The following is a 110312-nucleotide window of genomic DNA, read 5'->3' on the forward strand; positions in this document are numbered from 1 at the left end:
ATTTCACAATATTCTGTACTCACAAGATGCTTCACAACTCAGAGTGATCAGATGCTGGAAACAGAGCCCCTGTCACATTTTAATAGCTTCATTCCAGATTGAATGATCATTGTAATTAAGGAAACCTGAGTGTCACTTGAAAAGAAGCTTCTAAATTATAGGCATGTGAGGTGATGCAGAACCAGGTATCTAAATACTTGGCAGTCCAGAGGGAGACATGAAACTCGGTTGACACTGTGGGAGAGCTTATTCAAATATAACTATGTACCAGAAAGAAAAGTAGAAATGTTTCTGATTAATCTGACATAGCTTTGTTCTTTGCACGATTTAAAATAACCAGCGGTCACTACTGTAATGCATTTACCAAATAAAAAGAGAACTTTACAATTTTGCATCTTTTCAAAAACCCAGCCAATAATAGAAACTAGACAAGCCATGATCCATGGGTCATCCTTCTTTCCACATATAATATGCTGTTTTCCCCTCTCCTTGCAACCCTTAGTAGAGCCCCAGTGAAGTCTCCTCTCCTCCTCTTCTGCTTGTTTGGCAAACTAATGGGCCTTTGGCCCCTAGACTTGATCACACAAATTGTTTTCTGTGGTGCAAAGAAATCCTACTTTCTGATCCTCAATGACATGCCTGACAACATAGCTTCTATCTCATTACCAGTTCACTGTAGAGCTGGTCCAAGGTGTTCTGGCAGGAAATGGGTATTTTCCTATATATTACAGCAGAAGATTACTCATCTGAACATGGTACAGGAAATTCAGAAGGCTGCTAACTTTCTGGAATCACTTTCATTTCCTTCCTTCCTTCCTTCCTTCCTTCCTTCCTTCCTTCCTTCCTTCCTTCCTCCCTCCCTCCCTCCCTCCCTCCCTCCCTCCCTTCCTGTTCAGCTTAACTAGTTTTGCAAAATACATCGCCCTTGTCTCCTCCTTTCATGGGACTGAATTTCTGTCCCATGAAAGCAACAATTTGTGGCTTATTACTGAGGGACATTGAATAATAAACTGGGAGCCAAGGGTTTCTTCTTTTTTGGGGGGGGCACCATTTCCTCTTACCTTAATGATGAGAGAAAAGCACATTACCCCTGTCACAGGAATGTTAATTACATGAACCATTAATTCAATGAAATCTTATTTATATTATGTTGTTTGTCTTATTTCTTTTTATGTGTGTGTGTGTGTGTTTGGGTCACAGCCCAGAGATGGAATAATTGAGGCAATGTACCAATAAAATAAAATAGCAGAGGAGTTAATATTATGCACAAACTGGCAAGAGGGTACCAGCAGAAGTAGGGATGTTGGGCGAGGCAGTGTTTTAAGCCAACCAATGTAGGAAGCTTACTCATAAATAAACAAGAGGAAAATCTATCTATTCCCCGTGCAGTGCTTTGCCCAGCTGGAATTCAACTCTTCGCAGCTATGAAGGGGAAAGAAAGCAGCTTGGAGAGGGATTTAAAGGATTCAGGAGGGACAGTGGGCAGCCAGCATGAAGAGGGGAAGCTGGCAAGTTTCATCAGATACGATACAGTGCATTGAACTGGCTGGGAGAAGAGAGTAAAAATTGAAGAGCTGGGGAATGGGGGGGAGGGAGAACAAAGGAGGGATGAAGTAGTCAGGAAGAGAAGTGGTTGGGTGGTTTAATATTGTAATATTCTAAGCCCCTGTGGTTAGATTGGCAGCCAATAAATTCAATAAACAAATAAAGAGCATGAGAGAAACCAGCTACATTTGATTTTTATAGGAGTTACAGTAGGCATTTTGCCACGACAGGGGGACAATCGCATAGCTTATATACAGAATCCCACCTCTGCTTATATATGTACTCCGCAATTGAGAAACAAGCTTTGTTCTGTTGTGTATGAATTGTCAGTGTCAAACAAACCTCTTTGCAGGGCACAAAGAAATAAACCACTAGCTGAGTGTTATTTAAAATTTATATATCCGTGTGATATACAGTGATACAGTCTGTAGATCAGTATGGTGGCAGCTTTTGTAATACAGGTAATAAAGTTGTTCTTATCTGTTCCGAATTAGAAGTTGACTTTTTTCCCCCCCTTACTGAATGCTCCAGGGGAGGTTGAAGGTTCTACTTTCAACTTTACAACGTGGGAAATGTAGCCCACTTTCCCACTGGTTGAGGATTTGGCTTTAGGCTTTGTTTAAAGTTAAACTGAGATTTGCAAGGTTCCTGCTTAGAGCATCTATGAAAGGGTCCGACCGAGGACAGCTTCTATTTAAAACATATGTGATTGTGTATTTGTTGTATGCATTGGGCCTTATAAAAGCTGTGGTTCAGCAGTGTGTGTGTCAGTGGTGGGTTCCTACCGGTTCGGACCGGTTTGGCTGAACCGGTAGTGGTTTGGCGGCCTGGATTGCCCATAAGTGCTACCATCTTGTTTTTCAGTTCTGCGCATGTGCAGAACCATTTTTAATTGTTCTGTGCATGTGCGCACAGCATGCATCAAGCACGCGAGTGGTGTGGCACATGAGTGAACCGGCAATAGTACCTGCTGGAATCCACCTCTGGTGTGTGCGTGTGTGTGTGTGTGTGTGTGTGTGATATTTTTATTTCATCAAACCACAGCAACAGAAACATGTGGGGGAGGAATAATGAAGCCAACTGAGTCAGAATGATAGCTGCAAGTTATGTCTATTGTTGTGCAGGCAATTCTACTAAAATAATCCAAAGCCTGTACTTTTTTTTAAAAAAGGATATTTTGCTGGAGTTATACAAAGTGTATGATTTTAATCAAACAGCCCTTTTACCTTTTCATGGTAAATGGTTGTGTAATAACTGGTTATATATAGTAAATGTCAAATGTTTTATTCATTGCAGGAAATGATCTTTGTATTCTTATCTTTGGCAAGAATGACCAGAACCATGCCACAATATGCTATGAAATTGAAACAAGAAACTGGACAAGATGATATCATTATTGTCTATCCCTCTGATTTATAGCCTAAAGGTCATCCACCTTTTATCCTATTAAAAGGCAGTTATAAGTTTCTTGTCTGTTTTAGTTATTTGGGCTTCTAAAAATCTCCATTCCATTCACCTACCACTTCCCCTTCCTTTTCGCAGGCCTTTATTGATTCTATCTATAAGACTGAACCAGTGGTGGGTTTCAAAAATTGTTGGAACCTACTCTGTGGGTGTGGCCTCCTTTTTGGGAGTGGCTTGCCACCCATGTGGCCGAATGGGATTGGCTTGCCACCCATGTGACCGGATATGAAATTATGAATTAGTACTTAGGTCGGTCCAAGTAGTTATTCAGAAACTCTGGCATTGAAGCATGCAAGTCTTAAAGCTGTCAAGTTACAAGATCCTTGCCAGTGGTGAGTTTCAAAAATTTTTGGAACCTCTTCTGTAGGTGTGGCCTGCTTTCCGGGTCCATTGGTGGAACCTCTTCTAACCGTAGATTTGACGAACCGGTTCTATCGAATAGGTGTGAACTGGTAGGAACCCACCTCTGGACTGAACCACCTCAACATACTTCTTCTACCCTTCTTTTTCTATTCAAGACATATTTAATCTGAAATCTTGCAGTTTTGAAGGCATCTTTTTGAGGTAGGAAGCTCCAAAAAGTCAAAATGGAAGTTATGATGGGTGATTGAAGCCCTACCCACTTTTTATATGTATCATTTGACACTGGATCCCCTCTGCAGTTGCTTCTTATTCCCTGCTCTATTGCTTCTTTACTTTACCACGAGTTTTTAAAAAAAGAATCTTAAGTAAGTAACCTTTTTGTATTGCTTTTTATTGAGAAAATAATGAATGCTTCAGCAATGAGCACAGAATAAGATAAGGACTATGCTATTGACTGCAAATAAATATTTTACAGATAAATACATAAGGAATGTTTGTGAGTATATAACTATAATAGTTGAAATCATGAATGAAATAACATAAAGAAGCATTGATTGGGGACATCAATGACAATATATTTATGATGTACATGATGCCATGTTGTGGGGTGACAACCCAAATCATTTGCATCAAATATTAGTGAAACTGTAATATACAACAAGGAATGTGTTCTGAATATTAGTAGAATGAGTTTGATAAGGGAAATTGAGTGACTGCAAATTATACTTAAATGACAGAAAATCTGAGCAAGTAGTTAAATTTGCATAACTTGTAGAAGCTTTGCGAAAGATGGGAATATGGATAGATAATTTGTAAGACAAAGAACTGCTTGTAAAGAGATAATGAATGGTCTGTTGTGAAGTATATACACTTGTCAAAGTAGTAAGAGTGTCTATGTATAAGACTTCTGTCCATTTTGTTATATGAGAAAATAAGCTGGATATCAAGGCTGAAAACCATGAATGTATCAGTTAAACATTTACTGAGATGAAACCAACGAGATCATAGATACTGCTATTTGCATAGTGAATGATCTAGGTCAAAGCTGTTAAACCTGTGGCCCACAGGCTGGATGCATCACACCAGTGGTGGGTTCCAGATCCACCAGTGGGCCTGGTATCCTCCACATGAACATGCGTGGTGTGCGTGCACACACACACGGTGCACACATGCATCGTACCTTTCAGCGACACCTCCGCAAGCCTCCGTGACGCTCCAGCTGCTCGGCAGACCATCACGCAGGCGCTGTATATGCCATGCGCATGCGCGGAAGCACCAAAGGCTTTAAAAAACAGGTAAGGAGCTCAGGCAGGCGGGTGGGTGGGGCCTCCAGAGCACCGTACCAGAACGGTACCCGGTGCTCCAGGCAGGCTCTGGTACGCCCGTACTGGGGTATACCACCTGCAACCCACCACTGCATCACACACTGGCCACACCAGGGGTGGATTGTTGCCAGCATTACTGCTGGTTCGCCAGATGCACGCTGCGCACATGTGCACAGTTCAATGTAAATTTTTCTGCGTGCATGCGCAGAACAATTTACAGTGAACTGCACATGTGCAGTTACTAAAATCCAAAATGGCGGCAGCCAAATGGCAGCGAGGGAACTGGTTTGGGGATGTGGCAGACCTGGGTTGATGCTGATTCTATGGCCAAGGCCTGAATTCCACTACCGATTCGGCCAAACTGGGCCAAACTGGCAGCAACCCACCTCTGGGCCACGCCCAGTTTAGCGAAGGGGGAAAAGTCATGATGCATCATGTGATGACGCTGTGACAGAGTAAGTCACAAATGACAATTCTATGACAGCAGGACACTGCAACTATTGTAAGTGAGAGCCATTTGCCAGATGTCCAGATCATGATCACATGACTGTGGGATTGTGTGATGGCTAGAATTTTGAGGACCAGTCATAAGTACCACTTATTCAGTGTCTCTGCAACTTCTAATAGTCACTGAATGGTTGCTAAGTGGGACTCTCTGCATAGATTAGATTTAGATTTCATTTAAAAAAAAATTCCTTTCACTCATGTCTTTATTTTCTTTTGCTTATTATTTTTTCCTCTTTTTTTCTGCCCTTTGTGTAATGTTGCCTCCTCCAGAAGAGTACAGCTTGATCGGTATATATGCATATGTAGGTTAACTTAAAAATGATCTCTTAATATGTGTTCGTTAAGTTTGTCAACTCTCTTTTCTCACCTTTAAAATTTACAATCTCTCCATATATTTCAGAGATTCCCTCACCAGTCTCTGGTTAAGTCACTGGGAGTATTTTGTATGCCCACAGAATATTGTATTCTGCATTGGGTGGGTTTGCCATATTTATCTTTCAAAGGATATACAAATTTAACAATGCTTTGAAAAAATGCAAAATATTTGCTTTATTAATTCCTTTGCTGTTTGTTTACCAGTAAGACCATCTGTCATGCATTTGTTTATGATGATGGGTATGTATGTATATAATTGTACTGAAACAAACGGATGTAACTATATTTGGTGCTGTCAAGTAATTTTTGGCCTGACTTGTAATTTCCCCAGAAATATTTATTCCCCAACTTTCAAACCAATTTTTTTTAAAAAAAGAATCCTTTCTTCTGGAATATTTGTCCAGTTTTGCAAATCCCAAAATCCAAAGCATACAACAATGACTTTGTGGTTGTTGTTGTTTAGATACGTGACCCGACAAAAGCGCGCCGACAACACCGCGGCGCTAAAACCGCGATGTCAAAAGCGCGCCGACAACAGCGCGCCGACAACAACGCGCCGACAGAAGCGCGATTTAATTTAAGGTAAGGTTTAGGGTTAGGTTTAGGGTTAGGTTTAGGGTTAGGTTTAGGGTTCCGTTACAGCGCGCTTCTGTCGGCGCGCTTTTGTCGGCGCGCTTTAGGGCTAATTAGTTGCTCATTCGTCGCCCGGTTTTGTCACCACGCTTTAGTCACCGCGGTTTAGTCAGGCGCGCTTTTGATGTGCGGGCATTTGTGGTGGAACCGTTTAGATATTTCAGGGGAGGAAAAGGCATCAGTGTTGCATCCCTTTGAAGGAACTGTTATTTTATTTTATTTATTTATTTCGTCAAGCATGCATTAGTATAAGTACAAGCGTGATTTTGAATACATGAGATGGATACGAATAAAAGGGAACATTAGGACAGGGACAATAGGCACGTTGGTGCTCTTATGCACGCCCCTTACAGACCTTACTGTTCTCCGTTCTTCTTCCCAATGTTCTTATGCAAGAGAGATCTTCTGCAGATTGTACATTGTTCCCACTCAAGCCATTGAGTTAAGAGGACGAAGAGAACATAGCAATCTCTATAGGGCAATATGGATGAGGAAAGCTCAGAGAACACCTTCTGTGATAGGACTCAATAATCTATTCCATGTGTTCCGTTGTCATGGAATAAGGCTCTTCATTTCTTCTCCGTTTAGCAGGTCAGAACCGAATATTAATAATTCAATGAAGTATCCTGGTTGATGAAGCCATTTCTAAAAATAGGAAAGTACAGTTGCCTGAGGCGTCTACTCATTATAAGCTCTGCTCTAAACAACCATAACTTTTTGGGGGGGGGAAAATGATTCTGAAAAATCCTGTTTGATTGTTATTGTTGCATTACATTTGACTGCTGTTAGCAAGCATATGCGTAGTGGTCCTTTATTGTTCAGATATCGTGAGCTCTTGCTTTTTTTAAAAAAATGTTTTATTTTGTGTTTCCTTGAGCATGAAGACTGAATAAGACTGTGATTCAACTAGAGATTTTTCAAGTGCAATCTCTCTGCAGGGAGAGATTGTTTCATTGTTCCACCCACCCAATCCCAAACTAACGGGACTTAAACCCAGGCAGAAGTTTCTGGAAAGGAAGAATAATAAAACTGAACATGTATCACTTTACCAAATCTACATACCTCATTTCAAATTCCTTGTGTGTCTAATCACACTTGGCCAAATAAAGTATATTCTGTTCTGTTCTGTTCCGTTCCGTTCCGTTCCATTCCATTCCATTCCATTCCATTCTATTCTAATTTTCTTATTTTACTTCTCTTCTAACCAGATTGTGGGGCTAAAGGAGAACATTCCCAAAGAACAGGACCATTGTTCAATGACCCTTTCTCCTGCCCCCCACCCAAATTAAGAACAACAAGAAGGAAATTAAAATGAACTTCAAGTGAGTCATCTGCAGCCAGATGATTCAAGCAAAATGGAATCAGTCTTTGATGCATTGGAAATAAATATCTCAAGATTTGTTGAAAATCTGCTTTTTTTTTTAATGGGGCGCCATTTAAAATTTGTATCTTTACATTCGTTTGACTATTATAGTCATTCCACCAGCTACTTAATTACAGCCATCTATCCATGTCTGTCTCACTCTGACACCCACAGATGCAGTCACCCACAGAAAGCCATCCACACTAACCTCCATTCTGACTCATATGCCAAATAGTTGTCAGAAAAATCCCCCACTCCCTGCCTCATGCAAACACAGTTCTCAGATATGTGGTTTTTTTTTGTTTTGTTTTTAAAATCTCCTTCTATGTTTTGATGTGAGTCATCTGATCCGTCTCTGATCTAAATCCAGGGGACGCAGAAGATACATGTGTGATGTTTTGCACGAATCGGGCTTACATTGCAAGTGGTTGAATTTACCGCACTGTGGGACACACACCGCAAAACATATAAGAATACTTTTATTGTTCTTCACCTAAAGTGGCACTGTTAATCCCACCAAGCATCATTTGTATTCTAGAAAAACCCTCAAAATTCCCCACCCTTTGCATTCTCAGAGTATCAGAAAAGTTGTCATCAACATAGTGCCGGCTATTTATATATCTTCCCCCCAATTTTAAAACTACGCCAATTGTCTTCTATGTAACATCTTAATATACCTCTTAATATCCATATCCCAGCATAAAAGTTGAATAAATAGAGCAGTGTTTCTCAACCTTGGCAACTTGAAGATGTCCGGACACCTTCAAGTTGCCAAGGTTGAGAAACACTGAAATAGAGAGTGTACAGTCTTGTCTCCTTCCTTGGGCAACCTGGAGCCAATCTGTTTCACTGTGTTCTGTCCATGCTATGGCTTCCTGCCATGTAAATAAGTTCCTCATAAAGACAATGAGAAGTTCTGTGATTCCCATTTTCCTAATGATGTTCCACAGTTTGACATGATGGACACCATCAAAGGCCTTTCAAATTGTGCTTCAATCATTGACTACTACTTCTTCTTCTCCTTCTCCTTCTCCTTCTCCTTCTCCTTCTCCTTCTCCTTCTCCTTCTCCTTCTCCTTCTCCTTCTCCTTCTCCTTCTCCTTCTCCTTCTCCTTCTCCTTCTTCTTCTTCTTCTTCTTCTTCTTCTTCTTCTTCTTCTTCTTCTTCTGTGTTCTTCTTTGGTGTTCTTTGGCTTTCTCATTATCCAGGGTGCATCAGCAATAAAGACACCGATGCACATAGCAACATTTTTGGTTCCAGAAGAACCATGATATTAACAGCCACATTTGGGGGCAATTACAATTTCTGGATTCTTCTCAAAATTAATCTAAAGCAGAGAACATTATCATGATCACTGAATGTAAATGTTGCTAAAATCTTACAGTGCGCAGGCTTCAATGCAGTAGAGTGTTTTCCCAGTATGTACTAGATATCAGTAAACAGCAACATTTTTGTGCTAAGAGGCCACTTTAAATGTTTTTAATGACAGCTATTCATGATTCTGGTTTTAATTTAGTTTTTAAAAGATGTGGCATTAGATTTGAATCTCATTATAATCATTGATTTCTAAGAGAAATTGTATAAAGAAATTTAGGTGACTTTGATGTTCACATACATGGTTCTTCGAACAATGCTATCACAAAAAGCAGAGTTTGCTGTAAAGGAAATTTTGCATTAATATCCAGAAAATATTGTTGGGAGGAGTTTTCAGAGTGATAAAGAACTATCTCCAATATTATCCCTGATAAGCTGACATCAGAAAACAGCACTCTTTACCCACAGCAACTAATATCTGGAAAATTGTTTCCTTAGCAGGCACATTGAGTAGAAAGCTGTCCAAAAAAACCCCTTGAGTAGCTCTGTGGATTGGGATGGGCTATGGAAGGAAGGAAGGAAGGAAGGAAGGAAGGAAGGAAGGAAGGAAGGAAGGAAGGAAGGAAGGAAGGAGAGATTGCAGCAAGCCTAGTATATATGGGGTTATGTTTTTTGTGTGAATACATTTTCAAAGGAGAAATCATTTTTTAATAGATCAGAGACTTTGAGGGCTGCATTTTGGGGCTGCAGTATAAATGCAGTATAAATAATCTTTCAGTCTGTCTTACCGACATGTTCCATCTCTTAATAGGTAATTATTTCAAATGTTGCTATTACTAAAACAGAAAGAGAAAGGAAGCATTGTTGCAAACATACTTGCCAATAAAAACACAAGCTGTCACTTCTTAGCTAGGGTAATGCACAACACATCACAGACAAGGAGCAGAGTGGGATGATGATTATTTTAAAATCCCATTGTAGTCAATGAGGCTTGAATTTGAATTTCATCATAGTATATTAGACAGACTATCACTGCTAATTAAAATGATGACTTCTAGCAGCAATTACCATAAAACATTGCTGCTTTTAGATACAGTGGGTTAATGTGTAACAGACATATGTTGACATGTGCTCATTTAGGCAATTTGTTTGAACTTGTCACTGGTCCTTTATGAGCAACTCCCACATATCAATAAGATGTGCGCATAAATTGGTAAGGTGCCTGATTGTACTGATAGCTCCTAAAGAGCTTCTGGGATGAATGTTCTAAGTACTTTGAGGAAAAAGTCACAACTGGGTGGAACTTTCCATTATTTTACCAGTATCTGAGGAAAGATCCAGAGCAGAGGTAGGTTCCTACCAGTTCGCACCTATTCGGTAGAACCGGTTCATCAAATCTACCGAACCGTTTAGAAGAGGTTCAACCAGTGGACCCGGAAAGCAGGCCACACCTACAGAAGAGGTTCCAAACTTTTTTGAAACCCACCACTGGTCCTTGGATATGATTATTCTACACTATCTTGCTCATATTTATAAAATTCAGTGCCTCTGTGAAAGGTAAGGATGACTACTGCGTTTGTGGTGCAATCAGAGCATTGAGTGTGTTGAAGTTGTTTTAACGCAAACCAAAGATGCCTTTAAAAAAACAAGTTTACATCATATTCTTATGCATGCCAGTGCTGTGTTTGAGGTAATTTAAGGTGGTTCTGACAAGTGTCGTCGGCATCTTCATATCCGGTCACATGGGCGGCAAGCCACTCCCACAAAGGAGGCCACACCCACAGAGTCAGTTCGAACAATTTTTGAAACCCACCACTGATCCAGAGTACTGGTTGGTCATGTTTGCTGGGATCAATTTCACTTTCTAATTCTAAGGTTGCATCTGCCTGGCATATCATACCAACCTCCAATCCTTATATTTCTTAGCTATTAATATCTAGATTATTTGGTCCAGTGGTGAAATTCAATTTTTTTTTACTACCAGTTCTGTGGGTGTGGCTTTGTGGGCATGGCAGGGGAAGGATACTGCAAAATCCCCATTCCCTCCCCACTCTGGGGTTAGCCAGAGGTAGCCATTTGCTGGTTCTCTGAACTACTCAAAATTTCTGCTACTGGTTCTCCAGAACCTTTCAGAACCTGCTGAATTTCACCCCTGGTTTGGTCCCACTTTAATTGTGTTTCAAGTCTGTTATTGACACTAAAATTACCTTGGTCATCAGATGATCTGTTGCACAGTAGAGATGGAGACAATATATTTCTGTTGACCCTCCTGTTGATAGTCAGTATCTTTTAAAACCATTAATCATGCTGAATTAACTATTTGGAGCTGGAATAAGCACTATTTACAATGGTTTCGTTCCTATCTCCAGGATTTTGTTGACACTATGGAACCAAAGCTATGGTTTTCCAAGGAATATCTTTTAATATTTATATAAAATAACCAGAGAGGTTAGAATTAGGCACCATCAGTATGTTAGTGGTATCCAATTATGCATATCTCCATCTTTGGATGAAAACCAGTAAATTGAAGCTGAATCTCAGTAGGATTAAAGCACTATAGATTGTTGCCTCACTAATCCAGAAGCTGAGTAGATCTGATTCTGGAGTAGCAGGTTCAGAGCTCAGGTTAATGTTTCTTATTTATTTATTTATTTATTTATTTATTTATTTATTTATTTATTTATTTATTTATTTATTCATTCATTCATTCATTCATTCATTCATTCATTCATTCATTCATTCATTTATCCATCCATCCATCCATCCATCCATCCATCCATCCAATTTAGAAACCACTCATCTTACTCATAGGGTGATTTGACTCATACCACTGGCGCTCCAGAATGCATTTGACCAATTACAATGCTTCCTGGACTGAAATGGCCAGGCCATAATAGTCCATGCTTTGATAACCTTTTACTTGGATTGATGTTTTGGGGGTATGTCTACCACTGAATGCAACAAGCCCATCTAATGCAGAATACAAGAGTAAGACTATTGCAAAGAATATCCTTCACAAGCCTAATAACACTGGTGCTATAAAACAATCCTCATTAGATTATAAAATTTTTATACGCAACAGTTTAGGATACTTGAGAAGGCATCTCTCCTCCTTGTACCTGTTGGAATACTAAGATATGCAGGGGCAGGAGGGATGTTCAGAGTCCCATGGTATTGGGATGTTTGGCCATGGAAACCTACTGGGAGATTGGGATTATCTCCCTCTCACTCCAATCTACTTCACAGAGTTGTTGTTGAGGTAAAATGAAGGGAAATGTTAAACTGCCTTGAACTCTTCAATGTAAATCAGTGGTGGGTTTCTGCCGGTTCGCACCGGATCAGGAGAACCGGCTGGTGAAATTTACCGATCTGGTGAAAGGAGGTTCAACCGGTGGACCTGGAAGTAACTCCCGGAATGCCTGCCCTGGCCCTGTCGCTCCTCACTCACCCCCACCCATCTGGAAGCTGCTCCATCGCTCGCTCCCCACACCTGTCCGCACTATCCTAGTCCAATTCGGTGTCAAGTCCCATACCTGGGAGTGGAGGTGGTGAACGAATCCACCAGACAGCAGCAGCAAGCTCAGGAGTTTTCTCCTGGATTCCTCTCTATCATGCCTCCTCCGATCTCCCAAAGTTCTTTCTCCAGAGTGTGGTAGCTTTCTACTGGATTCCTCTCTGTCATGCCTCCTCTGATCTCCCAAAGTTCTTTCTCCAGAGTGTGGTAGCTTTCTACTGGATTCCTCTCTGTCATGCCTCCTCCGATCTCCCAAAGTTCTTTCTCCAGAGTGTGATAGTTTTGTCCTGGATTCTCCTCTGTTCTTTCCCCAGCGTGTGGTAGCTTTCTACTGGATTGCCCTCTGTCATGCCTCCTCTGTTCTCCCAAAGTTCTTTCCCCAGAGTGTGGTAGCTTTCTACTGGATTCCTCTCTGTCATGCCTCCTCTGATCTCCCAAAGTTCTTTCTCCAGAGTGTGGTAGCTTTCTACTGGATTCCTCTCTGTCATGCCTCCTCCGATCTCCCAAAGTTCTTTCTCCAGAGTGTGGTAGCTTTCTACTGGATTCCTCTCTGTCATGCCTCCTCTGATCTCCCAAAGTTCTTTCTCCAGAGTGTGGTAGCTTTCTACTGGATTCCTCTCTGTCATGCCTCCTCTGATCTCCCAAAGTTCTTTCTCCAGAGTGTGGTAGCTTTCTACTGGATTCCTCTCTGTCATGCCTCCTCTGATCTCCCAAAGTTCTTTCCCCAGAGTGTGGTAGCTTTCTACTGGATTCCTCTCTGTCATGCCTCCTCTGATATCCCAAAGTTCTTTCTCCAGAGTGTGATAGTTTTGTCCTGGATTCTCCTCTGTTCTTTCCCCAGCGTGTGGTAGCTTTCTACTGGATTGCCCTCTGTCATGCCTCCTCTGTTCTCCCAAAGTTCTTTCCCCAGAGTGTGGTAGCTTTCTACTGGATTCCTCTCTATCATGCCTCCTCCGATCTCCCAAAGTTCTTTCTCCAGAGTGTGGTAGCTTTCTACTGGATTCCTCTCTGTCATGCCTCCTCCGATCTCCCAACGTTCTTTCTCCAGAGTGTGGTAGCTTTCTACTGGATTCCTCTCTGTCATGCCTCCTCTGATCTCCCAAAGTTCTTTCTCCAGAGTGTGATAGTTTTGTCCTGGATTCTCCTCTGTTCTTTCCCCAGCGTGTGGTAGCTTTCTACTGGATTGCCCTCTGTCATGCCTCCTCCGATCTCCCAAAGTTCTTTCTCCAGAGTGTGGTAGCTTTCTACTGGATTCCTCTCTGTCATGCCTCCTCCGATCTCCCAACGTTCTTTCCCCAGAGTGTGGTAGCTTTCTACTGGATTCCTCTCTATCATGCCTCCTCCGATCTCCCAAAGTTCTTTCTCCAGAGTGTGGTAGCTTTCTACTGGATTCCTCTCTGTCATGCCACCTCCGATCTCCCAACGTTCTTTCTCCAGAGTGTGGTAGCTTTCTACTGGATTCCTCTCTGTCATGCCTCCTCTGATCTCCCAAAGTTCTTTCTCCAGAGTGTGGTAGCTTTCTACTGGATTCCTCTCTGTCATGCCTCCTCTGATCTCCCAAAGTTCTTTCTCCAGAGTGTGGTAGCTTTCTACTGGATTCCTCTCTGTCATGCCTCCTCTGATCTCCCAAAGTTCTTTCCCCAGAGTGTGGTAGCTTTCTACTGGATTCCTCTCTGTCATGCCTCCTCTGATATCCCAAAGTTCTTTCTCCAGAGTGTGATAGTTTTGTCCTGGATTCTCCTCTGTTCTTTCCCCAGCGTGTGGTAGCTTTCTACTGGATTGCCCTCTGTCATGCCTCCTCTGTTCTCCCAAAGTTCTTTCCCCAGAGTGTGGTAGCTTTCTACTGGATTCCTCTCTATCATGCCTCCTCCGATCTCCCAAAGTTCTTTCTCCAGAGTGTGGTAGCTTTCTACTGGATTCCTCTCTGTCATGCCTCCTCCGATCTCCCAACGTTCTTTCTCCAGAGTGTGGTAGCTTTCTACTGGATTCCTCTCTGTCATGCCTCCTCTGATCTCCCAAAGTTCTTTCTCCAGAGTGTGATAGTTTTGTCCTGGATTCTCCTCTGTTCTTTCCCCAGCGTGTGGTAGCTTTCTACTGGATTGCCCTCTGTCATGCCTCCTCTGTTCTCCCAAAGTTCTTTCCCCAGAGTGTGGTAGCTTTCTACTGGATTCCTCTCTATCATGCCTCCTCCGATCTCCCAAAGTTCTTTCTCCAGAGTGTGGTAGCTTTCTACTGGATTCCTCTCTGTCATGCCACCTCCGATCTCCCAACGTTCTTTCTCCAGAGTGTGGTAGCTTTCTACTGGATTCCTCTCTGTCATGCCTCCTCTGATCTCCCAAAGTTCTTTCTCCAGAGTGTGGTAGCTTTCTACTGGATTCCTCTCTGTCATGCCTCCTCTGATCTCCCAAAGTTCTTTCTCCAGAGTGTGGTAGCTTTCTACTGGATTCCTCTCTGTCATGCCTCCTCCGATCTCCCAAAGTTCTTTCTCCAGAGTGTGGTAGCTTTCTACTGGATTCCTCTCTGTCATGCCTCCTCTGATCTCCCAAAGTTCTTTCTCCAGAGTGTGATAGTTTTGTCCTGGATTCTCCTCTGTTCTTTCCCCAGAGTGTGGTAGCTTTCTACTGGATTCCTCTCTGTCATGCCTCCTCCGATCTCCCAACGTTCTTTCCCCAGAGTGTGGTAGCTTTCTACTGGATTCCTCTCTGTCATGCCTCCTCCAATCTCCCAAAGTTCTTTCCCCAGAGTGTGGTAGCTTTCTACTGGATTCCTCTCTGTCATGCCTCCTCCGATCTCCCAAAGTTCTTTCTCCAGAGTGTGATAGTTTTGTCCTGGATTCTCCTCTGTTCTTTCCCTAGCGTGTGGTAGCTTTCTACTGGATTGCCCTCTGTCATGCCTCCTCTGTTCTCCCAAAGTTCTTTCCCCAGAGTGTGGTAGCTTTCTACTGGATTCCTCTCTGTCATGCCTCCTCTGATCTCCCAAAGTTCTTTCTCCAGAGTGTGATAGTTTTGTCCTGGATTCTCCTCTGTTCTTTCCCCAGCGTGTGGTAGCTTTCTACTGGATTGCCCTCTGTCATGCCTCCTCTGTTCTCCCAAAGTTCTTTCCCCAGAGTGTGGTAGCTTTCTACTGGATTCCTCTCTATCATGCCTCCTCCGATCTCCCAAAGTTCTTTCTCCAGAGTGTGGTAGCTTTCTACTGGATTCCTCTCTGTCATGCCACCTCCGATCTCCCAAAGTTCTTTCCCCAGAGTGTGGTAGCTTTCTACTGGATTCCTCTCTGTCATGCCTCCTCTGATCTCCCAAAGTTCTTTCCCCAGAGTGTGGTAGCTTTCTACTGGATTGCCCTCTGTCATGCCTCCTCTGTTCTCCCAAAGTTCTTTCCCCAGAGTGTTATAGCTTTCTACTGGATTCCCCTCTGTCCTGCCTTCTCCGATCTCCCTAATTTCAGCCCTTAATCCACCAGTTGTCTATTTTTGGGAGGTTTTCCATTCTCTTCCCCCCCACCTTCCATAGGAGTCCCAAATTTTTCTGCCACATGGCTTGGGGGTGGTGGTCATGTGACTGAGTGTGCATGAGTGATGTCAAGTCGGCCACACCTGCCCGGTCACATGACTGTCAACCCACACCCACAAAATAGGCCACACCCACAGAATAGATTCTAAAAAAAATTAAAACCCACCACTGATGTGAATCTACAGTAATCAAATCCTTTCTTTGATCTTAGCTGGAATCCTGACAGACCATACATATCAGGAATCCATTCCTGCCAATCAAGTAAAGATTTATTTGTTTAATATTCTAAAATAATTATTTTGGCTATTCCCTCTGTCTTTTACAGATTCTGAGAACTGGATGTAACCAAGAAGGGTTTTAACTGAGTGATTGGTCTGTAATAATGGTAACAATATGGTAGAATTCAGTTCCAAATGTAGCTGTAATAGAATGAGCATGTGAGCATATGAGCTAATATTATACTGTACATAAATAAAATGAACAGAGTTGCAAAGAACTTCAGGTACTAGAGCCTAGTAATCCTGTTGCAAGTATTTGGGTAAGAATAAAAGGAGAGAGAGGAAAAGTGACACCTTAGTGAGAGTTTATTCTAGGTCACCTTGGCAGGCAGGCAAAAGACACCGCCGAGGTCTTTCCACATCAGATGATCTTAATCTATCAGAACAGCATGTAATGGACATAATGGCAGAGTTCAGGCTGGGGAATTCTGGGAGTTGAAGTCCAGACATCTTCAAGTTGCCAAGGTTGAGAAACACTGGTCTACGTGATTGTTTATTTATTTTTCACATTAGCAATCCACCAAATCAGCCACAGAGATAACAGTTTATAGAAAATTGTTGTGCACATCCAAATAATCATAATTAAAAATTTAAGCATTCAAGGTTGAAACTCAAGTTATATACAAAATAAACTAATCCTACTTCAAGAGATAATGGGGAACAATCCTCAGTATAATTCAACCAAAAATAAAGTCATATCAGTATATAAAACCCCAAAGCAAAACAATGGTGACAATTATATAGAAAATCCCCTTCAGAAAAGTGTCTTTACCGGAATGCCAACAAAGAATGAGCACCATTCCTTAGAATGGACAAAGCAGTTTCATAAGACAGAATAGGAAAATCAGGTCTCTTGCAACATGAATATATATATTGTACATTCATTATACCGATAGCCTTACTTAAGTTTTATGGAGTCAGCATAGCATAGCATAACTCTGGAAGAAAAAGCCTCTGTGCAGACTTAAAACATTTTCTTCCACATAGTCCATTTCTAGCCAAAAATCCACATAAAAATCTGATGAGCCCAAAGAGAGAAAGAAGAATGGCTTTTCTAATCCCCTTTTCTTTGTTAACTGTTATTGTTCATTTCTGTGCAACTTGCCTGATTGCAAGAGGTGCCTGTCTCTCCCTCTGCGCCTATAATGCTAGATTTTATAGGCTGCCTCGCGATGTATATCTGTGTATTGTGAAGATTAACTATTTCCCATAGTCAGAGAGACTTTCCACAAGATGGAGCAAACACTCCATATGTGCGTGGGTGGCCGTATGGCTGTGAGCATGGGTGGGCAGGCGAGTGGGAGGATTTGCAATGGTGCCAAGAAGCATGTGGGAGCAGAGGTTTGCAGTAAGAATGTATCATAAGATGCTTGTGCCCTTGCACAACAGCTTTGTTGTGTTCTGGGCCATTAATTGTTACTTAGCTGAGCAAGGAGGCCAACACCAGAAGAAGAAGGGAAAACAGAAGCTGCTGAAGTGCCATGGTACATAAATAAGTTATGATAGTTATCCAATCCAACCAACATTCCTCCTACTGTCCTACCCCGCTACTCCAGATGGTTGCCAAGATATTACTACTTCCAAACTCTCAAGCAGCTTGTTTACATCACTGAGGGCAATTGCCATACTATGGCCTCTCCTTCCATCCCATCCCACCCACCCCCATATTTTGGAAGAAGCCTCCTGTGGATGACACCGTATTCAAGTTGCCCCAACGTTATCAAAGATCTACATTACTTTGAAGTAGCTCTGTAGCTTTTCAGTTAGGAACTTTTCCCAACCCTACTTGGAGAAGCTGGAATTTGACCTCAGGATATACTTCTAGGGGTGGGATCCTACCGGTTCAGACCAGTTCACCCGAATCGGAAGCTCCTTTTCATCTTTTAGTACATTCAAGGGTTTTAATTGTAGTACACCTCTTTCTAGTGTAAGAAGCTGTCTGTAAGTAGTTACATCCTGTTTTTGTACTATATTTATGTTTTCTATTGCGTGTCTAGGAATTGCCCACATGGGTATCTTGTCGTTTAATTTGTATTGATATTTTTTCCAGACCCGCAGTAGAGCATTCCTTAAAATATGATTTTTAAAGTTCTTATCTATTTTTTTGTTATATAGCAAGTAAGCATGCCAACCATATACCAAATCATGCCCTTCGATATTAAGTATTCTGTCATCTGTTAAGTTAATCCAGTCACTAATTACCGATAAAACTACTGCTTCATAGTATAGTTTTAAACTGGGTAATTTCAAGCCTCCTTTTTCACGCACATCTTGCATTATTTTTAGTTTTATTCTCGACTTCTTCCCTGCCCATACAAATTTATTAATGCCCTTCTGCCATTCTAGCAAATTCACATCTTTTTAAAGTATTGGTATCATTGGAAAAAGAAATAAAAAATTAGGTAGAATATTCATTTTCACTGCTGCTATTCTTCCCAGCAAAGATAATTGTAATTTCTCCCAGTTTTTCATCTCTGTCTGTATGCTATGCCATAGTGGTTCATAATTATACTTATATAGCTTCCCATTTGAAGTTGAAATATAGACTCCTAAATATTTGACCTTTTTAACTATTTCACATCCTGTCGTTCCTTCTAATTCTTCCCTTTGTTTAGTGTTCATATTTGTAACTAGCATCTTTGTTTTCCCTAAATTTATTTTAAGTCCTGACACTTGGCCATATTGATTAATCATATTCATTAAAACCTTACTAGATTCCTGTGGTTGTGTTAATGTTATAACCAAGTCATCCGCAAAAGCACATACTCTATATTCTTGATGCCTAATCTTGATTCCCTGTAAATCATCTGAACCCCGTATTTTATTCAACAATAGTTCCAAAGTTATGATAAACAATAATGGGGATAACTACCCACCCCCATATTTTGGAAGAAGCCCCCTGTGGATGGCACCGTATTCAAGTTGCCCCAACGCTATCAAAGATCTACATTACTTTGAAGTAGCTCTGTAGCTTTTCAGTTAGGAAATTTTCCCAACCCTACTTGGAGAAGCTGGAATTTGAGCTCAGGATATACTTCTAGGGGTGGGATCCTACCAGTTCAGACCAGTTCACCCGAATCGGAAGCTCCGATGATCAAGTGAGCCCACCCTCACGGCCCTGCGGTTTACCTACCTTTATCTTCTCAGCTGAGTCACGCAGCAGAGTACTGCGCCTCAACTGTTTTCCTTCCCAAGCAGCAATAGGAAAGGTAAGTATTCTCTGAACAGTGCACATGCGCGCAGTGCACGTCCTGGCGTATGCGCTCAGCGAACCGGTTATTAAACTGGTAGAATGCTGCCCCTGTATACTTCCTGGACTTTATTATTGAAGCACATCCTTGAAGCCCTGTTATTCCTTAGTAATTTGCTTTCCATGCGGCAGGAGTGGGAGAGCTCTTTTACTGTAGTCATAATTAATGCTATCATAGCTACATCTATTGGAACTTTCAGCTAATGATAGCAATAGCAATAGCAGTTAGACTTATATACCGCTTCATAGGGCTTTCAGCCCTCTCTAAGCGGTTTACAGAGTCAGCATATTGCCCCCAACAACAATCCGGGTCCTCATTTTACCCACCTCAGAAGGATGGAAGGCTGAGTCAACCCTGAGCCGGTGAGATTTGAACAGCCGAACTGCAGAACTGCAGTCAGCTGAAATGGCCTGCAGTGCTGCATTTAACCACTGCGCCACCTCGGCTCTTCAACATCTGCTGCTCCTCCTTGAATCTAAAGAGCAAAGTGAGTGGTATATAGTAGCTTGGTATGTAGTAGCTCTCCACCAATAGGCTGGTGTATTTGGGTCAATCAAAGCATTCATGTAGTTTTCATGTAGTTTTCAAAAGCAGCCTCATGTGTTGTAGGAACTGAACCAGCAAGTTGCTAGAATACGGTATACTGTTACCAAGGCTTCCTTCTCAAGGAAGGATGACACAGGTAATCCTCAACCTCCAACCGCAACTACAACCCAAATTTCTGTTGCTAAGCAAGGCAGTTGTTCGGTGAGTCACACCAGAATTTCACACCAGCTCCATTAGGAGATTTTCTTTTATTGTTAAATGAATCAGTGTTTGTTGAGCTTTCCCTTCACTTATAGAATATAGAACAACAAAGCTGGATGGGACCTTGGAGATCTTCTAGTCCAACCCCATTCTCATGCAGGAAACCCTATGCCATTTCAGACAGACGGTTGTCCAGTCTCATCTTAAAAACTTCCAGTGTTGGAACATTCACAACTTCTGGAGGAAAGTTGTTCCACGGATTGTTTTAATGGTCGGGAAAATTCTCCTTAGTTCTAGATTCCTTCTCTCCTTGATTAGTTTCCATCCACTGCTTCAATCCATTGCTTGCCGGAAACCAACGGGTTGCAAATGGTGATCACATGACGCAGGAAGACTGCAACCACTGTAAATACATGCCCATTGTCAAGAAATAGCAATAGCTATTTGGAGTTTAATATAACAGGTTTTCTTTTACAGGTATTGGGTGAATTTGTTTGATAGAGTAGATTTGCATATTTGAGATATTTGTTAAGAAAAGGTGATAGTATTTTAGTAAGCATAAATGAAAAATGTATAACTATTTGTAGACCCATGATGCAGGGGAACGAGCCTATTAGATTTGTGTGAGATACAGGTATCAGCATTCAAGTGGGATGGTGGTCATATGTTTATTTTAATATATTTTTGTATATACTTTTATCTCTTTTGTTGGTAATTCTTGTTTTGCTTTTTTAAAAAAATTCTCTATAAAATAAAAGAATATTAACAAAAAAGAAGGTGAAGAGAGCTTTATCCTTAATAAAGTCCAAGGTCTGGAACTGTGGTGGGTTCCGGATCTCGTTGCAACCAGTACCATCCAGCGACGCCTCAGAACGTGACCCGTCAAAACCGCGCTCGACTAAGCCGCGCCCGATTAAACCGCGTCGCTGACGTCATCAACAGGGCGACAACAGCCAGAGCGGAGAAAGAAGGGCGCTTTAAATAGCACTTTGAAAGCAAGCCGATTCAACTTAAGGTAAGGGTTAGGTTTAGGGTTAGGGTTAGGTTAAGGGTTAGGTTTAGGGTTAGGTTTAGGGTTAGGTTTAGGGTTAGGTTTAGGGTTAGGTTTAGGGTTAGGATTAGGATTAGGATTAGGATTAGGTTTAGGGGAGTTAGGTTTAGGTTTAGGGGTTAATTTTTGGTTTAGGTTTACAGCGTGCTTCTGTTTCCATGCTGTTGTCGCCCTGTTGATGATGTCAGCAACGTGGTTTAGTCGGCCGCGGTTTAGTCGAGCGCGATTTTGTGGTGGAACCGCCTCAGAAAGCCTCTGCGATGCTCCAGCTGCTTGGCGGAACATCGCGCAGGCACTGTATGTGCCAAGTTCGTGCTCAGAAGTGCCGAAGGGTTTAAAGACAGGTAAGGAGCACGAGCAGGCGGGCAGGCCCTCCGGAGCACCTTACCGGAACGTACCGGGGCATACCACCTGCAACCCACCATTGGTCTCGAACCATACATAGTGTTCTTTCTTTTCTTCTTTGTGTCTATGAGAATTTAAGTGGATTTTTTCTCATGGCATTAAAATGAGGAGTCTTCTGACAAAAACAAGTCCTCATTTGTTTAGCCAAGCCAATTTGTATCCTGCGTGTTTAGAATATCCTGTAGATTATTTCTTCACAGTGTTCTTTATAATAAGAAAGCACAAAGGCGAAATAAATCTAATTATTTTCCACATTGGCCTAATCTGGCTTGATATGATTAGATGAACATTCAAGTGAACAGAGCTATATCTGTCATTTGGGGAAAAAACTGATTTGGACAGGTAGCCATATAGTCACTAAGAAAAAAAAATCGTTATATATGTGTTAATTCTATGTTGGTGCATCCTGATGTGTCCAGACTTGTAAGAAGGAGTAGTTCAAGGGAAAATATAATGAAACATCAAGGGAAAGCTAGGCATATCCTGGCTTAAATTATATACTTTCCCTTCACCACACCTTTCAGCCCCCAGAAATATTTGGAGCACATGTATGTACCTGCATGTCTCATATTGGGTAAAGAATATAGCCGTCCTTTTTATCAATTAAGAAAATCCTACTGCTAAATGTAATTGTAAGAAATTTAATAAAGCAATCTGGGTCCATGTTTCCTTTAAATTCTTTGATCACTCACCTGTGTTGAAAAAAAAATCCAACCAAAAAGGGATTTTTTTTCATATTGAAAGATTGATTGCTCTCTTGACCTTTGTAGTGTGGGAAGTCAACACCCACCTCTGTCCTAGAAGAATGAAATATCCTAGGAAATATTAAAAGGACAAGATTATGATATTTCCCTGGATGAGAAATGGAGAAACATGTTTATAGGCAGGAAACAGACTCACTCTTAATAGCCCCCCCACCTTTGTCAATGGGTCATTAAGGTCTGAGCCAGTCAATTCTATATAACAAAGATGTCCCCACTTCAGGCAGAGCCATTTCATTGCCCTTCATTGCACCACCCACCAAGTATCAACCAAACTTAGCACACAGACAACCTACAAAGCTAGCTATAACCTCTGACAGCAACCAATCAAGATACTCTTCCTGTGCCACAAGAAGTTCAAAGCCCAGAGAGGGCATAAAACCAAGGGACTCTCAGTATCTGTGCCCTTTTTCTTCAAGATCTTCAAGGCATGTGACCCCCTTTTTTCCCTGGACCTCCACCATCAATAAGCCTTCTTTCCAAGCAACTTCCATGAATCCAGTGTCTTTTTCCCCACTTGGAACTGAACCCAGAAGGACATTTCTTCCAACAGTAGAAATCTCTCATTTCTGAAGGTGGTTATTCATATCTGACCCAAAGAACTTTGTGTTAAGTATGAATCTATTTCAGATAGAAGAGAAGGGATATAATCATGTGGCTGCACAAGCAAAACTGATGTAAGTATGTGCATGAAATGAGCGATACATAAAGAAATGAAGAAGATGAGGACACAATTGGCACAATATTGCCATAAGAGAATTTGCTGCTGAAAGTTTTCAAGCTAAACATTATTTGCACAATGTTTATTAATTAAATCACAATTCCCTGGGTTGTGTAAATTCAAATCCTGCATACCAGTTTCCAAAATGGAGTGTTTTTAAACTTCATTAATTGCATAGTCTTTCTCTTATGATTTGAATTCTCCTTCTAATTTTGCCGCTTTATTATAGTATTCTAGAAAATGAAAGAAATTAAAAATAAAAAGCAAAAAAAACCCACTTAAAACTGAGAAAACATCAGAAACATATTATGTCACATATCAAGAAAAATATTTCATCCCAAGTTTTAAATACTTCACTGAACCTTGATTTCCTGTTTTTTTCCTGGCTTTAATCATGGTTTTACCAATTCATATATCAAAAATGAACATAAATTCAGTTTATAAGCACTGCCCTTCCAATATTAAAGAGAAATCTTTTTTGTTTCACTCCCTGCTCAGTTAATTCATAATTCTTTGTACAATGATACATTCTTGGTATATCATTCAAAAATATATCTGCATCATTAATTCATAAGGAGTTTTGTAACTTTTTATTAATATATTGAGAAATATTATATGTGAATGGGGCAACAGTGGATAAGATAACATCATACAATAATTTCTTTAGTCAGTTTATATACTTTATACTTCAGCATAATGAAGTTGACAGCAAACACTTTTAAAATGTTCTCTCGGGTGAGTGGTAAACATAAAAGAAAACCTTTTTTTGAATTACCATAATACTTTATGCCCTTTAAAATCTATTTTACATCACTACGGGGAATTTATCTTCACCCAGAACATTTTAGAGGCCACTGAATGCTGATTCAGGGACACATACAGACAGATCTTATAGCCGTGATGGCGAACCTATGGCAAGCCTGCCAGAGGTGGCACTCTCTACTGGCACATGTGCCATCGCCCCAGGTTAGATCTCTGTGGCGTTTCTTTTGTGAGTTTCTGTTTCCCTGCAAATGACGAAACAGAAGCTCCCGAGAGAGAGTTAGAATTAGAGTTTATTGGTTTTGTATGCTGCCCACTCCCGAAGGACTCCGGGTGGCTCACAATAAACAGGGGAGGGAATAAATAAGACAATGCAAACAATTTTAAAATCCACAACACTCACTATTAAGTCGGGGCTGGGTGCTTTAACAGCCCCCAGCCTGCCAGAACAACCAGGACTTAGTAGCTTTACGGAAGGCCGGGAGGGTAGTAAGGGTCCGAAGGCCACGGGGAGCTCGTTCCAGAGGGCCAGAGCAGCAACAGAAAAGGCTCTCCCCCGGGGGGTCACCAGCCGGCATTGGCTGGCAGATGGAACTCGGAGAAGGCCAAGCCTGTGTGATCGAATTGGTCTTTGGGAGGTAATTGGCAGGAGGCGGTCTCTCAGGTACCCAGGTCCGATGCCATGTAGGGCTTTATAAGTAACCACTAGCACCTTGAAGCGAGTCCGGAGACCAATGGGCAGCCAGTGCAGCTCGCAGAGGATAGGTGTAACGTGGGTGTACCTAGGTGCACCCACAATCGCTCGCGTGGCTGCATTCTGGACTAGCTGAAGTCTTCAAACACTTTTCAAGGGCAGCCCCATGTAAAGCGCATTACAGTAGTCCAGTCTTGAGGTCACGAGGGCGTGAGTGACTATCTGAAGTGCTTCCCGGTCCAGATAGGGTCGCAATTGGTGAAAAAGATCTTACCTCTTGCCGTGCTGCCAGTGTTGGGATGCCCTGCCTCCCACTAGCCAGCTGATCTTCAGGGCTCTGCTGTGCATGCATGCATGTCCGTGCATGCACATGTCCGCCCATGTGCATGCAATTCACACATGTCCATGCATGCGCAATTCACACATTTCTGCACATGCGCAATTCACACATGGGTACGCATGCACATGTTAAGTTTGGCCATGTGTGCTCATGCAGTTTGGGCACTGGGTGTTTAAAAGGTTCATCATCACTGTCTTATAGGATCCTGAGAATCATAGATCAATCCAGCCAAATTAGGTTTTTTGGCACACATGCAATATGAAGAATTCTACATGCAGAAGCAGTGGCCTAACAGGAAGTTATAACCCTTTTTCATGTAACCACTTAATTGTTTCTAGAAGAAGTCACCTAGTCTGCCAGATTAGCAGTTGATCTAGAACTAACCTTCCCTAATATTATCTGAAATATTGAAATGTTTTTTTCCCCCATAAACGCTCCTAGTTTAAATTCTGTGAATGAAAATCCAAGCATTGCTTTATGCTGCATCTATATAGTCCTCAAAACAGAAAGACACAATGCACAGTACTATATAATGCTTAGGATTCTGTATTATGGCAAAACAATGGTTCACACTTCTTATTTTCTGTTTAGATTTACAGCTTAGAATATGAAAAGTGGGAGGAGAGGGTGTTATCTAGTGGTAGTGTTAATTCAAAAAAGATTTCCCAGTCGATGTGCAATCCCCCTGGCATACTAACTCTTTGTGGACGGATACTACCATCCATGAAGCTGGCATTTTCTGTTGTGATCTTATGGTACTGTGATCTTAACATGAAAAGAAAAGTAACAAAATATTCAGAGCCACTGTTAATGAAACGCTTCTTTGATGGGATGCTTACAATCAGTGGTGGGATTCAGCCGGTTTGGGCTGGTATGGGCAAACTGGTTGTTAAATTACTGGCTGGCCCCGCCCCTTCTTGCCCCACCCCTTCCAGGGGTCCTCACATGCCCCATTTTGGCTCCCAGGTAAGTACAGGGAGGCCTACTTGGCTCAAAATGGGGTGCAGGGGGTGGAGCATCCCCCCCCCATGGCCCATTTTTGCTCCCAGTGGCGTGCAAGAGGCTGAGAGCTGCCTGTCACACCCCCTGGCCACGCCTACCATGGCCACACCTACCCAGCTGGTCATTAGGGCGTAGAACCAGTTGTTAAATTATTTGAATCCCACCACTGCTTACAATCAATACATAACTAGTTACAATCCCATAAGTGCAGCAGAGTGGTGAACAGCGGAAAGGTGTATAGGTTTTTTTGGGGTGGGTGGAGGAAAACACCATACATTTCTTAAACTTCTTGTCCTTTGGAAGGTCACATATGCAGCCCAGCAAACAGGGAGCTGCTACCCTTCCTATCTATAGCACAGACAGTGTTTATCCATTCTTTTTCTGGCTGTGCTCCTGGGTATTTAACAGCTGTCTGGAAGATAACATTTTGGCAGTGCAATCTTTCCCCACCTCTTCACCTGGGTGGAAGAAGCTGCTTCCACATCTGATGTTTGGTAGCTGTGTTAAGCACTCGTTGGAGAAGCTGAAAGGATTGAAAGAAGAATCCTATTGAAAGAATGAACTTGCTGTAAGCAAAAGGGCTCAGGTGTTCTTTCACAGTAGAGTAATCACAATTGTGCTCTCTCCTTCCCCCTCTTCCTTTCTTAGTGTGTCATGATCCCAGTGCGCTTTTTAAAACAGAGTAACAGTCTCAGTGTCAATGAAAATATTTTATCCCTGCCTTTTTCATTACAAGCAAAGCCTATCTTTGGCCACCTGCAGAATAGCAAAAAAGAGATGCATATTTGTGCCTAAGCCAGTGGTGGGTTGCTTATCCCGTTCCAACTGGTTCGGTTGGAACGGGGGGGGCGGCGTCCTCGTGCACGCGCGCAGTTCACGCATGCGTCGTCGTAGCACCTGCGTGATGCTCCAGCTGCTCGCAGAGAATCGTGCAGGCGCTGTATGTGCCATCCAGCTGCTCGTGGAGAATCGCGCAGGCGCTGTATGTGCCATGCCCCTGCGTGGAAGCACAGAAGCCTTCAAAGACCGGTAAGGAGCGTGGGTGGGCGGGTGGGCCCTTCGCCGTTCCCGGAAGTTACTTACTTCCAGGTTCGCTGACCAACCAGTTCGCGGGGACCGCCGCGAACCGGTTGAAACCCACCCCTGGCCTAAGCAGACAAAACTAAACACTGATTCGTGGACATTCGTACAATCATTCTTCAGTCCTGTCCTGGAGAGTCCTTTATGTGAAGTTCTCCAAAAGTAAAATTTAGAGCACCCATCTTCTCTAAATCATACCAATCATGCTACTTGGCTGTCAGTCTTCCTGGGGATAGTGCAGAGTTTTAAGTAGTTAATTTTTGCAGGTCAACCATTGTAGGTGATCTCTCTGCGTTGGTTCTTCATTGACATCCCTGTGTGTCTTTGAGACAGGAGAGAAGATGCTCAATGAGACATGAATCTGGAGAACTACTTGCAAAGGGATGACCTCAGCAGAACTTGGACCTGGAGAAATGCTGCTGCTTCCAGCTCTTCAGATATTCCTGACAACATCAAAGGCTTGTTGTAGTATCATGTCAAAACATGCAATCAGTCTTGACTTTTGATTGCTGCCAGTTCAACAAGAAATGAAAAAGAAAGAAGAAATAAATGAGAAATAGAAGAAATAGATTTTGGGTTCTATTGTGAATGCTAAAAAAATGGCTATAAAATAAAATTGAACTCTTATCTTCAAGCAATAAAAGCAAATGTTTTCATGCACATATAATATATGCATACAGGTCAGTCATAAACTCCCCCATCAAGAGATGAGAATCAAATAGAAAAGGGAAATACTGAGAATATTTAGGTTTTTTAAGTAAGGAAACAATAAAAAATAAATATAATATTTGCTGCAAAGTATCTTTTGTGCATAAGCATAATAAAAGACATAATCAGGTTTCATTGTAAGATGTTGACAGACAACAGAGATAACAGAAAGGCTTATGACCAATGAATTCATTATCGTATTATATGAATGCATGGTGCAATGCATTATCACACACTGGATTAAACCAGGGCCAGGCATCTTTTCAGACATCAGACACTATTTTTTGTAATGGCACCATGGTTATAATTTATGTCTGTGCATGTAGTTATAATTCACAAGGTTATCACATTTCACAAGATTTTGTGGTTCTTGTGTGAAATCCTGTGAACTATTGACATTGTTGTACAAAGCTTTGTGAAAGTGAAACATATTTTAAATTTGTTTCCATTTTATTCTAAAGTTCTGGAGATTTCTTCAGGTTTTTTTTTAGTCCCTTTCATGCCCTTTGCTTTCCCACTTCAAACTCTTCCTTCTGGAAATGCTTCTCATTCTACACTTCTTTTACAGAGTTTAAAGGCAAAATTCTGAGAAACTTGAATTCAGTAAAGAGACAATGTCAATTATTTCGGAACTTGGGATCAGACTGGACAAAATGATCCACCAATCAAATACTACCCCACTACTTCTGTATTCTACTACAGTTCATAATAGTATTATTTCACCTCCTTTTTTTGTTAGTTTCAAGGTGGCAACCCATCTAAAATTCAGCCCCAGATGTAGTTATGGTTGTGTTGCTGAGCTGAAGCATGTTTTGTAACTTAATGCCCACATATTAACTGGTAAACAGAACACAATGTACAAATCCATTAAGCAGATTCTGCCACAACCCAACCTTTAATAATGTTGGATTGCAATTCCCATCCCTCCTGCCAACATGTTGGACACGATGCCTAGTGCGATTGTGATTGCAGCAGAAACAGATTGACAAAAGCATTGCACCTCTTCCTATAGTTAAACTTGCTTGGTTTTATTGTGGTTAGCAGCTATGTGTGGCCGCACAAATCGACGGTGGGTAGCAGTGAGATTCCGCCTACAGGCCTATTACTCAGCTTGGTCCCACGCACTTATTCCTGAGTGAGCAATCAGTTGGGACAATACAAAGAAAGAACACAAGACTGGGCCTGCCTTCCTAGAAACCCGTGGGTGTAACATGGCATTTCTGAAGCAGTTAAACTCCAAACGTAAGAAGTGTACACTTTTTCAAGGAGTATAAATGAATCATTGCAGGATTTTTAAATGTGTCAATATGGTGCACAAATTCACTCAATTTGCCTTGGATGCTTCAACGCTAATTCCTGGGAGGTCTTCTGAGTGTGAAGTCCAAAAAGGCCTTTTGAGATACAGTACTGTAGAATTCCTTGCTTTTTTTTTTTAAACCAGAATTTCTCTGACTTCCTGAAGTTAAGAGATTTGGAAAGCTGACCATTTACTACTAAAATGATGACATTTTGCTGAAGGGAGAAAAATTAACGGAGAACATCTTCTCTCTCCCTCACCACATTCTTTCAGTGAGGCAATTATCTCTAATTTTTTAAGTAACAGAAAGAAAGAAGCTTCTCTGAAATTGCATTACTTAAGAAAATTAAAACATACATTTTGAAGACATAATAGTCCTAAGAAATAAATGTTTTATATCAGCCACCACAATTCAATTAGCGACGTGAGAAAAAAGTTTGAAAGTTGAGTTTGGTTGGTTAAACTGGCTTCTGTTTACAGCCTAGCTCAGCTACTGATCTATAGAAAGTGGGCAATCTACTAATACTTTTGCTGAGTATTTTGAAGAGCTGGAACATTTTTCTTATTGAACCATTTCAACAGGCCATACAAAAGGTTCATAATGTGGATCTAGAGATGATTATCTCCATCTTGCAGCCAAGGAACCCAGGGGCGGAGAGAGCAGATGCTTAAGCCTTACAAGGCTTTCAAAGGCAGATTTGAACTGCCTTTTCTTAATCACTACCTTTGCTGCCGATAACACTATAGGCCCTCTAGAATCCATTGCGCTTGGGGAGCTAATACATTTAAATAAATAAGCAATGTAAAAATAATACTTATTTTTAAAATATTTTTATTAAAGTTTTACAAAGCACATAAAAGCTATCACAAATTACTAAACAGCTTTGCAGCAAATATAGGCACAATTCAAAATTATCTCTTATTCTAGGATTACAGGAAAAGAGGCTTCATTTTGTGCCTATCATTCAGGGATATTTTTTCCTAATCATCAAAATCCACTAATCACGTGTCTTTTTTCTGTTTCATGCAAAAGAGCTCTTAAGGGATTTCTACTTTTTTTCTTTTTTTAATTCTTTCTTTTTTATCTTTTTCTTTCTTTTCTCTCTCTCTCTCTCTCTCTCTCTCCCCCCTCTCTTTGGTGGACCCAAAATTTGGAACTTTGAATATGGGTCATAAGTATTGAATTGAATTTATTGCATTTATATGCCGCCCTTTTCCCCGAAGGGGACTCAGATAACCCCAAGGTACCCTTATGAATTTGAATAGTCATTAAGTGACCAATCACAAGTCAAGGACTACCTGTAATTTCCATGTGGTCTTTAAGAGCAGCCCCATATAGAGTGTGTTACAGCAATCCAAGAGCAGTAATAATCAAGCAGTGTAAGGCAGCTTCCTCAAACAGCAGATTTTTGGAATGATAGGAAGCTAAGATTCGTAAATATGCTATGCTTGCCTCCTATAAACTGCAATCCTGGCTTTGGGAAATGCTTTTCTTGAGAATATTTGACTGTCTATATCCCTTAGTTGGATGCCAAAATGTCTTAAGCTAGCTGTATGGACAATTCCATAAAATACTAGTAAGCCTAATTGTAGCAGTATTTGGATTTGGGGAACCTGGCACTGCAGAAGTCTATGGGAGGATCAAAGGGGAGCAGATAACGAAAGCAACATCAGTCTCATGAGACAAAACTCTGCCCTCCTTGGACAGACTTTGTGATGTTGCACATGGGTGAAAGGAGCGAAGTTTGTATTGCCCTGGCCTCTTATTTTGATGAAACTATTGGAGCCTCTGGATAGCTCTGTCTTGCATCCGAGATGTTGCTGATGTTCAATCCACGCCATTCCTCTCCCTTGGCAATGTGTTCCCTGAGGCTGCAGTTCATCAACTTCTGAAAGGCCACAGTTCCCTTCTGTAGCAGAGAATCCTTGATTTGTGAGCAGATCTCTGGGTGAAAAGTGAGGTTAGATTCAGCTATTTTCATTAGACATGTTAGGACTGTACCTGCTTAAAAATGATTGGGAAGATTTGGCTCTTGAATAGATCCATAGATCAAGAGATAGAATCTCTTTTATCAATTAAAGCAATCGTTATTTTTTAGTCTTTCGTACACACCTGAAAAATGGTGTTTTTAAGAAGTTTTGAATAAAATGCATGCTCCTTGACCAGACAAAAATGCCACGTAAGAGTTAAGAATTTTTAATGTATTATGAAAGATCAGAATAACTTCAAAGTAATAAAGATTTAAATCAAATTGGAATGTATTCATTTCTACAGACATGATCCTGGATTTTCTAGAAAGAACATCATCTAATAAAAGCTATACAATCTAATCCGTTATGTTAGACTGGAAAATGGTTTTTAGGGAACCTTTTGTTAGTAAAATGTATATATAAGGCTAAACGAGAGCAATGGCAATTTAAAGTATAGTTGTATCAAAAAGCCAATAATTTAAATTATACCTATCAAATACTTTATAGAAGTTTTCATTAATTCAGGCTACGATTAAGAAACAGTTGTGGACTGGATATTGGAAATTCGGATGTATATATGTGCATGTTACGAGACAGCCAGGGAAATCTAGTAACGTGTTCTTAATTTTTCTGTTTCATTCATTGAAGCTGCATTATAATACCAATATTGAAACAAACAGTTCCATTTACCAGAAAGTGGAACTTCCAAAATTCATCAATCTGGAAATTGTAAGCAAATTCCTGTTCATTGGGGGTGGGGTGGGGTAATCATTTGGCAACTTAAATAAGCACCCCATGAAACAGTGTTGAAAATTCTGCTGTTTGATGAAGGACATCAATTGTCTTCTATGATAATCTGAAATTCCTGAAACATACACTAATTGGTTCGTTTCACTTTTTTAAAAAAAAGAACAGACAAGGAAAAAAATTCACCAAAGCGATTTTTATTTTATAATCAACAAGGCACAAAAAAATTCAGAAAACAAGAATACAAATGCAGACAAACATAGATCACACTTCCTTTGCCCCCCCTCCCCCAGATCTCTTTAATACTACACCATTACCACCACGACCATCACCACCACCGTCAAAAAGTTTAAAAACAAGACATTTGGCTCTGTTGCCGTCAACTGATCTCTTCATTTTTAATTTCTACAAAGAACCTATCAACTGGCTTCAAAGGTGAAAGTGTTTTTTAAAAAAATAAAATACAGTCAAGTGGCTTCTAGAAGGCGGGATTATCATTCTCATCACCTCCAATCAGTTTGCTCAGGTGGAAAAGTAACTTTAATCCAACTCATCTGGAAGGCATTAGGTTGGGGAAGGCTGACTCGGAGCCTTTTCATATACGCATTCAGAAAAGTGCATGTTGAACTCATAACACACACTTCTTCCTGGAAGATAAATTTAGGGTTGAGGGAAGTGAGCTTACAAACAGGTCTCCATGTACATTCTGACTTTATAAACTTGAGTGGAGGGTTCTGAGTATTGTAATCAAGTTCTTATTTCTATAATAGTACACATCAAATAGTAAAGAGTTGAGTGTTGGATTCCTACATTGCACTAATCCACAATATTGTTAGCTATGATTGGTTGAATAAACTACAAATGTCTGGTTTCACAGATCACACTTAGCCATTTATCTACGTTTTACAAAAGTACAATGGCTGTTCTTACAGACTACATAAGACATAAATAAGCAAATCATGTAATAATGTAAAACAATGTGTAAACACAGTTACCATACTAAGATGCTTAGGCCTGCTTTCATAGAAATAAACATGGCTCTATTCAATATACTGCACATTTTTAAAAAAACAAAAAGGCAAAGTAAACTGTCTGTATTTGGGGCATGAAATGATTTGCTCAACTGTTAAAAAAAAAGCAAATACCTCATTTTTTAATATTATAACTACATTAGGTCAATACAACTAAAAAGAAAGTTCTCTATTACATCACATTATATTGGCTTTTATTGAACAAATGTCCTATTGATAGTTAACATGTGCTTATTCTCCTGTTATTACTGCTATACCTTGTGATGTCACTAAAATCGAGGAGTACAATTGGAAACATGGACATATATTAATGTTATTAATTCACGCAATAATGAAACTGGCCACTGAAGTCAAATGTAGTGTTTTGATCCATTAAATGCACATTCTTATTGGAATATATTTTGTTATCAAATGGTACAACTCAATTCAAAAAACATTTGCTTTTTAAAAAAAGGTTTTCTTGAGGCAAAATAGGAATGTGTGCTGATGTTTCTACCATGAAGCCTTTCCCCATAAATCAAAACAGATAATTACTAAAACATGTTTTACAATTGAGCCCAATTGAAGAATGACAAGGTTCACCTCGCACAACGTTAATAGCTTCAACATGGTATGTGGAATGATTCTGTAACTGCTAATATATAGATCATAATCTTCGCATATGAGGAGCAATATTGCATCATGGAAAATTAACACGAATATGTGGCACTTCCATGACCAACCACCAACACCCCTCTTCGCAACAAATCCACTGTAGACAAAGTCAGCTTTTTATAAACCCAAGTAATCTTTCCAACTCTGTGCCCCCCAGAAATACTGGCTTCTAATTGCTATCGCACACTGGGTTGCGGAAGATTGAACAAAATCTTATTTAATTGCATTAATATAACTACAGAATTTATGTGCCCTGAATAGAGAGATCTTCTTATGCAAATCCAGATGTCCTACTGGTAGCATATTTAATTTGCAGGAGCCTGGAATAGAAATAGATGTCTCTTCATTACTGTAAACCAAATAGGGCACCACCATTCATACAAATGAAGTCCTCTTTAAATAAATACTTACCCCAATTCCTCATCCATACAAAACAAAATGTATCCGTTTGTGATAGGCAGGATATGATATATGAATGATGTCATCAAGATTGGTAAAGTTGATCCTATATCCTCCTGTACCAGAATATCTATCCACTATTCCTCTTTCTCTGATTATTACATGGCATGTAAATTCATTGGATTGCTTTTTTGGCATTATATTTATCGGAAGCATTCCAACTTTTAAAAGGGAAATTTATTTAAAAGGAATGTTCAAAAACTGGCGACAACATTTCAGGTGCTCTGCCAGTGTCTACTCAAGCAATTTCCACGGGATGAATTTTTGTTTATTTCTTCCTTCCCTGCTTAATTTATACTATGAAACAATACTGTATTTCTTCGTCTCCCTAAATAGCAAACAAGCATACAGTGTAAATAAATACATTACAGATAGACATTCCTGAAGTCTCTGAGAATGTTACACACCGAGCATAAAAATGCCTGTTATAATACAGTCAGCTCTTTGAAATGCTATATTCCTATAACATTTTATGGAATTGCTTTTGTTTTTCACTTTAAAAAATAAACTTGTCGAACCTGCGGTTTAAGTGTCTTACACTATGTTCCCTCCCCGTACCTTTCTCTACCCATGACCTAAACTAAGGTTGTTTTAAAAATAAAAAACAAAATTGGACTTGTAACTATTGAAAGTAGATACTGACATTTCAAGTAAAAATAATGGCAGCCACCTTTACTCGACATAATACGTATTGTGACACTTTAAAAAAAAACATTACGTTACTCATACGTATAATACATTCTTAAATAATAAGGCCCCACAGTATTACTTTGTGAGCCTTTCCCACTTAGAAATCTCCTTTCTCAGGTCTGCACCCACGGCTGCTTCTGCTGCAGTTCCGCTTGTCTCTCAGCTCCTCACTTACGACTGGTTCCAGTTCTTAGGCTTTGGCTATGAAATCCCTTTTTTTTTTCAATGAGGCAACGCTGGTTATTAAGGCTTGATTTGTTTTCCATTCAAAGCTTTATCTGGAAAGAACTCTTTTCCAACAGCAGTAGGTCTATATTGTATCTTCTGGCTCGGTTTTTATGACCTTCCGATCGAAGTTGTTGAAAGCCGAGTGAGGAAAATCTTTTAAAATACCAAGACCTTCTGCAATAACCATAAAAAATAAATTAGTATTGTTGAAAAGCAGTACAAATGGTAACCAATGGCTAGCATATAAAAAACATGGTAGCATCTTACCTACTACATTGTAGTAGCGAAAAATGGGAAGCATATTAAAACCACCATGGTGGAGATACCATGAGAGAAAAGGAGCAGATACCATATTTTTCTGAGTATAAGATGCACTTTCTTCCCCCCCCAAAAGAGGCTGAAAATATGGGTGCATCTTATATTCCGAATGTAGCTTTTTCGAAGCTTTTTTTTTAGGCCTAATGAGGCACCAACCAGTGAAACGATCTTACGTGCTTTGCCTGTTTTTCTCATTGCTGCTTCCTCCGATGATCAGCTGTGCTTTAGAAGCTGTTTTTATTCCCAACTAGGAGATATAAAGCACCCGCACTCAAAACCAACAAACATATGTGCTGAAGCTGACCAGATTAAGGATTCTAGCCAGATGGATACCTGGTAGGCAGAATTCCCCCCCCCCCCCCCACTATTTTCCTCTTCCAAAACTAAGGTGCATCTTATACTCTGAAAAATACGGTACCTCTATGAACAAAGAGGTCACAGCACATTCTTAGAATCAGTGACCTTTGAAACTTAGGCTTCAGGTCTTTGGAGGAACAAGTCCTGGTAGTGAAAACTGCAAACATCCAAACTTCTAACTTGAGATCTTAAAATGGTTGGAAAGATTACAATGATGGTGAGATTTAAAGATGACAGCTCCAGATCCCTTCATAACCAAAGGCGGCTTAAGTTGGCTCACTTTGTATAAAAAACAACCATTTTCATTTATTTATCCATTCAGTTGATTTTTATAATTGCCCATCTCACATATATGACTCTGGGCAGCTCACAACAATCACCAAAATGCAATAAGCAAATTGCAAATAAAAAAACAAATACAATATAACAATATTAAAAATATTAAAACCACTGTAATCGGAAGCCAAGATAAAAAAAACAGTGCTATAAGCCAAGTTTTCTCAGCTCTAAGCCGAGCTCCAAAAGCATCAATTGAAGCAACATTTTCACAACTATTCAGAATAAAGTCAATCCTTCTACTCTCCATTAAGAGTAATTAACCCAGTCTTGCCAGTTCTAACTTTCAAAAGTGCATTCTTTTTTCTCTTTTAAAATTATATAATTATAATATATAATATATAATTAATATATAATGATGCTAGAAAAGGCAATATTTTGAAAACAGTAGCATTGGTATTGGATTTTAAGGTATGAAGCACCAGCAGATATGGGTATCTATTTGTTAACATTGGCAAATAATGTCTGTCAATTAACAAAATATATACACTGTGTTGTCCAGAAGGCTGCCTACTAGGCATAAAGGAACTCAGGGACACTTCCTTCTAAATTCAGATAGCATGGTCATCTGATACTGAGCATACAGCAGCTTTGAAATGCTTTTCTACACCTGCTAACATTTACTTAAACAAACCTGCTGAATGGTGAGAATGCCAGTTATAATATGCCTTCCCTTCCATTAGAGCCACTGATGCAAGAATGGGTTGGAATCTTGTAGTTCTGGAATTCGGTTCCACCACAAAACCGCGGTAGACTAAAGTGCACTCAACGAAAGCGCGTACGTGACGTCATCACAGTGCGACGAAAACAGCACGCTGTGAGTGGTAAACTTAAAATTAAAGCGTAAATCTAAACCTAACCCCCCCAAACCTAACCCTAAACCTAACCCTAAGCCTAACCCTTAACCTAACCCTAAACCTAACCCTATACCAAACTCTTAACCTAACGCTAAACCTAACGCTAACCCTTAACCTAACCCTAACGTTTAACGTAACCCTAACCCTAACCCTTACCTTTATGTGAATCAGCTTGCTTTAAAAGCGCTTTTTAAAGCACCCTTTTTTCTCCGCGGTTGTATTTGTCGCGCTGCTGATGACGTCAGGTATGCGCTTTAATCGGGCGCGCTTTAGTGGACCGCGGTTTTGACGGGTCACGCTGGAATTCCACACATTTTCCTGTTAAAAGGCTGACTCTGAGCATGCTAAGTATCAGTGGATACGATATTACTTAGGTAGTTATCAATCAGGTACAAAACTTCATTAAGCTGCACAAGATTGTCGGAAAGAGACCTCTCTGGATGACAGTTATGGGAGTTGCAGACCCAATCCAAATAAATCTACCTATTTATAAGTTAATTAATTATAGACTATTTTAAAGATATGTTTCCCAGAACATTCAAGATACAGCATGAAAGGGGGGGGGGAATCTTTACCTGGCAATTGTGATTTTGCCTCACCGCCAGCATACTGTCGGCTCAGATCACTGCAAAGGGGTTTCACTCCAGGAGCTTCTCCATCTAATGAAATGTGTGGCATATGTCTATTTGATAGACCCGATATACGGAGATTTAAAGGCCTTTCACCTAAAAGATATCAGCACAGGTGTAAACCATGTGCATGTTATAACAGAAATGGAACAACTCTACCTTCCAAGAGACAAGCCCATTGTAAGTAGCATCCCATGGATGTTATTTACACAAGTGATTATTTTCTGCTTGCTTCTTCACAATATAAGCCTTTCATCCAAACCATATTTTCAACCATTTGGATTTGGATTTTATTTCATTTATATGCCGCCCTTTTCCCCAAAGGGGACTCAGGGCGGCTCACAATTCAAATCAGGGAAGGGGGTACAAACAGGAAATAAAAAAGACGAAACATAACAATACATAATTTAAAAACACACAGCAGTCATACCATTCGAGGCAGGGGGCAACAGCTCTTTAGCCCCAGGCCTGTCGGAACAGCCAGATTTTAAGGGCTTTGCGGAAGGCCTGGAGGTTGGTGAGGGTTCGAATCTCCACGGGGAGCTCGTTCCAGAGGGTCGGAGCAGCCACAGAGAAGGCTCTCCTCCGGGTAGTCGCCAGTCGGCATTGGCCGGCGGATGGAATTCGGAGGAGGCCTAATCTGTGGGATCTAATCGGTCTAGTGGAGGTAATTGGCAGCAGGCGGTCTCTCAAGTACCCAGGTCCAATACCATGAAGGGCTTTATAAGTGACGACTAGCGCCTTGAAGCGTATCCGAAGACCAATAGGCAGCCAGTGCAGCTCGCGGAAGATAGGTGTTACGTGGGTGAACTGAGGTGCACCCACGATCGCTCGCGCGGCTGCATTCTGGACAAGCTGAAGTCTCCAAATGCTCTTCAAGGGCTGCCCCATGTAGAGCATTTCTTGATTCCATAGTCATCAAAAGCATGGGACCCACAAATTAAAGCCCTTGGGAGTAGGATGTGTGCATAAACACACGAAATAGGAACAATTGTAATTACTTTGCCTCTAGAGCATTTTGAATAAATTCAATCATAAACTTCAGACAACTTGTTTTTCCTAAGGCAAAGGTTGGACATTGGAAAATCAGTTGTGCCCTCTGAATCACTCTTTAAATTCCATTCTATATACAGAGGTATTTCTATACTGTATGATATATAACACAGCGCTGTTTTATTGTCAGGAAAATAGGAGGTAGGAATACTAGGCATGTCTGCGGTCTTGAATTATAAATAAAAAGGTTGGGATAATAATAATAGTACCAATAGTAATAAGCACAAAACATCTGGAGCACCACTTGAACACCATTCATCGGCATTGACAAAAACCGTTATCAATTAATTGCAAAAGGCAGCTTTACTTGGAGAATCGTACATCCTGGGACAATATCTTTCACATCATCAAATAACATCTGCCAATCCCAGGTCCTTGGGAAGGATCTGACAGGTGGATAAAAATGCCAAATCCACGCTAAACATCTGATTAACACTTCAATCAACCATGATAATAGTAATAGTTATCACTACCGCATCTACCTCAAAAAGAAATGCATTATGGCAAATATCTGCCTGGAAAAGCAAACAGTACCTTGTCCATCCAGAGGATCTGGCGTCAATCCATTGGGACTGCTTTCTTCTGAACTTTGCCTGTAAAGACCTGTGGAGAGTCGTCGTTCCAAGCCAGCTTGGCTGCAAAGGAACTCCATTTGTTTGGCCATCATCTTTTCAGGCTGAAATGAACCAGAGATGTATGCAGACAGCAGAATTACTACACTGTACCACCAGCCACTTGCCAAACAGATATTGTGAGCCTAAAAACCAGCACGGGCGTGGCCAAGCACTTTGAAAGGTTCACAAGTAGCAGTGGAGGCAGAATCTCTGCTGAGGATCTCCAAAAAGCAAGCGGAATCAAAGAGTAAGCTCCAACAGTTAGAACACTCAACCATTTTCAAACCTCCTTTCTGGTAACTCATAAACCTGTTAAAACAATGCTGCTGTTTTGCCATGCTTTTAACCAGTGGTGGGTTTCAAAAAAATTTCCGAACCTACTCTGTGGGTGTGGCCTTTGTGGGAGTGGCTTGCCGGCCATGTGACTTGGTGGGAGTGGCCAGCCATGTGTTCTCTCTCTCTCTCTCTCTCTCTCTCTCTCTCTCTCTCTTTCCTTCCTTTTGTCTCTCTGTCCCCTTTTCCTTTTTTTCTTTCATCTCTCTCTCACTTTTTTCTTTCTTTTTTTATTTATTTCTTCCTTTCTTTCTCTTTCTCTTTCTGTGTGAGTCTGTCTCTGTGTGTGTGTGTGTGTGTGTGTGTCAGTGGTGGGTTTCAAAAATTTTTGGAACCTCTTCTGTAGGTCCACTGGTGGAACCTCTTCTAACCTGTTCGGTAGATTTGACGAACCGGTTCTACCAAACTGGTGCAAACTGGTAGGAACCCACCTCTGCTTTTAACCAGGATTAAATGTTTCTAACGGCAACCTGCTGTGAATTGGTTGAATATTAGTTGATTTTCTTTTCTGTTTTTATTCTCCATTTTTACTCTGTTGGGGTGGTGGGTGGGAGGAGGACTGAGAGAAAGTGACTAGGCCAAAGCCACCCTAGCTGGCTTTGTGGTACAGGCATTGACAATTTCCTGGTTTCTAGCCTTGTGCTTTAACCACTACGTCAAAATGGCTTTAGTTAGTTGCATGTTATTTAAACTCTTCAGATTGGGACACAGGACACAAGACCTGTGAATTTAAGGAACAGTCCTATGATAACTCCAAATATATGCTATTGCTCTAAAAAGATGCTTGTGCAATGAATTTAATAATAATAATCATGGGAAGTGAAACAAAGAATAACTGAGCATCTAGAACAGCACAAAAATAACAAAATTTGCTTGCACTGAAGCTTGTTAAAAGAAAATAATCTCCTACAAGTATTTAAAAAATGCCCATACAGGTAGAGCACAATTGTGCCTAAAATTTATATTGCTAAGTAAGAATTATATTAAGTGAGTTTTGCTCCATTTTACAATTTTTCTTGCCCCATTTGTTAAAGTGAATCATTGCAGTTGTTGAGTTAATAACATGGTTGTTAAGCAAATCTGGTTTTCCCTTTGACTTTGCTTGCCAGAAGGTCACAAAAGGTATTCGTGTGATCTCGGTACACTGCAACCGCCATAAATGTGAATCAGTTGTCAAATCATATGACCATGGGGATACTGCAATGGTAATAAGTGAAAAATGGTCATAAGTCATTTTTTTCCAGTGCCGATGTAACTTCAAACGGTCACTAATTGAACTGTTGTAAGTCAAGGACTATTTGTACTGCAGTATTAAATAAAAGCATCAGCACAAACAAGCCAACTAATGTAATAGCATGACCATAGTTTTAACCGAATACTTTTGGATGCAAAATCAAAAACGGGGGGAAAATCAAGCAGTGCATCACCAAAAGATCAAGTTGGAAAATATGATCAATATGCTAAGATGCAAACAAATTGGAACAGATGAAAGAAAAGCTGAAGAATAAGAGGACCAAAGATTATCCAATCAAGAAACAAGCAAGATCAAAAGAGCTCCGGAAATAATAAAAACAGCAAATAACAGCCATAGCCAAGAAAATCAGCAGACCACACAGTACAGGCAGAATCTCCAATTTCAGTTGAATCAGAAATGTTTCTACTAATTCAACAACGGAGAGAGTGCAATAAATCAACCAACACCTGACAAAGAAGAAACAATGCAACTCTTTGTTCAGCTAAGCCCAAACAGCAGAGGGACAACCGATCAGCTCCTAATCGACAGAATGATTTTGGAAAACTTTAACAGAAGGAAGACCAACTTAAATGTAGCTTGGATTGATTACAAGAAGACATTCGACTCCCTGCCACATGACTGGATAATCACATGCTTAGAAGTTAACAGGAGTCTGCAGAAACATCAGAAGCTTGGTGCAAAGACCAATAACACCATGGAAGACAATGGTGACAGACTGGGAGAGGTTAATATCAACAAAGGACATTTTTTTTAAAAGGCTCACTATCACCACTACTGTTTGTAGTTACACTGATTCCTCCGTCAACAATACTGAACAATTCATGACTTGCCTATCAAACATCTGCTAGACCAGTGTTTTTCAACCACTGTGCCGTGGCACACTAGTGTGCCGTGACGTAGTGTAAGGTGTGCCGTGGGAGAATTACTTTATATATAGTCAATATAGGCACAGAGTTAATTTTTTTTAACATTTTCTAATGGTGGTGTGCCTCGTGATTTTTTTCATGAAAAAAGTGTGCCTTTGCACAAAAAAGGTTGAAAAACACTGTGCTAGACTATCTCCCCTCCTTTACACAGAAGATCCAAAGCGGCATGGAAAAACAGTGTCTGAAATTGAATTGCTGCTTAAAACTGTCCAAATACATATCCAATATACCACAGTGGACTTTGGACTATAGAAATGTGCCACCCTCCCCGTCAATAGAGAAGAATGATGAATGCAGAAGGAATTAGGATGCCCTATGGAAATAACACCAACAGGATGGATGAAGAAGATCACTACAAATATCTTGGCGTTCTTCAAGCTAGCCACTGGGAGACCCTGAGTTCTAGTGTTGCCTGAGGCATGAAGCCAGCTGGATGACTTTGAGCTAATCCTTTTCTCTCAGTCCTAGGAAGCAGGCAATGACAAACCCCTTCTGAAAAACCTTGAAAAGAAAATTGCAGGGATTTCTCTAGGCAGTTGCCTAGACAATGATTTGAAAGCACAAAATAAATTAATATGGTAATAATAATAACACCCCAGACTTAACAATTGTTGAAAAGAAAGACAAATAGTCTGGATGGTGTATGCTGGAGCAACGAAAGACAGCAGAAGAGAAGAAAAAGGGAGAAAGTCTTGAGAAAAATCACAAAATACAAAGATCTACAAATAAAATGACTGCAGCAAGAAGAAGCAAAGATAGTACTAAGAGCAATAGGCACTTTGGGTGCAATCCTACAACATCTGGAGCACCACTTGAACACCTGGCATTGACAATATTCCCATCAGTCAATTACAAAAGGCAATTTTCCTTGGAACAGCTTACATCCTGGGACAATATGTTTAATATTATTAAACAACAACATCTGCCTATCTCAATTCCTTTGGAAGGGCTCTAAAGCCGGAGAATAATGCCAAATTCAATATAAACATCTAGCGGCTTTATGACCATCATCATCATCATCATCATCATCATCATCATCATCATCATCATCATCATCATCATCACAATAATGATGGTGCAAAATGAGAGGCAACATTAAATCCCACATAAATGACAAACAAAACTGAAGAGATAAATTAATTATTGGAAAATTAAATTAATTTGATGGCACCGGAAAGCCAACCAGGGAGGAAATGTCAGAAACCTTTCCTTGGAGATGTCCTAGATTTAATTATAAAAATAATAAAGGCAGGATAAAAATCAAATAAGTAAATAAGTAAAATTTCACAACAGAGAAATCTATACCAAAGGGAACTTTTCATTACCGGCACCTGTTTTAACATCACCTACAAAGGCATGTTGAAAAAGTGCCTTCATGTGATCTAAAGCCATAGCTATAAATGGGAGGAAAAGAATCGTTTAAGCACAAAGCTCTGAAGGGCACTGAGAATCAAAGCAGCCCTCTGATTACAATAAGACAAATTTCCTGCAGTATCACACACAGTAGCTCTTCCAAGTTAGAAATGACCAGGGCATGTATTTTTGAAGCAAACTAATTAGGGAATCATGGACCTGTCAAAGTGATTCAATCCCCAGAAGCCATTTAAGATCAATGCGCAAGCATCCCACCAGATAACAACTTGATCCTTTAAGATGTGTGGGCGTGCGTGCATGCGTATGCATGCACTCTCAAGCCAATTCTGACTCTTGGCAACTGCCTTGCAGTTTTCCTGGCATTATTTTTCAAAAGTGGTTTGCTATTGCATCTTTTCTAGGACTGAGATAAAGTGAGTGATTCAAAGCCACTGGCTGACCCTGTGCCAAAGACAGAACTAAAACTTATGGTCCCTGGCCTGCTGCCTTAACTACTACAACAAACTGTCTGTCTTGGGGAAATTATGAAAGCCAAAAGGCAAAATAGGAAGACATCAGGTAATCCAATGAAAATTGTTAACTATTCTATGTTAATTGTTGACTACTCTCTCAATACTAATCAGATTGCCTCTCCTGAAAGCATTCCCCTCTCTCTTTAAAGTAAAACCTGAGTACTGCTTAGAAATAAGATAAGGTAACCTTTATTGTCATTTTTTACTGTGGTAGGCACACTAAAAGGTAAAGGTTCCCCTCGCACATATGTACTAGTCGTTACCGACTCTAGGGGGCGTGCTCATCTCCATTTCTAAGCTGAAGAGCCAGCGCTGTTCAAAGACCTCTCCGTGGTCATGTGGCCAGCATGACTAAATGCCGAAAGCGAATGAAGCGCTGTTACCTTCTCAACAAAGTAGTCCTTATTTTTCTACTTCCCTTTTTTCGTGCTTTCGAACTGCTAGGTTGGCAGAAGCTGGAACAAGTAACAGGAGCTCACTCCATTACACGGACTAGGGATTCGAACTGCTGAACTTTTTGATCGGCAAGCTAAGTGTCTTAGCCACTGAGTCACCTGGCGTGGGCACACTGGCACATGTTAAAAATGAAATTCTGTTGCCTGTTCTCAAAAGTGTACACATACACACACATCCTGACGGGGTATTTCTATCCTCACACTTCTGAAAGTCCATCAATAAGCATCATTATTTTTCTTAATAGAATATGCCACATTAGCATAATAATCTACAATGATTCTAAAGCACCTGAGGTTTATCTAAACTTAGTTTTGTTTCTAAAAATATGGCTGGTATAATTCATGACATAATTCTCTGTTCTTTAAATAATTATTTTAATCAGATGCTGTTGCTGCTCTTGAAATATTCTCTCTGTGTATATACACACAGGATCATTTCAAAAGGATCATTGGATTTTAATAATTTATGTTTAAAATTCACCACCACCATAGGAAAAATGACAACACTTCACTCATGCTTTATTTCTGGATACAGTACTATCCACTTAATAAAAAAATCTCAACAATCTGTCATTCTGAAAAGTGTAGGACGACAGTTTACTTGTGAATAATAATAAAGCACAAAATTTGCCCGAATAAAGAAACAGGCCTTATGGACTACAAGGAAAATATAATTAAGAGGGCACAGAACCTGTTAGAATATAGTCTAAATGAACAGAGCTGAGAGAATACTATATTCTAAATAGTGCTATTTTTAATTACAGGAACAGTTCATCAGTTTGAAAAGAAAACAACCAATTTAAATGAGACACACAATGTTGGAAGGAAAATGGATAGAAAACAAATACACAGTAATGGAATGGGAAAAAAAAATCCAGTTTCTAACCACAACCACATTAAACGTAACAGGCTAAATCAACACATCCCTGGCACCATGGAGTTTTTGCAATTCTGCTCATAGCATTAAACGTGGAACTCCTCACCCGAGATATTTTATTGCGTTCTAAAGATAGAAAGCAACAGCTCTTGAGTTGCTCCCTGCCAGATGCTGTGAACAACTCTAAGAAGACTTTGTGAGCGCTATCCTTCATGAGATCTGGAAACTGTAAGCCCATATCTATGGAAGGCAACAGTTTTGTGAAGAATGTGAAAAGCATGTTTGAACTAAAGAGCCAGGAGTAATTTGATTTCATGACCGTATTTGTATAACTCTGGGTATATTAGGTATATATCCCTTATCGAGGTGTTTTAGAAATGTATCTGTAATGTAAACTCTTCTGTAATGGACACTGAAACCACTCAATGTAAACATTCCTTATATAGTCATATTCTATACCAGTGTGTAAACCATCTTCACTGTCTCTGCTGACTTTATGTAAAAGGACAAAGTATACAAAATGGGATTAGGCAAGGACAGAAATTGAATTTTTAATAAGAATTTGTTCGGATAGTCCATTTCCACCCTGTTTCCCTGAAAATAACACCTCCCTGGATAATAAGCCCAATCGGGCTTTTGAGCGCATGTGCTAAAATAAGCCTTCCCCAAAAATAAGCCTTCCTTGAAAATATTGCAACACAGCAGCAGCCATGAGGTGACCATGCTAGCTGCCTCCTATGCCTCACAAATAATAAGATCTCCCCGAAAATAAGGCCAAGTGCTTATTTCGGGGGATCAAAAGAAAATAAGACCCTGTCTTATTTTTGGGGAAACATGGTAATTCATTAGTAATAAATAAATTAGAATAAAAGGAATAAATAAAGTAGGGATAGGAAGAGTATTGCCACATTTAAACTTTGGTGTTGAGGAAGACTCCTGAGAATACCTCAGGCAGCTAAGAAAGCAAGCCGTGGGTTATTGCACTCTACATGGGGCTGCCCCTGAAAAGTGTTCAGAGACTACAACTAGTCCAGAATGCAGCCGCGCGAGCGATACTAGTTATACCAAGATACACCCACATTACACCTATCCTCCGCGAGCTGCACTGGCTCCCTATTGGTCTCCGAGCGCGATTCAAGGTGCTGGTCATTACCTTTAAAGCCCTACATAGCCTAGTACCGGATATCTGCGAGACCGTCTTCTGCCGCATACCTCCCAACGGCCGATAAGATTGCACAGGGTGGGCCTTCTCCGGGTGCCGTCAGCCAGACAATGTCGGCTGGCGGCTCCCCGGGGAAGGGCCTTCTCTGTAGCCGCTCCGACCCTATGGAATGAACTACCCCCAGATATCCGGACCCTACCCACTCTCATGGCCTTCCGAAAGGCTATCAAAACCTGGCTATTCCAACAGGCCTGAGGCTGTTGACCTCATGACCGAGGTCCAGCCCCGATTAGACTGGGTGCATGTTGTGTTTTTTTTAATCTGTTTTCCTCCGTTTTTTTTTTTAACTTTTCACTTTTTAAAATCTATTTTCTGTAAGCCGCCCGGAGTCCTTCGGGATTGGGCGGCCTATAAATTTATTAAATCAAATCAAATCAAATATTGAACAAACAACCCCAGCGTTTGCACTGGTGGCACAAATGAGCAGGCTCAAATTATCCTACTTTGGACATATTACGTGAAGACCGAACTCTCTGGAAAAGGCTCTAATGCTGGCAAAGAAAGAAAAGAAGAGGACAACCAGAAGAAAAGTGGATGGACTCAATTATAGTGGCACCACTGGAAGACCAAGTTGGAGACAGATTGTCATGGAGAAAATCTATCTATGCAGTTGCTAGGAGTAAAACAACAACAACAACAACAACCCTTGAAGGCAAATAATCAATCACAATAGGATACAACAGCAAATTTCCTCCAATTTTGCTTGTTCTACTGAATTCAGCCTCTCTCTCCAAGATCCTCCTTTGTCTACAATGCAGGAAAGTCAAGTTCTAACAACACAGCCTATGAGCGAAGAGCCACACTAGGTCAAAATCTCTCAAACCGCATGCAGGCTGAAAGACTTGGCATGCTTTTCTTCTTCACAAAAGCAGGATCATTTCAGCTGCTGGTATTTGTCATGGACATGTCCATATATTTATGCAACGGCACAATAATCTGCTGTTATCCTTTCCAGGAGTTTTGTTTTTCCTTCAAATTGCCAACCTAGCTTGCAGCCCTGTCATTTTTTTTTTAATGATCTCCCATTCTAGTACAAACCAAGTCCGAGGTGGCGCAGTGGTTAGAGTGCAGTACTGCAGGCCACTTCAGCTGACTGCTATCTGCAGTTCGGCGGTTCAAATCTCACCGGCTCAAGGTTGACTCAGCCTTCCATCCTTCCGAGGTGGGTGAAATGAGGACCCAGACTGTGGGGGTGATATGCTGACTCTGTAAACCGCTTAGAGAGGGCTGAAAGCCCTATGAAGCGGTATATAAGCCTAACTGCTATTGCTATAAGTCCAATCTTGCTTAGCTTTTCAAGTTCAGGTTGGGTAAATGCCATCACATAGCTAGTTATTGAAGAGTGCAGTGGCTAGTTATTGATTTCTTCTTTCCATCCATTTCTTCTTACTATATACCAGGGTGTCAAACTGGCGGCCCACGGGCCAGATGCGTCATGCCCACCCCAGCTCTGCGGATGGGAAAAACATCACGTGATGGAAACGGGATGTGGGGAGTTTTATACCCGTGCTCTATAGGGTTGCAGATTATCTAACTAGTGTACCTTTTGAGGGACACGGAATGCAATGTTTTAAATCATTGTTTTTTCATGGACCTCCCCCCTCCAGATAAGAAGATTAAGAGCTGCCATGTAATTTTCTTTTCCTGCTTATATTGTTTTTAATTGTTTAATTATTTCACATGCCACCCAGAATAAAAAAAAAACCTGGAGTGGCATACGCACATTATAAATAAACAAATGCACCAAGGATAGCATTAGACCCCCTTCCTAATTTTGCCATCTAAACAATACATGTAATGAGGACTGTATATCAGAAAATCGGTTGGACATATGATCATCTCCACAATTAAATTGCAACTGATTCATCCGAGATTGTTAGATTTGAATGGCTGAAAGGATGCGGAGCAAAGAAAAACCACGGAGCGCTGTAATCATTTGTTATTAAACCAGAGAGGTCAGCCGAACCTGTAAGTATCTTGTTTTACATTTCAAAAATCCAGAAAGGAGCTGCAGCAGGATCAGTTTGTTCCCTTTCAAAGTATTTTCATCAGATTGGGGTGAGTATAAATATAACAAAGAAAGTAAAAGCAATTTTCTCTCTATATTTATTCAGGTATAAGCCCCATTATACTAACTATGTGTTAACTGCCATATTAAGCTCTAATTATATATGCACACAGTAACACATATCCTGGATTGCACTTTATTTAACGTTTTGTATTTCTAAGAAATCAAGGCTGGGATATACTTGAAAAATGAATAGGGTATATAGTGGACGGGTCAGAGGGGGGAAAACTGCACACTCTAAAGGTTTCATAAATTAATGTATGAATAAATACAAATAGATGCTTCAAGAAGGTGCAGAAAAGTAGTATGAAAGGCTTAAAACAATTCAACCACTCTCTTATTTGATACCATTACCCTTCAAATTACAGCTAAATAAACACATCTAATCCACTTTGTCATCAAATGAGGAAAAAAAAAAAAGCCAGGAACTTTACAAATGCAAACAACTTCAAAGTGTTATTAATGCATTTTATGTGAAGTTTTTATCCATTTCTCATTTAACTTTTTTCCAATCATGTTACAGTTAGTTGGTACAAATGGTTTGTCACAACATCTGGAGGTGGTGGCGTTGACAAATTAAGGTGATAAAAAAGAGAAGTAATTCTGCAGGCAGAAAAACAGCCAAAGAGATGTCCCCAAATTAGAAGGCTGGATCTCGAATGCAATGTCTCTGATCTTTTCCAGCTCCCTCCCATCTGGAGTTGTTAGGAAAGTTATTTTCAGCTATACTGATTTTCAGAGAATCCCCAAGCTCCAAATTAAGCATTTTCCCAATTACGCCTCTTTGCAGCTCTATACCTGATTAATCAGAAGAAAAAAGAGAGTCTTCTTACGGTATTTGGTAGGCTACTTTCAATAGCAATAGCAGTTAGACTTATATACCGCTTCATAGGGCTTTCAGCCCTCTCTAAGCGGTTTACAGAATCAGCATATCGCCCCCACAGTCTGGGTCCTCATTTCACCCACGGATGGAAGGCTGAGTCAACCTTGAGCCGGTGAGATTAGAACCGCTGAACTGCATATAACAGTCAGCTGAAGTGGCCTGCAGTACTGCACCCTAACCACTGCACCACCTTGGCTCCACTTTCAACCTGGCTAGTAGGAAGGATTGTCCTGCTTTCGCACAGTTGTTTACTTGTTTTGTGTTTGATCACTTTACATCAAGCCTGACTTTACCGAAGCCTTATGCTGCCCCACCCACCCAAGACCTGAGAGCTCATGAAACTGGAGTAAAGGGGAAGAAGCAGGTGAAAATTAATGGCATCAGTTGCTACACAGGACAGGACATTTGGAGTTGGGGAGTCCATGGTTTCGACTATGAATGTAGGTACCATAGAACAGATGTATGATGGTGTTAAATCTCTGAGACAGGCAGAACATCTAGCAGCTGGGAATTTGGTCCATTTCCCAACTCTGAAGTCCTTAAGTAAGGATGCACTTAAATCTCTTCAAGAATTTGTAGCAATCATTTCTGATTTAGAATTATGGAATCATAAGGTGGGAAGGGACCTTGGAGGTCTTCTAGTCCAGCCCCTGGCCCATGGCAGAATTTACAGAAAGAATTTGATTTTAAGGCACTGAAATCACACTTTCACTTTTTTGCAACAGCACCTGCTATGGAAATTGACAATGCTGGACAGGAATTACGAAGTTTCAATATGACACAATTTTGAAATTAAGCTTCTGTGGGTGTTAGAACTACAGAATTCCAGGTTTTCGTGGTTTTTTTTCCCTCAAGTTACTCATTACTTCTATAAAGATGCCAGCAAGTAAATTATTTTTATTTAACAAGTTTATACTTAATGGTATATACTGCAATAGTGATTACAGGTAGTTTTTTGTTAACAACAGTTATTGAGACTGCCAATTCTATCGCTAAGTGACACAGTAGTAAAACATGACGTCAGGTGGCCATGCCAACTTCTGGCAGCAGTTCCAGTTGTGGTGGTTAGGTCCAATATCGCACAATTGCCATTTGCAACCTCCTGCTGGTTTCCCCATTGACTTGCTCGTCGGAAGCCAGCTGTGAAGGTCACAAATGATGATCATGTGACTGTGGGACCCTGTAACTATTATAATTGTGAGCCAATTGTTAAGTTCTTGAATTCCACTCATATTAACACAGGAATGTTACAATAGCTGCAATTTCAACGACCAGCCATAAGTCTCCTCATTCAGCGCCATCGTAACATCAAATGCTCATTGAGTGAATGGTCATTAAATGAGGATTACCTGTATTTGTTTTTCTTTTTGATCTCACTGCAGACTTGTTCATCATGACAAGAAAAGAAATAATAAGCGACTTCTCATTTGCACATAAGACAATTTACAGAGACTCGTTTTAATAAATCAGAAAAAAAAAAGTCTGGTAACAGCCAACTTTTTCAGATGCACTGTGAGCTGCAGCGCATGAAAAGCTTCTGCCTTTTAACCAAATGTGTTAGTTGGAAAAAGTCATACCAAACTCCTTCAGATTTTTTGCCACTGTAGACTAAAATGGTTCACCTCCTACCATGTCTGTTTTAATAGGCTTCCCTTTTTGTCCAAATGTAATATGAAAGGCATTTAAACAGTCCCTCGGCTTCAGTAGATAGGATTCCTCCCCCATCTTTCAATTTAGAAGTCATAACCGATCGTCTTTCTAAAAAGAATAATTGTATGAGTTATATACTTACATTGGGAATAACAGCTCCTAGGCCCACCATAAGGATTTTTTTAAAAAAAAACCTGTAGGATTTAGGGAATAATAGGGATGTGCAAAGATCAAACTCTTCTGCTTTAAGTTGAAAGCAGCTGTTGCTATTTTATCAGAAACACACTGATGCCATTGTGACTACACTGTAGGTGTTCTGAGTCAAAACAGACATGTCTGAGCTATTTTGGATTTCAATTACTTTGAATTTGAAATCTTTTGTACAGCTCTATGACAGAATATCCTGTTAAAGAAAGAAGTGTCCCGTTAAGGAACAGGAGTCATCAACTTATAACCATTCATTTAGTATCCAAAGTTATAATGCCAGTGGGGAAAAAATAATTATGACACATGACCATTGCAGCATCCCCGTGGTTACATGATGAGGCACGTGGCAACTGGCATGTATTTATGATCATGTGATCATCATGTATAACCTTCCCAGCTGGCTTCCGACAAGCAAAGTCAAAGAGAGAAGTTGGATTTGCTTAACAACCGTTAAAAACTGCAGTGATTTGCTTAATACAGTGTTTCTCAACCTTGGCAACTTGAAGACGTCCGGACTTCAACTCCCAGAATTCCCCAGCCAGCAAATGCTGGCTGGGGAATTCTGGGAGTTGAAGTCCAGACGTCTTCAAGTTGCCAAGGTTGAGAAACACTGGCTTAATAACTGTTGCAACAAAGGTAATAAAATGGGGCGCAATTGACTTAACAATGAAAATTTGGGGCTCAATTGCAGTTGTAAGTCTGCCAGACTACCTATAATCAGACTCCCCGTGGCACATCATTTGTTTACCTGGGAACCAAGTGATGCTAGGTCTTCACACTTCCCTTTTGACAATGCTTGCTGTAGTTTGACTGGATCTTCTTGATAAAAACTCTGGATGGCATCTTGGAAATCAGGAAAGCCAACCTACCAACATGGAAGATGGAGAAAAGAAGCATTTAGAACAGCAGAAGTTTTCTACTTGTAACACAGAAAAAAACCAGTTCCCTATATTAGCTCTAGAATAGAATTCTTAACTGCCAAGTGTGATTGGACACACAAGGAACGTCTCAGTGTACATGCAAGCAATAATTGATAAATCATGATCGTAGTCATCATAAAAATACATTCATCGTAAATCATAAGATACAACACTTAGTGATAGTCATAGGATACTGTTCTGACCCCCCTTTTCGCTCGTTAACAGACGACAGTCAGACAGACTTAAAAGGAAAGAACTTTATCAGTCTTGGCTCACGCTGGCTGCGAGCCCAAAAATAAACATAAATAAAGTCTCTGACAAAAAGGTTTTATAGAAAGAAAGCAAATCACTTCTCCAAGTGTCTCTTTGAATCAAGGTTACAGAAAGCAAATCACTTATCCAAGTGCCTCTCACAAACAAACCACGACCGATGAACGACGAACCACGAACAAACGAGTGAACGTTGACTTCTGCAACCAGGGCATGGCACCATCAGTCCTTTTATCTCCAGAAGACCACACTAACGAGCCCCAGCTGCATTGTTATTCCTGCATCCCGACTCAACTCACAGCAAATTTCTGCTGAGCCACAACAGGATACTAAATAAGCAATCAACATAAATCATACTAGGATGCTAAATAAAACAATATAAATCGTAAGATTTTACATTTACAGCATCCCCATGGTCACATAATCAAAATTCAGATGCTTGGCAATTGGCTCGTATTTATGACGGTTGCTGTGTCCCAGGGTCACATGAGACCCTTTTGCAACCTTCTGACAAGCAAAGTCAATAAGCAAACCAGCTTGCTTAACAACAGTTTGACTAACAACTACAGTGATTCTCTTAATCGTGGCAAGAGAAGTAGTAAAATGGGGGGAAACTCACTTAGCAACAGAAATTTTGGGCTCAATTGTGGTCATAAGTCAAGGACTATCTGTACCAATGAGTTATTGCAAAGGTTAAAAAAAATAAGACAATGTCTTATCTTTTTGAGAGGCACACAATAGCCGTACAAATATATCTTTATATCTGAGCAATGCAGAGAGAGAGAACATTTTTGAAAACACAAAGGAAGCTACAAAAGGTGAAACAAGCATACCAATTAAGCTGAAAGCAAAAGTAAAAGAACTAAACATCCTTCTTTAAGGCAATAGCTAGACTAGTAAGAGCCTAGACTAGTAAGAGCCTAGAGTGGGGGGGAAAAACCTTGTGGCTTTGTTCTACCAGCCAGGAGCCTTTCAAAAATTGATCTGATTGTTGGAATTTCAAGAAGGGCCTTGAAGCAGCTATAATGAGCCTCTTCAAATGGATAGCAAGTACGACTCTCAAGTGAATACTATGCTGATTATCTCTTGTAGTACCTGCATTTGTGGTGATGATGTCATTGACACCAACTGGTGTAACACCCAATATGTTCTCTGCTAGGAGAACTGCAGGGTTTCCACTTTTGGAGACAAGTCAACGTCAATATACATATAATATCTATGAAGAAGGATTGATCTGTAGGACGAACTGAAGTCTTGAAGGAAACCACAGATGGACAAGAACCTGGAGACAATGAAACTCCCCAAAAGGGTCCGAACCAAACAAGGGGTCACAGCAACTGGAAACGAGTTACGGGAAGAGCAGGAGAGGGATTTGTGAAAGAAAAGAGCCAGGTGCTTTGGGCAGAAGGTGTAAATTGGTAAAGAGGAGATTTATTTTGGAGGACAGAGGCGGAAAAATAGAAAATTGCTAGAACTAAAAATAGACAGCATTCCTGCAATACCTTTAAAGTGGTACGGAAGAGAAATTTTGTTAGGCTCTATTCTACTCTCACCGAATCCTGTTCAAAAACTTTGTAACAAAAGCAATGTTTCAAACACTGATACCCCCCCTCCAATCCTCAACCTTAAAAGGCGCCATTGTGTTATTTTGCACATTGATCTAAACCAGTGTTTTTCAACCTTTTTTGTGCAAAGGCACACTTTTTTCATGAAAAAAATCACGAGGCACACCACCATTAGAAAATGTTAAAATTTTTTAACTCTGTGCCTATATTGACTATATATAAGGTGTTTTTCCCACGGCACACCTTACACTATGTCACGGCACACTAGTGTGCCATGGCACAGTGGTTGAAAAACACTGATCTAAACTAACCACACCAAAAAAAATTGGCTCCAAAATACTTTTGGGTCAACTTAATTCATAAAGGCCACTGCAATTTCCCCTCATAATTAAATGAAAGATGATTTCAGAAAAAGAAAAGTAAACATAGCTTTAATATCAAATGATTATAGGCATCATTCTAAAATGTGGACTACATGGAACTCCTGCTCTCAACTATTTTCTTAAAAAAAATTAGGTCACAATTTTTAAACTTTTGTCTTCATCTATAAATTTTTATGTTCTAAATAGCAAACGCCTCAAGCAGACGTTTTTCTGAATGCTATGTCTGTTCGTCTTTCCGTTTCAAATTGCTCCACTCCAACAGAAATGGTCACCATACACAACAAATGATTAATTGCACTAAATTATAAATACGGTTTGTTGGTTTTGGACAGTGTATGTGTGCGTCACAATTTAAGACCTGCCCACTTTGTTCAATAAAATGTGACTGAATATTTGAGGGCGTTATGTGTGAATGCAGGTAATTATAATTCCTGATGAACTTCATCCGTCAAGAAATATGTAAAGCTAGAGAAGTGCAGCAATGAATAAACACGGCTGATTGATTGAAGAAAACCACTGCAACTATTAGCTGTAGCATCACATCTGCTCTCTTGGCTGCCTTGGGATCAGACACAAATACCTGGGCTTCTCCGTCAGAAAGAAAATTGAGGCAGGCCTAGCTGTGAGTAGAAACTATTTATCAGGCTTTTGCTGCACAACACCTTCTTCCTGAGATGCTAACTAAAATAAACAAAGGTAATTTTTAAAAACCTAAAAGAGAGAGAGAGAGCGTCTATGAACATAGCATTCCTTTCTCCTTATGGGTGCTTAAGGTCTGGCCTGTGAAAACATGCACACATGCCATGCTTCCTTCCAGCTTGGCTGTTCTAACAGCGATTTCTTAGAGCAGATGTTCTCAGTACCACAGGCGCTGTTCTTCCTCCTCTGCTAACCCTGCTCCCACTGCATACACACCAGACTGCAGGGCATCTGGATTGTTGCTTTTTTTAAAAAAAAAATCTTCAGGGAGCAAAAGAAATCCCACACTCTCCCTTTGCAGCCTGGCTTGACAGTGGCGTGGGCAGGCTCGTACCTTCTTTCTTTCCTTTCTCTCCCACCCTATCTAAGGCTGACATTCATGCCAAGCTTCTCTCCTGCTCCCCCACCCCTCACTTTCCCATTTCCCTGTAGGTCTCTTATTCCCACTGAGCTTTTCAGGCACTGAACTTTGCATCAGATTCCCACGCACCCACCCCTCCACTGCAGCTAGCTGTTTTCACAATGCCTTTGTACCTCTAGTCCATAGGAGGGCAAGCACGCCAAAGTCCCCAGTCCCTCAAATCATGCTTACACACACACATACACCCCCACACACAAACACACACCTTTCCACTTCTTCCCAGCTGCCAACACTAAATTTGGAAAGGAAACCTCTACCCACACAGCAGATACACAAACAAATAAAGTGGATCCCAGGAACCCTTGCTTTCATTGCGTGGCCAGTAACTCCTTCTGCTTTCTCCTAATGTCTCCTCACCAACAGCCTGCACGCAGGTGAGGACGCTGTGGGAAGGGTTCCCTATTCACGTGTGGCGAGAACAGGGGGCGCTTCCAAAAGACAAGCAGCCCCTCACCACCCACACTTGAGAAAATAGCTGGTTGGAGGAAAAGGGACAGCTTTTGTGTGGAATGCAAGCACTGACAGTGACGCCCACTCATTGAGTCCAACTCTCCTTCCTTGCATTCCTTCACCCACCCCCCTCTGCTCCCAGGGATTGTTGTTTGACTAGATTCCCGCCCCCTCTTCTCTCCCTGCCTGCCTTCCTCCTACGGCCCACCTCTCTACCCACCCTGCCACCGACCAACAAAAAGGGAGGCGTAGCAAGCAGGAAGTAGGAGCGCCTTTCAGGAGTAATTGGATGTAATTGGTGAGCTCCCACTGCATTTATTGAACCTTTGCCATGTTTATGGCTGAAGCGACGCATTGGGAGGTTTGCCTACACAGTTCTGTTAAGGCACCTCACACTTGAACTGTGTGTGTGTATGTTTGTGTGTGTGTGTGTGTAGGTTACTTTAGTAAAAAATAATAATAATTCCATATTGTGCCTCAGGCATTCGTTTCCAGCAGGTATTAAAATGCCCTGGCAAGATCAAAACGGCAATGTTTTACACCCACCAATGTAGAAATGCAGAGAGCAGGATCAGAAGTGGTGAGAACCTAGATTTCAAGTTTCACACTCCTTACCTAAAGAAAATATTTCCTGAAGGCAGAGAAAAATAGTTCAGCACATTATCAAGCAGCTATTTATACTTCCCAGAACATAAATGTTTAAAAAGACACCTGCCACAGAATGGTACATTTCCCCCTTGAACAGGCTGAAATGCCCAAGTTACCAGTTCTCAGTGAGAAATATGTCCTTTTTCTTTTCTAGGTTCTCCTTAAAAACAGAAAATAAGCCACGTGGTTTTAACCACCGTTGCTCTATCAGGAGGAGGAAAACAAAAGCTAGGGTGAACATAGACTTTAAACATCTTCATGTTTGATAGCTATGCTTAAGAGTATGGAATAAATATAAAATTAGGTTTTGCCCAAAAACACTTTGTGGCACGAAGCCTTTGACGAATATAAATGGATAATTTACCATGATGTACTATCATTTTCTCAGCAGGATTGTAAAATGAAATCAGGAAGATCTGATAACAGAAGAATGCCGATGGTTTTCTAATGTACAATTCAGAAAGGTTAATGTGGATAACAAAACATTATGGTTTTAAAGTAAGACTGAGTTTGAAACAAAATTAATCTACAAATGATATTCATGTTGTTGCTAATTGTATACTTTTTTAAAAAAAACTATGGGACAGAAGAAGAAGTGAAACGAATGTACTATAAAATCTTTGGCTATAATGTACAAATGGATCAATGGGAAAATGTGGTTTGGTATTTCTCACCAGAAAATCTGTCTACAATATATAAAAATATTTCAAATCTTTGCTGGAAAGGCAAACAATACGAAGGGACTTTTTATCATGTTTGGTGTATATGCAAAAAGCTTTGGATACAAATACATACATTAATCCAAACTATTTTGAAGGTTAAAGTACAACTGAAACCAGATATTTTTCTCTTGGGACTATTGTAGAAAAATGTTGGGGAACTTTGTTTTTATATATGATAATCGTAGCGAGTGATGCATGCTCAAGTGAAGAGAGGTTCAACAATACCCACAGTGGAGAAATAATTAGTGAAGATGACAGAACTTGCAGAGATGGCTAAATTAATCTATATTTACGTCTGGCTGGAAAGCTCTTTTTGCATGAAACAGAAAAAAATGCACTCATGATTTGTGTTTTTTGATGATTTGGGGAAAAAATGAATAGAAAACCTGAGCTTCTTCCTATTTCTTTCTCTCGTTCTGTATTTTCTTTTCTCTTTCTTCCTTCGTTTATTTCTGTGCTTCTTCTTTATTAAAAAATAGAAGAAATGGGAATTGTGCTTCAGAATCCCACTTAAAAGCCCCTTTATGGGTAAGATAAATGCATGATGTTGTCAATGCAGTAAAGTAGAAATAGATTTACTATTAAAAATGTCAAAGCTCAAGAAGTCCTTTGCAGTGTATGGGTGGAAAGTCCTTCCCAAAAAGAAGAGATTCACCTGAATTTCTTTCAAGAAAAGATTATATCCCAAACAGACTAGGCAGGTAAAAGGCATATTTCTTTAGCTTAGTCTAGAGACTGTAGTCACAAAGGCACACAAGGAGTGCCCTAACTTGTTTACTGCACAGATCAGCTCAGAATTAATGAGAAATAATAAAGTTTCATAAATTGCATGAAAATTGAGGGACTAATTCCTGATCTGAATAACATTACCATATATCCAAACATTTGTTACCAAAGCCACCCAATATATAATGCAATCCAATATAGTACACATGCCCTTCCTTGTATGAATCAGATTTTAATATTGCTTGAGATTTAATTAGCTAAATATGCGTGCCTTCTGCAGCATCACTGCAAGAGCTGCGAAACCAGGGATACAGATTCCTAATTAGGAAATAATAATGAACTACTTTTCTCTTTAAAAAAAGGACGAGACAGAAACACTGGTCAGGGATAGAGAGAGAAATTTACGGGGATCTCCATGTTTCGTTCTCCATTCACATATCACTTGTAGGCCACCCAGAATCACCTTGCAGAGGAGATGGGCAACATAAAAAATTAATAAAAAGATCATATATTTTGCACCCAAGGTAGGATTCATATTTTGATGCACCTAAGGCCCTACCACTGGACTGAATTGTCACTTCAAATGTTGTATCATCCCAAGAGTAACCAGATTGTGAATATGAACCCTACTCCACTCCCAAGACTAAATGACAAAGAAAGGCTAATTAAATTTCCTGGGATTCCAGACAATTGCTGATAGTAAGAGAGAAAGATTCAGGGTAGTCTCAAACCCAAAGAAGAGTTTAGATGAGGCAAGAGAAGAAAGCATGCCTGATCATCTTAGGAGGCTCAATGAAAGATGCCAAATTCTAGTTGGACCTGGAATTGTATTTTCAAAACTACCTTGAGCTATAGAGTAACAGGAATGACATGAAACTCTGGATAGTTGCGGTCCATTTAATTTCTGGGTGTCTTTGAACCCCTGGAAGCTGGGACCAACTTTTTTTTATCAATTGGCCAGATCTGGAGCATATGGCACATTTACTTTCAAAATTGTTCCCGTTCTGTCAGCTTCACTCAGAAGACTGGATCCAGGACATCAACTCCTCAGGAGGTTAAAACTACCGTGTTTTTCAGACTATAAGATGCACCAAGATTTCGAAGAGGTAAGTAAGGAAAAAAAGTTCTTGTCCTTCCCGGCCCTTTGCAAAAAATGGGGGCATTTTTGCCTTCCCCCAGCCCTGCTAAAGCCTGCAGAGCGCTCCTGGAGGCTGGGGGAAGGCCAAAACGCCTCCGTTTTTGTGAAAAACAGGCTGTTTTTCACAAAAATGGGATGCTGGGGCGGGGATTTGGGAGACCCAAAATGGCTGTATTTGGTGTATAAGACGCACCAACATTTCTACACCCTTTTAGGTGGGGGAAGGTGCGTCTTATACTCCAAAAAATATGGTACTTGTTAAATCTTATTATGTTGCACCTTCTCATTACACTCAATATTATCTGTCTGTTGTGGACTGAAGATGTGTTTCACCTGCCACTCCCCATTGCTTTGGTTATCTCCATCAAAGTCATTTTCCTTACTTTCTGCACTTCCCCAGAAGTATGTCATTTAATTCATATTTCGGAAAAGAAATGTCATGGTCCAGTATTCAGGCTCTGAAGAAGCTTCTCCAGCTGAACCTGTAGATAATCAGCTTCAGGAGACACAAACTAGGACTCACCTGAGGCTGCTCAAACAGAGGCGGTATCAGAGTAACTGGAGTACTCAGTGATAAGAGTGGAGAGCAGAACAAAGAAGTTCAATGAGGCTTCTTGCCAAGCAAGGAATAACTAACCTAATGAAAATTAGCTGGTTGCAGACTGATTTAAGAGGCAACCTAAACTCACATTTCTCTGTTCCAAACAGCAGTACGATCGCCTGTTCTATTATGTCATTCCTGTGAATTCTGTTTACAACCTCTGAAACTCTCAGACTGTGTGAATCTTGATTTGGTTCTTTGAAATTCAGACAAGATTTTGACTTCATGTCTGCTTGTTCTCGTTGAAAGCAAAGCTACCCAGGGAAGCTTTCTTTCCCAAAGACTGTTTTGATGTATACATTTCTTTCCCTTTCTGTCACTTATATACTCAGCCTTGAGTAAATTGGTATTCTCACCTTGCAACTGGTGTGTGTGGGTGTGGATGTGCGTGCACACCTGTGTGGTTTGCAACAGGACAGGGAAGGTTCAACCTGGCACTGATGCACAGTGGCTAAATTCTTAATATAAACACGGGCTTTGTACACAATGCTGCAACTTTTCTCCAACAGATATGTAGGCTCAACTTTAATGAGCAGGAGGCAACTGAAAAGAGCAATGATATTCCTGGTATCTTCCCTTCCCACCCATATTCTGGTACAATTGTTCCACTGATTTTTGAACAGACCTGAGATCAAAATCTCTGGGAGACCTCATAAACTAATATGTTTCATATTTCATCTGATGTCCTGCTTTAAATTGAAGTGAATGCCACAGTCATTATGGAAATCCATTTTCCTCAATAGGCTTTTTTTTTAACTGAAAACCAGCAATTTTTTTTTTGCAAATTGTAGTTGTATCCACTGCAAATGGCTGTAAAGATGAGCCAGTTGCCAGGCATCCAAAATGCAATTAACTGCGGTGTGTATGTGTATTGGTATGTATGTTGCAACTATCATATTGTCAAAAAGGATTGTAAGGAGCTCTGGAGAAGTCTTTTGTAACTTTGAACAGTTGTTAAGCAACTAGTTGTAAGTTGAAAACTTACCAGTATTTATCCTATGTTGGTATGGCAATTCTCCCTGGCCTGAGAATTAAGTGATTCCTGCCTTACCAGTTTCAATCCTTATATTAATAAATTTAGCGGTAAGGAAGTAATGCATTTAAAGCATATTAAACCCTGCAAAAATTCAAATAGTAGAGGGGAGGGGACGCGGGATGTATCTGAATTAACACATGTGGCCAGCTGCCAAGCATCAGAAGCCTGAAAAATTGAAGCATGTCTATTTGGATCTATTTCAGGCTTGTATAAATAATTATAAGCTGTTAAAAACACGAGTCAAAATGCATCCAGCAAAACTAAAATCAAATATATGTGAGGCGATATACTGATGTTACTGGCAACATTTGTTATTTGTGACTGTAAAAAAAATACAAAAAAGGGGCACTGGAAATATATTTGGAGAGCAACATTGTACACAGCACAATTACTTAGATAGATGTTATATTTAAGACTTTCTGTTCAGTGCAATATTGGAGTAAATCCTTAAAGTGAGTACATAAATGGAAAAAAAAACTTTTAAAGAGAGAACTATCAGTGGAACAGCTTGCCTCTGGAAGTTATGGGTGATCCATCACTGGAGTTTTCAATTAGAGATTGGGCAATAGGATCTCCTGCCATAGGCAATGGGTTGGACTAGAACAGTGTTTCTCAACCTTGGCAACTTGAAGATGTCTGGACTTCAACTCCCAGAATTCCCCAGTCAGCATTCGCTGGCTGGGGAATTCTGGGAGTTGAAGTCCAGACATCTTCAAGTTGCTATGGTTGAGAAACACTGGCCTAGAATATCTCCAAGGTCCCTTCCAACCCTGATGTTCTATACCAAAAGTGTCATACTTGTGTCATCACGTGACGTATTGCAACTCTACCCCCTTTTGCTAAAACGGGGATGGGCATGGCCAGCATGTGACACATCTGGCCCGCGGGCTGCAAATTTGACACACCTCTTCTATACTGTTGAAAAATCACCTTTGATAGAAATAAGTAAGTTTCAACAATGTATTTTTCTTCATCCCAACTCCTTTTAGCCCATTTTTCTCAAAGGTCCACTGAGAACAAAGCAATCAAATTAAATTACACCTTCCTAAAAAGCAAAAACAAAACAAAAATGCTGAACCCACTTCCCATTATTTTTAATTATAATATATTAATTCTCAGAACATGTATATCCCTCTTCTATACTACAAGCAAAACAAAAGACTTTCAAGACCAATTCATAATACAGTATAGAAGTTCCACTATTCAAAGTGTAGGAGGGTCAAAAGCATATCGTTTAATGTGAATACTGAGTGTGCACAAATTGGTCTGAATTTAATTCATAAAATCTACATGAATTTGATTAATAAATAATAGTAGCTACTGACAGAAACATGACCCGTCAAAACCGCGGTCCACTAAAGTGCGCCTGATTAAAGCGCGTACCTGATGTCATCAGCAGCGCGACAAATAAAATTAAAAATAAATTACATTAAAATTAAAATTAAATTAAAGCAAGCCGATTCACATAAAGGTAAGGGTTAGGGTTAGGTTAAGGGTTAGGGTTAGGTTTAGGGTTACGTTAAGCGTTAGGGTTAGGTTTAGCGTTAGGTTAAGGGTTAGCGTTAGGTTTAGCGTTAGGTTAAGGGTTAGGTTTAGGTTAGGTTTAGGTTAAGGGTTAGGCTTAGGGTTAGGTTTAGGGTTAGGTTTGGGGGGGGTTAGGTTTAGATTTACGCATTAATTTTAAGTTTACCGCTCACAGCGTGCTGTTTTCGTTGCGCTGTGATGACATCACGTACACGCTTTCGTCGAGCGCGCTTTATTCTACCACGGTTTTGTGGTGGAACCGACAGAAATGGTTGTTTATGTTAAAAAAAACTTAGCAAGATCAGCAGTTTGTGACACTTTAGCTGTGGGTTATTTTATGTTTCCTTGTTTGTCATAATTGATGCATATATGACACACATCAAAAAAAGGAACAGAGTTCAAAAAACAGAGCCACTGTCTTGAGACATTCTACCTTTTACCATTTGGTCCATATCACCTGATATGTGAGGCAGGCACAAGTCTAACACTTTGAAGTTTTACTGAAAATAAAATAATCTCTGTATTTGTGCACTCCAGTTTTTAAAATTTAACATCAACAAGTGTTATTTAAAAGTAAATCTTAAAGGAGAAATACTGACTAAATCTCCTTTGGCTTGCTATATTTAGTAAATGTCCCAAAGAGAAAAAAGTACAGTATTTTTCAGAATATAAGACGCTCTGGACTATAAGACGCACTTACCTTTTAGGGAGAGGAAAACAAGGGGGAAAAAACCACTTGTTTGCCACTGTCGCAGCCTGTTCGCTGCCACCCATTCGCAGCCGCCACAGCCTGTTTGCCGCAGCCCATTTGCCACCATGGCCCATTCTAGAACAGCTAATCAGTGTCGCACCAACCCCAACTGTATAAGACGCATCGAAATTTTCACCCACTTTTAGGGGGGAGGGAGTGCATCTTATACTTTGAAAAATGCGGTATTTCTTCAGGGACTCAGGAAATGCTCTCTCCAAGGGGGTCTAAAATATTTCCTAAAATTCAGAAAATCTGAATGATGAAATGCAGCTGTTTGAATTATCTGAACAAAAGCAAGGTTGTTTTATTTCCACTGAAAAATAAACAACTTTAATTCCAATTATGCCATATGATTATTGAGCAATACTTCAACTCAGTTCATCATTCAACACAGCTTTCTCAAACTCTCATCCTCTAGGAATTGCAGCCCCAAGACGTTGAGAAGCCAATTTAGCAGTAGCAATAGCACTTAGACTTACAGACAGCTTCACAGCGCTTTACAGCCCCCTCTAAGTGGTTTACAGAGTCAACGTATTGCCCCCAACAATCTGGGTCCTTATTTTACCCATCTCAGAAAGATGGAAGGCTAAGCCAACCTTGAACCTGGTGAGATTCAAACAGCCAAATTGCTGTCAGTCGGCAATTAGCAGAATTAGCCTGCAATAGCTTAACAGTCCTTTTCATGCTACATACTGGTAAGTCACAAGTGTCAACTTAATTGCCATTAATTAAAGCTTAATTGCAAAATGTGGCTGGATGACTTTGAATCAATCATTCTCTCTCAATGCAACCCACTTTACAAGGTTGTTGTGTGGAAAATAGCAGGTAGGAGCATTATATATGCATTATATATGCCATTTGTCCAAAATAAAAAGATTGGATATGAAATCAATACGTTGCTATTTCTCGCAGGTCATCCCTCAAATAATGCGTATAATTCATTTTGTCAAGGAAAAAAAATCAACACCAAACTGATTCTCAATTATCATAAAAACAACCAAGAGCCATTTTAAACTATCACAACTTTTTTTATATATTATCAAGAAGTGACTTGAATTGATCTTCATTTTAAATATCTTAACTCCTTTAAAGGCAAATATAGTTTTACAAGTTTATTTTAATAAATAAGGCTAAAAAGTAATGCCATTGTACTGCATTTTCTTTCTCCAATGAACTCCACAAACTTCTTACTATTATTTGTGATGATAATCATCATCTATAGAACCCAGCCTTGGGAATGACCATTGGACTTATCAGCCCTGCGAAGGATAGTCCAAGCATGCGTTAAATACAGCCAATCTGCCCAGGACTGAATTGAAACTTTAAGCCACGCCTCTGGTGCTGACCATCTTCAGGTTTTTTCAATGAAGACATGGAACTATTGCGCGCTGATAAGTCCAATAAAAAGTCCAACAATATATCCAAACAAACTTCTAAGTATATCCTCTTGGTCAGTTCAGAAAGTCTGCATAGAACAGCGGAGAAAGACCCCAGGGAGCCCTGAAGCACCGCACCGATCACCGGTTCCTTTAAACAAGCACAGCCGAAGGCAGTGGAGACCTCAGTGGGGAGCCTGATCATAGCGGGGCTGCAATCGCTCTAGCATCGGCACTCTGACCCACATGCCTCCCTCAACAGCTTTCTGCAGCCTCGTGGTGCCTGGGCATGCCTAGGACACTGGGGAGGCTGAGAAAGGTGATTCGTCCAATTAAACAGAGAAATTTTGCTCACCCAGCCTGCTCACAACGAAGGCAAGAAAAAATCTTCTTATGGTAAGATGGAGAGTCCAAGCTATTTGTAAGGATTGAAGAGAAATTTAAAGCGCATCCACTGGGCTGACTGAATTGAAGAAAACTGAAGATGGTCAGCACCAGAGGCGTGGCTTAAAGTTTCAATTCAGTCCTGGGCAGATTGGCTGTATTTAACCCATGCTTGGACTCTCCAAAGCAGCGCCCAGGAAAAAATTGGAATTTATTTACTTCAGAATATTTTTGGGAATATTTTAGCGAAACAGGTATCTTGGTAAAGTGACCTGTTTGACTGTTATGTATTTGTTCGCTTCCTCTTACAAAAGTCAGTTTTCGTAGCCACAGCTAGACAGAATGAGTTAAAAGTACAATACCTCTATCTTAATTCTCTTTGGTGACAGTTCATCCCTTTCTCCACATTTTGACCTAGAAAATGAAAATAATAATATATATTTTAATAGGAACGGGTACATATGTTCAGAAAAACTATTGCAAAACACCTGCCTTGGAAAACATGCAGCTCTGAATTTATCTTCATTTAATTTATTCATATGCTTGTCTGTTCATTTGCAGAAATTTTATCTCAATCTGGGACTCCTAATTTTGAGGCAGCTTCATAGTTGGGCAGTGTACATGTAGTGGCCTTGAGAGACAAGAGGAAGACTTGCTACCAAGATAATGGCCAGATAAACAAAATCTAACTTTGATATATAACTCTAACTTGAGAAAACATCTCAGACAAAACTCTCCCTAGTTCTTATGAAGATAAAGGGGAGGGAGGGGGGGGAAGCACGTTGAGACTTCAAGGTAGACCAGATTAGGGTAGTCCTCGTCTACATTTTCTCAGGTTACAATTCTACTCTGGACTTGGGTTTCTTTTAACTAAACTGTCTTGGTTGGGATTATCCTTCCTGTCCTTCAAAGCCATTCTGCTCATATGTTTCAATATGTTCACTAACATTGGATTGCACCATCTATGACAAGGGGAGAGAAAGTGAGTTCCTATAAGCCATACTCCCTAAACATATGACAGATGAGAAAGATTTTTACCCTCTCTGGGAATACCCAAGTAGTCTTCTGATGGGAAAAAAATACAACTCTCTACAACACTGATTTTAAAAAAAGTGCTTTGGATACTTGAGAGACCGCCTGCTGCCAATTACCTCTCAAAGGCTCATTAGATCACACAGATTAGGCCTCCTCTGGGTTCCGTCTACTGGCCAATGTCATCTGGCTACTACCCGGGGTAGGGCCTTCTCTGTGGCGGCTCCGGCCCTTTGGAACAAGCTCCCCGCAGAGATTCGGACCCTCACCTCTCTCCAGGCCTTCCGAAAAGCCGTTAAAACCTGGCTGTGTCGGCAGGCCTGGGGTCGATGAGTTCCCTTCCCCTCTCGAATCGTGTGGCTGTTGGCTGTTTTAAATTCCCTTGTACTTTTTTGTTGTAGTTCTTTGGGTTTCCCTTCCCCTCCCTTGGGTTTGTGCGCCGCCCTGAGTCCCGCCGGACTGGACTTACTGGACTTAATCTTCGTAAATGTCAACGTCCATAAGGCAGTGATCGTTGCATTGTGAAGGCCAGGGGCAGGACGTCACGGATTACAGCACGCCATTGATTCCGATTTAGAGCGGCTTGTTGGGGCAGCATATAAATAAAATGAACTTTGAACCTTGAACCATATGTGAATGTTTCCATGTTCCCAACAGAGAAGTATGATGCAGTTGTCTACAGTTAAATTGTCCAATCATCTGTGCTCAAAAAAAGGCTGAGATATGACACAGAATGATATCAAACAGGTAACATTCTCAGTGTTAACAAGAATGCCCCAGCTTTCACACCTCCCATCTGGTTCATACTGTATATTTGTATCGGGCCTGTGAGACCATAGGGCAGAAAGATTGCAAACTGACTTCTAATGCTTTGTAATGTACCCATTTCAAGTTAGGTTGTTGTTATTGTTGTGGTTTTTAAAACAATGTAGCTTACTTGGTGGTCCGGTAAGTGTACTTGTACGTAACTTCTCGAGAAATCTGCCGTGCCAGAGCAAAGAGTTCATCCCTCCGGGTTAATAGTGCATTATCCTTGACACATAACTGAGCAGCTGCTTCATTTACTGTGAGCTACAGAAACAACATACAAAAAAATTTGACTCATTAGCACATCAGTCCTGGAAAAGCTATCTCAGCCTGTAATACCCGTGGCACTGCTCAAAACATTAGTGGTATCTATAGAAAGCTGGATGACTGTCCAGCTTCATTACAATTTTCTAATAACTTTTTTCATGGAAGGAAGCAGTCCTTCCACTCACTCACCCAGCAGGTCTTAAGTTTACTTAAAAAAAAAAAGGATCCGTATTTGTAATAACTAGATACCTAGTGAAACAATTCAATATCAACAAAATCTAGTTCTCACTGAGACAGGCTGGTTTTTTTTTTTTAAAGAAAGTCCAGACTTACTTGATATTAATTATGTGCTAGTGTGTGAGTAAGCAGTGATGGGAAGTAATCAGATTTTCGAGATCCAATTTTTGTTAGAATCCTGTCCATCAACTGTAGCCAAGTGCAAAGCAGTCTTATGTTCAATTAATGATAGAGTTAGGGAAGGAGATGAAATGATTTGGCTAAAGCTCTGAACTCACTATTTAAACTCTCTTCAAAACTTCCAAGCAGTTTTGTTTTAGATTAATATTCATATTCTCAAAATCTTAACAAGTGTAATGTGAGTTTAGAGTTAGGGTTTTAGTACTGAATCACTAAAAGAATAACCCTCTGCTTTATCTCCTAGCAGTTTTCAATACCTCCTGGACCATGTGCAAAGGTTGGAATTTGGGGTGGGGTGAGGTGGGGAATCATTGTTTTCAGGGGTTTTCCTCCTTCCAAAGCAGGTGGATCCAATCAAGCGTAATTTGGGGGGGGGGGAAATCCACTACAGAATGCCGTATAAATTGACACTTACCTACCACTTATTTAATATCTGCCTAAATTACTGGTGAAGGTCATTCACTGGCATGGAATCAAATATCATCAATATGTAGCTGACACTTAGTTGGATATCTTAACTCCAGCCCAGACAAGGGATGTGTTGGATATTCTATCACAATGTCAGGAAACTGCAGAGGTTTGGATGGGAAACAACAGCTTTGGATTTAATTCCCCCAAAATGGCATAACCCCCATTCAGTGCTGGTTTGTAATCTGTGTTCTTGGATTCACAGTTCTTGTTTGAAGTACAGGTGGCACCTATAGTTAGGGAGAGATTTGGATAGGTCTACTTTAAGCACTTGTTGCTGCTTTACTTGCACAGAGAGAAGCTTTGTGCATAAGTTATTCAGGCTCGAACACCTTCTATTTAGATTTCTACAAGGTGTTCTATATCAGGGGTCTCCAACCTTGGCAACTTTAAGACTTGAGGACTTCAATTCCCAGAATTCCTCAGCCAGCTGAGGAATTCTGGGAGTTGAAGTCCACAAGTCTTAAAGTTGCCAAGTTTGGAGACCCCTGTTCTATATGAAGCTACTCCTTAAAGATCCTGAAACTCCGATTGGCTAAAGAAGAAGAAAAGGAGCCAGGCCTCCGGCAAACTGGACAAAAAGGATTCATGCGGCGACCTGCTGAGCTAAGCGACTAGGCAGCTGCGGCTAGAAGCACGGGAAACCAAAAGTAGGAAACAAAATGGCAGCCAGAACTTTAGACCTCTTCAAAATGGCCACCATGCCAGTCCGGCAACCCAAAATGGCCACCAGAACTTTTGGGAGCCCTGAAGCACCGCGCCGATCACCGGCTCCTTTAAACAAGCACAGCCGAAGGCAGTGGAAACCTCAGTGGGGAGCCTGATCGTATCGGGGCTGCAATCGCGCTAGCATCGGCACTCCGACCCACGCGCCTCCCTCAACAGCTGCCTGCAGCCTCGCGGCACCCGGGCATGCCCAGGACACTGGGGAGGCTGAGAAAGGTGATTCGTCCAATTAAAGAAACAGAGAAATTTTGCTCACCCAGCCTGCTCACAACGAAGGCAAGAAAAAATCTTCTTATGGTAAAATGGAAAGTCCAAGTTATCTGCAAGGATTGAAGAGAAATTTAAAGCACATCCACTGGGCTGACTGAATTGAAAAAAACTGAAGATGGTCAGCACCAGAGGCGTGTCTTAAAGTTTCAATTCCGTTCTGGGCAGATTGGCTGTGTTTAACCGATGCTTGGACTCTCCAAAGCAGCGCCCAGGAAAATAAAGAGTTTATTAGCAAAGAGAGGATTCTATTATGAACAATATGTTTTGTTGACACCTAAGAAACCAGAAATATGTCATATTTTGCACAAATTCAAACATAATTCATTTTAATTTTTTATCTTTATTCCAACATGTTCAAGTACTCATTACTTTTCAAAACCAGTACTTCAACAGAACACTAATTTATATAAAAGAAAAGATGAAGCAACTGGAAGCAATGACATCTATCTTACATCTAACCTATGTTACCAGAAATAGTCTATGGAATTTCAGTGCTGCCACAAATGTATAAATTAGGCATGGACTAAAAAATTATTCCAATTGCCGATTTGACAATCTATTAAGAAAGAGCTAATAAAATGAAATAGATGAGTAAAATGGCTTTATATTAAGACTCACTAAAATAACAAGTTAGTTATACTTCCTGTTAATATATTATTTTTAAAAATAAAGTTTTAGAAAAGTTAAATGCTTAAGATTAACTGATGCATCTAACCAGGAATGGAAATGACAGTAAGACTAGACTACCAATTTAAGACCTTCAGTGCACAATGAATTTATTTTGTAACAAACAAATTAATTTGGGGAAGCTTTTTCCCCTCTAAATAGAATGTGAAGAAGCTAAATTAATTTTACTGATCCTAGGAAGAAAAACCTTTGACTCATGCTGGATAGCAAAGAAATGGCTCATTTTCTTAAAATGCCACGGGGACATTTAGAAGAGAGTTGGAGCAAACCGAAAGTAATTTCCCAATCAGAAAATACTTTTCACCTTGGTGTTATGTGAGAATGATTATTTCATTACCTGACTGGGTAACATTGTCAATATACTGAGTGTGGGTTTGCTCTCTGTGTATATATATAGTAGCATGCCCTGCCAGCAACAACAACCTGATAATCAGGGATTAACACCAGACAAACAGGCAGAAAACAATACCCTAATCAAAGAGCTACCAGAAAGAAAACTATGCACACACACACAAGCACCGAAGATGTTAAAGAAATGTTTGCAAGTAAACAACCAAGCTCAGAGAGAACCAAGGAATCCGTAGTTCACACTGAGCTACATATATTCCATTCTATTGATACTTTTCCATAGAATTAATAAATAGAATGTACCTCTGCTTGGTTCTAGATAGACTCACAAAAAGAATCCCCTGTAATTCAAGTATTTCAGATCTAATTTATTTAGTAATGCATAATTCAACAAATCTTGACTTAGCATAATTTGTGAACCTAGTCAATACATCTGGTATTGGGGATTTGTGACAGTTTGGATGGGGAACAACAGCTATCAGCTGAACCCTGGTAAGATTGAGTAGATCCGGATCTGGGAGCCTGATGATTCTAGGACAGTGATGGCGAACCTTTTTTGGCTCATGTGCCATAAGGGTGGAGCGCAGGGGGGTAGTGCTGCACCCATAATGCAACATGCAACACCCCCCCAGTGCACATGCGCACATGAGAGGTGCTCCCCCACATTTTTTGCATGCTTTTTTCGACCTCCCCAGGCTCCAGAGGCTTTATAGGAGCCTAGGGAGGGCTAAAACAGCCTCCCCCCCCCCGAGGCCCTCCGGAGGCTTCAGGGACCTTCAGGAGGCTTCCCTAAAGCCTCCAGAGAGCTTAAACCAACACTACGAGCAAACTTCCAGTTTGCCCATAGGGCCAGGGTTTTTTGCGCTCCGGAGGCTTCAGGAAAGCTCCTGAAGCCTCCGGAGGGCCTCCGGTGGGGGGGGGGAAGGAGGTTCTTTTCACCCTCCCCAGGCTCCTATAAAGCCTCTGGAGCCTGGGAGGGGGGGACAAAAATGTTTTTAAAAAAAGCTGAACTCAGCTGGCCAGCGCATGCATGCACGCTGACCAGCTAACAGGGCAACACTTCGCGTGCCCTGAAAAATGGCTCCGCGTGCCACATGTGGCATGTGTGCTATAGGTTCACCATTCCGGTTCTAGGACTATCTAACTCTATTCAATCCTGGACTGGCCCAGCACATAATCTTGGTCCTCCTGGATTCGCAACTCCTGCTTCAAGAGCAAATGGCAATTGTAACTAGAAAGCCCTTTCCGCAGCTTCAAGTTGTGCATCAGTTATACCCATTCCTAGATCGGGAGGCTGAGCTTAGGGTTACTTATGTTCTAGTCACCTCCTGATTGGATTACCGTAATGCCCTTCAAAGGTATCTAAAAGTTTCAGCTGATGCAAAACGCAATGGTGCAAGCAGTTATGTGTGCTTATAAAACAGGACGTTATGCATCTTGTCTGCGAGCTGCATTAGTTGTTAGTGTGCTTCCAGGTCTAATTCAAGGTGCTGGCTTTCATGGCATGGGAATGGGCTATCTGAGGGGCTGTCTCTCTTTTGATTACATTGGCTTATCCCATCAGATTTAGCAAGGGAGGCATGCTGCAGCTCTTCTCTCTCAGGGACTACACTTGGCATATCCCAAAAGAGGAGGCTTCTTTGCCCTGCACCCACCTCATGGGACATTATCAGAGGTGCTTTCCTCCCTATATGGTCTGGCATGCCAGAAGAAGTAGTGAAAATCTGGCATACCAGATAGGACCAGTAGTAAAAATGGTGGCTTGGCCATGCCCCCGAACCTGTTTTCCCATCAGAAGCTTTAAAAACACTTTAAAAAGAGAGGGGGGGGAGGAAGGAAGGAACGAAAGAAGGAAGGGAAGGGGGAAAGAAAGAGAAAGAAAAAAGGAAGGAAAGTCACTTTTCCTCCACAAGATTCAGCAAAGGAGAAAAACAAATGCTGTCGCTTTAAATTGGAACTGAGCATGCCTGGCTGTGGAATTTTGGGAGTTGAAGTTCACAAGTCTTAAAGCTGCAAACTTTTGAGTCCTGCTTTAAATTGAAAAGTTGCTCAGGTTTGCAAAGTGACATTCAGCAGGGTTTTTGGGGGGGGTGTTGGTTGCTTCCCACAGAGGGGAGGGAGAAAGAAAGAGAAAGAAAGAAAGAAAGAAAGAAAGAAAGAAAGAAAGAAAGAAAGACAGACAGACAGACAGACAGCATAGCAATGTAGGGCTAGAAGGCTACTCAGTGGTCATCTAATCCAACCCCTGCTGCAGCAGGAAACCTTACATTGTCTGGACTATTTTGATGCCTCTAACAGAGAGGAAAATTGCCAGTAAGGAGGAGTTTACTAGGACAAGACTGCCATGCAGAGGAAGGCAGAGATAGTCCTTGATTTATGACTACAATTGAGCCCAAAAGTTTGGTTGCAAAGCCAGAACATTGTTAAGTGAGCTTCACCACATTTTACCCAATCCACGACATCTCCTGGTGAGTGTCATCAAGTTGGCCACACCCAACCAGTCACATGATCGCCAAGCCACACCCACAAAATAGGTCACGCCCACAGAATAGGTAGTAAAGTTTTGAAACCCACCCCTGGACATTATCCCCCACCCATCATCCCCAAGTGAGGTCAGTTCAATCCCTTATTTTTTCCATAAATAAAACCTGCTGCCTCGGGCCTGCTGGGTCTCAGGCGACCAGTAGCCAGTAATGGCTCCATTACTGATCAAATCTCGTCTGTGCTCTTTACTTCAACATTTTTAAATCAGTGCGTTTGACATCTTTTATACTATTTTGCTGTTCGCTGCCTAGAGTCATTTCTTGTGAGAGGGGAAGCCACATAAACTTGATAAATGTGGATAAATAAATACATAAAGTAACAGAGGTGTTTGTGTTTAGATCATTTAAGAGTGAGTTCTGCAAATTTTTACCAGCACAACAGAATGTTTATTTCATGATCAATTAAATTTCCAATAAGCTGAAATTTTAAACTGAAGCCTGAAGCCACTAATCACTGAAATGCATTCCAAGTCAGCCAATTCACTCTAAAACTCTAAAGCTGTCAACAATTGACTAAATGAACACCGTTACTCCAACTGTCATTTCATCCTCCCATACTAAAACAGATGCTGTGGTCCTCAGGAAGTTGGAAATAATCACTGTGACTTAGCTTACTTAATTCTCTTGCAAATGAGAATGAAGTATTTTAAAATAACGCTTCCCATTTACATTCTACCGATTTTAATAAGATGGATTAAAATGTATTCATTTGAGTATAAAAAATATTATTCCATTTCCCCCCAAAATAAAACTTAATAATATATATTTATTATTAAACATTTAACGTTTCATTAATATAAAATACAGAAACATTGTGTGGGCTTGTATGTCACATTCTTCAGTGAAGAATTTCTATGGTAATTGACAGAATTTGTGGCAGCCAACTCTTTTGAAACTCCTTTTTTTCACATGTCCTACATTTAGAACCAGACAGATTTTTCCTGTCAGTCAAATGGGCAGAAATTTAGGCTATCAGATGAAAAATATCTACAATCTAGTTTACCCCAATATTGGACAATCATATGTTTATAAAGAGAGGTAATTTGGATTGTAAAAACTGTGTCGCTTACATCCTGGAATCTGCTTAAATAGGTTTTGGCTACATACGCACACATAATAAACTGCTTTCCACAATAGCAGAAATTTGTTCTTCTGAATTTGCAAATACGTGATTGTGGAGGAAGAAGTTCCTTTCTCATCCTACAAGTAAACACCAGCTAAAATATGCATGGCATGGTACTGGAAATTTCCAGATATCTCTCCATGACTCTTTGAGATATCCCAAACTTTGTCTCTAAAGACGAAAGTTAGGCAAGAAGATGGAACAATCATTATCTGACATGAGCTCTCTGTTTCTAGCACACAATGACTCTAAACCTCAGAAAGATGGAGTTCTCTTCAACTATCTACAGAGAAGCCACCGTGACCCGACAATTGCGCGATAGCCATATGCGCGCTGACAAAATCGAACGACAAAACCGCAACGTCAAAATCGTGTCCACAAAAGTGCGCCGACAAAAGTGCGCCGACAAAAGCGTGATGACAAGCACAATTAGGGTTAGGGTTATAATGTACGTATACGCGTCCCACTATGTAGTTTGTTGATGACGCGATTTTGTCAGCGCGCATTTGTCAGCGCAATTTTGACATCGCGGTTTTGTTGGCGCAGTTTTGTCAGCGCGCATATGGTTATCGCGCATTTGTCGGTGAACCAGAAGCCATCACTAGTGTGACAAAGAAAATAATGGCTGGAAATCAGAGGAAATGAAAGAGGAAAGTTTGTTAGAAGCCACTTAGAGAAATTTAATGCAAGACAAAGTCCTCATTCTCCATATTAATTCATATTAAATTATTGGATTATTTAGATAACTTCAAAAAAACTATCCACCCTACAAATTTGTAATGAAAGTCAACAAAATAACTAGAAAAAGCTCATTAATGCTAAAAGTAGGGAAATGTGGTGTCTGATATAGAGGGAAAATCCATGTTGTAGATCCTTCCACAACAACCTTAAATGTGAGGGAGGAGCTAAAGAACAAGCATTGTGTGTGTATTACTTCCACAGCTACTTTTATTTATCCTTCCTATGGTAAATAAGGAAGACCATGTTTTTCATACTTAAGCAGTACTGAAAAATCATCTTAAGATCTGATAAGTTTGTTGCTCAGAAGTAAAGTGATGGAAAAATATGTAACAAGTAAAATAGGGCATATTTTTCAAGCTTTGTGATCCATAAAAAATATATATACCAGAAAAACAAATGTTTGTTGGCTCTGAATTTTTATTTTACTGAAGTAAGCTATATTTTTTATGGAGATCACATGAAAGTAATAGAAGGGCCTATGCCTAGAGCTGTCAAACTCCCGGCCCTTGGGCCAGATGCTGGCCACACCCACTCCTGGTTTAGTGAAGGGGGGAAAAGTCCCAACATGTCACATGATGTCACGACGACTTGAGTTTGACACCCCTGGTTTACCCCATCAGCTTGAAACTACTGCTCACTAGCAATGACGTAACTGCAAGAAACACCCTCTGACAAAACAAATCCAATGAAGTTCAGCTTCCTTCCTGGCCTTTCCTTAACACTGATCATTTATTACAAATTCAAGCAATAAAATTTCCAATATTCAAAAGCCCTATATAGGCAAATCCACAGGTTTCATGCACATAAAATATGCACCAATGTCCAGCACCTATCAACTTATCTATATCCCTTTCTTTTACAAAAAGAACTGTTACAAGAAATGTAACTAGGATTGAGCAGATAATCATCAAAAGAACTTCAGGGCTAGCCATTACCGGGGAAGGAGGGTTCGCTACATCACAGAGATTCCTCCTTCCGGCCCCGCTAGTTCCACTCCAGGGCCAGATGGCGAGAACTGTCAGGGCCCTGGTCTCAGGCTGTTGTTGCTAAATGCCAGGTCTGTGGTTCACAAAGCTCTCCTTGTCCGGGACCTAATTTTAGATGAGGGGGCAGACCTGGCATGTATTACTGAAACCTGGCTGGGCCCGGAGGGAGGAGTCCCCCTCACTGAAATGTGCCCAGAAGGATTTCAGGTGCTTCATCAGCCGCGACCCCAGAGAAGGGGTGGGGGAGTGGCTGTCATCGTCCGAAGGTCTTTAGTTCCTCGTAGGATCCCTGCTCCGGAGCTTGTCGGGTGTGAGTCCCTGTTGATGAAGTTGGACCTTGGTGGTCAAGTGGGTTTGTTGCTAACGTACCTACCTCCCAACAGCGTTGCAACAGCCCTCCCCTTGCTCCTCGAGTCAGTAGCCGAGTTGGCGGTAGAGTTCCCCAGGCTTATGGTTCTGGGGGATTTCAACCTGCCTACACTTGGCGAACGCTCTGACGGGGCGCAGGAGTTCATGGCTTCCATGACAGCCATGGACTTGACCCAAGTAATTCGGGGTTCAACTCATTCAGCAGGTCACACGCTTGACCTCGTATTCCTTTCGGAGCAGTGGAGACGTGATCTAGAGTTGAAGGGCATTAAAACCTTGCCCTTGTCATGGTCTGATCACTTCCTACTGAGGCTCGACTTTCGGAAACCAATCCCCCACTGTAGTGAGGGGGAACCGATTAGGTGGTTCCGCCCCAGGCGCCTGATGGACCCTATGGGATTTCAGACGGCACTTGGGGAAATACCTGACACTATCGTCCACAATCCGGTGGAGTCCTTAGTCGCTGCTTGGAATACAGCGGCGGCGGGGGCTCTAAACCGGATTGCGCCTTTGCGACCTCTCCGAGGCAGCGGATCCAGGAGGGCCCCTTGGTTCACCGAGGAACTCCGGGAGATGAAGCACCAAAAGAGACGCCTAGAGCGCCGCTGGAGGGCCAGTAAATCTGAGTCAGACCGAGCACTGATGAGAGCCTTTATCAGAGCCTATCTTGTGGCAATACGGGCGGCGAAATGTTCACATTTTGCCGCCCTTATTGCATCCGCTGAATCGCGCCCAGCCGCCTTGTTTAGAATAACCTGCTCCCTCTTGAAAGGGAGGGATGCGGATGACCCTTTACAAGGTAGAGCTGAGGAATTTGTTCAGTATTTAACGGATAAAGTCGCTCGGATTCGGACAGAGCTGGACTCCAATTGCACGGTACCAGCCGAGGTACCAGGGGAAGGTCTTGAGCATACTTTATGAATTCAGTTTCAACTTGCTTCTCCTGAGGAAGTGGACAAGGCCATGGGAGCGGTGAGTGCCTCTACTTGTATACTGAACCCGTGCCCCTCCTGGCTGGTCTCGACCAGCAGAGAGGTGACACGCGGCTGGATCCAGAGGATAGTTAACACCTCCCTCCAGGAGGGAATCTTCCCGCCCCTCCTAAAGGATGCAGTGGTGAGACCCCTCCTGAAGAAACCGTCTCTGGACCCAGCCATTTTGAGCAACTATCGTCCAGTCTCCAACCTTCCCTTCGTTGGGAAGGTTGTTGAGAAAGTGGTGGCTTCTCAACTCCGACGGTCCTTGGATGAAACCGATTATCTAAATTCCTATCAGTCGGGTTTCAGGCCTGGTTACAGCACGGAAACTGCTTTGGTCGCGCTGATCAATGATCTCTGGCGAGCCAGGGATAGAGGTCACCCCTCTATCCTTGTGCTCCTTGACCTCTCAGCGACCTTCGATACCATCGACCATGGTATCCTTCTGCGACGGTTGCGAGAGGTGGGAGTGGGAGGCACCGTCCTCTGGTGGTTCTCCTCCTACCTCTCGGGCAGGTCACAGTCGGTGTTGGTCGGAGGGCAGAGGTCGACCCCAAGGCCCCTCAATTATGGGGTGCCGCAGGGTTCGGTCCTGTCCCCCCTCCTATTTAACATCTACATGAAGCCACTGGGTGAGATCATACGCCGGCACGGGATTAAATACCACCAATACGCAGATGATACGCAGCTGTATCTGTCCGCCCCATGCCAACTCAGCGAAGCAGTAGAAGTGATGTGCCAGTGCCTGGAGGCTGTTAGGATCTGGATGGGAGCAAACAAGTTGGCACTCAATCCAGACAAGACCGAGTGGCTTCTGATGTTCCCTCCCAAAGATTGTCCAACTATTCCATCTCTCAGGCTGGGGGTGAAATTATACGCCCCTCAGAGAGGGTTTGCAATTTGGGAGTCCTCCTGGATCCCCAGCTGACTTTAGAACACCATCTGTCGGCTGTGACCAGGGGGACCTTTGCCCAGGTTCGCCTGGTGCACCAATTGCGACCCTACCTGGATCGGGAGGCTCTTCAGACAGTCACTCATGCCCTTATGACCTCAAGACTGGATTATTGTAACGTGCTCTACATGGGGCTGCCCTTGAAGAGTGTTTGAAGACTTCAGTTAGTCCAGAATGCAGCCGCGCGAGCGATTGTGGGTGCACCTAGGTACACCCACATCACATCTATCCTCCGCGAGCTGCACTGGGCTACCCATTAGTCTCCGAATCCGCTTCAAGGTGCTGGTCGCTACCTATAAAGCCCTACATGGCATCGGACCTGGGTACCTGAGAGACCGCCTCCTGCCGATTACCTCCCTCAGACCGATAAGATCTCACAGGTTAGGTCTCCTCCGGATTCCATCTGCCAGCCAATGTCGGCTGGCGACTCCCCGGGGGAGAGCCTTCTCTGTTGCAGCTCCAGCCCTCTGGAATGACCTCCCCGTGGAGATCCGGACCCTTACTACCCTCCTGGCCTTCCGCAAAGCCACCAAGTCCTGGCTGCTCCAGCAGGCCGGGGGGCTTGTGAAACACCCAGCCCCACGGAAATTGTGAATGTTGCGCCTTTTTTTAAAGTGTTGTCTTGTCTATTTATCCCCTTTCCCTTGTCTGTTGTGAGCCGCCCGGAGTCCTCCGGGAGTGGGCGGCATACAAGACAAATAAAATGAAATAAAATGAAATGAAGAGCTAGTAAACTAGTCTGTCATTTATCCAAAATTGAGGAAATACTCTTAATTGTGCCATCCTATATATGCCTAGTCAGAAGTTAAGCTCCACTGAGTTTAGTGAATGCCAACTCACAAGAAAATGCATAGGAAATTGTATCTTTAACTAGTAAATGTTACACTGAGAATAATATTAATTTTATGCCAATTAATAAATGAATGTACTGCTAATGAAAAACAATCAAAGTAACTATGTACAACAGCATACTACAATCTATGAAAAAAATGAATAAAAGCCAGCTTTTGAAAGCCAGTTATGCTAAGTAGACACCGGGAAATTATCAAAACCTCAAGTGTTTTAACATATACTACATGGTGCCTGTAAAGATAAAGATTGAGGCTGAAAGAGAAACATTTTTATATAAAATGTTCATAATTTTGTTCACAAATTCAACAACATCTTGAACATGTTCAAAATCACCAATGTCAATAGACATATTTAACTCTATTAGATACAGTTACAATTATTTGTTCTCTTGCTTTTTCCAAAGGAAATATTTTATTCTTATTCTCAAAGGGAAATAAATGCATTAAAATTGTGCTTATACAATTGAACAATATACATTTACTCAATTGTTTTACTGCTGTTCAGCAACATCCAATACAAATGGGTATTTCAAAGCATAATTATCTTGAACTTGGGTTTAAATGCTGCAAGGCATCATACAGACATATGGTTTCAAAGAGCTACAGCTGAAGTGAATGAAAGCTTAAAAAATATACAATGAACAGCTGACCATCTCCTTAGGAATGCAAAAGTTCTGTTTGGCGAGAAATCAAAACTCTTGAAGATCCTTTCATCATTGACCAGCATATTTAAAAATCTAAATGCATGAAAAACTAACTTCAGAGCACACTTGAAAATAGATAATTACTAATCAAGCTCCTTATAATAAAATCTCCTTAAAGCAGGGGTGTCAAACTGGCAGCCCACAGGCTGAACACGTCACGCACAGGCCACGCCAACCGCAGCTCCACGAAGGTATGTGACGTGATGGCAATATGACGCAGTGAGTTTGACACGCGTGCTTTCAAGGAAGATATTTAAAATAATCTAAATGTGAATTTAAATGTGAACAGTCAATTTTCAATTACTATTTTCTTTAATACGTCCTCCACGAAAGGACCTAATGTATTACATTTCATTAAAAATATTTCACAATACATCTATAAAAAATAATTTAATAAAAGTGCTTCCTGCCTATAAAATTCTGATTAGTATCAATGTTCCCCTAGCACAGCGATGGTGAACCTTTTTGGCCCCGAGTGCCCAAATCGGAATTTTTGTGCATACACATGGATGTGTGCACGCCGGAACACCGAAGACCAGCTGGCCATCATGTGCATGCCTGGTTTTTGGTCATTTTTCAGGCTGTTTTCAGGCCATTTTGTGGCGCCTACGAAGACCAGCTGGCCAGTGCATATGTGCGTACTGAATCCAGAAGAGCAATTGGCAACGATGTGCGTGCCCACAGGGAAGGCGCTGCATGCTGCATCTGACACGCACACCATAGGTTTGCCATCACAGCCCTAGCAAATTTGATTGGGGTGGTGGTGAAAAAAACCCTTAAGATTTTGAAAAAAAGCTGACTTTACAGTGGTAGAGACTAACTTGATTCTGCATCTAATAACGGCAGCAAGACTGTTGGTGGCGCAATACTGGAAGAAGGAAGACTTGCCTACAACTCAAGAGTGGACATTGAAAGTTACAAACTTAGCCGAGATGGCTAAAATATCGGCATATCTTAAAGATCACTCAAATGAGAGATATAAACGAGACTGGAAAAAATGGATTGACTATATACAAAATAATATGGGACCAAGAAATTCCAGTTAGCCTATGCTTAAGATCAGAAATGATTTAAATTGTTTAAAGTTGGTTCAGCAAGAAGCAGCTAAGGTCAATGTAGAATGTTATTAATTTTTTTTATTTCTTTTTTTTTCTCAATAGATTTTAGACTGTGTTTGTTAGAAATCCATACCGTGTACGGGTTCTGGGAAGTCGGGGGGGGGGGAAGGTGGAGGGGGTTGGGGGAGAGGGTGGAGGGAGGGAGGGGTATATATTAGGCTAGACAAGAATTTGATGGTAAACTAGAATTATTTTGATATACAAGAAATTGTACTTCGATGTCTTACTGATTGAGGAATGATGAAATGTTTGCCTTAAAAGAAATAAAACTTTTGAAAGAAAAAGATTTTGAAAAAAAGCTAGCAGAGAATATTAGTCCCCAATTTACCTCATGAAGGGTGAGATGTTTGCCGTCTTTCCTCTTCGAATCAAACCTCCCATATATTGCACTGTACTTTCTAATCTCTTCTTCTTTGTGAGGGTCCTCATCACTCATTTCAAAGATATGACCAACCATCTTAGCCAGTTTTTTATTGATTTTCAGCATTTCTTTAACTTCATTCAAGTCACTTTTGGGGAGAGTGGAAACCATGCGTTCCACACACTCGGTGACTGACAGAGCCGCAGCTGCATCCAAAGTTTCCGTGTTATCCTTTGGTGAAGGTGGAGAACCAATGTCAGCAGGGGAAAGGCTGTGCTCGCTCTCGGTTCCATGGTGTCCTTGCCAGAGTCTCTGCTCGCTACTGTTTTGCGGCACTAAATTCCCCACTCCATCGGATTTGCCGGGGCTCACACTCTGAACGCAGGTTGTGGCGGCACATTTTGGAATCTTCACATGAGGCTCCCGGGTACTATTATTCCGTTCATAACTATTGCAAGATATTCCCAGCCAAGTTGGTGATCCTTCCGGTAGCTTATATATTGGAATGCTACTGACCGGTAAGGAAGTGAGAGGCTGGTTAAAAAGGCCTGGATTTGTGACCCAGTCTCTCAAAGCTTTCTGCAGCCTTCGGACGTGAAGAGGTTTGCTAGCCATGCCAACCAAGGCCATGATCTCAAGGAACTCTTCTTCACCTGCCTCACACAACTGCTGAACGTCATCCCCTCCCTGCTGAATGAAGGCATCAAAGTAGAACAAGAGATTGGCTTTCTGCAGGATGCGATAAAGCTGCAATTCACCAAGGGTTCTGGGCAAAGCTGTGGCCATTGTGGACCCAATGCCCTGCAAAAGAAGCAGAAGAGCAATCAAATTAATACCAATTTCCAGATAGGCTTTTTTATTCGGTTCCACCACAAAACCGCGTTCGACTAAAGGGCGCTCGACGAAACCGCGTAGCTGACGTCATCAACAGGGTGACAACAGCGCGGAGACAGAAGCACGCTGTAAACGCTAAACCTAAAATTAACCCCTAAAGCTAAACCCCCTAAACCTAATCCTAAACCTAACCCTAACCCTAAACCTAACCCAACCCTAAACCTAACCCTAAACCTAACCCTTAACCTAACCCTAAACCTACCCCTAACCCTTAACCTAACCCTAAACCTAACCCTAACCCTTAACCTAACCCTAAAGCTAACCCTAAAGCTAACCCTAAACCTAACTCTTACCTTAAGTTGAATCGGCTTGCTTTCAAAGCGCTATTTAAAGCGCCCTTCTTTCTCCGCGCTCGCTGTTGTCGCCCTGTTGATAACGTCAGTGACGCGGTTTAATCGGGCGCGGCTTAGTCGAGCGCGGTTTTGTCGTGCCACGTTTTTATTCAATGTAAATGCATTCTTTATGGGTGGGCTTAGCAGAAGGAGGACAGGATTAAAGTTGGTTAAAGTTGTGTTGAACTGACCAAGTAGTATTTGGCAAATTGATGTCTCAATTTTTCATCTATGGGGGGGACTACTTAACAGGGCAGTTATAAGAAAAACAAAATAAAGCAAGTAAAAAATCTTTCAAAAATGGTGAAGTGTCTCATTAAAGCAGATCTGTCTTTTTGCAGACTCCTGCAACCACTTCATAAATTGTTCTCAGCTTTTATTTGCAGCCTGGCTCATGCAGTGGATATATATTTACCAACCCGCAGAGCCAGCTAACAGTAGCTTATGAAACAATCACACAAACCTTGAAAATGACATAACTGCTTTACTGATTCAAAAAGAGAATCGGTGCATCGCAAAGCAACTCTTTCAAAGGATTTGCACAGCCCTAATATCTAACAATAGGTATGGCCCATAAATATAAAGAAAAGGACAGCTGTTAGATTGGGAAATAGAGGGCTTTTCCCCACACTTGTACCTCTGATCTATTATTTGTAAAATATAAATAACTTACCAAATTACATTAGGTAAAGGTAATGTGTAAACTGTAACTTCAAGGCTTATTGTGATCTCCTAAAATGACTCCAGTGTTCATAATATCTAACACTTTCGCTTAGCCTTAGAGTTTGCTACTGTTGATGTTAATAATAACATTAATACTTTAATGGCATTGCTTTAGTATTATTTTATGGTTTTATTGCATGCTGCCCAGAGTCACATTCTATGAGATGGACAGCTATACAAATATGATCTATAAATTAAATAAACAAATATTGTAGAAGCCAAAAGGATCTTTCCCTTCCATTTCACTATATCTTCAATGCTATTATACTGTACCGGTATGATACAGCTACGCTAGATTATAGCCATATAAAAACACTGCAAAAAAAGAATTCTCAATAATCTCCAAATATTAATTCCAGCTTTCCAAAGAGCTATTCCAGTACCTGTAACCAATGTTTGAAAAGATTTATTTAAACTGCTTTTATGAAGGAGATAGATATTTTTGGAGTATAAGACGCACCCTTTTCCCTAAAAAAAGAGACTGAAAATCTGGGTGCATCTTATACACTGAATACAGCATTTTTGGCCTCCTGAAACCCCACTCTCTTCAAAATGGCTGTGCATAGCCTTCAGGAGGCTTTCAGAGTGCTCCTGGATGGTGGGGAGGCAGAAATGAGCAAAAAACAGGCTGTTTTTTTGCTCAATTTTGCCCCCCCCCAAGAGCACTCTATATGCCTCCTAAAGGCTGTGCATGCCCTTTTTTTGACAAAAAACAGCCCGTTCTTACAAAAAACGGGCAATTTTTGGGAGGTCTGCAGAATGCAAAAACCTTTTTTTTAATTTGCCTCTTCGAAATCTTGGTGCGTCTTATACTCCAAAAAATGAGATATGTTATAAACATAAATAAATAAATAAATTCTCAATCCCCTCTAATTAGTAGTGATAAGTGTTCTGCTTGCATAACCTCAGTTCTGTATGCCACAGTGAACCACTACTTCAAGTACTTTTCCCTATAAACATGTTGCCACTTAGAGATAAGAAAAGAGGTGAAAATTGAAGAATAAAAATGTATTATTTTATAAAGTGAAGAGAAACAGTTGTAAAACGTTACCTTTTTCCCATCTATTTCTCCTAATCAGCTAATTAAATAAAGACTCATCTAAATACAGAAAATGAAGAATTTCAAAAAGACTTCAAAACCGGTACAAAAGTTAATGAAACCAAATACATTTATAAGACATTAAAACCAGATTCAACTTGTGTCTGATGGATTAAGAGCATACGTCTAAGTGTCACCTGACAAAATTTAAATCCTGGTAGATTAAACCTAAACATACTTACATATAAAAATAAGGTTTTAATCTGGTAACAAATTCCATTTAATTAAATAGGCTCTGAGGTGAGCAATGCATAACGCTAACTAAGTTTTAATATGCATTCGATTGTATGATTTTAAACACAGAGGGGAACTGCTCAGATGATGGAAGAGCAAATAATATATTTTCATTCTAACTCTCATTCCTGCATTTTGTAAATAGAAATAATCTAATAGAGAAGACTTTTATTAATAGTACATAGTATTAAATATATAACCTGGAGAACTTTATCATTAAAGCAAATTTAGCTTTGTGCAGACATTCCTTTAAAATGGATCGAAATTACATATATTCTAGTGCTGAAAAGAACAACAGTCATCCACATTCATAGATCCTCCTTTACAAATATGAATTAAGGTGGAGGCTAAAATCTGGTCAAACCTAAAGCCATTTACATCAGACTTAATGCAACATCACCCTCTGTTCCTATTTGATTCTGTTCTTTCTTTATACAAGACAAACCCAACTACAGAAGAAGAAAAAATTGGCTTTTTACAGATCTATTCTTAAAAGTGTGCAACAATATCTGTATGTATCATTTGGCTGAAGGTTTTATAAAGACTGGAAACTACTGAAGAAGTGAGTAAATTAGGGGAATATTCTGGCTTTTTGCTATTGCCGACAATCAATAAATGTGTGTGAAAAGGTAGATTATTTGGATTCAGAAGAAAAAATAGTGCAAATGAGAGAAATTTAAGCATCTGTAATTTTTCTCTGAAATCAACAGAACTTTGAAAACGATTAAATATATAAACCTACACGGGTCTATTCAAATTCTAAGTAGACTGAATGGTGTTTCTCAAACGGAAGCAAATTTAGGATTTTCTGATCAAAGATACAGGAAGTTCTCGACTTAACAACAGTTTGTTTAGTGACAAGTTCGTAGTTACAAAAGCACAGAAGCTGTAATTTTTCACATTTACAACAGTTGCAGCATTCCCATGTTCAAAATTCCCCATGTTCAAAATTCCCCATGTTCAAAATTCAAGTGCTTGGCCACTGACTCATATTTCTGATGGCTGCAGTGTCCTATGCTCATGGAATCAACTTTTTGTGACCTTCTGACAAGCAAAGTCAATGGGGAAGCCATTTAACCATTAGCAACCATGTTACTAACTTAATAACTGCAGTGATTCATTTAACAATTGTAGCAAGAAAGGGGGGGGAATAGGATACAACTTACTTAACAAATACCTCATGTAGCAACAGAAATTTTGGGCTCAATTGTGTTCGTAACCTGAGGACTAACTATATCACCGTGCTAAATTTGATCCAGAGCGTAAACCAAATATCATCTTTATTTAATTCCTTTCTAAAATTACAATTCTAACTTGCATTTCTTATTGGAACTCAAAGTCCTCTCAATTAGCCTCAGACTCACAGTGCTCTGACATAGGTTGGCTGAGAGGGTTGACTGAGTCAACCATATCTAGCGAAGTAGCATGCTCAAGTATTGTCCGAGTCCCAAACCAGTCATCTCAATCACTACGCCAGACTGCTCAACTCTAACTGATCTCAGCCCCTAATCATGCTAATTAATAGATGAAGGTTTTGAAAGATGGCGAGTGGTGTTGTTTCTTTTTTTTAAATCAAACCACTTTTGCTCGTCTCATAAATTTGATGTTTAGGTAGTATTTGATTTGTGATGGCAACTGGTACTGAAATTGCCATTCTAAGCAATGCAATTGTAATGTCACGTGATCACACTGCTTAGCAATGGCAGTTCCAGGAGTTTCTGGTTGCCAAAATGAGGACCACACACTTAGTTAAGCAAGGACTGCATGTGACTGGGACTTCCAAGTTTCTGCAGGCTTCCCCATGGGTATTGCTTGTGAGAAACCAGCAGGGAGTGCCAAAAATTATGATCATGTGACTACAGCCCACATCGAGATCAGAACCACAGGCCATGATCACGGGGACACTGTGATGACCAAACTACAGTGCTGAATAAATAGACATTAAATCAGGGCTGCCTGGATTTGAAATAAGCTCTTACTTCAAGATTAATTTCTACTAATTTGGGAGTCCAGCAGATACAACAGAGGTGTGTTGTGGGCCTAATGATAACTGTGGCTATTGCACTGCAAGGGTCACATGCATTGTAGACTTGCTATTCTGTCTTTTCTAGGTTCGCGGCGGTCCCCGCGAACCGGTTGGTCGGCAAACCCGGAAGTAAGTAACTTCTGGGAACAGCGAAGGGCCCACCCGCCCACCCGCGCTCCTTACCGGTCTTTGAAGGCTTCTGCGCTTCCACACAGAAGCATGGCACATACAGCGCCTGCGCGATTCTCCGCGAGCAGCTGGATGGCTCATACAGCGCCTGCGCGATTCTCCATGAGCAGCTGGAGCATCACGCAGGCGCTAAGACGCATGTATGAACTGCGCGCGTGCACGAGGACGCCACTGCCTCTGTTCCAACCGAACCAGTTGGAACGGGATTAGCAACCCACCACTGGTTCAGGCCTATCTTCAGTATCTGTGGTGGGATTCAGGCAATTCGCACCACTTCAGGAGAACCGGTTGTTAACTTTCTGAGCAGTTTGGTGAACCGGTCGTTGGAAGAAATCATTAGGGCAGAGAACCGGTTCTTAAATTATTTGAATCCCACCACTGTTCAGTATGTATAACAAGGCTAAGCAGCAATTTTTTAGCAATACATTTTTGGCCAAATAAATTTGAAGCTAAGCTGTTGTTTCAATTCAGAATTTTAAATACGGAGAAGAATTTACCAGGTGCCCTAGGAAAATATGATTAACAACTAAGGGCCCACATTTAACACATCAAGTAATCATTTACCTCATTTCACGACAACACAGCCTACTTTTATGATTCGCCCCAAAGTTTCTTGATGGAAAAAGAAGAAGATACACAATAAGGTGGGGGGGGATGACTCCAAGAATGTCAAGCTGTGCCATGCCAGGATCTGGGAACCAAATCTCTACCATTGGCTGACTCAGAGCAGATAGAACTCCCAAAAGAAGCTATGCCAAGACGCCTCGCATAACTATTGATAGCTGCATTGAAGATTGGGCATGGCGTCATCTTTGTCAGATATAGGGCTGACAGTGGAAACCCCATGGTGACACCACTCATCGCCTGCTCAGAAGCACAAAAGCAGTCATTATTCGAACCTAAGTGTTATTCTACAGTTGTGTTCTAAACTGCAAAGTGCTCGAAAGAAACCTACATCTATACCAGCTCAGCAGACTTTCATCTCTCAAGAGCAACGCCTGTCAACCAAAGACAATGACAGGATTCACTGATAATTAACAATCAAGTGTCTTACATGTATGTGTGAATTAGCTGTCATCCAAATTCTTTTCACACATTTCTGCATGAAGGGGGGGGAAAGCACATTCAAAAGAGCAACAGACTCCTATCTTTAGCTGCTGCCCTGATGCTGAACAGTTTCTGCTGATCGAAAAGAAGGCAATTACATTTAAACTTTCAGGCATAAAGATTTTGCCTGACCCTAAAAACCTTTATACAGATTCCCAAATTCCTAATAATGGACCACATGCAAATGTCTCCACTCCCAGCTTCCCCATTTAAGATAAGTCTTGTAGAATAAAGGTAGGATGGATCCAGGAAAAGCTGTAACACAAGAGGGGCATAAATAAAAACTTGCCCTTGCAGCTTGTCTGAACATTCTCTGGGTCATAATAAGGGGGGGGGACCACCGCTTTTATCAATTATACATTCACAGGACCTCAAACACCATTTTATGCTCCTGTAACCCACCTTTTAAAAAAATGCTTGAACCCTTAGAGCAGTGTTTCTCAACCTTGACAACTTGAAGATGTCCAGACTTCAACTCCCAGAATTCCCCAGCCAGCGAATGCGAATTCTGCGAGTTGAAGTCCGGACATCTTCAAGTTACCAAGGTTGAGAAACACTGCCTTAGAGACGAAGTGATAAACTCTGCTACATGCATGCTTATCCTGTCAAATCAGCCTTTTGAAAAATCCCCCCTCTCACTCTGTGAGAGGGAGAGGTAGAGAGAGAGAGAGGGAGGGGAACAAGTATTTGAGATATTTTGAGTAGATAGTTTCCTCCAGATGAAAAGATACATACCAGGCCCTACTTCTGCCCAATTTGTATGACCTTTTTGCTGTTAATTTTGTTGTCTTTCTACTGATTTTGAGAGGCAACAGCAAAAATAAGGTTAGGAGCAAAAAAATCTGAAATAATTAGTCTAAATCAGACTGTCAAGTGCAAAGATCAATCGGACGCTTCTAAACTATGTTACAAGACAAATATTAATAAAACAAAATAACACACAATGTTATAGTAGCATTCTGATAGTACTGTCCTAAAAGTGGCTATTCCAAAGTTAAAAGAGTTAAGTTGGAACATCCCAGGTTCTGTAGATCAGTGGTCCCCAACCCCCGGTCCGCGGACCGGTGCCGGGCCGTGGAGTACCTGGCACCGGGCCGCGCAGCGGCCGGGGGCCATGATCGCTGCAGCGGCCGGGGGCCATGATCGCTGCAGCGGCCGGGGGACATGATCGCTGCAGCGGCCGGGGGACATGATCGCTGCAGCGGCCGGGGGACATGATCGCTGCAGCGCAAAGGCTCCTGGGCCGTGCGCAAAAGCTCCTGGGCCGTGCGCAAAGGCTCCAGGGAAGAGAGCCCCGCGCAGGTACGCAATCAATGTGTCGTCGCGAACAACCCCTCCCACCCCTGCGCGCGCTCAGCGGGCCACGGTAAAATTATCAAAGGCTGACTGGTCCGCGGCGATAAAAAGGTTGGGGACCACTGCTGTAGATGGTTGCAAAAAGACAGGTAGGAGCTATCTAACCAATAGTGGTAGAAATATTTGGTGTTATCAAATGAAAAGAAGAGATCCTCCCACCAATCCTTTCTCAAGACCTCTAGCATGACCATTTTTAAGGATAATAATAATAATTCTTTCAGCCAAAAGATGACTGTAGGAAATAAAGGTGCTTGCATGTTGTGCGTGAAAACTGGAGGGAGGAGGCGTTTCTGCTGCGATGTGGCTCATGTGGGCGAATTATTGAGAAGAAGAACTCTTGGTGTGGGTTGCTAGCAGTGGGATGAACATACATTAATCAGCCTTCTAAGTCTTTCATGGTGGCAAGAGATGCTGTTTGAAATGCTAGAAAATTTGCCATCAAAGTTCAGAAAGAAAATACCACTAAAAGGACTTTTTTTTCCTTTCAAAAGGTGAAGCCTGACCCCAAACTCCACAAAAAGAAGCTAACATAAAAGCATCCGTCTTCAAATGTGTTCCAGCGGCAAATCTTTGCATCGTTAAGATGTTTCAGATCAGATTCTCCTCTGATTCATCTGTAATAGGAATGACTGAGGACAGAGGGGAAAGGGAAGGAAACAAAACAGATAAAAGGTTTGTATCTCCCCCCCCATCCTCCCCCCAGATCTGTACAGGTGCTGGTTGACAAATTAAAGTTCATTTCCATTTTAATTTGGCTCACTTCTCCCGCCTTAGTTAGGAAACTTAAGTTAAATGGAAGATAACAAACAAAACTTAACAGCAATAGCTTAAGTGACACAGATTTTTCTATAAGTGCTTAGAAAGCAAACGTTTAATATAGGACTGCTATGGGAAGATTCCACTGGATACGGAGAGGTATCAAATGCCAATAAATATTTCTTGGTACTACCACAGAGAGGGGAGCAAATTCCAAGCTTTAATAATGAATAATCCTACTAGCCGACTGCTTTCCCAATCTAATACCAATACCAGGTTTTATACAAATGAATAATTTCTCCATAAAATGAGTTGAACCTATTTCAGAAGGAATAGTACAGCAATATTTCCACACAGCCATTTAGCTTTACTACCCTGGCACAAGCTCAGAACCTCTCACCTTTATTAAAAGAGTAATTATCTCCCAAGAGAACTTTCCCAAAATATTGATTTCAGCAAGTACATGTCTCCAAAAGGTCTCTTTAAAGTGACTATGCTTTGGACAGTTCTTTATTTTCCACAATAATTAGAAGCTACATATTTTAACAACCTTTCAGCAGCCTCATATTTTTGAATTAAATATTCCAAGTGGATGACTATTAATGTAAGGGCTTTTGGCCCCGAAACGGACAAGAATCAGTTTTATATGACACTGATATCTTATTGCTAAACTCATGCCCTTTCATTCAGCCTCAAGATGTAAAGAACAGTGTGCATATTTTTCCTCTAAACTTATAAACACAATACTAAAATCAATTAAAGGACACGGTGGTTCAGTGGCTAAGACTCTGAGCTTGTCGATTAGAAAGGTTGGCAGTTCAAATTCCTAGCACGCATAACGGAGTGAGCTCCCGTTACTTGTCCCAGCTTCTGCCAACCTAGCAGTTTGAAAGCACGAAAAAAGGCAAGTAGAAAAATAGGATGGGAAGATAACAGCACTTCATTTGCCTTCAGCATTTAATCATGCCAGCCACATGACTATGGAGACGTCTTTGGACAGCGCTGGCTCTTCGCCTTTGAAACGGAGATGAGCACTGCCCCCTAGAGTCAGAAACGACTAGCACATATGTGCGAGGGGAACCTTTACCTTAAAACCGATCAAACTTATTTCCAAATGCAGGGGTCAGAGTGATATCTCGATCCATTCATTCTCATTCTCTCTCTCTAAGACCAAGTGGTTATTTTGGGAGGAGGAGGAGGAAGAAAATAAGACCCTGTGTTATTTTCAGGGACACACAGCATTTAGACCTGGGTTCCACCAGTGTTCCTCCTCTCCACAAAATAGCAAGCTACTCAATACAAAAATAAGATTCTTTTAACAAATGAAATCAATATGAAGAGAGGATGAAGCAATTTTAAGATTTACTGACAATTCTACAGAGATCTTTAAATGTAATGATACAGTTTCAACTGTCTACCAAATTTGTATTACATTTTTTGTACACTGCATATTTTTGCAATATTATTTTTGTAGCAGAATACAGTAATAACCTTTCTATAATTATGCCTGAATGTGCACTTAGATACAGCTCAAATATCTATTACCTACCAATTACCTCAACTATGGATGTAATTTGGTAATATATCCAAGAGTCCCTACCTTAAATATTTCAAATACTCAAAGTATTCAAGTACTGTAAATAAGACCTCCTAAATTGAAAAGCTGAACTGTGTATATCATTTTCTATCACACTTTTAGTTGTGCTATGTCCCCAGACACTTAAGGGAGAGAAGGGGAGGGGGGAGGCAAGAAATCAGAATTTTCTCAAGAAAGCATTTTATCTTGGTTTTGACTTGCAAGGGGACAGCAGTATTACCATGCCTACTGAAACATGTCTGAGTACCATACTGATAGTGGAACTCAAGTTTTAAAACTGAATTAAAGATGTTCATATATATGTATGTATGTATGTGTGTGTGTGTGTGTGTGTATATGTATATGTATATGTATATGTATATGTATATATATATATATATATATATATATATATATATATATATATATATATATATATATATATATATATATATATATATATATATATATATATATATGGAAAGATAGCCTCAAAAGTAATCCCCACCCCAAGTTTTAAATATATAAAAATGTGCACCAAAGGTAAGTTTCCTAATTCTGAAGATGTTCAAAGCTTATTCAAACAAATGTTAACCAGATCGGCAACTAACTAAGGTTCGCTATCCATATCAAGTCAAAGATCACAGACAAGCACATCCTTATCTATAATTATTTACATAATGTGGTAAAAACTCCTTATTTTGCAATGTTTGGGTTGTATACCATCTCTCCCAACTTTTAGTGAAGACAATGCAAGAATGTTTCAGTACTTTCCGCCCACGCCCTCACCCTTCCCCCCCCCCTTCTTTTTGCATTGGATTTCTCTGGGAATTATCCACACGCTACCCACCCACACACGCATCCTCGCTCTCCTTCCGGCAATCTACAGCGGCAGGAACCAACTGCAGAGCCGGAGTGGTGCAAACACAGCCTGCTAGGCGAGAAAGAGGCAGGGCGCTTCTATATTCCCTTCGCCCTCCCCCCCTCCTCTTACAAACGCAACTCTGCCTAATACACCCATTTAATTTAGAAGGAATCCCCCACTTAGCCTCCCTGTTACTTGCTCCCAGGTAAAATGCGCAGAGGAATTGCGGCCCCGTTTCAGACAGGCCGCTGTCCCCATCAGTTTCGCTTCTGATTAAATACGGCTCAAAGAAACTCGCACGGATGTTACCTGTGCACGTTGCCCGTCCGGGTTTCATCTAGAAAGGTTTCATCCCCACCTGCCACCCAAGCTGGTTCGCGCATTTTTTTTTTTTTAACCGGACGTTGACTTAACTCGGGGCGAGTTAAGAAGTACGCGCGCAAGTTTGCAAGCCGCGCAAATCGGGCTGCAGGAGGAGACGCCGAATTCAAGACAACCCGTTTCAGTTTAGAAACCCGAAGCGCGCGCGCGCACGCCCCTTACTCCAGCGATCAACATGATGCTTAGGATAAAAGTAAGGATCGCGGCTGAAAAAACATGAAAAACGAGATCTGCGATTTTCATGCTATTTCTTCCGGAGTGCATCATTATTAAACCCACGGGGGGGGGGGCAATTTCACTACTCCCAGCAACTTGCAACGACTGAACGCAGCTTGGCTTAAAAGAGCTCTCCCCCCCCCTCCCCGCCCGGTCCTGCAATGCTCGTTTCGAAAGATGCCAGCCGAAACCTCCGGCACACGCAGCGACCCCCACAACGCATTCTGTGTTTAGCGGGCGCCGGAGCCTCGGAAAGTCGCGCCAAGGCAAACGACCAGGCGAGCGAGGAAAAAAAGCGCACGCGGCGCCAAAGGGTGCGCCGCCGCGGAGCTTTCGGACTGCGCCGCCCCACCGCCTTCGGAGTTGGAGCGGAGCGAAGCTGCCGCTCCGCCTGGAAACTCCCGGGAGGCGATCGCCAAGCACCAGGTGAGATCCGAGTCCTTCCTTACTTGTCTCCAGGACGTCCTTGCAGCCGCCGCCGCCGCCGCCACTGTTCCTGACTGACGTCCCGGCCGAGGAGGCTGTTGGTCTGAAGTTACGGCCGAAGTCCCCCTCGCCTGCGGCCAAGCTTTTCCCTTTCCATCAGTGGGTGTGTGCTGCTTCCGCCGCCTCTCAGGCTTCGCTCTGACCCGCAAGCCCGGAGCGCGGGAATGGCTGCCGCTCTGGCGGCGGCGGGAGCAGAAGCAGCAGCCTCCGCCTCCTCCTCCACCGCTGCCACCGCCGCCGCCTCCTCCTTTCCTTCTCCTCTGCCTGCGCATCCGCGGCCCCCTCCCGCGCGCCGTCACATGGGGAGATTCCGCTCTTGCTCCCCGCCTGCTCCTGCTCCCCCCTCCCACTCGCGGCCGCGTGACGCAGATCCTGGCGTGGGCAGCGCGGGGCCGGGGGCGGCGGCTGCTCCTCCTTGGCTCGGCGGCCCTTGCCTGGAACAGAAGGCAGGAACCGCCCCGAAGGAAGCACTTGGCAGCCGAGCAAAAGGGAGAGGCGGCCCCAGGGGGCTCGCCAGTGAGGAGGGAGCAGCGGCCCGCCCCTAAGCGGCTGGCTGCCTCTACTTCAGGGGAGCAGTGAGGGCGTTGAAAGGACGTTGAAAGGACGCCCAGCTTCTGGGGAGAGGCGGTGGCGTGGGCTCCTCTTCCCTGTGGGAGAATGTAGAATGGGGGTAGGTCTCATTCAGCAGCGGGACGGTTTTAAAGTTTGGCCATGCTTGGATGCCCGCGTTGAGTCACCGCCCCAGCAGAACCGCAGCTTCCTAATGGGTTTTATTTTCAGGGCTATTATTATTTTGGGTGGGTAATCTTCTATAGTTAGATTCTCAATCTAAGACTGGTGGAAACTTAATAATTCAAGGGCCTAAGAATTAGTATTAAGGTACTGTCTTAAGAATCAGTTTCAAGCAAGGTGTTTGTGTGTGTGTAAAATTAGGGTGTTTGAGTCTGATAAATTCCATACGTCCAGATATCAATTGCTCTCATGACAACGGATTTCTTTTTTCCATAAGTGTTCAACTTCAATCTGCTAGCCCTGGTAGTTCATCATTTTTTCCAATTATTTTTTCATCTATCCTAGGGTCACCTGGAAGAGCATCGTCAATGAACCAGGCATTCTTCATTTCAATAACTGATATGAGACCTGTTATGAATAAGATGCCTATGTGGAGCTTAAAAGTCCCATAAGATCTTTACCCGTTCATTATCCAAAACCTTCTCTACTTGATGGATCCCAGTAGTTTTACGACATTTTCAGATTCAAACCTCAGGCCAAGTTGTCAATGAAGAATTCTGGCAACTTAGTCATAATGTTGCTTGAATTCAGTTGGTGAAATTTTGCTGCAGCCACTGATCAAATGGTCAGTTGCTTTATCCTTTTTACTATAAAGTTGACATTTGCTGTTCATTGCATGTTGAATTTTCACTTTTATGCAATTAATTGGCAAAGCTTGTTCTTGACCTGCTAAAATAAAGCCTTCAGTTTCTTTTTTCAACACTCCTGATCTTAACCAACTCCCTGCTGGATTTTTTTTGGGGGGAGGGGTTATCACTTTTTCTTTTTCTTTCAAGTTTTGATTCTTTGTTGGGTTCTTCTTCCAATGAGCAGATCTGTATTCAATTGCTTTTTTTCTATAGTCATAGAAAAGGCATAGAAATTGTTTCCAAGGGCTTTCCTTGATCCACTGCCTTGGCCTTCATATGTATTGAATTCTTCTTAAAGATCTTAGTTGCCACTATTCTGAACATTTGTGTCTCTGCAGGTTAGTTAAGATGTAGTATGTTCATGCAAATAATAAATGTCAGTAGTATTTGTTCCCAGAAAATATACATAAGTGGTTGATTTATTTGAGGAGTCCTATCCAGGGCTGTTCAAAGGTGAATTTTTAATTCTTGCTTAAAACCGGTACCCAACCCCCGGCAGTGGTCCACCACATGCCAGAAACTGTGCCTCGCGAACAAGAGAAACTCCATCCAGCGATGCAGGCAGCACAAGAAACCATACACCACTCCGGTCCATGGAAAACCCTCTCTCCATGGAGCTGGTCCCTTGTGCCCAAAGGGTTGGGGGCCGCTGACCTAAAATGAGTAGAGAATTGCAGTTCCTTCTTCGTTTCCCCTTTATCCCTCTGCTTCTCGTCTTATGAATGCTTTCAGAGAAAGAATTCAAACACTTTATCCAACAATGCATACATTTGTAGCACATGTCTAATTATACAAGTTGCACAGATTCTAGCAACAGGCTAAAGGTTTTATGCTCATATTAACCCCAGATAATATATTATTTGGTCTTTTCAAGCTTGTGCCTGTTTCTGCATTGTATTTTTCAGTTATTTGTCCAGCTTTCAGTTTCTTATTTTTAACTAGTTGCTTCTTTCTAATTTTGTTTCTGAATATTCCTATCTTCTTATTCTGGCATAAAGTCATAAAGCCACCACCTTCCAATTAAAGCAGAAATGTTTATGTGACAGTAAAGTTGCAGCATCTGAAAAAAACATTCCTTTTGAAAAGAGAAAATGATGATTTTCATTAACTTGGTTTAAAATAAAATAATGACAAATATATTCCAAAAATTAATATAACCTGTCATTTATAGAGCACACCAAGAAACAATGAGTTCGTTAACAAAACTCCTGTTCATGTGAACCTGCTAAGTTTCACTTTTTTTCCAAATGTATTTTCCAAATGATTTTATTTGATTCCATTGAGACTGTTCTAATCCATATACAGTAGAACCTCTGGTCATGAATGCTTCTGACCACGACCAAATCGGGTTATGACCAAAAAATTCATATATATTTTTCAGGGCCAATTTCCCTTCTGCGCCATTTTTTTTTTGTAAGCACAAAATTACCACAATTAGATTCGGGTCACGACCAAATCGGTTTGTGGCCAAAGTTATGGAACAAATTATGGTTGTGAGTCATAGTGAAATCAATTGGCAATTTTCTGAATATTGTCTGATAGGGTTGTGTCACAGCAGATGACAGCACTTAGCAAAGAGTGGATTTATTTGTTCGCTTGTTTGTTTTTCTTGAGCACCTAGGGATCCAATCTAAAGCTCTAGTGCCCATTCATTGCAGGTGGCCATCAGGGCTTCAGCTGAACTAGGTAGCAGATTCTTGGGAACAGCCCCAAGTTCCCTCTGGAACCCAATTGGGTCTGTTGGTCATCTTGGCCAGTTTGATGAGTCTGACCTCCCTGCAGTAAAGGGCAGCATCCGAGAACCACCAAGGAATCATCTGACCATGATGGGACCAAGTCTCTCCCAATTCTAGATCACATTACCACTACTCTCACACCTAGATCAGGCCTTGGATGACCTGAGACAAGTTGATGGTTGTGATGGTGGCCATGAACATTCACGTTTCCTCAGACCTTGCACCCCAAGGAGGGAAATACCAGCCTGGAGGTTTGTACATTGGCAACAATCTCAACTTTATCCTAGAGCCCATCTTAGCAAACAGGGTCTTACACCTGACAATCTGTGCAATAGCTTCTGGAAGAATCATGATGATCACTCAGAGAACATGGTTGATGCCACATCCACCGCATAGGCATATTTCCTGGAGGGAAATGCCACCTAGAGAAGAACTAGGCATAATTCCTACGGAGAAATATCCCCCTCAGAGGTCTACTGATAGAGATGTAGCATTGAGATCAGAGGGCTGGAATATACCACCGGAACACCCATACCCAGGGCATATTCTGTGAGAGTAACCTGACTCCTGTCTCCCTGTTACTCCTTTTCCCAGGAACAATTTTCTTAGTAATTATCACTGACCAAAAAAGTGAGTAGTAAATCTTAAAAGAGGGTGGAGTGGAGAAGATGGATTGACTATATTCAAAATAAATATGGGACTAAGAAATTCCAGATAGTTTATGACTGAAGAAACAAGGAATGATATATAGAGTTAGCCTAACAAAAGAGGAGTTAAAGCTCAAATGAAAGATGATACTAACTTTCTTTAAGTTTATTTTAGAACATCTTTTTTAAAGATGTATACCCTGTATTTGTTCTGGGAAGTCGGGGGGGGGGAGGTTGGGGAGGGTTGGGGGGGGCAGGGGGAAAGGTAAACATTTGCAAAAGTTTTTTTTCTAAAAATTTTCAATAAATTTTTTTTAAAAAGAGGATAGGGGTTCTTTAAAACTTTTTGAAGTACAGCTGTACATTTAATATTTCTAGAAAAATATTACATTACAAGCAATTGCATTTTTCTTGTCTTCTGAATGCTGCTTTTGGCAGCATCAAAGAAATACCGAGAGGATTGGTCTTCTTGTTAATTGTGGCTATACTTTATTTAAAAAACATTGTAATGCTTTTAAGGAGAACACTGGCTGTACTTGAGTTTCATCTTCATTTTCCCTCTTGATTTAAAAAAAAAATGTCCTAAGTTTTCTGCTTCCTTGCTTTAATGTCTTTCATCACCATGAAACTCCTAGCAAGTTTTTCCCAGTATTTTTAATCCTGCAATGCCAGATTCTCTTTCCAAGCAACATCATATGAAACAACATAAGCCTTGGCATATGTTGGAAACTGGTTGGCTATTCATAGTTTCCAATCTCTTTTAGTCAAGTTGAAGTCTTGGCAATAATATAAAAGTGCTTTTCCCCGTGGTCTTCTTCTGCTTTCCCATTCTAGTCTACTCTCCTAATATTTCTTGGTACTCTTCCTTCCTAGTTCCCACCCAGCATACATCACAAAATACAATTAATAACGAAGGGGTTTATGTTGGGCAATTCTCAGTTCTACTGCACTTGCACCTGTCCCATAAACTGAAAGTGCTTTATAAAAAGTCAGACTGGTGTTCAAGACAATTTACTATGGGATTGATCCAGAAGAGAAATCAATCAAATGCCATTTGTATCCAAAAGAGATTTATAGCCTGTGGAGTTCAAGACAGAAGTGTCCATGAAGAGTCAACAGCAAAAAAAGGTAATTGCAAATGAGCGAACAAAGCTCCCATCTCTTTTTAAGATACCCTGCTTTGATTACCCCTGTTGTGACTACCATTTTGTTGATTACTGTTGCACACCCCCAGATTCCTTGGAGATTCCCCTATTTCAAAGACTAGAATAGTTCCTTCAATTGAGTGGTTCTGTATGGTTCTATAAACAGCCTAAGTAGGGACATGCAGTCAGGGGAGGCAGGGGAAGCAGTGCCTCACCACTGTCATCATGAAAAGAAAAAAAATGTAAAAGGAAAAAGGCTGAGGTAGTTGCTGCCAGAGTCACAGTGGATGACTCTGCTTAATGCTTAACTGTTTAAAAAAGCCTCTAACAAAATGCCCTCTACAGGGGGTGGCAGGAGAAAGAGATGCCTCATTTAGTCTGACTTTATGATCACTTGAGCAGAGCTAAGCAAGGGTTAAAAGCCGAAAAATTCCTGACGTAATGAGGCATGTCGTCCTCCTGCCTCCTGTAGAGGGGCTGTTTAGAGGCTCTGGGAGCAGCTATGTCAGTCTGACCTCAGAGCTCATGCCTTTTTCCATTTACAGTTTTTTTTCTTTTCATGATGGCAGGCAAGAGCAGAGTTGAAATCCTCTCTGAAACAGCTGGAAAAGGTAAGTGTGTGGGGAGGAATTCAAAAAGTTTGATTGCATGCAGAGGCACGTTGCCTTTTCAAACACACACACACACACACACACAAACAGCTGGATAAAAGTATATAAGCCCAGCTTCACTGATTACAAGTTTGAAAAGGCAATGTGGCTCCACCTGCAATCAAAGGCTTGGATCGGAAGGCAGCAGGGGAATGGGGGGAGTATGGCAGAGGAGCTGCTTTCAGCCATTGGGAAATATATCCAATCCAACTTCGTGTTTGTTTGAGAGAGAGTGAGTGAGTGAGGGATCCAAATTCTCTGTGTGCGTGTGTCTGTTTGAGAGAGGGGGGGAGAGAGGGAGGAAGGAGGGGGAGGGAGAAGAAAAAGAATGAAGGAAAACTTATTTCGTAAAGGAGAAAAAATGCTGTCGTTTTAAATCAGAACTGAGCATGCCTGGCTGTGAAATTCTGGGAGTTGAAGTCCACAAATCTAAAAAAATTTGAAACACCTGTGTCAGTGCCTCACCAGCCATAAACCTCACCGCACGTCACTGCTTCAAGCTGGTTACAATATCTGTTCCATACCATTTTGCCTCTGTTAAGCTTGCCCTGATAAATTGGTATCTAGGATTTAAAAAAAAAAACATTTGGAATAGGCTGATCTACAAAAATAGTTCTGTAATCTGATTCTTAGGTAAATGTCTCCACTTGGGGACACACTAGATATTTATTTTATCAAATCACACACTACTTCATGGGTCCTCAAACTACGGCATGTGGGCCACATGCAGCCCATCAAAGCCATTAACCCGTCTTGGGCAGGACCATGAGGCTGCCCCACCCACATCGCCCCGGCCACTCTTTGGCCAAGCGCATGACTTACCTTTGCAAGCCCTGCGGGCTGGAATTGAAAGGTAAGGTCAACAATTTTGGCTGCAGAGATGTTTTGAAGGCAGGGGAGGTGAAAAATGGGGCACACAAATGCCCCAGGAGGCCAAAAAATGGGCATAAATGGCCCGTTTTTCACCTCCCCAGCTCCAGAATATAAAGAGAGATGGATATGATAGATAGATAGATGATAGATGATAGATAGATAGATAGATAGATAGATAGATAGATAGATAGATGATAGATAGATAGATAGATAGATAGATAGATAGATAGATAGATAAGATAGATAGATAAGATAGATAGATAGATAGATAGATAGATAGATAGATAGATAGATAGATAGATAGATAGATAGATAGATAGATAGATAGATAGAAGATAGACAAACAGACAGACAGAGGGGGGAGAGAGGGAGGGATGAGACAGAGATTTCTGAAGCTCCTTGGGGATGAGAAAAAATGGACCACTAGACTCCTAAACAACTGAAAAAAACGATCTAGTAAAAAGAAAAGGCAACCAAAAGAGCAAACTAAAAATGCAAACAAAAGCAAATAAAACATCCCCAGGAGCAAAATAAATTAAAGTTTAATTTGTGTGCCTTGTTCAATGGATTGTTAAATTGGCCATGCCCACCCAGGCACATGACCACCCAGCTGGTCCAGCCCCCCAACGGTCTGAGGGACCGTGAATTGGCCCCCTGTTTAAAAAGTTCGAGGACCCCCGCACTACTTCATCATATTTAAAAATATCAAACCAGCATTATACAAATAAGTTCCTTCTAAATGGAAGCAGTGGATTTGACACAAACATATTTGCAATTACAAGGATTTTTTTCTGGAGGTCAGTGATTCCCATGATGAATGCCAAGGTAGGTCAATGGGCTTCAGCTGAAAGGGTTTGGGAAGAACTTGTTGGAAGAAATGTCCTTCTGGGTTCAGTTCCAAGTGGGGAAAAAGACACTGGATTCATGGAAGTTGCTTGGAAAGGCGGTTTATTGATGATGGACAGGACCACATGGTTTGAAGTTCTGGGGAAAAAAATGGAGATCATATGCCTTGAAGATCTTGAAGAAAAAAAGGCAGAGATGCTGAGAGTAGCTGGGTTTTATGTCCTCTCTGGGCTTTTGAATTTGAGGTTGCATTCTGATTGGTTGTCAGACTCCCATGGGGCAATGCATGTCTTTTGAGCCCCAAGCTTGGTTGAGTTGTTGTTGGGTGATGATGTAATGAAAGGGCTTTGGAATTCCTATTATGGCTCTGCCTGAAGGAGGGAGATCTTTCTTACGTACAATAGTCTGGCTCGGGCCTTAATGGTCCATTGACAAAATGGTGGTGAGCTTCTGCCTCCCTTTTAGGGGAAATATTCTGGCCTTTTAATATTTCCTAAAATATTTCTCTTTTCTAGCAGAGGGGTGGGTGCTGACTTCCTACAAACTGAACTGGGCTTTGACAATCCCTTCTCTGCCCTTCTCCTCCTCCTTCCTTTCCTAATGCAATATCCAATTAATTTTGCAAGTTTGGGGCATCTGCAGCTGTTCTTTCCCCTCAGATTGGCTGTTGGATTGTTTTTCTCTGATGCCTAAATCAATGCTAAAATCAAAGGAAGTTGACTTTGCAATCCAGGTACTTTGTCTTTAATTTCCTGAAAAAGGAAAACAATGGGCAGATGCAGAAGGCCTGTTTTTAGCTTGGCTAAATCAAGCGTTGCTCTTTCAAAGTTTCTTTTCTTTGAATCATTTCCTCTAAAAAGCAACTGTCTCTCTCTCAATAATCTTCTATTTTGCTGTTTTCTCATTTTAACAATGTACCTCCCAAAACTTAAGTCTCCCTGTGTGTATGTTTCTTCAGTCATTCGCATTGATAGAAAAGGATACAAATATATTTATGCTGTAAATATACACTCAGTGATGGGATTCAATTTTTTTTTACTACTGCTTCTGTGGGCGTGGCTTGGTGGGCGTGGCAGGGGAAGGTTACTGCAAAATCCCCATTTCCTCCCGATCAGCTGGGACTCGGGAGGTAGAGAATAGATGGGGGTGGGGCCAGTCAGAGGTGGTATTTACCGGTTCTCGGAACTACTCCAAATTTCCACTACTGGTTCTCCAGAACTGGTCAGAACCTGCTGAATACCACCTCTGAATACACTGCTGAACATGCACAAACACACCGACACAGATATTTTTGTAATGCTTCACAAGGCAGAGAAGATGCTTTCATTTCTTGCTGACATTTTGAAACATTTTGCTGCTAACATGAGGTGGGATTTATTATTGTATTTTTAATGGGGGGAAAAAGACAAGAATATCAACATCACTGCTTATTATTTTAATACTTGTATATATAAATGTTATGCTTTGCTTGACACTGATAGACAACACACCTTTCTGTACTGATAGGAATACTTATTCTAAACCTTTGCTGAGTTTGTATGGCCCTTTTGTCGTTAATGCCGCAAGGAAAATAATCAGAGGTGTTGCGAAAACATCTGCCAAAGGGCATTTTTTAATGGTGAATGCAATCCATACTTAAGACACTTCTACAATCAGTGGGAATTGTATGGAAATGGAGCTTTATGCATAGAATACTTGTTCGTGTGTTTCTTTTCCTTTTCTTTTGCTAACTTCAGGGGTGGGTTGCTAATCCCGTTCCAACCAGTTCGGTTGGAACGGGGCCGGCGGCGTCCTCGTGCACGCGCGCAGTTCACGCATGCGTCTTAGCGCCTGCGCGATGCTCCAGCTGCTCGCGGAGACTCGCGCAGGGGCTGTATGTGCCATCCAGCTGCTCGCGGAGAATCGCGCAGGCGCTATATGTGCCATGCACCTGCGTGGAAACGCAGAAGCCTTCAAAGACTGGTAAGGAGCGCGGGCGGGCGGGTGGGCCCTTCGCCGTTCCCGGAAGTTACTTACTTCCGGGTTCGCTGACCAACCGGTTCGCGGGGACCGCCGCGAACCAGTTGAAACCCACCCCTGCTCTGGAAACTATTTCATGTGATCCTGATACTCACTTCAACCTGTGGCAGCAGCTTTCTCACAGCAAATGGACCAGCCTGCTATTTGCCACCAGCTTCTAATGATGAATAACACCACTTTTGTTTTTGGTAAATGTGTCCGTGGATTAGTGATGATAGGTAGCCCCAAGTCAATGGTTCCTGGTAATGCACATGACACTTGCACTTGGGACCAGCCTGCTCCTAAGGCATCTTCACCACTCAAGGATTGAAGTTATTGTACTGGCTTGAAATATCTGGATGACCACCATCGCAGCAAGAAACAGGGAAATTATTATCTCTTAGGTAGTATCTGTTAGCAGTCTGGATTTTTTTCAGCCTGGATATGGTAATCCTGCCTAAGGACATATTAAACAATGCAGTGTAAGAGTGGCTGGATGGGAAGATTTTGTGCTGAGGACATAGGTGTAAGACTTCCATCACTCCTGGTCTTCCAGGAAGGCAATCTATTCTTGGAGCAGTGAATTGGCTTCCGAACTTTCTAGATTTTGAAGCAAAATATGTCAGTAAAATTCAGTTTGGAAAGCTTCTTGGAACTGCTTTTCTTGGAAAGCCTAGAGAGTATGCTTAGCCTACTAAAGAGATAACTGAGGGAGATAAAAGCCCTCAAATATATGAAGGGTTGTCATACACAGAAGAGAAGTAGATTTATTTTATATTGCCTTGGGACAAGAACCAATGGATTAAAACTACAATAAAGGAGACTGAGGCTAAATATAAGGAGGCATGTCCTGAGCTATCAGCCAGAGGAATAGTATTCATATAATGTGATATATTCTCTGTGGATGGTCTTCATACACAGGCTGGGTTAGACATGCTTTAAGCTGCATGGGCTTCAATTCCCAGAACTCCCTGAGCCAGCCTTCTTCAGTTCTGGAAGTGCAAAGGGATGGGAGGGGGCAGTCAGGGCAGTCCCTGGCCCAGCCTTTTCTGAACCCAAGGTCCTTCGGGTATGTGGCCATTGCTGAGATTTCATTGAGTTGAAGGCCATTCATCTAGAGTAGGGGTGTCAAACTTGTGGCCCACGGGCTGGATGCGTCATGTGCAGCCACACCCACCCCAGCTCCATGAATGCGAAAAACGTCACGAAACATCATGTGACAGCAATGTGATGTCACGAGTTTGACATCCATGATCTAGAGCAAGGATATTTTGAAACTCCTTGCAGCACAGCTAACAAAGGCAGAATGTTAGGATTAGAAAGCAGCCCCTCACCCAAGATTCAACACGGGACAAAAGCCATTAGCCACAATAGGAATTACCCAACACAAGACCCTTCATTGCACAACCCCCAGAACAGCCCAAATGTCAAAGTCACAGAAACCTATAAAAATCCATCCACTCATTCAACCATTTGTTAAGCTGCCCTAGAACTTCATGCTGTCTTGGTGGTTCTGTTCAATAAACCAACTGTCCAATCGGCCTCCATGTTGTTTCCAGTTTCTTTCTCCTGGCTTTGAACTGAACTGATATTTCTTCCAACAGTACAGTATAATGTATTAAGTTAGCCTAAAAGAGCTACAGTACCCATCATATCTCAGGAAAGATCTAGGAAACCCTTGTGCCTGAAATCCTGGAAGCCCAGGTGTGACTCTTTTTTTGTGTATCTAAGGTGAAGTAGGTCAGGGCAAGCTGAGGCAAAAATCAAACAGGTACTCTGAATTGCTATTGCTGGTGCTGAGCTCAACAGTTTTACAGGGCCAGATGGAAACTTGTTCCTCACTGGTACATCTTGTGCCAGCCACGCCAGGAGATGCAACACCAGCCTTTGTACGTTATGATGTGGGTGGGAAATAGTTCCCACGTCCAGAGATGCTTCTTATAACCATCTATTTTAGTCTTGCAAGAGGCTACTGGGACCACTTATTTTAGATTTTGGGGGTTCAGGAGGACTTTCACCGCCATATGACAATCTGGAGGCAGCTCATTGCTGCAACAATGGTCAGGCTCCAGATATCATTTTAATAATACGCAGGTGAACTCTTCCCTCATTGGAAACTTTTGTATCATCTTGGCCTGCCAAAGAGTTTGACAGCCTGTCACGGACATTGTGCGAAAGTTTCCAGGGGCGACTCCAAATCTGTCAGAAACAATTGCTAAGGAACTTATGTGTCACATTTCTAAACGAGATTTATGTATTTCATAGATTTACAAATGCTTTCAATATGAGAGGGAGAGGCGCAAAGGTCAGGTGTAAATAAAAAAAGGTGGGGGGAAGGAATTTGGGCTTCATAAATTCCCCTGTTCAGGCTGAAATGCAGAGCGATCCAGAGAAGATGGCCCCAAAATTAATAACAGAAATAGTTTAAACGTAACTATTTTTGTAATTAATCAAATCTCCTATTGCTGATTTTAAAATCATTTTTTTAAAGTAAGTTATGTATTGTTATGGGAGGGAGTTAAATGCCTAATGTGTAAGCAGAAGTCATTGGAGAATATATTGATGCTTGAATCCAACTAACAGTTGATGAGGTTTCTCAGTGCAGTAGAAGGGCTTCTCCTTTCCATTTCATCTTGTCTGTTGTTTCTCCTCTGCCTATCTATGGCTATTCAAACTACGGTATTCTTAAACATTGAACCTGTGTTTAAAAGTAGCTCGAATACCCCCTGACAGGTGCAGATTGCTGAGTGGGTGGCATGGTGAAGCAGAAAAAGCATAGGTACATTTTCACAGAAACAAGCCAGACCATGTCTACAGCACAAATGATGCTAGGGGAAAATATAAAACGCTACTTTAAAACTAGAACAGCTCAACGTGGCTTCTTACCCAAGGGGTGAGCAAGGCAAACATTTATGAGCAAATGACATAAAAGAAATGGTTACAGAGGGGGCATAATGTTAGTGCTGGGGATCCATTTGCATAAAATACCCTGCATATTTGTGCCTTTCTTGCAAAGGCATGGGATAAATCGTTTGGCTTCTTCTATCTTATTCATTTTTTTTTAAGCTCAGCCAAAGTGAGAACAATTTAAAAATAGCGATTCATCTCAAGAGTCTCCCAGTATTTTCTAACTGGCTGAACTGGAGGAGTGGGGTGGCAAGTTCTAAAAAGTGAATACAGGAGGGACTCCGGGAACAGGATGCTGAATGTATGTGTGTGCTTGTGTGCAGAGAAGGGGTTGGCGTAGGCGTAGGAGGATGTAATGGCTGGCTTGGATCCAGGTTTCAAGATACAAGGTGAGGCCAGTGTCCGCCAAGGAAAAAACAGACCACCCACATGGACCAGAAAGCTGATTCAAAGCAAAAGACCAGCTTTGTTCACAGCTTCCAATAAACTGGAGTGAGTCAAAAGTAAATCAACTTAGCTTCTAAAACAACACAATGTTGTGTGATCAGGAAGGTCCAGCTAGCCTATGCCCCCAGTGGGAGAAAAAAAATCAGTGGTGGTATGAAAGTATAAATCTGCCTGTTCGTGGGATCAGTGTCATTCATTATCTGTTTTTTTTCCTTCTCTATTTGCCTTTTGCCCGGTATTTCACTTTTCAGATTTATATTTGCATAAAGGTTCAAGTACTTGCCATTGTCATGTCTGCAGACTCAATTAATAATTTAAGGATTTAGAAGCGCAGGTTTAGCAATTCAGTTTCTGTTTTAAAAGAACAGAAGATCACTCTTTTTCAAAATACCTGTATTTTTTTTAGATAATGTAGCTCTAAAGCATTCAGGCAACTTAACAATTAAACTCTGCATGATCAAAGGAAGTTGTCAAGTTTTCAAGAAGAAAGCAGGACTTTTTTTTTTATTATTTTGTGCTCTTAAAAGTTCCAATAATGATTTTCTATTATTTTAAAATAATAGTTTATAATTATCACTGGGGTTGTCGGTTCATCAAGATGCATTTTGGTGGAGAAGACCCAAGGGAACCATGGTAACGAAGTCATAAACAATAGAAACGATAGAAAAATTATGAAAAGCAATAGATAATGTTGGTTAGGCATTCTTTCACTAATTCTATTCCCAAGTATTCCAAATAGTTCTTCTATCTAGAAGACATTTTGCTTTGCAAAGTTACCTGCAACTTTGTTTCTAAGTATTTGCCTTTACCTGAACTATAGGATGATGTTTAACTTTTTGTAATAGATTTATCTTCCTCAAAGTAGCATTGGCCTAAATAGTGGCAAGACTATCTTGTCCAATCTCAAACAGCAAAAGAGAATCAGACCGGTTAGTACTTAAATGAAAGGTTATTGGAAAATATCTGGACGGAGGAGGAGAGCCTTCTCTGTGGCTGCTCCGACCCTCTGGAATGAACTCCCCGTGGAGATTCGAACCCTCACCACCCTCCAGGCCTTCCGCACAACCCTTAAAACCTGGCTGTTCCGACAGGCCTGGGGCTAAAGAGCTGTTGCCCCCGTCTCGAATGGTATGACTGTTGTGTTTTAAATTATGCATTGTTATGCTTTGTTTTTTAAACTTTTTGTCTGTATCCCGCTTCCCTGGTTTGAGTTGTGAGCCGCCCTGAGTCCCCTTCGGGGGGAAAAGGGCAGCATATAAATACAATAAACTGAAACTGAAACTGAAACTGGACTATAGGCTGGGTCAAAAAGCCAGAAAAATATACCAGAAGAACATAATGACAAACCACTTTCATATTTGAGAAACAAACCTACATGGCCAGGTCCATAAAATCCCCTGAAGCTACTTTTAGGCAAGAAAACTCAAATGCACAGTTACAGTACATGTGGTACCTTACTCAATAGTAGTAACTGTGAGAGGGATCTTGGAGTCCTAGTGGACAACTATTTAAATGTGAGCCAGCAGTGTGCAGCAGCTGCCAAGAAAGCCAACACATATAAATAGAGGGATAGAATCAAGATCAGTGTTAATACCACTTTATAATGCCTTGGTAAGGCCATGCTTGGAATACTGCATCCAGTTTTGGTCACCACAATGTAAAAAAGATGTGGACACCCTAGAAAGAATGCATGGAAGAGCAATAAAGATGATTAGGGGACTTGAGAGTAAAACATATGAAGAACGGTTGCAGGAACTGGGTATGTCTAGATTAATGAAAAGAAGGACTAGGGGAGACATGATAGCAGTGTTCCAATATCTCAGGGGTTGCCACAAAGAAGAGGGAGTCAAGCTATTCTCCAAAGCACCTGAGGGTAGGACAAGAAGCAATGGGTGGAAACTAATCAAGGAGAGAAGCAACTTAGAACTAAGGAGAAATTTTCTGACAATTAGAACAATTAATCAGTGGAACAGCTTGCCTCCAGAAGTTGTGAATGCTCCAACAAGTTTTTAAGAAGATATTGGATAACCATTTGTCTGAAGTGGTGTAATATTTCCTGCCTAAGCAAGGAGTTGGGGTAGAAAACCTCCAAGGTCCCTTCCAACTCTGTTATTCTGTTATATTTAGCTCAAAGGAAATTTGACCTTTTAGACAGAATCACTTTAGATGAAGCAGTGAATAGACTCGGTGCTCGGTAGTATGACTGAACACATCCATGAATGTAGCACGTGTCCAAAATGGCCTTATTGTGGGCTAACCCAAAAGTGCTTTCTCCAAAAGCAACTGGACTTTCTTGTTTCTTTTCTTTGAAAATGTTTTGCTTCTCAGCTAAGAGCTTTTTCTTCCTTTGGGACAACCATGACCTGGATGATTGAGAATCTCCATAGACATTGTGGCTTAGCACAGAATTTGTCTGAAAAAAAGGTCCTGTATAATTAAACCTGTAAAGAATATTTAAACATGTAAAAATATTGCTAGGTTAATTAATATTACCTATTGTAATTAATAAAAACAGAATAAAAACTAGTTCTCTTGAAAAGAAGAGTATAAACTAGCTTGTAGTTCATACTTTTAAGCTCAGTTTGTAACATAACTTTAAGATGATGTTCAGGTTGAAGACAGATCATCGTGGAGAACTTTACATGGGCTGCCAAGAGTTTACACTGATTTGATGGCATTTCATTAATCACAATCAATCAAGCCATGGTATGGTAAACATATATTAAATTAGGATCTTTCACTTAGCATCAAATATAAGTCCCCTTTCAGTCAAAGTTTTCAGCAGTGAATTCTGGTGATCTTTTTTTATGTTACGAGTTGACTCTTTCCTTCAAAGTGTAATTTGTTTGAGTACTTTATTTTCAGACATGTTAGCCACTTTTCGGTGACATTTTGGATTAGAAAGACAGATTATATATTTTAATGACAGATGGGTGTGTGTTGTAATACTATAATATAATATGAAATGGAAAAGTAAAGCAAGTTGATTTCTTGTGAGCATCTAATTGGCTGAGGATAGCACAAAACATTAACCTAAGTATCTATGGCTTAGTATGCTCTAGAAAATGCACCCTATGAGTTTAGTTGATGGTTCAGAGTATCATGTAAATCCCTCAAGTGGATTAATTCCATAAATCATGGTTGTTAACCATTCTTAAGCATGTTGTGCTTAACATTATGTAGAAACATAATTTTTGCTCACTGTGGAGACAGTGAGAAAATGGACACAAGTATGTATGGACATATTTTCTCCTACTTGAAGCATGGTTCTACCTTCTACAAATCAACAAACTGACATACCCACAGAAAGAAGTCTAAGGATGTGATAGTGACACATCTCACTCTAACAAGCATAAGCAGTGGCGGGGATAAGCTTTTCCATTATCAGTATGCAATAATATTTTAGCCCCTGTTCATCTAGCTTCACATTAGGAACTCTGTGTGGGATCCAATTTTGACCTGGTACAAAAATAGGAAGATAAGGGACTAACTTTGAAAATAAGATGCTTATTAAAATGGAAATTTGCTTTAGGGAAGCTATTGAGAAAGAAGATAGCTATCTTTTATGTATAGTGCATTAAGTTGTTAAGTATCTTTAAAAAAGAATCTGAAGCCTTGGGAATCTTAAAGAGCCTGAAAGAAGTAATTGTTCATTATATCTGACTGATAAATGATTTTATTTTTATGACATTTTTAAAGCAGCAATCAAAGGAAAGGGTGTGAGAGATGTAGAATGAGAAAGACCAGATATGACAACAAACAAGCAAAGAAGTTTGGTAGTAAACCAAACTCTGTTGTTGATTAACAAACTAATTATTTCAATTTATTCTGAAAATGAATATGGAGTACATCAGTCGAGACACAAGCTGTCAAAAACAATTTGAACAGTTGTCTAGCCTAAGATAAACAAACTAAAGCTGCATTGTAACAAACAGACCTTCTTTTTCCATACAAAATATATCATAATTTATGTCTATCCCTATTGATCAGATCTGTGACAGGTCACAAGTAAAGGTATCTACTAAGAGCCACCCTAATTTCCTTTGAATGGTTTGATTAGCCAGCCTCACTCAATCCTTGTAGGTCAGTTTAATCTGCACACTGGTCATTTTGAGAGCTATTAAGAAACATTACCTCAAGAGCGAAAGACAAGTGGCAGTGCTGGAAAGCCTAATTTCCTCTTTGACTATTATCATTCTGGGAAAGCCACTTCAAATGGCTGTTGCCAGATAATCTCCCTCTTGGTGTCTATGAAACATACAATGGCTCAACTCTTGGTTTGTCAGGTGACATGGAATCTTCAGACACTCGAAAGGTCTGTTGGGGTTGTGAATGCTTGTAATGCTATGGTATCAGTAATCATTCTGTCTCTGTCTCTGTCTCTGTCTCTGTCTCTGTCTCTGTCTCTCTCTCTCTCTCTCTCTCTCTCTCCCTCCCTCCCTCCCTCCCTTCCTCCCTCTCCCTCCCTTCCTATTGGACATGCTTTTGAGTAAAGTTTGATTCCTGACTACCTGGACAATCTCTGCAGTTTTTTTGGGCAAGATCTCAGAAGGGCCTTTCCCTGGCCTGCTTGCTAGGGCTGAGAGAGAAGGACTGGGACCCAGCTGGCTTCATACCTAAGGTGGGATTAGAACTCAGTCTCCCAGTTTTCCAGCTGGTGCTCTAGCCACTACACTAAGCTGGCTCCCCTGATCCTAACTTATGCTGTTTGAAATTGGGCATGGCACAATTGCCACTCAGAAGCTTCTGAAGTATGTTCAGATGGCTTGCTCAAATAGCCCCTGTTCATCTGTAAGATGTCATCATTCCCTGCCCTCAGATTGAGAAGAAAATGTAATAGATAGGCATCAGAAATTCATGTCAGTATATAAGGGTTCATGAATTGGAATAGACATGGTAACTGGTAAGCCAATGGAGACTGTTTGGTGAACTCAGATGGCTCGAAGCCTGGACGTGGCTTAGGTTCACTGATCTGTATATATAAATGAATGCTTCTGTGATTCTGTAGCGTCTGTGATTATTGATTCTGTACTTCTGGATCCTGCTACATGGCATTGTATATAAAGAAATTTCTTATATAAAGGTATCCTGCTGAATTTTTTACTCGTGTGCTGGTTGGATTGCTGCAAACTTTGATCATTCAGTCATGAGGAAAATAAGGATTTGTATCCAAAATTATTCTATAGTGCAAATACAGAATTTTCCAGTTCTCTTATTAAATGTTCCAGCTTTGCAACTGAGACACGCATAGAAGATACAACTTTTCAGGTGAAAACAAATATCCTCTTTCTGCCTGGGGTGAGTCACAAGTTATCTGATTAACTGAT

At 41.1% G+C, this 110312-nt stretch overlaps 1 protein-coding gene across 2 annotated transcripts; it reads right to left on the reverse strand.

The window, feature by feature from the left end:
• Positions 1-31902: 31902 nt before the first annotated feature.
• On the reverse strand, positions 31903-92397 carry NAB1 (NGFI-A binding protein 1). 2 transcript variants are annotated; one of them, XM_087707819.1, is made up of 9 exons: positions 92279-92397; positions 80043-80876; positions 66298-66431; positions 64691-64742; positions 51463-51579; positions 38873-39014; positions 37232-37381; positions 34640-34962; positions 31903-32373 (listed from the first exon to the last, which is right to left on the reverse strand). In XM_087707819.1, exons 2-8 carry the CDS (start codon positions 80859-80861, stop codon positions 34871-34873), a joined length of 1506 nt encoding a protein of 501 aa, XP_087563945.1. In that variant the 5' UTR covers positions 80862-80876; positions 92279-92397; the 3' UTR covers positions 31903-32373; positions 34640-34870. The 2 variants fall into 2 exon arrangements, with proteins under 2 accessions (XP_087563945.1, XP_087563949.1); XM_087707823.1 differs by lacking the exon at positions 37232-37381.
• Between the last annotated feature and the right edge of the window lie 17915 nt (positions 92398-110312).

The sequence above is a fragment of the Thamnophis sirtalis genome, unplaced genomic scaffold (genome assembly GCF_051295495.1).
Source record: "Thamnophis sirtalis isolate CommonGarterSnake01/CBP01778 unplaced genomic scaffold, rThaSir2_p1.2 scaffold_1, whole genome shotgun sequence".
Taxonomy (NCBI): Eukaryota; Metazoa; Chordata; class Lepidosauria; order Squamata; family Natricidae; genus Thamnophis; species Thamnophis sirtalis.

Excerpts from the sequence above, each read along its gene's own strand:
- NAB1 (XM_087707819.1), bottom strand. The coding sequence starts at position 80,861 with ATGGCCACAGCTTTGCCCAGAACCCTTGGTGAATTGCAGCTTTATCGC. Across the intron at positions 37,382-38,872 it reads AGATCCTCTGGATGGACAAG|GTGAAAGGCCTTTAAATCTC; the intron begins GTACTGTTTGCT and ends GATATCTTTTAG. Across the intron at positions 34,963-37,231 it reads GGCAAAATCACAATTGCCAG|AAGGTCTTGGTATTTTAAAA; the intron begins GTAAAGATTCCC and ends TGGTTATTGCAG.